The 144,179-nt window shown below is 40.1% G+C and overlaps 2 protein-coding genes and 1 non-coding gene across 4 annotated transcripts in view; 2 read left to right on the top strand and 1 right to left on the bottom strand.

Annotated features, from left to right (window-relative positions):
- The window catches only part of LOC131248865 (DNA-directed RNA polymerase II subunit RPB1-like), a 17,369-nt gene extending 15,224 nt beyond the window's left edge, over positions 1-2,145 (top strand). For both annotated transcript variants that reach the window (XM_058249357.1, XM_058249358.1), the window contains 2 exons: positions 1,528-1,581; positions 1,680-2,145. In XM_058249357.1, the coding sequence (XP_058105340.1) occupies positions 1,528-1,581; positions 1,680-1,782 (157 nt within the window). In that variant the 3' untranslated portion in view covers positions 1,783-2,145. The remainder of the gene's footprint in view (positions 1-1,527; positions 1,582-1,679) is intronic.
- A 40,179-nt stretch (positions 2,146-42,324) lies between these two features.
- On the top strand, positions 42,325-99,028 carry LOC131248864 (uncharacterized). Its single transcript, XM_058249356.1, has 8 exons — positions 42,325-42,726; positions 42,906-42,955; positions 51,379-51,448; positions 51,542-51,647; positions 71,648-71,714; positions 71,921-71,996; positions 97,482-97,780; positions 98,533-99,028. Exons 1-8 carry the CDS (start codon positions 42,537-42,539, stop codon positions 98,614-98,616), a joined length of 942 nt encoding a protein of 313 aa, XP_058105339.1. The 5' UTR covers positions 42,325-42,536; the 3' UTR covers positions 98,617-99,028.
- A 16,357-nt stretch (positions 99,029-115,385) lies between these two features.
- LOC131250429 (small nucleolar RNA R71) lies at positions 115,386-115,492 on the bottom strand. Its single transcript, XR_009173356.1, has one exon. It is a non-coding gene; the product is annotated as a small nucleolar RNA R71 (small nucleolar RNA).
- Between the last annotated feature and the right edge of the window lie 28,687 nt (positions 115,493-144,179).

The following is a 144,179-nucleotide window of genomic DNA, read 5'->3' as shown; positions in this document are numbered from 1 at the left end:
GACTAGGACCACCTATATGTTAAAATCGGATGACTAAGTCCCTAATAGGTCTGACTCGTCTCAAGACGAGTCTAATCAAACCGTACAATTCAACCTGATATGGACCTAATTCGGAAGAGTTGCTCAATGCAACTCGTCGGAAGCTTATGAATATGAGGACGGTTTTTCCAAAGCCCATTTTCACCATTTTTTCTCGTTTCCAAAGTTCAATAGGAGAGTAAGATTTCTAAGACTATTGCCATCCGTTTCAAGATAAATGTGGTTTCAAATCTTTGGATTGGCCTTCCAAAGTTTCTCAGATGGAAAATACCCATTGCGGTTTCTCATCTCTGAGATACGATTTCATTTTAAAACTTTTTGGTGTTTTAGCCGGTTTCAACTCAAGATCATAGATTCATAGATCCATGGGTTTGGGAGAATGGATGAATGATATTTAAAATATTTTTGTAATATTAAAATAGTCTAAAGATGTTTTTAAAAAAACTGTTCCCCCCCCCCCTAATTTCTACATCTAGATGTACTTATCCTGAAAACTCTGTCGTACGATACTTCCAATAACTGGGTCTTGGGACATGTTTGTGGCTGATTGCTGACCTTTTAGATTAGTTCAAGTGATCCTTGGATGATTTGATACTGGACTATTTCCACTAGAGATGCTTGAAAACCATGGGATGCTAGCTCAGATGAATACGACGACTTGTAGTGTCATAAACCATTGGTTGACCTTAACTTAGAAAACTACGTCCAATGTCCCCCCCCCCCCCAAAATAAATAAATAAATAAATAATAATAATAATAAAAAAAAAAAAAATCACCCACCCTGCTACCCTGGGATGAAGTTGCACACACAACCCATCCAAGCAAAGTTAGAAATTAAATAAACTCATGTGTCTACCTTGCAGGTAGAACTCTTGTTTCGGGCACTTTATATGCTTACAAAAAGAAGAAAAAACTAAAATCAAGTTACCAGTGTAACATCAATGCATCACTGTTTATTTACTCGAACTCATTTAATTACCACAAATCAATGTATAAGATGGGATACAGGCATACTAACAAGAATCTCTTGGTCCAGGACCCACAAACTATTTTAACTGTCAGAGTTTTGAGCATTTGTGCATTTGAGCAACTATGGTACAAGATAATGCATAAAACAGTGTGATCAAAAAGCTGGTTTAGAATCTTTTGGCTCTCATGTCATGGGATTGGGTTTGCTACCAAAGACCCATGCCTTGGAATCTCCGAGAACGGGGAAAATGTTGTAGCCAGTGTTGTGTGGTATTGATGAAAGATTGTTGATTAGTTTGATTCTATGTGCTTTTGGTATGCATGATTGAAGACACATGTAAAAATTCGAAGTAAATGGGCGGAGTTAATAATAATAAAAAGAAAAAATCCCAGGGATCTCGAAGATCAGCTGATGCGGGACTGATGTTATGTCCGAGGATTGTAGAAATTGTCTTCTTACATTGGGATTTTCATGTCGAAACAGTACCTAACAGCAGTCTTTGCCCTTTTGTTCTGCAGTCCATACAGTTCAGGTGTTGGCCCAGATTACAGCCCAAGTTCTCCACAGTACAGGTATGGTGTCTTTTATGTGGATTTCAGTTGTCTAGTGTTCTCCAAGTTGCCTTCTTTCATAAGTAGCATGAGCTTAGTACTTCACCTTCTATTTTCAGTCCTAGTGCTGGCTACTCACCTACTGCACCGGGGTACTCACCGTCATCCACCAGCCAATACACTCCGCAGATGAGCAATAAGGATGAGGGCAGCAGTCGCTGAAGTGGACAAGAGAAACTGAGTTTTTTTTTTTCCAGCCAATTCCCAAAACCAGAGGATAAACAGAAGCATTTCTTCATCTCATGAAAGTCTGCTTAAGACATTCATGGATTATCATGCGTGCTTATGATGGATGATCCATTTCACCAAAAACCAACACCAGACATCATTATTTCTGTAATATATGAGCACTCTTCCTACCGCCCATTGAAGATCTAGGAAAAGATAGAATTTCCTTGTAACTCAAAAAAAGATTGAGAAGAGAAGGATGTAATTAAGAAAACTATGCACGCTTTTGAACTATTTTCAAGTGTGTTTTCTTTTTGATGAATTTCTTTAAAAATGCCTGTAGGCTTTTTGTATGGACATCAACTAGTAATGTGCATGGGAGCCTCACTATGAAACACCATATTTGCTTGGGCAGTGGAGCACTAGGCACTGATATTGCCACATCAACAGTGCAGCCATTTCATCAGAATGGTCTATTTGGTTGTTGCAGGAAACAATGCGAAATTCACCACTCTTTTAAGTGCTAACTGAAAGGTGGCTTTATTTTCATGGGATGGAATTATTGCGACGGCTAAGGACAATCTTATCAGCATGATCGTTAAGCAATCGTGTCCAAAGCTCTAATACTCCTAGACTCATATAAGGGTTATTCCTTGTAACGTCTCGGAAAAATCCGTACAAAGACCCTAATACCACCTCAGGCAGAAATCACCCAGGACCAAAACCTTTAGAAATTAAGTTAATGTGAGCAGGTGCTAAACTAGAGTGCTTATGAAATTAGCACTAATCACTTTAAATATGATCTGCAAAATTCAAATTATGCAGTATCATTGATACTACGTTATCCTGAAATTTAGAATCCATCCTTAAACCCGGTTGCTCTCGGGAGCACACCGAAACTTTATATCGGACCTAGATCGCACGTCGAAAGTCCGATTATCTCGAAATTATACAGTTATGACCGCATTATTGGACTTGACAATCCCTTCGGAAATCAAGTCCTAATTGTGTCTACAAATGCACAACTTAAGCCCGGAGCAAAGTGTGTGAGAAACATGAAAATATTTAGAAATAAAATTCGAATTTAAGTAATCTAACTCATGTCGCTTGCGGCCAAATATAAGGATTCAAACCGTTAGAATCTGGCCCAAATATACCCTCGGATCAGGAGAAATGTCCCACACATGTCGATGTACTTGTGGCCCTGATCGAGTGACCGTGACTGTTGAACTGAAACTAGTCCGCCACGATTGATCTGTAAATTCGATCGGAACGAAAACTCAGCCTGACCTAAATCCATGGTCAGGGAGCTTAAGTTTGACCGCACGTGGAAAAGGGGACACCAGAAGTGCTCCGTTGGACCGGAACAGTTCGTATTTGGATATAACCTAAGTATACCTTGGCCTGGGGCCATTTCCATCAATCTTGGGCCTATATAAGGACCTTAAACCCTCTCTCTCACCCCATACGAATTTGAGAAACCCTAAGGGAGAGAGGAGAGAAAAGAGAAGGGAAAAGAGAGAAAGTGAGAGTGAGAGTTAGAGATTCTTCCTGGGATTCGATCCCGCTAGTCCACGCACTCAACCACCACTCCTGTATCGCTATACAGGCGATTCCAATTCCGTTCTTAGGTAAGAAAACCTAACCCTAATCTGTTTTAGGGTTTCAGATAGTGTAAGTTATGAAATAGTTAACTTAATTTATGCTATAGGTTGTCAATCTACCATAGATAAAGACTTAGCTTTAAAACTGAGTTCGTTACGAGTCTACCGGCAAAAGGTGCGGACTATAAATGTATAGGTTATGGTTTTCAAGGCTTTTAATGTCGGTTAATGGTTTATTACTGATGTAGGTGCTATTTCACATGCCAAACACGATGTTTGTTTTGCTTTACGTATATATATGAACTATGTTGGGTATATTGTAATTTGTGTGTTTGTAAAAATGATCGTATATGTTTAGAATTTGAAATTGTATTTGCCATGATTAATTACCGTGTATATATGCAAGATGTATGTGTAACAACTCCTTGATGAAAGGATTTGCCTAAATACATGTTATCCCAACATTCGTTACGTATGTTATAAAGTGTAGTATAAGTGTTTGCGAAAATGTCTGAATGAGTGGAGGATTTGCATTCGTGCTCGCCATGACAAATTGTTGTGGGTATATGGTTGTTGTGTAGGCGGCAACCCCTTAGCGAAAGGTTTTGCCCTAATACACATTATAATCAGCATACGTTGTGTATGTTAAAAAAGTGTAGTCTAAGTGTTCATAAAGATGTCTGAATGAGCAAGTACCTGGCATTAGGTACTTTATTTGGGTGTTGAGATAAGATTCTCAACTACCTTGACTATGTGTATGACTTCCTCCATGTAATTTATATTATATCGTCTGTTTTACTTATCAAATGCGCATGTGTGAATTCCTGTGTATGTTGTATTTCATAACATGCTCAAATGGTTGTAGGATTGGAATTATATGTTTATTACTGCTTGACTATTTCATACGAATACTTGTTATAATTGAATGTGTTTGGGATTGCGATATAGTCCAGGTAATCGGTAACAGGCCCTGATTTGGTGGCTGAAGTTGTTTTCGCCCCACAGGACGTGTTCGATGAGTCCAAGCCGTACTTCAGTTGTCGACAGTGGTTAGGCCACACAGAGTGCTCATGCACTTCATGTCGATCAATTCGATGTGCGCTCGTACCAGTCAAGTTCGTCAAGTAACCCGATTGACCCGATGTATGTTCATCATGTATGGACGCTACTGCTTGAATCTAAGGTACCAAACTCACCAGTGAAAAACCTCTTTAACCTTGGTACCTCGATCCGCTAAGACTCATGAGTCAGGCATGGTGGTATGGGACACCATGGTCAAGCTGTCGGCTTACGTTGGGGTGACGAGCCTCCCCGTAGTGACCAGTGAGCAACCTAGACTCGTGAGCAGAATACGGTGGTATGGGATACTGTATTCGAGTTGTCGGCATACACTGATAAGGTGACGAGCCCTTTGTAGTGACCTCGAGCGTACGCTAAGACTATGTAGAGGCGACGAACCCTTGCGTAGCAACAGGAGTACACTAGGCCTGCACTGATAAGGTGACGAGCCATTTGTAGCGACCTAGAACCGTAACATCGTATGAGATTTACTAGAATTGACGACCCTAAAATGAATCATTGTTTGGGAATTGATATAAGGGAGGTACCTTAGCTTCTCAATCCTGCTATATGAAAAGGACTAATAAAAACTTGGTAATCACGTTCATACACCGCAACGTTTCGCGTTGGGCAAGCACTGAGGAAGTGACTGACATGCGCGACCGTTAGATGAAGATCGCAGAGGGAGTGTAGGCGAGGGCATGCATCATTTATACATACCATTCTTGCATTAACCAGAGTACTTAGGAATGTTTGATTGTATTGCTTTATTATTACTGTTTGACTGAATTGATAACATGTTAACCTTTGCTTTATTGTTTCACTGAGTTGATTACTCACTCTCACGTTACGGGACGGTGTTGTACACACCAACCAGACTCTGTCTTAGATGCAGATGGAGACCCGACTGATGAGGCGGAGGCGGAGGCGGACTTCGTAGACGATGAGGATGCCTTCTCCTATATGTAGTATTCTGGCGGGTTTACCTAAACCGTTCTGATCGGCGGGGTTTCAAGGTTATACTTATAGTGGACTATTACATTTTAACATTTTGTAATTTGAATCAATACATGTAATTATTGACCTGGAAATGCATATATACTTTGGGGACCTAAACTGGTTTATAAAGTTATACATACTCGTTTCAGTCTTCCGCTTGCGTATTATAACTGTCCCTGGATTATGTTTTGCTGATTTGGCTTAATCTTATTCATGTTTTATGTACTAATACAGACATCATTTAATCATCATTAAATATGTTGCATAAGTGATGTGTTGGAACTCGAGAGTTGGACTTCTACTTGACCCCCGATTTTCAGGGCGTTACATTCCTATAGTTTACAGAGGTGTAGTCCCCATGTATAGATTGTATGGGATGCTTTTGGGCAGCCTTCAGTTTTTTGTACAGGCTAGGTGCATGGTTCAGCGCTCCAAAAACATTGATCATGTTTGTGTGGCGCAGTGTGGTTTCAAAAGCATTTTTTCGGATCATGTTTTGGTTTTAAGGCTTTTTAATGTGGTTAGGATTAGGGCTAGGGCTTAGGCAAATAGGACCGGGCTAGTGCTAACTGGCCATGGTCATAAATATGTAAAGCAACGGATCACTAAAGTGTAATGAATGAATGAATGGTTACAACCATTGCAAAATTTAAGTGGATCACCCAGAAGGTTTCTGTAGTTTGTTAAGCAGTGGGCTACCCATGAGATTGCTGCAAACTGGAAGTGTACCCATTCTCCGGATGTATCGCCTGGGATCGAGATGGAGTGGTGTTTGGAGAGGCAGTGGCTCATCTAAAAATATCCATCCTATAAATGTTGAATAATTCAGGCTGGGCGTACTTCTTGCCTAGGTTTAACCTAGTTAATTATGAGGTCACGGGATCGCATTCACAAGCCTTTTGAGTTAAATTGTCATTTGCACGTTGCAGATAAGTTGGGTCCACCAGATGGATTCTTCAAGTTGACCATGTTAGACGCGTTTCGATATAGAGTTGAACACGCTGAAGTGGGTCTATGTTTGCAAGTGAGACCTCGTAAAATCAACCCGATCGAACCTGCCCCAACCTAGTTTTAAATGGGTTCGATTTGAAGAAAACTAATATGGTCTTGATATAGACCCCTTCTAGTCACCACGTACGTGCGTAGGTGCATAGGTGAGCATGCCTCTATATATATATAGGCTCCTAATCGTCCAGTTACTTGTATTTCATCATCTGGCTATCCATTACACTCATATCTATTAACTAGGCTGTCTAAATATCAAAGTAAACTGTTCACCCTACTCATTCATTTATAAATATTTTTCACTGTTGAATTCTCATTTTGTTGGGTATAAGTATACCCACCGATCACTCAAGAATTTGTATGGTGTACACACTCCTAACCTTAAGCCATTCTCAAAAACTCATTTGTATATGTTCAATCACGGTGAGAATTTAATTTAAGGCCATTCAATTTATTTGAGCTAGACATCCTTAATCTCCCTAGCTATATATATATATATATATATATATATATATATATATATATATATATATATATATATATATATATATATATATATATCTGACTTAAATGTCATTTATCTCCATTTACTCCCTGGTCCACTAAAACATTAAAAAAAAAAAAAAAATAAAAAAATTCATTGTTATGATCCTCACATCTTTCCTGACAAACCTACTAGATTACCTTTTGCATTGGACTATGATTGAACTTGTTTTCGGGGCCCATAGTCCTTACATACTTTCGTGCCAAATTTATATTTTCTAGAAAAGAGAGAAGCGATACATGCATCCATACACCCACCGTTACATCTATCATACCATATCTCACAACATGATAATCTATCTGTATAAATAACCGTATGTTGACCTCTTTACCCATCAAGGTACTCTATATACCACTTAATTCCTATTTACAAAAATTTTCAGTTGTCCATCGTTTATATTCATCGTATCCATCAAACGGCCCATAAATTTTTTTGACGATTCATTGTGTGGTGTATACTTTTTCCATCAATTGTACTAGTTTCGTCTTCATGTGGGATTGCACACATAACACAATGAGAAGAGTTTTATTGAGAAAAAAACTATCTTCTTGTGATGACATCATCAAAAAACAAGGAGTAATTATATATTCATCAAATCAAACCACCCGAAACTGTCCATCATCAAGACCACGTACATATTACATGATGTACAATGTACATCTTCCAACCAGTGGCTCATTATGTGTATCAAGTTTATTAAAGGGTATATATATATATATATATATATATATATATATATATATATATATATATATATATATATATATATATATATATATACACACACACACATTTCTTATCTATATTTATTGATCACATATACATTTCTTATGGTGCTCCTCTCTCACACATGTGAATGCACATGTGAGAGGGATGGGCGGTGCTACCTTTATTATAAAAGACAAACAACAAAGAGAAAGCAACACCCTTGCTGTTTAACGTCACCAGCAACACGCTGGAGGAGTTTGGAAGAGACAGAGAGAAAAATGAGGGAGGGAGAAAGAGAGAAAATGAGAGAGAGAGAGAGTTTAGGAATTTTCCTCAAGTTTGGAGAGAGAGAGAGAAAATGAGGGAGAGAGAGAGACGAAAGCTTGATTTTCAGATTTTTTCTGACTTGATCCTCTCTTATGAATTCCGTCTGCATTGTATCACATTTTTCTTTAATTTATATTTTTCAAGTTTGTTTCTTTTTTGTTCTTTAAATTTACAATTTAATATCCCAAGGGGTCTCTCTTCCTTCTCTTGAATTGAATTTTTGGTGTACATGGAGTTAGCCCTTTTGTTAGGGTTAGCACTTTTGCTTTGGGTTCAGCCCTTTTACCTCATTTCTTTTACCAATTTGTATTAATTTTAAACTTTTTTTTTTTTTTTTAATTTTCTTGTGAATTTGACTATTTTCAGTTGGGAATAATTGATTTCCTTCCCTTTTGAATCACTGGCTTCCTTTTAGTATTATAGTTTTGATTCCCAAGGTTTAAATTCACCCTATCATTTTCGGTTTCCCTCGACATTAGCTCTTTCGTTGGTTATCTTGAATTTCAATCTTTTTGACATGATTTTTTAAAAGTTACCTTTGAAATATGATTCATTGTGTGATTTTTTGAACTATAATTATATTCTTACATGTGAATTATTCTCTTAAATGTTAGTTTCTCTTTGAAAATCTTAATCAAATTGTTGGGAAAAAATATGACAAGTCCGGAGACCTGGTTATGGAATGGACCAACTTTATTGGCACTGCCCGAGAGTCCGAGGCAACGTATTGAACTGAGACGAGACAAAGCCTAAAGGAGAGACTTAGTTCGGATTTCTGAAAAATGAATTCCGACCGAGACCTTAAGAGTCAAGAGCCGTAGGCAAAATAAGACGTATAAAGTTAGCTCGACTAACGAGGCAACAACGTCTAAAAGGGTCGATTAAGACCCGAACGCTAGAAGTCACCTGACCGACTATAAAACCGACCCATATTAGGTTGGTTATAGTGTCGGCTATCGGATTGAGAAAGTACTTTAGCCATCAGCTGATCCTGTTCCGTCCGACAGGAGGGAAAAAAAACTTTATTATTGCAGCCAGCTGAGACTCGTCTGTTACTTGAGTCGGTTAAGGCCGAGCCGAGCGAGGAAGAAACGGTGTAAGCTTAAATACCGTTCCGAAAATCTTGTGAAATGATTCCCGATCCCGAGGATCTCGGGATCGGGAAGTATCCATAAGCAGATTACAATCAAATCAAATCTCTTAATATTGGGGAGAGAATCCCTGTACGGCGGGATCCTCCCTCTCCTATAAATGGGAGACACTCCAAGAGTGAACGGTATGCAAAAACTCTCTCCCAAACCCCCTCAATACTATAAGACCTAGATTCCTAGCCTGACTTTGGCATTGAAGGGTCCCCTGCTCTAGACAGGGTCTCCTTTGATTTCTTCTTGTGCAAGTACTCGAAGGTCTAAAGAGGGTGGCTCAGATTTTTGCATCAACACAAATAATAATAGTTTGTCAATGTTGTCTATTCATGGAATCTATATGCATCATGTTCATAGAGTGCTTAAAACTCAGTTTGCATTGTGATCATGGAATGTTTGGATTTTGATTTCTTGGTTATATCATCATCATGGAATATATGGAATTTGATTTGGTTAGTTACATTAGTATCATTGTTTAATTGAAACTTAAAATTGTGAAGAATTGGAATTGGATTTAATTGGAAATTGGATTGATGAACATGTAAGGAGTACTTATCGAGGCACATGTAAGGATTGTTCATCTTACTGGACCGGATATGTGATCATGTAAAGATTGCAAAATATTTCTATTGTCAAATCCATGTGAGATCTTGAAAAAGTGAATAAATTGAATTTGAGTACGCACCTTAATAGATCGAATATGTGAGCATGTAAGGATTACAAAATGTTCCTATTGTCAGAGTTATACGAGATTTCGAAAAGTGGTTAAATTAAATATAAAAATAAAATATACAATTGCATATATTACTGCATTTATGACATTATAGCATCAAGATTCATTCATGCCATCATTGTTTGAACTTCATTCATGACATTATTCTATTGAGATCCTACTTAATTCATGTTTATTACTGGAGTTGTTTCATATGGTATATCCCTCGGAATTCAAATTTTGATGAGTATGATCTTACTGAGCTTTTATCTCACCCAATATCGTGACATTTTAGGTTCAGAAGATGAGGAATGAACGGTATAGACAAAATATTTAGATGATTACTTTTATTAGAATTCTACTTTTAGTTTATTTTATTTAAATGGGTCCTTACTCATGCTTCAATGGTAACTCACAAGAGTTTAAACACGAGGTGATGGTTTCAAATACCCATTGTGGTGTGAGTGCGTGGGTGTGTGGGGGGTGTGAGTGTGTGTGTTAAAATAAAAAGAAAAAAAAGTTTATTTTATTTGAATAATTGTAATAAAATAAATTTGAGACTTATGAGTGAGATATGATGATGGTAGTGGAGTAGGAATTTGAATTCATAATTTTTTATTTTGAACTCGGAATTAAGGTCATTGTACTCGAGTTTCGGATTTCGGGGCATGACACTTAATCACTATTAACATACACTCAATTAAATATTAGAGATTGATATATATTATTTATTAGAGATTGATATAAAGTTTTTATTATCCAGGTACCTGCCTTTTGGCCTATCAATAAAAGAATGTCTACTTTTGAGCCATTTTAGTTTCACTACATCTATTTTTTAAAATACAAGCAAATAACTATCTCTTTGACTTTGACTCACGATTCTCTAGTGGAAGTCATCATTTTCTTTTAAAAAGTCAAAACTGTCATTATGCTTTTTGAAATATGATGATTTTGACTTAGTCACTGTTGACAATTATCTCACTAATGGAGCCTTCATGGAAGCTAACTTCGGTGGGGTCCACTAACATTGCTAGTGCGATCTTCACCATCTATCTATATCGCTAGGTCGATTTAGGACATGCCAAAGATGACCCTACAATAAGTGCTCAAGTAGGTCATACCATATGAATCTGAGAATTAAATCTATTAATTTGAAACTTCATAGGGCCACTGAAGTACATATTGTAAGGCCTGTATCCTAGACCATACCATTCCGTGGATTCCGCGGTCCTCCTGGTCGAATTCCGCCAACCCATGACCTGTGATCGGCGTTTGCGCGCGACCCTAAGTTGCATCCTATATATCTATGTCGACTCAACTCGAAACTTGTATCCTAGCGACCGCGCCATCGCCACGGTTCCAACGCCGTGTCTCGCGCACCGATGCGATACCCAGGCCAGGAGTTGTGGACCCGTGTTTATTTCGAAGAAAACGCCGCGCGTTGCAAATCCCAAGAGAATTTATACAACCCACACATCAATCAATCAATCACAAGTCAAGTACACATCCTATCACAAGTACAAGCAACCCATACCCTACCCATCTATCTCCCATTTCCAAAGTTAACTCTCTCTCTCTCCACCTATCCCTTCCTTACACCCATCACCCATCACTCCATCACCTTTTCATCTCATCACTTCTCTCTCTCTCTCTCATTCTCTCTCTTCACTCCCAAGCAACCAAGAGACCAATCGTCTAAGCCTCCCAAGGAGAAGCTAGGTGTGGCCCACTTCTCTATCCCAAAAACTCTCATCTTCACCATCCAAACTTCATCATCCACCATCAAAGGTTGAGCATAGGAGCTAAGGAGGCCAAGGGACCGAGTAGAAAGCCAATCGCTGGGTGATCATAGCGTAAGATCTTGATTTTTTTTATGTAAGGCCCACTTATGATGGGACCCATCTTGATGTTTGTGTTGTATCCAAGAGGGGCCTATAGTGGTGGGGTCCCTTCAATATACCGTCTCTCTCTCTCTCTCTCTCTCTCTCTCTCTCTCTCTTTCCTGTTTGTGGCCCACCATGATGTATGTATCTCTATCCAAACCGTCCATTAGTGCCACCTTGCTGCCTACAATGGGACCCACCTGATGTATGTTCCTTACGTCTCCGTCGTCCAGACCTTGGACGGTGGACCAGTTGACATATGTGCTTCACCCATGCTGGTCAGCGACAGTGGGGCCCACATGCATTGTGTATAAAATTCGAAACGTCCATCTGCTGGACGTTGGGCTAGTAGCCTAGAAGTCCAACAGCCAGGCTGCTGATCACGTCAGCAAGTTCTGAGGGCCCCCACCGTGAGGCATGTGCCAGATCTAGACCGTCCATCTGGACGTGGCCCTCCAGCAACACGTCAACAAGTTCTGTGGGCCCCATCATGCAGTATATGTTATATCCCAACCATCCATCAGTGGGTCCCACCACTACTGTACTGACGTTAACAAGTTCGGTGGGCCCTGATCACGAGGTATGTTTTATATCCAAACCATTCATCCGTGTGGGACCCACACATGATGTATATGTTTATCCACACTGTCCTTTTTTTTTAGACAGGTGGGAGTCCACCATGATGTATTTGATTATCCAGGCCGTCCGTCCCTGGACAGTCCTGTGGGACGCACCATGAAATATGTGTTATATCCTAACTGTCCATTTGCCTAAGACGGTGGGACCCCACATGAGATATGTGTTTTATACACACCGTCCTGTCCATTTTGGACGTGGGCCCACCCCACACATGTGGGGGTGGGACCCACCTTGTGTATACATTATACATCCACACCGTCCATTTGGACAGTGTGTTATGGGACTGCCATGATATATGTGTTTAATCTCCACCGTCCAGATTACTGGAAGGTGGGTTGCACTGTGATGCAGTGTTTTATCACCATTGTCCATTTGACGGTGGACCCCACCTATGATATACGTGTTCCATCCATTCGTCCCGAGGCCTGGACGTTAGCAGCAAAAAAATATAATAATAATAATAATAATAATAATAATGATGATGATGATGAAATATTATAGTATGTGTGGTGGGCCACGTGTGGGACCCACTTGATATGGAAGTTGATTGGCTGGGGTACCTCATACCAGCTATATACTTGCTGTAGTGGTGACAACAAGTTTTGTGGGTCTGACCCTGATGTAAGGATCTTATCCACATCGTCCAAATGGCTGGATGGTGGGACCCACCGTTGATGTATATGATCTATATCCACACTGTCTATCAGATGGACCACACTACAAAAATTAATGGAGGATGATCGTTTACCATTGAAATACGTTTGGGATCATAGAAGTTCTGGATCAAAATGGAAATTGTTTTTCCTCTTAATTCAGGTCCTTGTGACCTTATGATCAGATTGGATGGAAAATAAACATTATGGTAGGTCCTGTGATTGTTTAATAGTGAAAATCATTATCTCCACTATTATTTGTGGTATGGTCCAAATGATCTTTTGTTATGATTCATTTGGGTAATGCTCTAAAATAACCTCTTAAAATAGATGAATTGTCGCGCCCTAAACTTGGCAAACGGGCTCACAAAGTTCCCGATCGCCTAATCTGGTGGTAACAGCTTCTGTAGCACCCCATTCTCGACTCCTGGCGCCCATTCACCAGGTTCCAATCCTGGGATCCTACAAGGAGAATTTCAATAACATAAGTTTGATTCGTAATGAGTATACCCAAGATCATAACATCATAACCACAGATAAATAACCATAGCAACATTACAAAATTCACTAAGAATTTAAACTTTTTACAAGTACAAGGCTTAAAGGAGGGAAATACAAAGACTGTATAAGAACAACTCCAGAAGGTCTACGGAACGCTCCACACTCCTGCTCAGCTACTGCTGCTGTCTAGAATCACCTGCACACATCAATCGTGCATAAGCTTATAGAAAGCATAAAGGGCGATGTAAGTGTGTGCAGGACAGGTGCCATAAATGCGATATCAGAGTATGTGAAAAATGTAGCAAGACCATGAATATCACTAGCCATAACATAGCTATGCAATGCAAGGCAGGAATACCATCTGCCAACCAAAGGCTATGCAACTCAATGCAATACTACCATCGGCCATCCCAAGGCTAAGCAATGATGGCTCAAATAGCCAAGTGCCATATGCAATATGTAATGCAAGCATGCTCATCCTCATGTTAAGTCTACAAATCAATACAGTTCCTCTCTGGGAAATCACTGAGGTCAAATACACTCCACACAGGCTGCCGCCTCCCTAGCCGCGCAGCCCGGCAAATGAAAGAGACTTCACTACCCGCCGGTGGACAGCTAATCACCAATAAGACACGACGGTAGTGGACCCATTTACGAGCTGGTCAAACTCAGCCTAGCTATTACCCCCTCACTCAGGCGAGTAAGGCTACATCCCCTCTTAACTGACCATGATACAGTATGAGACGCAGCTTAATAGTAAAGGCATCGGCGCTCATGTTTTCCACTCAGTCTAGACGTTGGTGCATCTCCTGGTACCATAAAGGTTCTGAGACTCTCACCTAAGAACATCCTACGTGCCCACGGTACTTAAACTAATATTTTCGGTGTCTAAATCATGGCCATCCACGATATGTCTGTGGAGGCTACGGCCCTGATGAAGGTAGGGCGAATAACCAACGTGCTATGAAAATGTCAGATGCATGAATCACACCAATCAACCATGCATCAAATCCTGTGCATCTAGCGTGCTCAAGTGGGGCAACTCCATCACTCATGGAGTCTCATAATGGCCTGCCCAACGGCATAATGCCATGACCAAATAACCATCCACCAAGCACACATACGATGCTCATGAGTCATGAAAATGACTAAGTATGTTGTGAGATGATGTACTCTCCTCGGGTCTAAGTGTACATGGGGATGAAACATGAAATAGACTAAGTACATCATATGATGAAGTTGTACTCTCCTCCCAACAAGGAAAGGTCTAGGTACTTAGACAAATTTTTCCATGGAATGGGAGGAACACAACCACTAATGGGGGCCCAATAGCTTGGGGTAGCACACAAGACTAAGTAGACAATGCCATGGTCCTAAATGATGAGAATGGGCCTAACAAATGGGCCTAGAGGGGTCCACAATAGGGACATTTAACCACCATTGTCCCCTAAAACAACGGCCCAACAATAATCTACCTAGAAGCAAGGCCCAAGGCCCAAATACCACCATAAGGATAAAATGGGCAGCCACAAATATATATATATATATATATATATATATATATATATATATATATATATATATGTATGTATATATATATGTGTATATATATATATATATATATATATATATATATATTCCACATAATGGGCCTCAAGAAAATGGCCCAAACCTACATACAACAACATGGGCCCATAGTGGAAACTATGGCCCAAAAACAATGCCACCAAATCCATGCATTATGTTGGATTAGTGGGCAGCCCATAAACCCAAATACATAGGCAAAAAAAATCATATCCGAGTGGGGCCAAATGGACCTTACAACATCAGCCCAAAAACTAGTAAATTAGGTGGGCAATCAAGGACCCAATCACATCTATATTTCAGCCCTACAAGTCCAACATGATGGTGGAAGTAGCTCATTTATACAACCAAGCCAAGCTTGGACGTCCCAACCCATCTGGGCCTGCTGGACATCCCAAAAATCTGGTCTATTTATTTTGGGCCCAAACAATAACTAAAAAGTGGGCCTTACTTGGCACTAATTAAGCCCAAAAGCCTTAGAATAAAAATATAGTATGTGTACACAATACTTCTCCATTTGGTGGGTCCCACATCCTTAAAATATTCAACTATAAGTACCATTCATTCTTAGTACCTTGCTGGACTTTCAGCCCACCCAGCTTCCTGGGCCTGTTGAGGTCTAGCAGATAAAAAAATTTTGGGGTAAATTAAATTTTATAGTGGTCCCTGGTCATCTTGGTGGGCCCCAACAGATGGAGAGTGTGGACACAACACATAAACTCAAGTAGGCCTGCTGTTGAACTGCAAGTCCAGCAGCACCCAGAAATTTCTGGAAGTCCCAGGTGGGCCTGGGCATCCTAAAGGCCTGGGCGGCCAACCAAATACATATCAAGGTGGGCTCCACAGGTGGACGTCCCACCAAGGGACAGTCCACACTTCAGTGGGCCACACAAGGGAGGATGGTTGGGAATAAACACATACATCAAAGTGGGCCACAAAATGGGGAGAAGAGTATGGCCATAAACACTTCCAAATAATTTTTATATAAATGGACAACAAGGTCCAGAAATAAATTTCTGCAGAGACAAAGTTGTTGCCCCTGACTTGTGCACCCCATTAGAGTGGGCCCAGGTCTACTAAAAATTGAGAAAATATGGGGCCAACATTCCTTTACAAGTATACATCAAAGTGGGGTCCACAAAAGTGGCCCACCATCTCAAGAACAAGCTGATATTTTAAGTTTTACAACACGCAGAGTGGCTGGACAGTCCAGAAATTTGGACCGTCCAGCCCTCTTGGCCCAGTCTTTGGGTGATCAAACAAGGGTGGATGGAGGTGGGATTTAACACACTTCTAGGCGGGGTCCACACCTCCAGAAATAATCTATTAATAGGGATAAAACATCCCTCTAATCAGTCCATAATCTACGTCCAAAACGGTCCAAAAACAGTCCAGAATTTTTCTGGACAGCAAGGTATGTTTGAATATAACTACCCAAAACTATTGAATAAAGGGGGAAATACCCCATAAAATTTGTGTTATGGTCCGCCTTAGTGGACCCTACAAACATCCAGGCCATACCCCCTTCATAAAACCCATTGCATGTGTCAAATATGAGGTAAATGGGACACCTATGTCCATAGTATGGACATCAATGGGCGTCCACTTTGTTTGGATGGTCTAGACATTGCAAGGCCACTAAGTGGGCCACACACTTCAGGAATCAAGAGTAAAATAAGGGGAAATAAAAATCCGGCCACAAGAGAGGGTCTCCGCCACTATTGAGGCCCTCCCTTCATCACACACATACACATCTTCCACTATACCCATTACAATCAAGATCTTATACATGCATGCATCTCAAAATTTAATCTAAGGTGGGGATGCCATCCCCACCAATGATCTAGGGTCTAGATGACCCCAAAATGACATGTATCAAAAGAAAAGGCCATGATGGGATCTATGGAGAATGGCTCCATCCATGGAACATGCATGTAAGAAGGGTGGGCCATAGGTCACATCCATGGAGACTTGGAGGCCTCCACCATCATTTGATGGGCCCCACAAGCTCCTAAAGATGAGATGAGAATATCTAAGAAAGAAAGAAAGAAAACCTATGCTAAAGGACACCCACCTCAAGGGATCTTTAAGATTCTCCTAGCAATGGACTCCTTAGGCTCCAAGGTGCAAGGATCTATGGTTGAGATTAAAAGTTGAGGGTTAGATGAGGGAAAGTGCTGGATTTTTCAGCTAGGGTGGGACGGCCATGGAGTTTCTAGTAAGAGAGGAAGAGAGAAATGAGGGAGAGAAAGAGCCATGGAGAGTTGTAGCATGAGAGGTAATGATTTGTTTTGAAAATGCAACTCAAATGATGGCTTTTGAAAAGAGGAACTCATGATGAGCATGGGAGAAGTAACCCCATGCCTTACTAGGGGGCTATAGGGGCTAGGTTTTTTAGGTAATTATGGATGGATGAGGTCATCATGCATGGGAAAACGAGCCAGGATAGGTGGGTCCCACCAAATCACAATCAATGGTCCAAATAGAGTGTGGCCTATATCTTTTGATGTACACGTCGGATTTATGCACAAGACGCAGCATTGGAGGTCAGGTTTACATGATGGGATTTAAGGATGATCGCAAACGAAATCCACAGGTCGCAGGTTGCTGGAATTCAACCGGGAGGACCGCAGGACCTAACGGAACAAAACAGACACTAACGTTAAGGGTCTTAAATGAATGGTGTAGATGGTGTGGCCCATTGATGCGGCCCACTTGATATTTATGAGCCCGGCCCGTGGATGCGGCCCATTTGATGTATATGAGGCCCATGTGTTGCGGCCCATCTGATGTATATGAGGTCCATGTACTGTGGCCCATTGATGAGGCCCAATATGATATTGTATGAGTCCCAATTTAATATATATGAGGCCCATATGGTGAGGCTCGATGTAATTTATAAGTGGCCCTTGAGTGAGGCCCATTGTGATGTATATTAGGCCCTTGTGTGAGGTCGTGGGTCCACTATACGTGTGGCTCTATGTGGGCCACTCCTTGGGAGAATGTTTGTTAAATGTTCACATTGATGGGCAATGATGATTAAATGTGACCTTCCCTTAGGCCTTGTTAGGCCCATTCTCATCATTCTCTTAGTGGGTTAACCCAAATCATTGGGCCCCATTGATGTTGAAAGGTCCATCCTCACCGTAAACGGATGGCTCCGTGTTACTGGATTTGATATATCCACAGCCGAGGGCCGATCTTTATATTATGGTTTAGATCGACTATTCATTTATAGACCCCGCCTTACATATAGGCCAATTATCAATGCCGATTATCGATACCAATTATGAGTATGTGACAGGATAGCATCATGATACATGCTCATACACATCATCTCCATGCTTGTGATGAGATGAGGTTGACCATTGCATATGCCTTCTGGCAAGTTGTTTATGGGACTCCCTGATAGGCGGTGTTGTCCCTCATGAGCGCCCGGTACCCGCAAGATTAATGCATGACTAGATTGTATGACTATGCATCTTGCATTGTGTGATGTGGTTATTATACGCCCTAGCGACATCAGGGCCGTGGCCTCCATAGGCACACGTGGAGAGCCGAATTAGATACCGAAAATACTGATACTAGCATCGAGGCGTCATAGATATTCCTGGGTAAAAATTTCTAAACCCGATGGTTCTAGAAGATGACTCCAATGTCGAGACCGAGTGGATACATGAGCGCACGAGGGTCGTATACCAGTAGGTCGCGTCTCCCACTATGTCGTAGTCGGTTGGAAAGGGGTGTGACCTTACCCGCTTAAGTGAGGAGACAATCTCTAGGTTAAGTTTGACCAGCTTGAGGAATGGGTCCACTATCGATGAGTCGGGTCCGATATTGGCAGGCGGATAGTGAGGTCTCTTCCACTTACCCAGTTGTGTGCTTGGATAGGGCGGGCAAGCTGGTGTAAAGTGTAGTAAACCCCAGTGATTGTTCAACGTGAGAACTGTACTGATATTTGATGTTCTAGTGATGAGATGCATTGATATGTGGATTCGTATGAGGACTGTATGCTTGAGTTGCATCTCGTATCGCATGACCGTGATATGGCCGATAGCATTCATGTCTTGCATCGTATAACCTTGGTACGGCTGATAGCATTCATGGATTCGCCAGCATATTTCGCATTACTCTAATATTGCATTCTAAGTACGCTTATATTGCGCACACACTTTCACCACCCTCTAAGCTTTCTATAGGCTTATGCACGACTGTTGCGTGTAGGTGACGCTGGGTGTAATGTCCTGAAATTTGGGGGTCGAGCATAACTCAGCTCCCGAGTTTCAAAGCATCACTTATGCAACATATGTGATGATGAATGTATGTTGTCTGTATTAGTACATAAAACATGAAGTAGATTAAGCCAAAACTGCAAACATAATCCAGGGATAGGTGAAATATGCAAGTGGAAGATCATATATATATATATATATATATATATATATATATATATATATATATATAAGTCCCTGAGATATGTATGCTCTGTCAGGTCATAATTACAAGTGTTTGATTCAAAATACAAGTATCAAAATGAAATAAACCATTACAAAATAAACCCTGAATCCCGGTAGTTCAGGACACGGCTCACATGAACCCGCCTGAGAACTACATAAAGGAGAACGCCTCCTCATCATCCTCATACTCCTGCTCTTCCTCGTGGGTCGCATCATCATCTGCATCTAAGACAGAGTCTGGTTGGTGTTTAAACACCGTCCTAAAACGTGGGAGTGAGTGATCAACTCAGTGAAACTATACAGTAAAAGTTAACATGTTATCAATTCAATCAAGCAGTAATGATAAAGCAATACAATCAAACATGTCCTAATTGCTCTTGTTAATGTAAGGATGTATATAGAAATGATGCATGCCCTCGCCTACACTCCCTCAGCGTCTTCATCTTACGGTACGCATGACAACCTCCCGCAGTGCTCCACAACGCCAAGGCATATGCAATGCGGTGCATGAACATGATTACCAAGTTGTTATTAGTCATTTTCATATAGCAGGATTGGAAAGCTAAGGTACCTTCCTTATATCAATTCCCAAACAATGATCCATTTTAGGGTCCTCAGTCCTAAACAATCTCATACGATATTATGGTTCTAAGTCGCTGCAAAGGGCTCGTCACCAATCAATGCATGCCTAATCATACCTTAGTTGCTACAATAAGGCTCATCGCCTCAATGCAGTATCAAGGTATGCTCGAGGTCACTACAAAGGGCTCATCACCAATCAATGTAGGCCGACAGCACAAATATAGTGTCCCATACCACCATAATCGGCTCACGAGTCTGAATTGTTCACTGGTCACTACGGGGAGGCTCGTCACCCCAACGTAGGCCTACAGCTTGACCACGGTGTCTCATACCACCATGCCCGGCCCATGAGTCTTAGCAGATCGAGGTACCATGGTTAACGGAATTACACTGGTAAGTTTGGTACCCTAGATTCAAATAGTAGCGTCTACACATGGTGAACATCCATCGGGACAATCGGGTTACTTGACGAGCTCGACTAGCACGAGCGCAAGTTGAGTTGAACGACATGAAGTGCGCAAACACTCCGTGTGGCCAAACCACTGCCGACAACCCTAATTCGACTCGGGTTCGTCAAACACGTCTTACGTGACAAATGAATCTCAATCACGATCTCAATGCCTGTTACCGACTACCTGGACCATAACATGGCCCCATACACATTCAACCATAATAGCAAACATGTTATAAGATGCAAAATAACGAGAATCCATACACATGCATTTCATAAGTAAAGCGGTAAAATTAACAACTTGCATGGAGAAAATCATACACATAGTCAACATGGATAATGAGACTAAGCAATTCATGGAGGAAATAGTATAAGTAAGGTAATTGGGATTTTATATCTCAACTACCTCATAATTCACACCTTACTAAATACGAACTCATTCAGACATTTTCACAAACACTTACACTACACTTGGCAACATACATCATATATGTCGGCCATAGTACATATTAGGGCAAATCCTTTTGATAAGGAGTTGTCGCATAAATAACAATCATATTCCTACGACAATTAATTATGGCAATCACAACATCAAATTCCAACAAACATTTCAACAAACACATGAATCACCCTACTTACAATAAAGATTATATATATATACGTAAAACGAAACAGATATCGCATTTGACATGTGAAATGACACCCACGTCAGTAATAAATCATTAACTGACATTGAAAGCTTTGAAAACCATAACGTATACGAATATAGTCCGCACCTTAAACCAAAAATTGCACAATGGATTCGATTTAGACGATAAGTCTTCGTCAACGGCGAATAGGTAACCTAAGGCATGAATTAGATTAGCTACATCAACACTTAAACTATTCTAAGTTCCAAAACAGGTTAGGGTTTAAGTGACTTACCCAAAAATGAGATTAGAATCGCCGGAAGAACGATTCAGATGCGATGGATTAGGTACGCAAGGTAACAGGAAAGAATTCGAAGATGATTCACCAACTTCTCTCTCACTTTCTCTCTCTTTTCCTCTCTCTCTTAGCTAGGGTTTGGAAAATTCGTATGGAATTTGAGAGTGAGGATTTAAGGTCTTTATATAGGCCTAAAATTGATGGAATTAGCCCCAGGGCCAAGGTATACTTAGGTTATAACCAAATCGAGTCTATTTCGATCCAATGGAGCATTTCTGGAGGTCTTTTTTCTTAGTGCGGTCAGACTTAAGCTCACTAATATCGGATCTTAAGCAAGTTAAGTTTTCAGTCCGATCGGGTTTCCAGATCGCTCATGGCGGACCAATTTCAATTGACGTGCTTCCTTTTGCATGCGCTCCGATCTTTTGTGAGGAAGCTGGGAAGCTCTCGTTGTCTTTTGAACGGTGTAAGATCGATTGAAATATATACAGGTGAGGCCTTTTTCGCACGTATGCACGCACATTTAGCAATGGACGGTTACGCCCACGTCATGAGTATTTTGGAGGGTTTGGAGTTCGTTTTGATTATGTGGTCACTCAGGGTCATCCGCACGTTTTGCTCTGCGGCCAACTATCAGAGATGTTTGGGATGATCGGGACCGTCCATCTTCTGGGTGGTTTTTGAATGGCCTAAAATCATGCTCAGAGGATGATCCTGGCTGTTGATTATCAATGGTTAGAATCATCCGTTCAGTGTAATTTTTTAAAGCTGTGGCCCATTTAGGGTATCACCGTGAAACTCGTGGCGCGGATTATGTGCTACCCCGCATGTTCGGAGCTCGGGTCATGCGGAGGCTCCTAGGACCACTGAGGATTCACCGTGACATATGAATTTTATCCACACCGTCCATCAACTTTTCCGTATCATTTTATACCACTGGACCAAAAATTAGATAGATCCAAGTCTCAAGTGGACCACACCACAGGAATCAGCGGTGCTAAGGATGCCCACCATTGAAACCTTCTTACGGTCCACCGTGTCGTTTATTTTCCATCCAACCTGTTGATATGGTCGTATACACCTTGATGAAGTGAAAAAACAAATATCATCTTAATCCAAAACTTCTGTGGACCCTATGGATTTTTCAATAGTAGGAATTTAATCCCCACCGTGTGATCTATTTGATCCTCGGATCTTCGTTATTTTTGGGATCATAATATAAAATGATATTTAAAAATGTATGGACAGTGTGGATAAAATTCATACATCACGCTGGCCCTCGGAGCCTCCACCTGTCCCGAGCTCCGAACATCCGTGGGTAATAATACCTAAACCGCGCGCAGGAAGTTGGTGGTTTTTTGGCCCATAGCATAAAATGCGATGGCGAAATGGATGTAATGCATGGATAATAGTCATACATCATGGTAGGGCCCGCAGTGCTGATCCAATATCGTCCTTTTGGTATGGTCCACTAGATGTTCCTATGCACTTAATTTTTGAGCCATGGTATAAAATAAACTGATCAAATGGATGAATGACATGGATAATATAGATGTCTAATGGTGAGGCTCGCATAGGTGTTTTAGGATAATCCAGGACCTTTCACCACTATTTCCTGTGGTGTGGTCCACTGAAACAATGGATGTGCTTCAAATTTTGCCTTAAGGCATAAAATGATCACTTGGAGAAATGGATGGACGGTGTGGATAATACACATACATCACGGTTGGGCCCTACAAAGCTGTTCCATCATGCAACCAATTCGTTATATGTATTATATTTCATAACCTAATAGAAATCTACAACTGTTCCATTTCACAACTCAATAGAAATCTCCACTCATTTCATTTCACAACTCAATAAAAATCTACACTTGTTTCATTTCATAACTCAATAGAAATCTACATTTGTTCCATACCACAATTGAATACAAATCAACATCTCCATTAAATATCTAAATACAAATTTACATTTGTTCCATCACAAAACTAAACACATCTGTTCCATCATAGAACCCAATGCAAATCTATATATGTCTTATTACAGAACTGAATACATCTGTTACATCATAGAACCCAATACAAATTTATATATGTTCTACCACACAACCGAATACAAATATTCATCCATCACAAAGCCATATATAAATTTACATCTGTTCCATTTCACATCTAAATACAAATCTATATCTGTTGCATTACACAACTGGATACAAATCTACATCCATTCCATCCCATAATTGAATATAAATCTCTATCAATCCTATCCCTTGCACAACCTGTATGCTTAAGTTTCTTTCCAACAACTTGTATGTACAAAAAACAAGACACGCTGAGTTAAAAATGGAACTCATAAGCATTTAGAAATAAACTTTTAGTTGATTCTAACTCTTACCACTTAGAAAAATAGTTAGTTGAGAAGAGTTTGTTGAAATTGAGTGGCATCAACATATTGAATTGAATTAGAATGTACATTAGAGTAGCATCCAATAAAACCTGAATATCACTTAAGCCATTTATGCTACCTGTACGGTTATATATTTGATGGATGAGTGACCAACTAAGTGTGCCCTCAATATTACACACCGCCGCCTTAGCTAAGCATAGTTAAAAACAACAAGCATTCAAAACAAATAAGATGCAGTCTTATTTAAATGAATAGATGTGTGAATGCACATCAACCTCGGGATGCTCATCCAGTCGGACATGGGCTCATCACCCATGCATAAGACTGGTCACCAGCATAGCATATCTCATACAGCATGGTGCCAAGTCATCGTACATATCTCGTACGTAGGTCACTAGGTACAACATAGTGTCCAAGTGTTGATAGTCGGTGGTCTAGGAGCTAGTGAAACGATACCCCAATAAAAGGGCACGTGCTACAGCATCCAGAATTAGCCACCCGTCATCGCCAATATGCTATGAATGCATAATTAGCTAAACTATTATTATTCCAATTACAATCAGCCATTTGAAGTAACTCAATGGTCACTATGGGGGCTCGTCACCCAGCGTAGGCCGACAGCTTGGGCATAGTGTCCCATGACCACCATCCCCGGCTCATGAGATTTTCCCATCTTAGGATGTTTAATGGATGCTTGTCGACCAGTGGCCAATCAAATTCCATAAGTAGGGATTACCATCGCATGGTATAGGCCATCAAAGCCACGTCGGCAAATCTCAAAACATAGGATAGATGTCAAATCGCAACGGCAAAAGGGGTGCATGGACATCAAATCAAAACGGCAAAAAGGGATCAGGCAAGGCTAAAATCAATGCGGTTAAAAGGAATCATTTCTAAGTCACTCAAGTCGTATGCCCTATGGATGGTAAATCCCACATTAATGTTCCATGTTCCATATAACCTCTAAATCGAGGGCCCATTTCTCACCAACCCATCTTGTAACACCCTAGGTATGGGTTCACGTACACAAGAGGGAGTTACCCATTAATAAGTGTGGTGAATAGGGATTCATAAACGACTCGCAACAATTCATGTGAAAGCATGTAATTATAGCATGGCAAGCATATGTTAAGCATAATAATTGCAATAGGTCATGATGTGAATTACCAATCAAAAGAAGAGTCATCATGTAAATAACTATTGCATATAATTAAAATCAAATATAAGTCATGTCCTAAGAGTTTATGACTAATGTAAAAGATCACATCCTATAAGATGACAAGTATAATTCTGATAAAGACTATTACTTAACCAATTTGAAAATGGAAAGCTTAAGGGGAAGAAATCATCACCTTATTTATCGACTCACCTTCTAATGTTATTAGGAAGTGCGCATGCCCTTAGACTTGGGCCCTATCATAAGTCATGAAATCGTAACATTAGATCCAAACTTAACTCACTATTTATGTTCAAGTTATTGACATAGGGTTTAGATTACTTAGGGTTTTGATGTAGAAGTAGGGTTTTATCCGAGAGTTTTGTACTAGGCTTATATGTTAGGATTTATATGCTAATTAATGTAAAATTAATTACCATGCTAATCTAGTAACCATAACCTAATTATTAATATTAACGATAGTATTAATATTAGTTAATCATGGTAATAGTAATCATTATGATGGTAATAAAATATTATAATCTATTATTAAGGATAATATTTTCAGGTGATGGATACCATGCTAATAATACTAATAATTTCATGGTAATGATATAATTAATATTAGTTAATATGACACCAATAATCATTGTAATGGAAACAATTAGTGTGCTCTACTATTAAGGATGATCTTTAAGAATGAAGAATAAAACACTTTTATTTATTCATTGAAATCTGTATGTAATAACCGATATTAATATAGGTAACTTACTAATGGTAATTAATAATTCTAATTAATGATATTAGTGGTAACAATGATGATTGTAATTGAAATAAATTCAATCTGGGAGGAGAAGGTGGACTCACCTTAGTCAACTCAGTAGCTCCACTCGGCCTCAATCTGAACCGAGGACCTGCTCCGCAACTCAACCCAACTCATCTCAACTTAACTGAGTTGACCCAACTCCATGCAACTCGACCGAGTCAAGTCAGCAAAGATGGCAGCCGAGTCGACTCGACATCACCCTTTCTCCTCTTCTTCTTCCTTCTACCTCTCTTCTTTCTTCTTTAGGGAGGTCCAACAACCCTTAGACTCAACCCAGCCAATGGGCCAATGGGCTGACTCGGTCCCGAACCGAGTTGACTCAGTTTGGCTAGGACAGTCGCACACTCCCTCTCTCTTTCTCTCATTCTTTCCTTCCCATCTTCTTTTCCTTCCTTCTTGACTTTCCCAAAATCTGGAATGGACTGAACCCGACCAGCCACTTGCATCAGTGAGTCAACAGTCCATGACTCAGACGGCTGAGTCAAGTTGGTGCGACGCTAGCTCGAGACCTCTCTCTCTCTCTCTCTCTTCTTCCTTTCACTTTTCTCCTTTATCATGCTCCTTCCCTCTTTGTTGGAGGTCTAGCTATGGACGCCCGACTCATCCTAACTGGGCCGGACTTGGCAACGAGTCAGGTTGACTCGGTGCTGTACAAGGATGGACCACAAGCAGCAATGCAGCAAGGCAGCCCCACTCTCTCGTACTCTTCCTTCTTCCTTCCTCTCTCCCTCTCTTTCCTTTTTCTTTCTTCTTCCTTCCTACTGCTGGAAACGTCCAGTAATGGCCAAGACTCGACCCTGACTGGTGGCTCGAGCGGGCATGACCCATACTTAACCTCACGCTCCCTCTTTCTTCTCTTATTTCTCTTTCTTCTCTCTATCTTTCCTTCCTTTCTTTCTTCTTGTCTTTACCAATGACCCAGTAATGGGTTGGACAAACCCAACTTAGGCCAAACACATTGCGGTTTGGCCGAGGAAGATAATCCACTGTTAATGGCAGATCTCAAATGGAAGCTTCCTCCTCCAATCGGCTTCTTTCAGACGGTCCGTATGGACCCTAAGAAGCTTACAGGCATGTAGTTTTGAAGCTTGGGAGAGGTTTGGAGGAAGAAAACGGGCATTTTTCTCCTTCCAGCCGCAAGAAATGGATATGAAGCCTAAGAAGATCGATTTTTCTCTTATGTAGGACTCCTTCAACAATCCTAGACCGTAGGATTTGGAGCAAATGGCTTGGATCACAACAACCCTCATGTACGTCTGTCAGAGTCGAAAATCGGCCGATGTTTTCTCCTCTGGTAATGAGGAAGCCCTAAACCAACTTCTTCCAATTGTGTTTATTGAATCAAGCAAGGTAGCATCTTAATAGCTATAAGTGGATCCTTGGCACCCTAGTTCCCACCTTTAATTGATAGTTTAAACATTATTCACAATTACTATCTTTTATTCCAGAATTCAGATTTAGATCTTCTTTAGTTCTAGTTCTTTTCAGAATATATACAAGTTTAGTCCCTGTGGATTCAACCTCGTTCTCAGGAGTTATTACTACATCGCAATCCTACACTTGGGGTTGTGAACACTCTGAGGGCCACTAAGGGTCCACCATGATGTATTAACTTTATCCACACTGTTCATCTATTTTTTTCATATTATTTTAAAAAATTATCCCAACAATAGAGAATACATAAGTCTTAAATGGGCTACACGATGGATATTAAATTTCTATGGTTGAAAAAATCTTAGGGACCACAAAAGTTTTGGATCAAGATGATATTTATTTTTTCACTTCATCTAGGTGCATATGAATGTATCAAGGGGTTGGATGGAAAATAAATGACAAAGTGGCCCCTAAGAAGTTTTCAACGGTAGACGTCCATAGCACGGCTGCTTCCTATGGTGTGATACACTTAAGCCTTGTATCTGACTTATTTTTTGGTTAGGTACTGTATAATGATATGAAAAGAGGGATGAACGGTGTGGACAAGAGTCTTACATCACGATAGCCCCTCAGTGGCCCTTGGAGCCTCTGCCTGTCCCGAGCTCCAAACAAGCGGGGATAGTACCTAATCCCTGCCCATCCGTTTCTGGAGCGGTGGGAAGCGGATTGGCTGGTGTACCACAAACCGGCTGTATAGCTGGTGTATTGACGTCAGCAAGTTCTGTGGGTCCATTACGAGGTATGTGTTATGTCCAAACCGTCCATCCATTTGGCGAGCTAGTCTTAAGGCTTAAGGTAAAAAATAAGACAAATCTAAAGATCAGTTGGACCATATTGCAAAAGGTAGCGGGGGATTGAACGTTTACCATTGAAACCCTTTTGAGGGTCACATAAGTTTCGAATCAATATGAAATTTGTTTTTCCTCTTCATTCGTGTATTTGTGACCTTATTAACAGATTGGATGGAAAATAAACATTATGGTGGGCCCTAAGAAGTTTTTAACGGTGAAAATCGTTATCCTCGTTGCTATTTTCGTGTGGTCCATTTGAGCTTTGGATATGATTTGATTTTCGTCTAATGCTCGAAAATGATCTTGAAAAATGAACAAACAGTGTGGATATAATAAATACATTATTGTAGGGCCATGTAACTTTGATCTCCTTTGAACCATTAGTACACCTTGGAGGTCAAGGAGCGTCAGTGATTGTCTTCCCACGAAACGTATCTACACCAGCTATAGTACGATATTAGTACGTTGATTTCCTGTTAGGTTCCTATGCTGGGAACTTAGGTGAGGCCACAGTGATGTTTTTGAGAAATTCACTCCATTTATCCATTTTGTGAGCTCATTTTATGAAAGACGCCTAAAATTGAGCCGAATCCAATATTCAAATGGGCAAAAAACATGAGGATTGAACATTTACAATTGAAATATTCGTGTGGCCACGGAAGCTTTGAATCAGGGTAATATTTGTGTTTTCATTTCATCCCAATATGAATAACGTTATAAACGGTATAGATGGCATGTAAACATCACCGTAGATGCCAAGAACGTTTCAACGGTAGAAATTTCCCTACACACATTCTCCTCTACTGCGGCCCACTTGAGTCTTGGATCCTGTTCAATTTTGGTCTCAAGTCTTAAAATGAGCTCACAAAACATATAAACGGGGTGGATTTCTCACAAACATCAAGGTGTGCCCCACCTAACTTTCCAATGAAGGAACTTCATGTTGAGATTTAGCAAGAAATCCGCGTCCCCAGCTATATAGCTAATGTGTGGTACACCAGCCAATCCACTTCCGGAGCCGCGAACGCCTATTTCCTGCTAAAGCCTCCCGCAAGAAGTTCCCGTTGGAAACTTAGGTGGGGCCCACTTGATCCAGCCATTTTATCTACACCATCCATCCATTTTTTTCCAGCTCATTTAAATAAGATAAATCCAAATCTTAGTTGGACCAAGCCGTTAGAAGTAGTGAGATTGAATGCCAACCGTTGAAACTCCTTGAGTCCACATTGATGGTTAAATTGCCATCCAATCTGCTGATTGTGTTACGCAACGCTTGTGTGAGGAAAAATCCAAATATCATCTTCATTCACACCATTGTGAGGCCCACCTGGGTGCACACCTTTCATCTAGACACGAGCACAAAAGCGTAGGGTAGATCCAAAGCTCAAGATGGCCCCCACCACCAAATCAATAGTAGTTGAATGCCCACCGTTGATAACCTCCTTTGACACCACCGTTGATGGGCATTCTCCATCAACCTGTTGATGAGATCACCTAGAGACCTGGATGAAAGGAATCGTAAATAGTTAGACTAGGCAGAAATGCGACCATCGGGGTGTATATGTTGCGTGTCCACTGTTGAGACCTCCTTAGTCTACCATGGTGTATGGGTTTAACCACACCATCGGTGTGGGTAGAGCTGTACACCAACCAAGCTAGCTCAGTTAGTTCGCTTGACTTGACTCGAAAAAGCTCAATTCAACTTGGTTCGAAACCGAGTTTGAGCCAAGCCGAGTTGATTTTTTAAGCTCGAAAAAGTTTTAAGTTGAGTTCGAGCTTGTCCGAGCTCAACTCGATTCGGTATTGGCTTGAACTTGACTCGGTTCGGCTTAAATCGGCTTGGATTGAAAACCGGGTATATTATATATAATATAATATATTATATATACAAATACTCTGGTGTTACTCGTTACAAAACAACTCTAAATCATATTCCAGTCATCCAGCTTCTGACCCTCTCTCTCTCTCTCTCTCTCTCTCTCTCTCTCTCTAATGTCCAGCGTCCGTCGGACCCCACCCGACCGACCACTGCCCTCTCAGCCTCTCTCCTCTCTCTTCGTTCTCCAGCATTTGACCGGCCCCACCTGACTAGGCAACTGCCCTCCGTCCTCTCTTTCTAGCCTACAGCGTTCGACTGCACGGCCAACCACTTTCAGGTACTCTCATTCTGATCTCTCTTTTATTTCTTCTATTTATTCATTCATTCCCCCCCTCCCCCTGTCCTGTCGGACGACCGACCACTATGGCGAGCATGAGAAGCATCCATTCGAGTTTGTGGGCCAGTGGTCACCTGGTTGACTGGGGTTTGGTCGTCTAATGACCCACTAGGCCACTATATATATATATATATATATATATATATATTATAGTTAGATTTATATAATATTAAATTATTAATATATTTATATATTAATACACACACACACACATATATATATATATATATTTATTTATTTATATATGTATATATGTATATTATACAAAATATATAATAAATTTATACAAATTTAGATATATTGATATTATGAATAAATAAATATGCTTAATTGCTTATTTAATTATCTGAATATCATAATGATAGACGTTTATTGAACAGTTTAAAATGAAAAATATCCAACTGTCCTATTTCAACAAACAAGTGTGATTTTAGCATGTTATTTAGCAAAAGTGGGCTCCACAATTTTATCGTTTTAGTTTGAGTTAATATACCTTGTACAACTTTTGAATGATTGTGTATCATGTGACATACCCTACGATATTATCAAATAACTTGACATTATACTAAATATATTGATGGATGGATGTATGAGATGGTTGGGTGAAGTGGGTGGATGGGTGGATGTATCATATATAGATGATTTGTTTAGGTGGTTGGATGATTGAATAGATGAAACTGTTAATTTGTTAAACTAATTTCATTTGTTAGGTTATTTTAAATCTGTTAGATTGTTAATTTTTTATTTAGTTAAATTCTTAATTTATTTTTAAATTGTTAAATTGTTAAGTTGTTTTTTATCTGTTACTATTAGATTGTTATTTGTGATATTGGTTTTGTTGTATTTTTTTACATAGATTGTAAGGAATAATGATAGATAATCAGTTATCCATTTGAGGATTTCTATGTTACCAAACATAGATACAGTGTGTTCTTATAGACATATAAATTATCAAATTGTCCCATTTTTGGACAATTCAGGATTAGATTGTAATATCTTCATTTATTCCAATTTGAATGCATATGCCTGTTCTGATTTCATCTCTCATTTTTCTCTCTGGGATATATTTCCTGTATTTATTTCTGTCATCAAATGTCCACACTTTGTGTTGATGCTTGATATGAGAATCAAGTACAGGATGAATATATTATGGAGAAATAAGGGGAGATGTTGCCAAAATTTTGACGTGGCATTTAAATTGGAAAAATGAAGGCGCTACAATCTATCCAACCTTGAATGGGTAACTGATTTAGACAGTTAGGCAAGTATGCCCGTCTAGGTATATGTAAGCATTACATCCTACAATTTTATAGAGCAGTATGATAAAGATTATAACATATCAAGAACTTTGTTTTATAGATGACTAGTGAAGAGGAAGCCCCAAATACCCCCGGTGTGGGTGTGTCAACCACATCTCCTCTTCTTGTAGAGAGAGATATGTCTTCAATTGTAGGTAGATGAAATAAAAGATCAGCAGTGTGGAATGACTCTGAAGAAGTCATGGTTAATGGTGTGATGAAGATCAAGTGTATTCATTGCAAGTCACTATACAGTAAGCATCCAGGGAGATCAACAACGCATTTAAACAAACATAATCAAAACTATTCTAAGAGACTAAGACTCACACCTTCAGGCCAACAGTTGTTGTCATTTACTAAGTTAGAATGGGACAACTCACAAGGCGTAGTTTTCACTCATAAGCTTGATAAAGAAAAATTGAAAGAGTGGTATGTTAAATTAGTGATCCTCGAAAAAAATCTTTCAGAATGATAGAAAGTAAAGCGTTTAGGTGTTTCTGTCAATTCCTTAACCCTCTAGCTGAGAATGTCTCCCGCATCACTATACAGAGAGTGCATGAAGATGTACGCAAACGAGAAGATGACACTGAAAGAAGTTTTGGCTTTAGTATCCAGAATAAATTTGACGTTTGATTTATGGACGTCGTCCGATCAAAGAAAAGGATACATTTCATTAATCGCACACTACATAGATAAAAGTTTGGAAACTCTACAAAATAATTTTGAACTTTCACCATCTTCCTCCTCCTTATATTGGTTTACCTATTTCAAATTGCATTTACAGTTGTTTACAAGACTAGGGGATTGAAAAGAAAATTTCAATAATAATTTTAGACAATGCTTCAACGAATGACAGTGTTATTTCATGTTTACGTAACCAGTTCAGGGCAACCAAAATTTTTTTTTGATGGAAAAATATTACAAGTCAGATGTTGTGACCATATTATAAACTTGATTATACAAAAAAGGCTAAAAATAATTTACCACACTATAGAGAACATAAGAGAAAGTGTGAAATATATAAGGGGGTCGTCGTCGAGACCAAGTGTATGGACTGACATCATCCAACATTTGAATATACCATCTAAAAAATATTGAAGTTAGATATGTATACACGTTGAAACTCGACTTATGAAATGTTAGATATGACAATGGAATTAGAGCTTGCATTTTCTGAATATGCGGCGCATGGCAAAACGTATTCTTAGTTGCCGAGCGTACATGCTTAGACCAAAGTAAAATAAGTACACAACTTTTTTAAAGTTTTTTACGACTACACGAAATTTTTTTTCTTAAAATAAGTATCCAATTGTAAATTTGTTTCTTTCATCTCTTTGCAAGATTAAGGATGCTCTACAAAAAATTGCCAGTGGGGATCCAAATTTAACACGACATATGACAATTGGTATGCAGATGAAGTTTGAAAAAATATTAGGACGAATGTCATTTGTTGATGTCCTTAGCAACTGTTCTTAATCCTCGTTGTAATATGGGCTTAGTCAAGTTTATTTTTCTAAAAATTTATTATGCTGAAAGAGTGGTAACAAAGACTTTCAAGGTTCGTTAAGCACTCAAAGATTTATATAATTTGTATGCTACTACTTTACATACAACAAATATTAAAGAAGGTAAAGATACAGATGTTTTTATAACTGATGATGACGATGTGCTAAATGAATACATGTCTTGCTTAACACGAGAACAAGTAGGAGTTCAAATTAAGGAATCAGAGCTAGAATTGTACCTAAAAGAACCAATTGTAAAGTGATCCGACTTTGATGTTTTGGAATAGTGGAAGACGAGGGTCAGTGAATCAAAATACCCTACATTATCTGTGAAGGAACGGGATATATTATCAATACGAAATTCAGTAGTGACATAAGAATCTACATTTAGCATGGGGAGTAGGTTGTGAGCAAGTATTGAAGCTGACTTTAAAAAAAAAATAATTGAATTATTAATTTGTCCAGAATATCGGTTACATCCGATATGGGGAGAAGATGATATTAATAAAGAGAAAGATGAAGAGATAGAGATTCATGGCAAGACTCTACCCGCAACAACAACTACATGCAGGAGTTTATCAATTATTTTCTTTTTTTGTTGAAACTTGAATGCTATATAATATTACTTAACTTGAAACTTGAAAGTGGTGCAATGTGAGTTTGTGAGACTGTGATATTTATATTACTCATTATTATTTATTTGCTTTTATTTTTTTTATATATTCATATTGCTTTTATTTTGTTCTCATATCAAATTTGAATTATTCATCAACATTCTAATTTTTTTATATAAAAAATTGAGTGTAGATATTCATCATTTGACCCATCGACTAACATTTGGGACTACGCTTCCCTAGTCGAATCGCCACCAAAGTCTACAAGAACAAAGATTGTGTATGATTTGTGTGGGGCAAAGTTTGTAACCAAGAATAATCGGTTTCAGTTATACTTATCATGTCGAGGTGGTGATACAAAACCATGCCCTAATACCCTAATAGATGTCCAAATTCTTTTTCAGGCCCTTTTAGATTCGAATAGGAAACATCTCACTTCATCCAAACATTTTGTATCTGGTACACGAATAACTTCTACGGAAGATGCAAAGGAGGAAGCCGGATTAAAGATTAGGAGGAAGAACAACTCCAACTTGCCTTAAAACGTAGTATGGAAATGGTTTTTAGACATCAACGATATACTCCAAGATAACATGATGTTGAAGCAGTATTGAGCACGGGCAACAAAAAGAAGAAGAGTAACAAATTCAAGTTCCCCACCCGTCTCAGTAAATTTTATAAGGCGTTGAGTACTATGTACAAATCTTCACATAAAGAAAGTTTGAAAATTCTAGTTTAAACTATAAAAGAGCACAAAGGAAACATCTATTCATCTTCTGACTTAGAAGAGGTGAACTAATATGTATATGAAAAACTAGATGGTAGTTCGGATGGATCGGATGACAATGCAGGAACTCATAATTATGTGCCAGGAACAGGAAGACACTCCTCCTATAGAGGTTATTAGTTGTAATTTATGAACAATGTAACTATCGAAGCTTTATAATTGTAATTTATGCATTTTATATATATTTATTATTTTGTTTAACTTCAAACTCGAATTTGAAATTGAATTCAAATTTGAATCAAACTTAATATATTGAACTCAAACTCGAACTCGAACTTGGCTCGAAAACTTGAACTCGAACTCGGCTCAAACTGGCCCGAGTTGCTGATCAAGCCGAGCCGAGCTGCTAATCCAGGCTTGAGGACCGAGCCGAGCTGAGTTCAAGCTGGGGTATCTTGCTGGCCGAGTCAAGCCAACCTAGGTAAAGCTCAACTCGGATCAACTCATGTACACCTCTAGGTGTGGGTCGCTATGTGGCTGCCTTGATGAACATAGTGTATACCCACGTTGCTAACCCTTTAGGAGCCCACTATGTTGTATTTATTTCATTCTCTCGATTCATTCAGGGGTTAGGCCCACTATAGTTTTTGAAATCCAACCTACCCTAAAGGTCACATAGACCTGTATGCATGGTAAAAACAAATGTTAGCTCGGTCTAAATGTTGTAGACGCCACTCAGTTGTGCATGTTTTATTCATGCTGTGCATTTGTGTTGATAGATCTTTTTAGACCATGAAATCACCTTGATGTATACACTTTATCCATACCATACAACTATTTTTACCAGCTTATTTTATGTGCACAGGCTCAAGTGTGGGGCCGACGTAAGTCTTAAGTGCACCATGCCACGTGGATATTTAAATTTCTAGTAGGACTGCCATTTGGGTTCCACTCTCTTTATATTGAGCTATTTAATGCTGATTAGCACATGTACACCTATATTGTATATATGAATATGAACATGTATGTATGTGTCATGATTGGTAACATGTTATTATACCCTGCCCTGACAAGGTGGACACTGATAATATGCTTAGCATAATGCATGCCATGCTCATTCATATGTCCACAGGCATCATTTGTATGCCTATTATGGATTTCGATTGATCATAGCATACGCCTTTCGGCTTGATATACTTAGGAGACCTATACGAGATAGGGTCGCTTGCATGATCATCGTATGACTTGATGCATAACTTGAATAGTGTGATTCATACATTGCATATTATGTATGACACCTTGTGTCTACTCCTAGCGGCATCAGGGATGTAATTCCGCAACCGGAATGTGGCCAATGTATGTGAGTATGGACACCGAAAAATATTGAGGTTATAAGGCATCACAAACATTCCTAGGCGAAAGTCCCTAAACCTTGTAGTACTAGTAGGATTCTCCAATGTCTAAACCGAGTGGATTCATGAGTGCATGATGTCTATATCTTGATAGGATGCGTCTCTCACTATGTTGGGATTGATTGTAAGGGAGTTTGACCTTATCTGCCGGGGTGAAGAGGGCTATATGAAAGGTTGAGTTTCACCAGCTCGTGAAATGGGTTCGCTATTGACGACCCAAGTGAGTTTTTGTATACCATTGATGAGGTGGATAATGAGGTCTCTTGCACTCGCTTGGTCTCGCTCGCAATGTATGGCAACCAATATCGAAAGCATACTAGACCCTAGTAATGATCCACTTGTGAACTGTTCTGAGATGTGGATTAAAGATCATGATTGGTATGTGACACATGGTAATCATACATTCATGTAGCACTCAAGATTGTATATACGTAAATATAATACAATGTTACACAATCGTGGGGGCCTTGTCCGCAATAGGTATGAGACTATTCGAGATCAGAAGTTGATTATCCTGAAATTACATTACATGTTAGGTATGATACTAACATGTATTGTAACTTAGGTGTGAGGCCCGTATCCTAAACTGTACTGTTCCTTAGGCTTCCGCGGTCCTCCCGGTCGAATTTCAGTGACCACGACGTATAGATAGCATTTGCACGCATCCCTAAGTTGTACCCTGTCAATCTGAGTCGGCTCAACCCGAGACTTGTACCCTTACGACCGCGCCGTCACCACAGTTTCGACGCAGCGTCTCGTGCGTCGAGGCGATACCCAGGCCAGGAGATGTGGATCCGCATTCAGTTCGAGGAAAACGCTACGTATTTACAAAACCTAAGAGAAACTTTCAAATCAATCCCATCATTCAAGTACACATCACCTCACATGTCAAGTATATGTCCCATCCCCAAGCACCCCTAAAGTCAACTCTCTCTCTCTCTCTTTCTCTCTCTCCACCCATCAAGTACACCCATCACTCACTCACCCATCACTCCATCACTCATCCCTCTCTCTCCTTACAACTCTCTCTCTCATTTCTCACTCCATCTCCCAAGTAACAATGGTGGAACCATCCAAGGGAGAGGAGAAAGCTAGTATGGCCCACCTTCTTACCACCCAATCATACCATCCAAAGTCCATCTCAACCGTTGAAATTCACTCCTTGGAGCTCTAGATTGCATCGGTGGAAGGAGGAGTCCAAGATCTAACGGTGGGTGTTTTATAAGCTTAGAATTTATTTATTTTATGATGCACCAAGTCGGGCCTACCTATTGATGGTATGGATCCCATTTGGGACCCATCTTGATGTGTGTATTGATGTATATATTAGAGGGGCCCACAGTGGCGGGCCCCTCCATCACTCGTCTCTCTCTCTCTCTCTCTCTCTCTCTCTCTCTCTCTCTCTCTCTCTTCCCCTGTTTGATGGCCCACCTTAACATAGGTATTTTTATCCATGCCGTCCACCAAGCAAAACGCAATCGCTGTCCAACCAGGCCTTACCCTGCTGATCATCTGATTGTCCATTTTGGACAGACCTGGTTGAGATGGAAAACAAATACCAGATTGATTCAAACTCGAGTGGGCCACATTGACGTGGACCCACATTGAAGTATTGTATCCTGCATTGTCCATCTAGACGTGCAAATTATATATATATATATTTTTTGTGGGTTGTAGATGGAAGCAAGCAGCACCGTCCTTGCTGTTAACGGTGGGCCAGCACCCTCCCTTGATGTCTGTTTGAATGCAAAATACAAATATCACCTTGATTCATAGATAGTGGGGCCGTACACGTGGACCCCACCCTGATCCGATGTAGCATGTGGTACATCCCAACCGTCCATTAGGGACGGTGGGACTCCACCATGATGATGGTGTGTGTCCAGCCGTCCGTCCTGGACGCTGGACGCTGGGCATTTAAAAAAAATAATATAAATAATATATATATAATATAATTTATAATAATATAATATATATTAGCAAATGTATATCTAGTGAACCACATCGTCCTTGCATGTGGGACCCACCTTGTTGAATGTATCCACACCATCCACTGTGTGGGACGGTGTGACCCACTGTGATATATGTGTCTTATCTCCACCGTCCAATGATCTGGACGGTGGACACCACCACACTGGATGAAGACGGTGGACACCACCATGCTGTATTTATTTCATCCACACCGTCTAGATTGTGCTGGACGGTTCTGGACAATGTTTGGATAGTGCTGATTTACATGGACAATGTTTGGACAGTGCTGATTTACATGGACAATGTTTGGACGGTGCTATGGGCTCCACCGCAAGGTAGGTTGTATCCACGCTGCCCATCTGGTGGGGCCCATTTGCTGTGTATGCGGGGCCCACCTGTTATGTACATTAGGCCCATGTGATGGGGCCCACCTTGGTGTACGTATTCTATATTCACACCATCCACCTTTAGACGGTGCCACATGGGGCCTACCATTGAGGCCCATTGGTGCGGCCCACTTGATGTATACGAGGCCCATTAGTGCTGCCCATTGATGCGGCCCACTTGATGTATATGAGGCCCATTGGTGCGACCCATTGATGTGGCCCACTTAATGTATATGGGGCCCATTGGTACGACCTATTGATGCAGTCCACTTGATGTATATGAGGCCCATTGGAGCGGCCCATTGATGCGGTCCACTTGATGTATATGGGGCCCATTGGTGCGGCCCATTAGTGCGGCCCACTTGATGTATATGAGGCCCATTGGTGCGGCCCATTGTGATGTATGTTAGGCCCATGTCATGCGGCCCATTGTGATGTGTATTAAGTCCATGTCATGCGGCCCATTGTGATGTGTATTAGGCCCATGTCATGCGGCCCATTGTGATGTGTATTAGGCCCAGGTATGTTGCCCATTGTGATGTATTTGAGGCCCAGGTATGTGGCCCGTTGTGATGTATTTATGGCCCGTATGGCGAGGCCCGATGTGGTGTATATGTGGCCCTTGAGTGAGGCCCAATACGATAAATGTGCGGACCGATGTAATATGTGATTTCACTATAATATATGTAATAATGTTTATGTGGGCCACTGCTTGGGAGCGATGCTGGTTAAATGTCCACATTGATGGGCAATGATGGTTAGATGTCCACATTATGACCTTCCCTTGGGCCCATTATGAGGCCCATTATTGTTATGAGTAGGTTGTCTATGCCCATCCTTGATGTGAGGAGAGTACACCATCATCTTATAACATGCTTAGCATAGCTTCACGATCCATTCTCATGCGCATCATATGTGTGCTTGATATGAGGAGTGATTGATCATAGCACATACCATTGGGTAGATTATTATGGGACTCCATGGTAGGAGGAGTTGTTCACATGAGTGCAGGGTATGCGTAGGATTGATGCATGATTGGACTGTGTGACTCATGCATCTTGCATTTTGTGATATGACTACTGTACGGCCTAGCGACATCAGGGCCATAGCCTCCACAGGCATGTCGTGGATGACCAGATGAGACACCGAAAATGTTTGGTTCTAGCATACGGGCGCCATGCATATCCCTAGGTGAAAATTCCTAAACCTCCATGGCCAGGAGAAGCCCCAACGTCGAGACCGAGTGGATTTATATGAGCGCATGAGAGCCGTATACTAATAGGCTGTGTCTCCCACTATATCGTGGTCGGTTGGGAGGGGGTGTAACCTTACCCGCCTGAGTGAGGGGACAATAATTAAGTTGAGTTTGACCAGCTTAAGGAATGGGTCCGCTATCGACGAGTCGAGCCTGATATTGGCAGACAGATATTGAGGTCTCTTCCACTTACCCAGTTGTGCGCTCGGATAGGGGCGGCAAGCTGGCGTAGAGTGTAATAGACCCCGGTGATGATCCCAAAGATGTATGATATTGATATGTGGACTTATTGAGTAGGAGTTGCATATTCATTCACTATCCACTCGGGCTGGTGGTGCGCAACTATTTGTTACGTGTACCTTCGTAATGGTCCGGATGTCGGTTGGGGCGCGCAACCAACCTGAGATCAGGAGTTTACCACATAGAGCCTATCTATCCAAATTTAGGTATGGGACTGATTTGGATAGAAGTCCCTTGTGATGGACCTCGTAGCCTGCGATACTATATATTATCATCCCGACTTCACACTCCAGCTTGGTCATTTCATTCACACCACATATTTCATTACATCCGTGGCATATAACATTTTGGGTTGCTACGTCTCTGCACTTATATGATCTAGATGAGGTTGACTGTATTCGAAGGCTCGTCAGGATTTACATATTACATTGCATCCTCGGTATCTGATATTTGGCTTATTATATCTCCGCATTGCATAGCTGATCTACATTACTTCCTTAGTATATGATATTAGTTTATGTTTCTGCATCGCATAGCCTGAATAAGGCTGGTGATATTTATGGACTTACTAGCATGTTTCCGCATTACTCTGATACTGTACGGTTTATGGATTGCTAATGTTTCTGCTTATGCTGATATCTATATGCTTGGCACTTGTATCACACACACTTACACCACCCTCTAAGCTTTTTATAAGCTTGTGCACGATAAATGTGTGTAGGTGGTGGTAGGTCGTAGCAGCGTTGAGCTTGGAGCATGCGGTTATCTTCTGGAGCTTTGATTTTCGATATATGTATCTCCTTTTCAGCATTGTATTCAATGGTTTATATTAGTGGATATATGATGATGATGTTGCATTTGTGATTTAGATTAAATTGTGGTTATGCTTGTTACAAGATAAATGTACGTTGGAAAATCCTCCTTGTAAGATCCCAAGATCGGAATCTAGCGTATAGGTGCTGGGAGCCGAGAATGGGGTACTGCGGAGGCTGTCGGCACCGGATTCGACAATCGAAAATTTTATGAGCCCGGTTTATGAGTTTGGGGCGTGACATTAGGGCACGAGACCCCAATCGGCATATGATACTACGTACCACGACTTGTTCATTCATCATGCATTTTTTGTATTGCATGATTATATATGAGATTTGGCTTGATGAGGCTTTACTTTGTATAACCTTGATATGAATGTTAGCATTCATGAACTTGGCAGTATAGTGCACGCATATACACACTTTCTAGGCTTCGTGGTAAACTTATGCACGTTGTTTATGTACATGTTATTCTAGACAATGGCAGTAGTGAGACATGAGCACATGCCTAACCTTTTGGAGTTTTTATATGTATATTGTATTTCCCTCTTTAGTACTTTACTCAAATCATTTTTATAGTGAATATATGTGATGATGTTTTGGCTTATGGTACATTTATGGTTATGATTTCCTTAAAAAAAATTACCCTGGAAATCCTTTTAAGAAATTCCGTTTTCGGAACTTATCGCAAGTTAGGAATCGAAATCGAAGTACCATGGAGGTTGTTAGCACTGGATTTATTTATGGCGAATGGGTGCTGGAAATTGGATTTGGGGCAAAACAAAAAAAAAAAAGATGGATTACTTTGATAAAACACATACATCATGGTGGGGCTCACAATGTCCGGTGATCAAAGATGTCCTTGGTATTGGGTCACTATGCAATCTACAAGCAGATTGGGTGGTGTGGTGGGGCTCACCACGATGTATGCGTTCTATCCACACTGTCCATCCTTTTTGTTAGATCATTTTAGGGCAGGAGCCCAAAAATTAAGGGAGCAAGAGCTGAAGTAGACCACACCAAGGCAACATTGTTGATTGAATGGCCACCATTAAAAACTTCCTGGGGCCCACTAAAGTTCTGCATGAGACTGTTATGTAAGGTTTCCCTTTATCCAGGTCCCTGTCACCTTAACAACATGTTGGATTGAAAATAAACATATGGTGGGCCCCATGAAGTTTCTAATGGTGTGCCTTCAATGATCACTATTCCCGTGATTGTGGTTCGTACCCTTAAGAATTTGTATATGCTTCATTTTTTGGAGCCGATTTCCTGCCAAAGCCGTTGCCACGTACAAGGATGCTGGGTGGGGCCCACCGAGATGTTTGTGGGAAATTCACCCTTCCATCTGTTTTGAGGGCTCATCTTAGGACGTGAGGTAAAAACATGAGGTGCATAAAACAAAACGCTTAAATGGGCACACCAGAGGAAACAGTGGGCATTCAATCTTATGACTATGGAAGTTTTGTATCAAGTTATCCTTGTGCTGTTTTCGTTTCAATTTTAAACAGTGCATATAAACATGGAGCTTGGGAAGGTTTCAACTGTTAGGAATTTCTTTTCCTAATTTTCACCTTTTTTTTTCGCACGTGCCCTAAAATAAAGCTCGCAAAACGGATGGAGGGAATGAATTTCTCACATGCATTGCAGTGGCCCCACGCAGTATACTTGCGCAGGAACTTCCTTTAACAGGAAATCCGCGTCCATTTTTGGGACCATGCTTAAATTATGCTGGCAAAAAGGGTGGACGGCGTAGGTAAAACTCATACATCATAGCGTGGCCGCGTAGTAATGCAATCGGCGTCCCTTTTTAACGAGGGCAGAGAAAGAGTTCTCTGGGGGGGAGAGCGAGAAAGAGAATTGTTGCTGGAAGGCAGAAAGAGAGTTGTTGCTGGAAGGCAGAGAGGGAAAGAGAGAGTATGATGTCTTCTTCAGGTGTTGGTGATAGAAGCAGTAATGAAAAAGGAGACGAAATGCTGTCAGGAGAGATGGAGGTGGATGCCTACAGGCGACTGTTCCCCCTCCGATTCTACGAGCGCCATCTCCTCCAGTCCGTACGCCCCGATGCAAGGCCCCTCTCACGTGCCAGGGACACCACCCTTGCCCTTGGTCCCTTTCTCTCATCTTTCTTCCTCCTCCTTACTTAGTTCCACACACCAATTCCCCATTTTCACCATCGAAATGCTACGAACATGTACCATTTCAATTCCTAAATGGGAAATGGGTGTATGCAATTACAAATCAGTCAATCTGGGTGTTTGTTCTTATTCTCCTTATGCATGTATTAGGGGCTGTTTCATCAGCGGATGGCTCGGCATTGGCAAAGATTGGTTATACTGTAAGTCTTCTTCTCTGCTCAAACACCCTCTCTTTTTCTCCCTGTGACCGTGCATTATTTCTCGTTATTTCTAGTTTTTCTCTGCCGATGACGACACCCTTTTATTACAGTACAATGACAGATTTCGGGACATGACTATGTCAACATTTTTTTTTTTTTTTTTTAAATTTTAAATTTATTTTAAAGATATGACTATATCGACAGTTCATCCCCATTTTCTAAGTTGTCATGGATCGCCTGCTGGATACAATTTATGCGTGCTCCTTGACCCAGAGCATCCAAATCGTGGTGCCTGTTGTGGCCTGGAAATCTGTCTGATTGAATGATCCTGACCGTCCTCTTGGTGCCTATATAAGTGGATGGTTAAAATTAAAATGATCAGTGGTCCAAACTCATTTTGCAAATCTGAAAGTTAATATCAACCGATTAGTGCAATTTCAGGCTATGCTACATTCCCAATTGGGTTTATGACTCAGATTATGCGGATTGCTGTAAATGTGTCATGTGATAACTGATAAGACGCCATGACTTATAAAATGCTTGTGAACTATGGTGATAGTCTAGCCTGACAATTTTTATTTTATTATTATTATTTTTATGGGCAATGGAAATTAGTAAAGTTTGAACAAGGAAACAAGTGACATGAAGAAATAACTGTCCCAGAGAGACCATTCATGGGACTGTAACACTGGCCAAATAAGAAAGACTATGCACTTCGGTGGCAGCAAGCTCAGTTGACAAGACTTAGAGAATGCATAAACAAAACTTTTACACTGGACACCAAGTCCCTAAGCTCATAAAAAACAAAAGACAACCTCCAAGGTTCCGGGTAATTTGAGGTCACCAATTCCAAGATGCAAGTAGACATCCTTGTCACCTGAATGCGGCTGTAAAGGTGTCCATGAAACCTCCTGTAACCATCCTCGAAGTTTTAATTTAGCTCCACATCATCCTAGGCCTCCTTCAAACCAAAGAAATATTGTATAATTTTTCCCTCCTCAACTTCCACATAAAGCCCAATTCTTGATGAAACTGCAATAGGATATGTCGGGACTCCACTTTCCTTTTGAAGGAACCATCCTATAAGTCTTCTTCATGCTACTAGCTGAGTGTCCTGTCTGATTAGATATTGCCCTCCACGTATGACCCAACACGGTATCCTTCTTTGCTGGGCTTTGAATTCTTTGCTGATCACTGCTGTGTTGGTTATATAACTTTTGATGCTCTTGAAAAGACGATCCTTGAAAGCATTGATATAGAAATATCCTTGCAAAAGGAACTGACAACCATAGACATCTAGCCCTCACCAAGTAGTGGTGGCAATGGGCTGGGGTTGGCCCTAGCCTGTGCCTAATCCCGTAAGTTGAGGTCTATTCTTTCTTGGGTGCACCGTTTTGTCCAGAAGTATACGGACATGTTGTTTGAGATTCAATATCAATTTTCAATTGTTAGGTTTGGAAATTAGATAAGATATACTCATAAGACTTTAATTTTCACATTGAAATGATTGGAAACCATTTGATCAAATATCCTTCTTTTTTTTTTTTTGTAAAGTAGCGTAATTTTTTTTTTCGTAGGGCCCAAGGAGCCAAATAGTACAATCCCTTATATAGATACATGCAGCAATAGGATAGATCATTGTTATGTTGCACAATTAGTTTGTTCTCCTTACACCTTGTTTGGCCTCCATGTAGTCGGCATTGTATGCATTCATCCCCGTGACCCACCCAAGAACTCTAACCCTTGCCCTCTTAAATACTGCTTTTGTCTATTCCTCTCAGTAAATATTGATGATGTATGGTAAAATATGTATTCTAGTCAAATATCATATTGCACCCATGGGAAAAATGATATATCGGCCAACGTCTTCAATATTTAAAACATCACCCGATCCACCCTGTAGTGACAAAAAATTGCAGCATATTGTTTTGGATAAGTCAACGCAGAAATAAGTGGTCATTTTGATTATTCTTTTGAATATGATTCAAATATTAGTGATTTTCTTGTCTCTTGCTTAAATTGCTGATGGTGAGGACTTTGTTCTTTCTCGCCAACCAACTAAAAGCAAGCACCTTGGCAGTATGTAATTGCTTGTGAGCCCTTAGATAATACTGGTTAGAAGGATTTCATTGAAAATACTCCACTCTTTTCATTGATCCACTGCCATTCATTCCTTTCCCATGGCCATAATGCATAGTGACAAGAACTCCATCATGCTAATATGTTCCACAATTTCTTCATCATCAAAATCTCTTATGAATGTTGGGGACCATGCCAATCAAGGTATTCCATAATCGTAACGGTGGCCATAAATGCCACTGCTGTTATTGTTACGTTATGGTCCATAATGGCTGCTATGGATTTTTTTTTTTTGAAAAAAAAAAAAAACTATAAACTGTTTCGGACTTGTTATGGGGCCACTATGGGCCATTTTTTTTGTAACGGCCTTTACGTAACTGTTTTGGCTTACCATGATGCTAATTGATCACCCATATTGGCACAAGCTAGTATTGGTGGTGATCTTTAGATGATGAAAACTTCATCTTTAGATTTCATAAGATACTGATTTATCTAAGTAGTTCAATTGCAATCATCAATAAAGATAACATATTTCAATCCAAATAAAGACACATCTAGGGAGCAGTTTACACATATGAATGAAGCAAAGAAAAGGAACAACACACTTTTTATTCATGCTAATTGGGTAAGTGATTCTATGATGCTTTGCTAATTGACATGTCTCACTAAATCTCACTTAGATCACTAGAAACAGGTAAATAAGGTACAATCTTAGGCTAGATACTAACACTTGTACTAGACATTGATGGAAATACATGGTTAATCCTTATTCAAACAATCTCCACTGTATGACTGAAACAGAGATTATCATTGCTTGATTATGGATTGTAAAGGCCACAACTCGCATAGCTGTCTCCAATTGTCTAGTTAGTCATCAGGTCTTGGAATGCATGATGAGAAGGAAAATTGTCACATTATAGTTCAAGATTTGGTACAATTGCTTACAAGTAGCAAATTAGTAAACCGTTTTGGAACATGAAGCACAGAAGATAAACAATGAAGGAGAAAAACTCATTGTTCTTGTTCCTTCAACTTGCATATATGGCCCATCAACATTCTTAACATGACTAGGATAAAGAATGGGAAAAAAAAATGAGAGTTCATGGCAGTCATATGATCTTGAAGAGCTGGAGAAACGTTCCTTTCTAGCGGCTGAATATGATAAACATCTTAGAAATGGGGAGATTAAACGGAGGCAAAGGTCGCAGGCTCTTTGATTGAAGGAGGGTGACAAGAATATAGGATTTTTTCACGGCATAGCATCCACAAGGGCTCAAACTGACAGAATTTCATCTTTGATTGTGGATGGTTCTCATCTTGATAAGAAGGATCAGGTGTGTAAGGCTATAGTGGATTATTATTAGAAACTCTTATCTAAGAGGATTGGGTTCAACTAAGGTTAGACTATCTCCAATTTGATAGCATCTCGGAAGATATGACAGACTGGTTGGAAAGATCCATATCCGAGTTTGAAGTGAAAGAGGCAGTGGACAACTTGGGTAGAGACAAAGCTCCCGGTCTGGACAGTTTCCCTATGGTGTTCTTCCAGGTATTTTGGAATGTGATGAAAGAAGATGTTATGGAATTTATTTCGGATTTTTACAAAAAAGGGAGGCTTCCTCTTGCACTGGGAGTATCTTTTATTGCTCTAATCCCCAAGGTGGAAGGAGCGGAGTGGTTGAAAGACTTTAGACCAATAAGTCTTATAGGGAGCCTGTACTAGATTTTGGCAAAGGTGCTCGCTTTGAGTTTTTAGAGGTGGTGGGTAGTGTGATTTCTCCTAATCAAGGGGCCTTCGTGGGAAGGAGGCAAGTTCTATACACAACTCTTATAGCTCACGAATGCATTGATTCTCGCTTCAAGGAAAGGAAGGCGGGTGTTATTTACAAACTTGATGTGGAGAAAGCTTACAATCACGTTGACTTGGATTTTTTTGGATTATATGTTGGGAAGATTGGGGTGTAAAGAAACGTTGAGGAATTGGATGTATGCTTGTGTCTCTTCTCCTTCCTTCTTAATGCTCATGAACGGTTCTCCCAAAGGCTACTTCAAGTCTTTCAGAGGTTTAAGGCAGGGGGATCCTCTTTTTCTGTGTACTTATTTCATGTTATTAGAGAAGCCTTCAGCCGGATGTTGGCTAAAGCACAAGAGGCCGATCTCGTTAGAGGATTCAGGGTGGCCAATTTGGGAAGCATGATCTTTCATCTTCAATTTGCGGGTGACACAATCATCTTTTACAAAGCAAAAGCTTTATTGATTAAGGATTTGCGGAAAGTGGTGATGTGTTTTGAGGCAGTCTTGGGCTTGAAGATTAACAAGCGGTAGTTTGAGAAATTGGGGGTTCATCTCTCTAAATCTGAGGTGATGGAACTATTAGAATCCTTTGGGTGTAAGGTGAGATCCTTCTTATCTACATATTTGGATCTTCCATTATGCATCAGAAAGCCAACCATCCATTTTTTGGATAGGGTGATTGAAAGGGTTGAATGTAGATTATATAAGTGGAAAAGCCACTCTCTCATTGGGGGGCAGACTAACCCTTATCAAAATCGCCGTTGCTAATATGCCGATGTACTACATGTCATTGTTTAAGTACCCTAAAATGGTTTTGGAAAAGCTCGACAAACTAAGAAGGAATTTCCTTTTGAAGGGTTTTGAAGACCACAACAAGTTCCTTAGGGTGATTCATCTAATAGTCGAATGGGCCTCTTTTGCTGATAAGTTCAAGGATTGTAATTTACTCTTTTTAGGAGAGTAGCTTGTCGGCTACCTCATCGGTCCGGTTTCCTCTTTTCCTGTTCTCTTTTTCATCAATAAAATTTTTCTTGTTATCCTTCAAAAAAAGAAAAAGAAAAAAAGAAGACCACAACAAGTTCCATTTGATGAATTGGGAGAAAGTTTGCAAATCGGTGTTTCAAGGTGGGGCGGGCTTGAGGAATCTTGGCAGGATGAATTTGGCTCTCCTTGGCAAATGGTTGTGGCCTTTCGGGACGGAAGATGATAGTTTCTGGCGGGAAATCATAGCATCCAAATATGGTTTGCAAAACGGTGGGTGGGAAGTGAGGAGGTCCTCCTTATTCAGAGCATCTCACATTTAGAAAGCGGTTTGGTAGTTAGGGGTTGTTTTAGCAAGGGATTTCTCTAGTCATTGGGGACAGATCCAGAATTAGATTTTAGGATGTTGTTTTGTGCGACGATACTCCCTTTCATGTGGATTATCCTAATATACTCATCTTGCCCCCATAAACAGTCTAATTAATTGTTATTCTTATTGTGACACGGTTGTGGCTTGAGGTCCGCCTTGCAGGCGGAAACTCTCAGATAGTGAGATGGAAGAGTTTATTCAAATTTTGGGTTGTCTCTAGAATATTCACCCTACGGGGGGTGTAGATTTCATTGTTTAGTCCGCCCATAATTCGAGTCATTTTTCAGTCAAATCTTTTTACAACTTGATTCGATCTGAGGACTTTGAGCCCAATGGGGGACATGCCTATCACTTTTGGTTTTATGGGGTTCCACCTATGGTCACAGCTTTCATGTGGTTGGTGGGAAGGAATCGAGTGCTTACGATCGATAATATTAAAAAAAGATCTCTTCCTATTCCCAATGTGTTGCATGTGTTTGCAAGATGCGGAAATGGTCGACCACTTATTTATTTCATGTCCCATCATTCATTCAGTGTGGTCTCATATTTTGGCGGATTTTGATATGGTGTGGGTGGATTTTGACATGGTGTTGGTGATGCCGGGATTGGTGAGGGATCTCCTTTGGGTATGGCATGGAGGTGATGGGGGAAAAAGAGACGGGTCTTCTTGGTTAATGACGCTTCCGGCTGTGTGGTGGTCCATTTGGACTGAGAGGAATTGATGCTGCTTTGGAGACTCTAGATCTGTTGAGGCAGTCGTGAGTCAAGTCAAAGGGTGGATCTCAGAATGGAAAATATCCAATTGTAATAGATAATTTGGGTGGCCTTTGTGGGCGTTTTTGTTCCTACTTTGTTTTTCCCCCCTGCTTTGTTGTTTTGTGTGCAGGCCTTTATAATAAAATTCCATCATCCTTCAAAAAAAAAGAAGATTTAAAGCTCTAGTATCTATGATCCCGGACTAGTAGATTATGCGGATACTAGGGGAGCAAAAATAAATATCACTAATTCATCAGGGATAGATTTGAGTGATGAAGTAACCTTGAGAACCACAAGGTGATGATTGAGCTTAGAAATCTCATTTGAAGTTAATTTGTCAGTAACACCCGAACCAGATACATCATATGATTCAGTGTTAGTTGAAGTTTTAGCTTCAACAGAGCTAGGATTTGTCTTAGTGGGGAGTTGTTCAACAAAGTTAAAGCATGTTTCTTTCGTGTCGACGCATTTGTCCACAGTGTACATGATAAAGCTTATATTTTTCATCATTAAAAAAATTATAATGACATGTCCCAAATCACTGCACTTACCATATCTGCCTGACCTGCCTCCTTGGTCCTGATGGCTCTGAAATATACCACCATCATCACTTTCCCAGACATCACGACCTCCATGATAAGACTTTGCAACAGCTTACCATCTAAGGATAAGATTATTGGCAGGCGACCATCGGCTCTCATTTCATTGAAACAACAAGTAAATAGTCCCTAAGGATGGAGGAGGCTGTCTACTAAGAATCTGAGTATGAATTATCTGAGCATGTTTGAGCATGAATTATCTCAAACATCTGTTAATGCTTTCGCCGAATAACATCTGTTTTTTTTTTTCCCTAATGAATCATCTTTTATTTTTCTAATGAAAATAAACAGAGGAATCCTTTCCACTCCCTTACTTGAATCCGCCCCTTACGGTGCCAAACTGCTCCTCTTCCCTATGATGTCATTGGCCTCCATGAAACCAGAAATTGAAGGGCCTTCGATCTCGTTGATGTACAAATCCAAGATTTGGGAAACATCTTTTGCAGAGTGAAGCAATTAAAGCACCAACTTGTTGTCTAACTGTTTCACCCTACTTGAAAAGTGGTTTTGCATTGTTCTGTTGCCATCTCCCTAACCACAATAAATCCTTAACCCTATATTCCTTCTCAAAAATTCTGATAAAACATACCTTCAAGGAGCTTTTCATTTCTACTCCACCACGACCTAAAATGATCATATCCCCTCCTTTTCTCTTCCTCTTGCCAAACCTTTGGCCTGTTGTCCTCCGCTTGCAAGTTTGGCAGTTCTATCAATGCTTCCTGGAAGAATTTGTTCCTGGTTTTGGTTCCTCTCGATGAACCATGGAAACTAACTGCATTTTCTGACTGATCTCATCCCTGCTAGTTCATCCTATTCACTACTCCAAGCATTCTCCAACATGTCCACCTCTATTTTTCTGCTATCTACCCATTGTCGATCCTTCCATCCCCTCTATTCCTCTTCCAGCTTCAATGAGGGATTTTTATCTCCGATGGCAAAGCCCCTGGATAGTCAAATGCATTTTTTAGGGATGAATATATCTCTTACTCATTTGGATCTTCCAAACAATGTTATCAGATCTCAAACAATGATACTAGCATTCCAAAATCCTCATGCAAGAGCCCTTTACAATACATCTTGCCACATGGGCCCAATCTTCATCTTCATCTGGCTGTCTTTCTTTGTAATCTACCTGGCATGTATTCTCCATCATAGCATTCATCTCAGGCACTGTGTTCCCAACCATCAATATCCACCCATCTATTGTTCTAGCCTAACATTTTGTCATGGGAGTTCTTTGGGACTAGCCATGTTTCTTTGCTGATTATCAGCAAGAACTTTCTTTCCTTTCTGTTTGATCTTTGATGATGGATTCGTGGGTTCTTTAGCTTTTCCTTTTTTCCTGGAAAATGTTTGCATTTGGTGGTTTTTATTGGTTGCTTGAATGTTGGCTATTTTTATAATTTGTCTTTCTGCATGCATGATTTTCAACATTCAACATGATTGATTTGTTGTTTTCTTGAAAATATTTCCATTTAGACATGTCAACAGTTTTGAAATAGGTTGTATATCCATATCATGGCCAAGTGGCATTATCCGTTAGCTCACATTAGGTCACGGTAGCACCTGTGATGATGTTTAGTAAAATAAAAGAAGAAAAATACTAAAAAAACATATTTTATTGACTGAAATAACCTTTTCGATTCTTTTAGGGCATTTTCCTATATATAATATATAAATATAAAAAAGGGTGTTATTTTTTTTTAAAAACAAAATAATGGCCATTATAGATACACCCCATGGTGATATTAAGCCGTTTGACACTTTAGATCTGTTACAATGTTTCTAAACTGTAGTACTTTTTTCTGTAGATTGGTTTCTTATGATCTTCATATTCCACGCAGACCATGCTGGCTGGTATCAAATTGGAAGTCATGACCCCTTCTTTGGAGTCCCCTGATGAGGGCTGTATAGGTTAATTTTCAAGATATTTAATCTTTTAGTGTTTCATTTCTTTTGCTTTAATTTAGGAGGAAATTAGTTTGTAAACAGTTTTTGGTCTTCCAGCAATCGATTTCCACATGCCTCCAATCTGTTCGCCAAGTGTTAGGCCCGGCAGACCAGCTGAGGTGGCGCCAGTAATTTCTAAGCAATTGTCAGATGCTATTTTAAGGTACTTGAATGTTTTTAGAATATCCGTTCAACATTTGGCACGTGCTTATGGATTTCTTTTGTTTAACTTTCTTCGAGAAGATTCACCGTGGTTGTTTTTACTTCTCTTGACATTTGTGTCTGATAAATGTCTCTTAACTGCAATGTTTCTTGCTTTCCATATGAAGTTTTTGGTTGGAGCTTTTCCAACCATGTTCTTGCCATTGTTGCTGTTGAAGTGCTGACTTGCTCTATTTTAAGTCCATCAGACATTAGCCATGCTTCAATCTTGAGCAGTCTTTGTTTTCACCGTCAAGCTTTTATGGTTCTTAATGCAAGAAATCAACTTGTTGTGAGCCTAATGGCCTTCTCAATTAGCAATTTTTGAACAACTTATTTCATATGTAGTAGGGAATCCAAGACATTCAGAAAGCACAATGAGGTAAGTGTGCTGGATAATCCTCCACAAGGGTAAGAGAACTATCTAGTGGGTTTGTTCCCCACTGGATTGTTGATGGATTGAAATGTGCTTATAACCAAAGGCTCAAAAATTCTACAATGATTTCTATCCAAATAGAGAGATAATAGTGCCTTTTGAATTCTTTCACAGAAATGTTGAAAATTAGACAAAAACGGCTTGACTGTAATAATAGTCAAGTTGAATTTAAAGAAATACTTGTCTTGGAATTGCTGGAGTTTTTGAGTTTTTCACCAAAAGTAAAAAAATTTGATTACCTCACAAAAGTCATTGCTTGTGCAATATCGATTAAGTTCAGAAGTTGAATTGAAAGAAGTTAACAGTGTTAGTCATGTATTTAAGTGCAGCAAGGAATTACTGTTTAGCGAACATTTGTTATGTAATCTCTTGAAGAACTGAATTTTATTATCACAAGTTTTTATTACTTTTTGAGGATTAGTTGCTAATAAAGTGGTCTCCTGAATATCAAATTATTTGTTCCATGATTCATCAAGCTCAAATGCATGCTATACATATCACATGGATTATGAGTTGTATCTTATGCATTTTTTCTTATGTTCTTCTTCTTCCTTTTGTTTTCTTTTGTTTTGTGAGATTTTCAGATGTTGCATGTTGCAAAGAAATATAACATAAGCAAATAGCTCCCAGCATTAGTACATTGGTGAAACAAAAAGCTAAAAGATTATGGGAGTACACACCATAAACAACAAATTTGAAATCAGTAGGCACAGCTCACATGATAATTAGAAAACTCAAATGGTCCAAGAGTTGGTTGTTGTTAAGAAATAATGGTATAGGTGTTCTTGTCATTTCTATGTACCATGAGGTTATTATTGTAACCTATGTAAATATTTTAGATAGGCTTGAGAAGATCTTTATCTTTAGGATCTCTTGTGATAAGCTTGATGATTTCTGGAATATTTCTTAATAGACTTGGGAAGCTTGTAAATGCTATATTTTGTATTCATTCCATTCACAACACATCTTCACACCTAACTTGGTTAGCTGAGTTGGTGTTGTACCCTTGACGTGACTCGGGTGATATCCTGTACCATATGTATATATTTATTTAGAAAAAATAAAAATAAAAAATATTATAAATTGTCATGAGGAGGTGACATCATCATGATGGGTATGGCGCAAGTGATGGTCAACGCTCTTTTTGGGAGTCCAATAGTGTAGAAGGGCTGGTCAATTGAGGCCCTTTTACTTTTCACCTTTTCACTCGGGTCAAAATGGTCGGCTCTTTTCGGGAGTCCAATAATGTGGAAGGGCTGGTCAATTGGGGCCCTTTTACTTTTCACCTTTCACTTGGGTCAAAAGATATGATGGATATTTCGAAAGGGGTCAAGGGAATTTTGGTCATTTCACAAAAGTATTAGATGATAGTGAAAATAACATGGATAGCCCCAGGGCATACTTTTGAATTTGATCCGGGTTCATATTCATGCCGAAAAACAAGTTTTGGAGGTGTTACAAGTAAGCAGGGGAAAAACTTCCTCCCCCCCCCCCCCCCCTCTATTGGGCCTTAAAACTGGCCCATGGGCACAAGAGATCTTATAAAAGGGGATTAGTAGGCGATGCCTGACATTATTCTACATGCTTTTGAGAGTTGGAGCCCTAAGGCTTTGCGATAAAGGAAGAAAAGTGGATTACTGTGGCAGCTCTTAGTGCTAAATGCCTCCGTTTTCGTGATCCCGGACAGTTGCAGCCATTGGTGCACGCAATGATTGACGTTCCATCGTTGTTGCAGCGTTGTTTTGGAGTCTTTTCACCTCCTGTCATGAGTCGGAATAACATTGTCTGGCCTTTTATTAATCAATCGGATGAAAATCAGCATTGGAGCATTTTTATTTGGCATTATCAAGCGAGGACTCCTACATTGTCACTTCTTATTCTACCGGACAGCAAGTATCAATATTTTGAATAGAGTGATTTGTGGATCTGTTGTGTTGTGTTGTGTTGTTGGGTCATGTTGACTTCTCTTATTATTACTATGCCCTCCAAGTGTATGTTAAATTGTCTGGCCATACAAAAAATATTTATTTGCTTCTGGATCAACTGTTTACATAAGTCTAATATCAGACCAAGTTCTGATCCGTAGTGATGGCCATGAGAAGAGGAATCTGTGGTGATGCTAATAATGGCTATAGGCAAGCTGTAGAATGTACTCAAGGACAGATTGTTGATCTGACAGTGTATGCCAGAGATGAATCAAACTATGGCACAAACTATGACTCAACTGACTGCCAATATGAGTCAGCTGTTGAACCACCCTAGACAGGTGCATGAGCCACGAGGTGTGGTGGCGAGGACTTTGAGGGGGATGTAGATGAAGAAGGCCATGATGATGAAAACCTCTTTTATGGGTGCAGTGCCATAATGTCAAAGAGCATGAAGACTGGGGTTGGGAGAGGTTGGTGAGAGCCTTGGATACCTCACTTGAGCAGCGCATGAAATTGATGTGCAAGGTCAATTATAGCCAGATTCTTTTGTGGAGTGGCTTGAGTCAATCGAGGAGTTTTGTGAGTGGAAAAATTATGATGACACTCGGAAGGTGAAGTTGGTTTCCTCCAAGTTGAAGGGACATGCTTTATTTTGGTGGAGGAACTTCCAGGAAAAATGAGTGGCAAAAGGTAAGGCTAAGATTCACATTTGGCAGAAGATGAGCACCAAGTTGTCAGAGAAGTTTCTGCTGGTTATGAGCAGGCATGTATTTCAGCAGTTTCAACAGTTTCATCAAGGCACGCAAAGTGTTGATGAACATATGGAGGATTTCTATCAGCTAAAGATCCGTAACAAGCTTCATGAGTTTGAGCAGTAGATTGTGGCATGTTATATCAGTGAGCTTTGAGTAAATTTCTAGGATGCTCTGGCATTGCATACAGTGTCTACTCTTGACGAGGCATACAACCTAGCTATTAAGGTGGAAGAGATGCGGAAGAGGAGCTTCAAGTGCAATTTTGGTGACAAAGGTGCTTCTTTCTCTAGTACCAGGAGTGGGGGCGCTACTCAGACTGCTCACCCAAGGGGGAGGAGTTAGAGGAGGAGCAACATCCATACATAATGATGCTGGTGGTATTCTGATGCAGGACAAGAAAATTAATTATGATATGCAAAATCTCAGGCTTTAGATCATACTAATTCAGAAACAATCACATAAAAATTCCACGTTCCACACAAAAGTTCAAACATTCAAGCAAGGGGAATCTATGCGGGTCCAGGCCTACACATGTTAGGGCTGGATCACTAAAAATTATGGACCAAACAATACTCAAAGGGAAGTATATTCATCCACACATGCACAAAAACATATTCCCAATCTAAGGGATTCATAGGTTTCAATCCAGAGAACCCTAGGGTTTGGGAAAATGGGCAAATAAATTGGAATTAATGCAATCTAGGGTTAGGGTTATGGAAGGTAAGTACGAGAGGGATGAGAGGTGAGAAAACGGAACCTGTCGACAATTCTTGCACGCAGATAGCGAGCCAGACCTGACGCACGTGCGCAGGGACCTGGCCACACGTATGAGGGGGCCCCGATTCCGGAAACCGACTCCTTGAGTCTGGTCGGCCAAGGGTGGGCTTCAAAACCCCCGGGTTTCGGCTCGATCCGATGTGCGGTCTGTGCGTAGTGCTCCGTCGAAGTTTCAGCTCTCCTGCAGGGCTAGATTCTGGAATTCTGCTGTAAAGAGGAAAATTGCTGCAATAAAGGATAGATTTAAGGCGTAGATGATTGTAAGAGATGAGAAGTATGGATAGTAGAAGATGCGGACGAATCGGGATAGATGTGGCTTCGCACCACGGTAGTCAGCCCTTTGAGGAAGAGAGGGTTTCACACCCAATTGGATTTTCACAACTCAGAGCTCAGAGGAGTAGAAAAAACGCAGGAATTTTTTATTAAACTTCAATGAGAAAAAAACCTACAAGGGGTGTCATTTATAAGAAAACCCTATACCCCAAAACTCGCTCCATGTGCGCTACCTATTAATAAAAAATAACAAATAATCAAAGCATATAAATCGTCCATGATATTCTAAATAACAATAATAAGCAAAACCTAAAATACGAGATTACTTAGATTAGTGGGTCATGATAATGAGAACCCATGGTGGGATTTACATGGTTATCGGGCCCACTCCAACGAACCAAAATGTAGTTTTCTAACTAGGAGGTCTTCCCTGGACGTTGTCATTGATCCAGATCAATGGTGGGGTCCTTGCGGACGTGTGCAGGGGGGCGTGCGTGTGCGTGTGATGTCCCCATCATATTCAGTGTTTTAAATATGACGAGAGAGGCCACTGATCAACAGAGTACCCTAAGACTAAGAGACAGTTTAATACATATGTGGATGATGATGTTGGACCGGTCTTTGACGAGGAACTAGAAGATTCAGTCCCAATCAAGGTGTCCCGTATCGGTATCGGTTGGCGTAGTAACGGCGCAAATTTTTTTTTGCCAAAAAATATGAAAAATATGATCAGAATATTCTAAGCATCAAATATGCATTCATATAAAATGGTGTTTAGAGCATGTGAGAAGTTGTATCATAGTGAATTTGATTACTAGGAGAGTTGGCGTTGCCAATTTGGGGCTGACTTGGTTGCTTATTATGAGGTGCGTTATGATCGCACCAAAATTAACAATTAAAACTATTCAAATAATTTGATTTTGGCATTGTGAGTTAGCAATTGTAGTCCATAATTTAATTGTCAAATTTCAAGTTAATATATGTCTTGTGTACAATTTTTTAAGGCTTGAATTAGGAGGGACTCGAATGTAAAGTGCAGTACACGTGTCAAAGTTTTTTGGGCCTCATGGTGACTAGGGAGAGTTGCTTATTATGAGGTGCGTTATGATCGCACCAAAAGTCCCCGAGGAGTATTCCGGTCTGAGAAATGTCATCTTTTGCACCCAATGAACTGCAGGTGGTAAGGTATGCAACATGGTCATTGATAGTGGTAGCTTTGAAAATTTTGTTTATTAGGAAATGGTAAATAAATTGAAATTGCCCACTAAAGCACATGTCAGGCCCTGTAAGTTATCTTGGGTCTGGATATTATCGATAATATCACCGATATTATTAGTATGGCCAGCTCGGTGATACTGATAACACCAGTAGTATCAGAAATCTATGTATTGGGGATATCTTGTTGATGTAATCGAAAAGTATCATAAATGTATCGCCAATGTATCGCCAATGTTTTTGATTGCATAAATTTCAGACGTTTCTTGTATCACCAATGTATCGGTGATATTTCAATAATATTGCCAATGTATTGATATCACAAAAAAAATCTGTTTATTAAAAAAATTTCCATTTCAATGTGAGTTCATGGGTTTGAGTACCCATTGTGGTGAAATCCCACTGTAGTGTGAGTGCGTGGGTGTGTGTGTGTAGGGTGTGAATGCGTGTGTTAAAAAAAAAATCCATTTCAAAATTTTTTGATGGGTGCATGTTTGTATGTGTATATGTATATGTATGCATGGGTGGATGGATGTTTGTTTGCGTGCATGCATGGATGGTTGGATGCATGGTTGGTTGGTTGGTTGGATGGAAGGATGGATACATGTGCATGGATGGATGGATTAAGCATGTGTGTATATATGTATGTGTCATTGCATGCATATATGTATGCATGCATTGGATGGATCATGCATGTGTTGGTATCTATGTATGTGCTTGCATGGATGGATTGCTTGGTTGGATGGATGGATCCATGTTTCCCCAATGTTTCCCTGAGTCAATGATACATGCTTTTAGGCCCCTATTAAAGGGAAACTTATTATTTGATTCCTAAATATGCTAATATGAGTCTTTTTTGCTATTATTTGATTATTTAATATGCAAATTTGTGTATTTTAGTATCTCTTGAAATATCATTGAAAGATTCCACCATTTTCTCCATGCTTCCCCAATGTTTCCTAAGTTAGTGTTACATGCCTTTGGGCCCCCATTAAAGGGAAACTTATTATGTGTGCGTCTTTTTTTTTTTTTCCTGCAATCATTTGATTCCTAAATATGTAAATGTGCATTTCAGCATCTCCTGATATTTCATTGAAAAATTCCACCACTTTCCCCATTTCCCTCAAAATTTCCCTTATTCAGCGATACATTTCTGAATATCGGCTATAATATCAGCAATATCGAAACATGTTTCCATATCCCCAGTCAACGATACATGTAATGATAACTGATACTATGAACACCGGGTCCGAAAAGGCTACGAGGTAACTGTGACACATAGGTGCAAGGTGTCATTCTCCATTGGTAAGAACTATGATGTTATTTGGTGTGATGTTATCACGGTTGCCAGGACAGCCGTGGCAATATGACAAAAATGGTCCATCACGAGAACACTAACACTTTTGTTTTGTGGCAAAACAGTGTAGAGGTGGTTCTCTGGCTAATGAGAGTGGTTTCGAGAAAGGCTGTAGTGGAGCTGCGAACTTAGTTAATGTGGCTGGATTTATGTAAAAGAGCAAAAGACTTTGGTGTTATTTATGCTCTTTTGGTGCTTGAAAAAGAGTCTGACAAGGAGCTGGTTATTCTTGATTTTTTTTTTTCCCCTGAGGATTTATTCCTGATTATGTTAAAACCATCCTGTGGGACTTCACGGGTGTGGTCCCTGGAGAGTTACCTGTGGGACTCCCCCTATGCAAGATGTTCAACACCATATTGATTTGGTGACCCAGGCTTCTTTACCAAACTTGGCTTATTACCTTATGAGCCCTCAAGAGCATGCCAAGCTGCATTGTCAAGTGGAAAAGCTACTCAAGAAGAGCACAATTAGGGAATGTATGAGTCCCTGTGCAATACCCATACTTTTAACTACTAAAAAGGACAGTATGTAGTATGTTTGTGTGGAAAGTTGGGCAATCGACATGATTACTGTCAAGTACCCATTTCCTATACCGCGGCTCAACAACATGTTGGATATGTTATCTGGTGCAAAAATGTTATCTAAAATTGACTTGCACAATGCGTATCACCAAATTTGTATCAAGCCGGGCGATGGATGGAAGACTGCGTTTAAGATGTGGGAGGGCTTATACGAATAGTTGGTTATGCCATTTGGTGTTTCCAATGCTCCTAGTACTTCTATGCGGGTCATGAATCTTGTACTTCATCTTTTTACTTGAAAGTTTGTGGTAGTTTACTTTGATGATATTCTAGTCTACAGTGTGGACGGGGAAAAACACTTGTTGCATCTGAGGCAAGTTATGCAGGTTCTTCAATAGGAGAAACTTTATATTAATCTTTGCAAGTATACTTTCTTATCTAATAGCTTGGTATTCTTGACATTTATTATATCTGCAGATGGGGTTTGTATGTATGACTCCAAAGTACCTGCTATTTGGAGTTGCCTACTCCCCGTACTATCACCGAAGTCTATAGTTTTCAAGGACGAGCTTCTTTCTATAGGTGGTTCACCAGGGTTTAGTTCTATTAAGGCTTCGATTATCGACTGTATTAAAGGAGGCTCTTTTATCTGGACTTCTGTAGTGGAACAACGCGTTCAGGTTACTGAGGATTGTATGACTCGGGCACCTGTATTAGCTGTACCGGATTTTGAAAGGGTCTTTGAAGTATGTTGTTGAAAGAGGTGAGCTCACAGTCTGGGGGGGGGGGGGGGGGGGGTGGGTCTTTGAAGTATGTTGTTGAAAGAATAAATAAATTAGAACTTAATCAAAGATCTCAATCGTAATAGTATTGAGAAATTGATTCAAAACGTGTTCATAGGATAACCTTACACCAAAAACCAAGGTTTTAGGTAGGACAACCTTACATGAACTAGTAAGGATCAAGATCGCAAACTAGAACAAGAGAATAAAAAAATAAATGCAGCTATCTATTACAAGCATTCACCATATGTACATAAAGATTTACAAACATTCACCACATGTACATCTCAAAAATCATTCACCACATAAACACCAGGAATTATAGTGGTTCGGTGTGTACACCAACTGTCCTCAAACAACCACACCTCCACTCCCAATAATCACAACCCACGTGATATTGACGTTCACTAAAAATCAAGGTTTTCTCAGGTTCACCTTAAAACCTATACAATTGTGATTTTAGAAGGGCTATCACAATCAAAACCCCACGCACACTGAGATTCTCTGGCTATCTCAGTCAAAACCAATATATGAGATTTTTTCTGGCTAATCTCAAACAAAACCAATAACAGAAAGTAAATACTTATCTTCTTCAGAAGACATTGAATGGTGTAGCCCGTAGAACCGCTTTGGTTGATGACGAATGTTCAATGTTCAATGTCCAATAACCAAAATGAAGGGTTCTAGGTTCTAAATAGATTTTAACTTGATTCAAACCTAGGATACTTGTTTGAATTTCTTAGATCTCAAAAGGAAGAACAAGAACTCCCTTTAAAACATATGATTCATGAAAAGAGATATAGAAATTACAAAACAATAAGTAATTAAAAAGAATTTAAAATACCGTTCTATAACATGAAGAAGATGGAGACTTTTCTATCTCAAAGTGAAGGCTCTTGGTGGCTTGAATGATGTAATTCGGAGTGAGAAAGACCTCTATATATAGGCTAAAAAATTGTTCCTTCGACTGGTCTAAGAAACAATCAAATTTTAAATTTCAGGCGTGATCGGATCAAACTGTCCTTCGACTGGTCGAGTGGCCTGCTTGACTGGTCGAGCAATGCCTTCGACCGGTCAAGGATGCCTAAAATCCGTTGCCGGACTTCGAGTCGAGCCACCTTTGACTGGTCGAGGGTGTGCCTTCGACTGGTCGATCCCATTTCTGGACTGGTCGAGGAACCAACAAATTTTATCCGATTTTCAATTGAAACTACTAGTTGAAGTTTTTCCTAGACTGGTCGAACCAAAGCCTAGACTAGTCGAACTAAGGTTTAGACTAGTCGAACTTAAGCCTATTTAAAGTATAGAAACCCAATTATGTTTGGCATTCGAAAGAACCTAAGTCTAAGGTGTTTCTTGGGTCAAATATACCTGAAAACATTGAACATTGAAGTGTATACTTTGTAGCTTGTTCTTGAATATTTAGTTGCATTCATTCTATCTTCTACTTGAAGTAATCTTGCAAATGTAGCTTGATCTTGAACTACAAGTAGAGCTTGAGTACTTTGGACTTTTCATGTCTTGAACTTGCACTTTCCAAGGAACTTGAAGGTGAACTTTCCATCTTGATTCACGTGAAGGTGAACTTTCTATCTTTTGAGTTACCACATCACAAGTTGTTTTGTCCATTGAAATTTGACAAATAAATGTGCTTTATATATCACGGCGCTTACAATCTCCCCCTTTGTCAAATTCGTGACAAAACATAACAAAACAATCATAAAAGTTCAACATATCTGCTTTGCTTGAAATCAGAGTCTCCCTCAATATGAGTGCGTAAAATTTTACTCCCCCTCAATCAGTGCTTCACTGCTTTGTGCAGAATATGAATACCTGTGTATTAACATACATATCCATTCCATTTCTAATAATATATATGCAATCAATTCCAATATCATCATCATATCAATCATATCCATACAGATCAATCTATCATACAAAACTCTCCCCCTTTTTGTCACAAGTTGACAAAGGAAAGTAGGAATATGAGGTAAATGAATAATAGAATGGCAAGATAAGCATCTTGATTAAGAGTGAAACATGAGTAACCAAAAAGAGAGCATAATAATATCCAAAATATCAGCCAACTTATACAACCAACTTAAGCATCGGTTTATAGTTATACAACCTTAAAATCAAAACAAAGCAAACTAATCGGAACCAGAGGAAGAAGGCGGTGGAATAGATGGGTCAATCTGGTGAAGGCCCTCCATTATGCGATGAAAATATTTTCGCACATATTTCATTAATGAGCGATGGCTTTCAGCCAGACTATCCTGAGATACTTTTAAAGCATCCACCTTGTCCTCTAGAGAGCGAAGGTGATCATCGAATTGAGACGGATGAAAGTCAGGATCTGCCTCATCATTAGTCTCTAACTCATCAAAGATATGATCCATCGTAGTATCTGCTGGCAACGGTGCTACCTCTTCCTCGACCTCATCCTTGTCTTGCTGACTGGGGAGGTAATTCAAAGTCATTTTATTAATGTTCGTATTGTCTAATGGAAGAACTGACTCAGCGGCCTCAGTGGTCGGAACGACAACATTACAATGAAGGGCAAGTGTAGTCATAAGATAAGCGAATGGAATAGAACTATGACCAGGATGAATGTGAAACTGGATGATCAAGTAACAGATCAAGGAAGGAAGGCAAATGGGGATACCCGATGCAACAACATGGAGAATACGAGCCATCAATGGAGTGAGCGCAGATTTGTTTCCAGATCGCGAATAGACATTTGAAGTAAAAATGCGGTGAAGGACACGAAAACGGGGAATCATCTAGGTGGCACTTAGTGCATTATTGCCACTCCACTCGGCATTAAATCGGCATAATTTACGGGTAATGTCCCTACGCTCAGATTCAAACATCTTATCAGAAAGAGGATGAATCAAGATACCTTCATCATTAACATTTACATCAAGTAGGCCCGAAATTAGATGCCTATCTATCGGCACTGTTGCTTCTCTAAAGTTGATGGAGAATGTAAGATTTTCAAGGGACAACTCCCCGATAGATGCAAACATGCCTTGTGCAATGGTGCGGTAAGCAGGTCCGCCCCAACCAAAAATATTTTCCCAACCAATGGCCGAGAAAAGAGGCAACAACTTGAAACGAGCATTATGATCAAGATTTACCGTCATTTCGATTATTATATCTCGAGTGTGGAAATCCCTTGCATGCTCCGAATCTTCTTCGGGAGCTCTCAGGGTTCTCACCCTAATTGGAGTCGTCTGGGAGGAGGAGCCGCTAGGGCCCTTGTGTGTGACCTTCCTCTTAGAGCGATGCTCCATGTAGAGTATGCACAAGAGAGTATAATATATGGGTTCGGCTAAGGTCAGATTTTTGCCCAAAAACCCTTGTACAAAAGAGTGAAAATCACAAATCAACAACACCACAAAGATTAAAATGCATAGAAGAACCCGAATCTAGAAATAAATTGAAAATGATGCACTTACAAGGACTCTATGGAGATGGGTTTGACGGGTCGAGCAAGGAGTTGTTGGGGAAGAAGAAGAAAATGGAAAGAAAAAGTGATTTCCCCCCTTTTAGGAAGCCAACCTGTGCTCCTCGACCGGTCGAGTACGTGCTCGACTTGTCGAGGCTCGACTGGTCGAGGACGTGCTCGACCGGTCGTGCAGACAAAAAATAATAATTTATTTTTGAAAATTTTCAAAATTTTGCATAAAAATAAACAAATGAACATGACATATTCAATTTGAAATGCACATACCAATATCATGTTTCAATTTAGAGAACCTATTCCTGTCAAGCGGTTTCGTCATGATATCGGCAAGCTGATTTTCGGTCTGCATGTATTCTAAAGAGATGCTCTTATCTTCAACTAATTCTCGAATATAATGATAACGAATGTCTATGTGCTTCGTACGAGAATGTTGAATAGGATTTTTAGAAATGTTAATTGCGCTAGAGTTATCGCAATACAAGATCATTGTATCTTGCGCAATTCCGTAATCGGTTAGCATTCTCTTCATCCAAACCAGCTGGGTACATGCATTATCGGCTGCGATGTATTCAGCCTCAGCTGTGGATAAGGATACCGAACTTTGTTTCTTACTGTGCCAGGAAACCAAATAATTTCCAACGTAGAAACATCCACCACTAGTAGACTTTCTATCATTGATGTTCCTAGCCCAGTCAACATCTGTATATCTAGCTAATTGTACATTTGTATCATGTGGATACCGAAGACTGTAATTAGCAGTACTTGCGACATATCTAATTATTCGCTTAACAGCAATAAGATGTGATTCTTTGGGATCAGATTGATATCTTGCACAGATTCCAACACTGAAGGAAATATCTGGTCTACTAGCAGTTAAGTATAATAGACTACCAATCATGCTACGATATAAGCGAGAGTATATACTCTTACCTGTTTCATCCTTTGAGAGTCGTACTCATAGGAGTATCTAATTTCTTACCATTCTCGAATCCAAATTTCTTAACTAAATTTAGGGTGTATTTGGTTTGAGAAATGAAGATACCCTCTTCTTGCTATTTAACTTGTAAACTCAGAAAGTAATTTAGTTCTCCAACCATACTCATTTCGAATTTGAATTTCATTAGTTCTGCAAACTCAACGGACATGTTAGTACATGTAGAACCATATATGATATCATCAACATATATCTGTACAATCAGTATGTGTTCATTGTATTTTTTAACAAATAAGGTCTTATCAAATGCTTCCCATGATAAAATTGTGATCGAGTAAGAACTTATTCAGCTTTTCATACCATGCCCTGGCAGCTTGTTTTAAGCTGTAAAGTGCCTTTTTAAGGCGATATACATGATTTAAGTGTTTGGGGTCCTCAAAACCCTTAGGTTGTTCAACATACACTTCTTCATGTAAATCTCCATTTAAGAAAGCACTTTTGACATCCATTTGATATATTTTGAATTTTTTAAAGCAAGTAATGGATATAAACAATCTGGTGGATTCAAGACGGGCTACTGGTCTAAAGGTTTCATCATAATCTATTTCTTCTATTTAAGTGTACCCTTGTACAACCAGTCTAGCCTTGTTTCTAATTATATTGCCCAATTCATCAGATTTGTTTTTGAAAGTCCATTTGGTTCCAATTATATGTTTATCAGTTGGTCTTGGAACCAAATACCAATCATCATTTCTTACAAATTGATTCAATTCTTCTTGCATGGCTACAATCTAATTTTCATCAGTAAGTGTCTCTTTTACGTTGGCCGGTTCAACTTGAGAAGTAAAGCAAACATAATTGCAGATATTCTCTAGTTGTTTTCTTGTTCGCACACCAGTGAGAGGATTCCCTAAGATTAGATTAGTAGGATGATCCTTGACTAATCTTAGTTCAGTATTAACTGGACTTGATGAAGAGTCAGGTTTTTCAATTAAATTGACTTCATCATCTTCTTGACTAGGTGTGGGTGTGATCAGGTGATCATCGATTACAACATTAATGGATTCCTGAATCACTCCTGTTCTTTTATTCAGAACACGATACGCTTGACTATTCAAAGCATATCCCAAGAAAATCCCTTCATCACTCTTTGCTTCAAACTTTCCTAAGTTTTCAGGGTCGCGTAAAATAAAGCATTTACTTTCAAAAATTTGAAAGTACTTAACAGTTGGTTTCTTATTGAACCATAATTCATAAGCTGTTTTATGTTTCGATTTTCTTATATACACTTGATTTATAATATAGCATGCAGTATTTATAGCTTCAGCCCACAAATTGTTAGGTAGATTCATGCTATTCAACATAACATTGGCCATCTCTTGTAGTACTCTATTTTTCCTTTCAACAACCCTATTTTGTTGAGGTGTCTTAGGAGCAGAAAACTCATGCGATATGCCATGATTGGTACAGTATTTCTCAAAATTGCTATTTTCGAATTCAGTACCATGATCACTTCTGATCTTGATAACATTAATTTCTTTTTCGATCTGAATTCGTTTTAGAGTCCTTTTAACTTCATCAAGAGTTTCAGATTTTTCTCTCATGAAAGCTACCTAAGTAAATCTGGTAAAGTCATCGACGATAACCAAAAAGTGCTTTTTACCGCCTCGACTCTCCATTCTTGTCGGTCCAACTAAGTCCATATGAAGAAGTTCAAGGGGTTTGGTTGTGGTTAAGGAGTTCACCTTCATGTGACTACTCCTAAATTGCTTGCCAATTTGGCATGCGCCCCATATTCTATCAACCATTTTCAATTTGGGTAGACCTCGAATAAGATCAACTTTGCTCAATCTATAGAGGTTTCAGTAATTGACATGTCCAAGACGTTTATGCCACAATTCTGATTCGACTGTTTGGATCATGTAACAAGAAAGTTTAGACGAGCATGTCTCATTGATAATATAACAATTTTCAGAAGTCCTACGACCATTTAGAATCACACAACCTTTCTCATTTAAAATCTCATATCTTTGATTAGTGAATTTTACACTGTTTGTTATCGCAAATTTGAGATATTCTAAGAATATTGTGTTTAAGACCTTCAACACATTAAACATTTTACAAAGGAGGAAGGTTAGAGAGTTGTGCAATACCTTGGCCTATAATCTTGCAATTGCTTCCATCACGAAAAGTAACTGAACCATCGTTCATTTCTTTGTAGTTGGTGAATATCTCCTTGTCACCTATCACATGTCTTGAACATCCACTGTCCAGGTACCATTTTGAATGGCCAGAAGCTTTGAAGGCGGTGTGGGCAACAAGACAAGTAACTTTAGGAACCCACTTCATTGTAGTCCTGGGTTTAGGAGTACCATTGGTTTTTCTTGGTTTGTAAGAGTTGAAATATCTTTGTTTGTCAACTCCGATAACATTCAAGTTAGATTTGAGAAGCTCTTTGAGTAAGTCCACTATTTTTTCAGCTAAGGGGTTATGGCTTTGATTTCTAAAGATGATGTTATTAGGCTTGATTTTGGAAGCTTGAAAAGGTTTTGAATTTTTGAAATTGTTTTGGTTATTTCTCAAGTTCTTACCTTTCAAGTTCGAGGACTCTCCTTTTACAAAAATAGGAAATGCATTCTTATTTTTCAGTGAAACATTTTTAATATAGCCTAGACCCGATCTATCGCCACATTTTCTGGATGTGGTTAGTAATTTTTCTAGCTTAGGGTCTCCATGTGCGTATCTTCAAGTGTCCTTAGAACTCAATAGAGAAGAGATTTCGATTTTTAACTTCTCATTTTGTATTTTGAGTTTTTCAAATTCAGAAGTCTTAAAACTTAAATCAAGTTTTGTTTTTTCATAACAATCAGAAAAATGAGACTTTTCCAAAACAACATTTTCAAGTTCTTTCAGTTTTAGAAAATTTTCTTTTTGAATCTTTAACATGACAACTATTTTGCAACTCTCCCTGTATAGAGCATTATAGGCGTCTCGAATATCATCTTCATTCTCATTTTCAGGGTCACTCCTGAGATTCTCATAATCAGATAAGTTGCAACTATCTGAAGAGGTGACTCTGGCTATAGTCATTAGGGCTTTTACTTCATTTGAAGTTTCTTGTTCAGATTCATCCGACTCAGATGAGCTTTTAGAGCCGGATGATTCATCCCAAGTTGCAATCATGCCCTTTCTTTTTGATCTATCCCTTTTGGGACATTTATTCGCCAAATGCCAATATTCATGGCAGTTGAAACATTGGCTGTCTTTTACAGATTTCTAAGTTTTTGTTTTTCCTTTTCTTTTATTGGAAGATTTTTGAAAATCAGATCGTTTCTTATTTTTGAAAATTCTGTAGAACTTTTTAGCAAATAAAGCCATATCATCCTCAGTATCTTCTAAATCAGAATTAACATTGTTTTCTTTTGAAATAGACTTGGATGACTTAAGGGCTATGGACTTACCTTTTGGAGCTTTGAAACTTAACTCATATGTTTGGAGTGAACCGACTAACTCCACAACCTTCATTTGATCAGTGTCTCTAAGTTCCTGAATGACAGTTACTTTGGAATTAAACCTCTCAGGAAGTGATCGCAGTATCTTAGCGCAAACCTTGCTTTCTGGGATTCTATCGCCTAGACCCCACATGGAATTCACTATATCATTTAATTTTGTATAGAAGTCCATGAATGTTTCATTTTCTTCCATACGTATTTCCTCAAACCTTGTTGTGAGGATTTGGACTTTAGATTTCTTGACATTAGTGGTTCCTTCATGTGTCATTTCAAGGATGTCCTAGGCTTGCTTAGCTGTATCACATGATATAATCCTTTTGAATTCATCAGGTGATAGAGCGCAAGTAATGGCATTTAGGGCCTTTGCATTTGCACTGCTCTCATTTTTCTGAGGTGTGGTCCATAAATAATAAGGTGATTCTTTAATGGACTTGGTTCCATCACTGCCTAGAACCTCAGACATTGGTGGTTTCCATTTGGTCATCGTGGCTTGCCACACGCTTTCATCAATGGATTTTAAGAAAATCCGCATTCTGGCTTTCCAATAGGCATAATTTGAGAAATCAAATGGTGGTGGCCTGGTAATAGACAGGCTATCGAAATTTGACATATTAGAAGCCCTGGATCTTTAAACTCTAGGAAATTAATCCAAATAAATGAGCCACTTAGCTTTGATACCACTTGAAAGAGGCGAGCTTAGAGTCCTTTTTGGGGGGGGGGGGGGAGATAAATAAATCAGAACTTAATCAAAGATCTCAATCGTAATAGTATTGAGAAATTGATTCAAACCGTGTTCATAGGACAACCTTACACCAAAAACTAAGGTTTTAGGTAGGAGAACCTTACATGAATTAGTAAGGATCAAGATCGCAAACTAGAACAAGAGAATAAAAAAATAAATGCAGCTATCTATTACAAGCATTCACCATATGTACATAAAGATTTACAAACATTCACCACAAGTACATCTAAAAAATCATTCACCACATAAACACCAGGAATTATAGTGGTTTGGTGTGTACACCAACTGTCCTCAAACAGCCACACCTACTCCACTTCCAATAATCACAACCCACGTGATATTGGCGTTCACTAAAAATCAAGGTTTTCTCAGGTTCACCTTAAAACCTATATAGTTTTGATTTTAGAAGGGCTATCACAATCAAAACCCCACACACATTGAGATTTTCTGGCTATCTCAGTTAAAACCAATACATGAGATTTTTTTGGCTAATCTCAAACAAAACTAATAATAGAAAGTAAATACTTATCTTCTTCAGAAGACGTTGAATGATGTAGCTCGTAGAACTGTTTCAGTTGATGACGAATGTTCAATGTTCAATGTCCAATAACCAAAATGAAGGGTTCTAGGTTCTAAATAGATTTTAACTGGATTCAAACTTGGACTACTTGTTTGAATTTCTTAGATCTCAAAAGGAAGAACAAGAACTCCCTTTAAAACATATGATTCATGAAAAGAGATCTAGAAATTGCAAAACAACAAGCTATTAAAAAGAATTTAAAATACTGTTCTATAGCTTGAAGAAGATGGGGACTTTCCTCTCTCAAAGTGAAGGCTCTTGGTGGCTTGAATGATGTAATTCAGAGTGAGAAAAGACCTCTATATATAGGCTAAAAAACTGTTCCTTCGATTGGTCTAAGGTCTCATTTGACTGGTCTAAGAAACAACCAAATTTCAAATTTCAGGCGTGATCGGATCAAACCGTCCTTCGACTAGTCGAGTGGCCTGCTCAACTGGTCGAGCAATGCCTTCAACTGGTCGAGGATGCCCAAAATCCGTTGTTGGACTTCGAGTCGAGCTACCTTCGATTGGTCGAGCCCATTTCTGGACTGGTCGAGGAACCAACAAATTTTATCCGATTTTCAGTTGAAAACTTAGACTGGTCGAAGTTTTTCCTAGATTGGTCGAACCAAAGCCTAGACTAGTTGAACTAAGGTTTAGACTAGTCGAACTTTAGCTGATTTAAAGTATAAAAACCCAATTATGTTTGACATTCGAAAGAACCTAAGTCTAAGGTCTTTCGAGGGTCAAATATTCCTGAAAACATTGAACATTAAAGTGTATACTTTGTAGCTTGTTCTTGAATCTTTAGTTACATTCATTCGATCTTCTACTTGAAGTAACCTTGCAAATGTAGCTTGATCTTGAACTAGAAGTAGAGCTTGAGTACTTTGGACTTTTCATGTCTTAAACTTGCACTTTCCAACTTCATGTCTTGAACTTGAAGGTGAACTTTCCATCTTGACTCACTTGAAGGTGAACTTTCTATCTTTTGAGTCACCACATCACAAGTTGTTTTGTCCATCGAAATTTGACGAATAAATGTGCTTTATATATCGCGGCACTTACAGTTGTGATGCTATTGGAGCGGGTATTAGAGTTGTTTTTAGCCAAGAGGGCAGACCTATTGCATATTTCAGCAAGAAGCTAAATGATGCGCGACTTCGATATTCTTTATATGATGTGGAATTCTATGCCGTCATTCACTCCCTTGAGCATTGGCGATACTGTATTATCTAGAAGGATTTTGTTCTATATTCAGACCATGAGGCCCTCAAGCATATTAATTCACATGAAATGCTTACTCATTGACATACCGAATTGGTAGCTTACATTCAGGTGTTTACCTTTGTCCTCAAGCATATGCTGGAAATGCAAGACAAGGTGGCTGATGCTCGTAATTGGCACGTGCATTGTCTTTAGATTGTATGTTCAACTCGGTTATCGAGTCAATGAGATTTCAACACCCAGATTGCAAATAAATGGACAAGAGTATACCCACAATAATATTTAAGTAGAGGAGAGAACTTTATTGATATCAAATTTTTTCTCTTACATAACTTAAACTCACACTCAGAAAATATTGGAATGCCTACCTCCCTCTCCCCTTCCTTACAGAACCTAAATGAGTCTTCAATGGAAATCTTCCCCCCCCCCGAAACTAAGAGTGATTTCAAATCAATCAAATTTGCTTATGATGGTAAAAGCCTAATAATAATAAAACCAAATCTAAGAAACAATCTCTAAATCTTCAATCACATTTTTAATGATCCCCTTTATCTTTAATCACGTCTTTAAATCAGCCACCATATTTTTAATAAATAATAAATTAAAATTCTTGATATTTAGGCTCCAAATCTATAAATAAGCAGTCCAAAATCAGCACATGTTGGGCTATGCATCATCTTCAGGTTGGAAACCAATCTTAACCTTTAGACTTGTACTACCTCTATGACAAATCTTTTTCTTCTTTGGTGGAAGCTGGTGGTGCAACCCTAAGCATCGGCTTAACACAACCTTTGTTTGAGTCCCCTATAGATGATGTTTCTTTCGCTTACACTTTTGTGGGTGCCAACTTGTTTGTTGTAACTTTGAAGTTCTTTGTGGATCCTTAAACATTTGCTCCCTTTTTCGTGCCACAACCATCTTTTTTAAAGGTGCTTTAATTTTAAGTGTTGAGACCTATTTGCATGTCTATTAGTGTGACTGCTACTATCAGTGAATTCATTAATTGATCCATTAGTGAATTCAAGTGTAAGTCCAACGTTAGTGTATCGATCACTTCATATGTTAAGTTTTCCTTTGGCTTCGTGGATCTCTTTGTCATTTTTGAAATTTCTACTTCAGTTCTGAGTTTTCTGTCAAGTTCCAACAACCGAAGGATTTGATCATTGGATCTTCATAAGCTGGGACCGCCTGTTGTTAGTTAGGACCTCCCCTGTGTGTCCAGATGCTCCAACTATGGTATCTGGATTCCCTCTATGCTGGAGCTCCCTTACTTGATTAGTAATATTGCCTCCCAATTTCACAATGGGGAATCTCGGACGTGTTTCAATTTTTAGATTAACCACTTCTTTCAGGCATTGAAGAAGTATATATTTCCCTTTGAATTCTGGTTCATGTAACCTGTTTTTATAGTTTGTGGTTCTCTTTGATGGTTGGTGCAATGTTGTGACATACTACTTTTTTGGGTTAATGCAGTTCTGGGATGATCAATTTAAAGGAACTATCCTTAATCAGTGGAAAGGCTGCTTGGATGGCCTACCTGGTAATGCATGCTATATATATATACATTCTTTTATATTGAGATGAGCCGTTCGTTTTTTTTTTTTTAAATTCTATTGTACCTAACTTGCCATCGGTTATAGGGCAAAAAATGTTCGTAGTAAGTTGCTGAAGTGGTTGTGCAATATACTATCCAGATCATTTTTTGAAAATTTTAGATGACATGGAGTTTTATTCTATATTTTGCAGGATATATACTGTTTGGATGCAGATGGTTCTCTTTTTGATGCTGCATTGCTTTCAGCAATTGCTGCTTTCTCTCATTGTAGGTTTTCTTATCCTTTTTCTTTTTCCTTTTCTTTTATTGTGCATGCCCTACGTAGAATGTTTTTTTTTTTTTTTCTTTTCCTGAGATTTTGAAACTCCTTAATATGCTGAAATCATAGTTGTATTATTCCAATTGCTGCCATGCAGAATCTTACCATCGTGTGGTTCAAAATATTGGCCAATATGCTATGTATTGGCCAAGAATACCCTCATAGAAGTGTTATATGAATCGTACGATTCACAGTACGAACCCGTATGATTCACGATATGTATCGTTAGGGTTTATGATTTGAATCATACACTCAAATTGCACTTTAATATGAATTGTACGATTCATATGTGAATCGTATGATCATAAGCATAAATCCTATTATTCACTCAAATCATACTATTCACGTACCTGCGTAATTCACTGAAGAAAATCAGTTAAAAATCGATTTTTTTTTTTATATTTTTTTTTCCCTGTTTGTTTACCCTTTGTGTTTTTAAAAGACTTGTAATGAGCCCACATTAAAATGAGGCCTCTTTTGTTTCTTTTAAGAAAGAGAGAATAGTTTTGGAGTTTTAAGCTTAAAAACCTAGAGGAAAGAATTCAAAGTCTTTTTCGTCAGTAAATGGAATCGAACGTCTCTTTCTCCTTGGAAATTCTACATCAAAATAGGAATGAAAATACATAAAAAACTTATAGATCCTTTATCTCTCATTTGTTTCCTTTTTTAGAGCTTGTTTGATTTTCCAATTACGTGGTAAATGCATTGTAAATGCGTAATGATTATTTCCTTGCGTATTTACCGCACTCTTCCCTATATTTGATTTTACCTCTAACTTTTTGGATGCAAAAGTCGAAAAGGCTGCAAAATAATTGTGGGTCCCACCTTGATGCATGTCGCTTATCTACACCATTCATCCATTATGCCAGCTGAATTTATGGCATGAGCCAAAAAATGAGGCATATCCAAAGCTCTAGTGGACCACGCCACAGAAAAAAGTGAATCAAACACTTACCGTTAAAAACTTCTAAGGGCCACTGTTTCTTTTGGTGTGGGCCACTTGACTGTTGGATCTACAAAATTTTTCGGCTCATGTCTCAAAATGTTGTGGTAAAACGGAACAGATATGTCATATACCTCACCGTGAGGTCCAAAAATTTTAACTAGCACTTTTGAACCGGTTTCCAAGGCAGGAATTCCCAGAAATTTCCAAACGAGTGAAAGTGTCATAATTACCCATTTACCGGGTATTTACACTTGCATTGAAAAATCAAATAGGCCCTTAGGGTAAATGAGTTGAAAATATTCAATATTTGTCTTTTTCTTTACTTCAAAGGAAAATACATAAAAAACTTATAGATCCTTTCTCTCTCATTTGTTTCCTTTTTAGGGTAAATGAGTTGAAAATATTCAATATTTGTCTTTTTCTTTATTTATTCTTTTGAATCTTAAATATTTTTATGCTTGTTTTTAAGCTAAATAATTGTTTTTTGTCATAATATTTGTCTTTTGATTTTATTTCTCTTACTTTGGAGTTGTGTAACTTGTGTTGATTATTTTTTAAGATTGTGAAGAAGTCTAAGGCTGAGGATAATGCTCTTGTGTGGAATTATTGCTCAAAAGTGGACGAAAAAAACACTATCATTCACCTCAAATGCAACTTTTGTGGGAAGAGCTATTGGGGATGTGTATTTTGAACGAAACATTAACTTTTTTGAACAAAGATGAACGTAGCGGGATGTTCACAAGTAGGTGATAATGTAGTGGAGAAGTTTAAGAAGTTGTTGGAGACAAATTCTAGTAACAAGAAATAAGAAGAAGAAGCCATGTATGATGTTGGAAGAGTTCCAATCATACATGAGATGGAAGAATTGGGTGATAAAGGAAAAAGGAAGAGGCCCGTGGATTACTTCGTTGGGAGAAAGAGTGGGGAAAGAGAAAAGCAACAAGCCACTCTACAAGAATTTGGAAAAAAAGGAGGTAGATGATGTTTATCTTTCTATTGCTCGCTTCCTCTATGCAAATACTCTACCATTTAATGTTGTGCAAGGCCCTTCTTTGCATTGATGATGGAAGTCATTCTTGCATTCAGATAAGGGTTAAATCTTCCTACTTATCATGAAGTGAGAAATAGTGTTTGAAGCTGGATGTTGAGAACACAGAGAAAACTATAGAGAATGTTAGAAAATGTTAGTGTATAGTTTTTTTTTTTAATGTAAGTGCATGTGCACACTTTCCTCCTCCTGCGGTGTACTATATGCTCTATTACAATAAAATATTGTGTTAGGGCATGTTGAGCCTAAGTGCCTAACACAACATCTTTCCCAAAACTCTCCTCCTCCTCTATCTCACTCTTCTTCTCTTTTCTTCACATTACAATCATCAAACCATTCTCTACTTGGTATCAGAGCATAGAACTAGCCATTCCGCATCCAATAGGTTGAGAGGCGACACGTCACTAGCTATATGACCGACGTCAGCGTTGTACGGACGCATATACTCCATTTGAGCTAAAAGTTTAGGGGTTTGATAGATATTGATTTTAGAAGATTTGTCATGATTTTTTCAGAATTTTTTGGACCTCCTTTTATGGTGTTTTGGGCGAAATAGAAAAATTCGAAAATCTGTCCCATCTTCCGTTTTTCTTTGATCTACCTCAAATCAGTAAGCTTTTCTTTGATTTCTTTGCATAAGGTGGACTGAAATCTTCCTCCTAAGCTACTCATGGAGGATTTTTTTTTACCTAAGATCTATGTTTGAGAGGGTTTTAACCTCAAATAGATGTGCGGCTGGGCCGTTTTTCACTGGGTTTCATGTTATTTTGGACGATTGCTATTTGTTTGAGGTTTATCTCTTATTTCCTTGAAGGATTGAGTGAGATAGAGTTGTTTGAATCAATCCTTCTTACTTGGAGTCTCCTATGGCTGACAAAGGGCCCTCATCTCTTGGCATGGGGTCTCTTGAATCCAACCCCTTACAGATTACCTTCACTAAGTCGAATGGTGACAACTATCTTCAATGGGCACAATTTGTAAAAGTGTTCTTAGGAGCTCGTGAGAAGTTGTCATATATTTTGGATGATCCTCCAAGCTTTATAGATGCTACCTACAAGTCTTGGACAAAGGAGAATTATTAAGTTATTGCATGGTTGTTGAATAGTATGGATTCCTCGATTAGTCACTCAGCGATGTTTTTATCCTTGGCTAAAGGCATTTAGAATAAGCTTCATTATATGTTCTCAGAGTCTCAGAATTTTTCACGGGTATTCCAGCTTATTCAAGAAATTGGATGGTTCCAACAAAACTCAAGATTATTAAAAGATTACTATTCGACGCTTCGGGGCATGTGGGATGAGTTGGACTTGTATTAGCCCCATGCTTCCAAATGTAAAGAGGATCATGAATATGCCCATAAGCAGTGTTCAAAATATCGGTATCGTGTTACATATCGCATCCTTGGGATACAGATACGTATCAGTTATCGCACAGGATATATATCATTTCTTTTTTTTTGTTTTTTTTTTAAAATTTTTTTAAAGAAAAGCAATCTTGCTTCTAACTAAATCTATCATTTTTTTTTTCTTTTAAAGCAACGATATATTAAAAAGAGAAAGGGAAGGAAACAAAAGGACTGCTGAGATAGTAGAGCCGCAGCACAAAAAAATAGAAAATTACAAGCCGAGCAAAAGAAAATTGAAATCCTTAAGGAGAGGAACAGAAGAGCCCCATTCGATCAACAGGTTCTTCGCTCTCGATCCCATAACAATCGCTGAAGCTTGCACATTGTTGAAACACTTTTCGTTCCTCTCCTTCCAGACTGCCCACTAGATAGCAATAATAGCCATTCTCCAAACCTTGGACGTGGTTTTTCCCAGCTTGAAACCATGCCAATAGGCGAGAAGAGAAGAGGCAGATGCAGGGGCGCAACCGATCACCCCAAAACGAGAAAGAAAGTCATGGTGTATCTAAGATACGAACGAATAGTGAACAAGGAGGTGGTCGACAGATTCAGCGCTGGCCATGCAACAAAGACAAATATTTGGAAGCTGCATCCCTCTTTTGATGAGATTGTCAACGGTAAGGATCCTATTCCTAGACGCAAGCCAAGCGAAACAAATAAACTTAGGAGGGACAGGATATTTCCATATAAAGGAGGAGAAGGAGGCGATGGAAAGGGATGAGGAGATGAGGGTGTTGTATAGGGATTTCACCGTAAATAGGGAAGATTTGTCTATAGTCTAGAGGATTTTGTCAGACTCAACAGGGGAAGGAGAAACTGTGGAGAGGCGAAGGTAGAGGTCAGCAATGATAGGCACCTCCCAGTCATGAAGGTGTCTACGGCAGGAAATGTCCCAAACCACTCCCCACTCCGAATGGGAGAAGAAGTTGTCGACAGGTCTGTTTTTCAAAACTGTAAGGCAGTATATGGCAGGAAAGCTGTCCTTTAAGCATCAATCCCCAATCCAACGGTCCTCCCAAAACCGAATAGAAGACCCGTTTCCCAACTGATATATAACATTTTCAATCACCGGCTTCTTGCAGCGAATAATTCCTTTCCAAATGCGAGACGCCCTGTAAGTGGAAGAATCCCTAGTCGACCAACCTCCCAAAGATGACCCATATTTCCCTTTGATGATCATATTCCACAGAGCGCTAGGTTCTGAACCAAGTCTCCACGTCCATTTGCCAAGGTGGGCCTTATTCACTTCTTTTAAAATCTTAACGCTAGCCCCACCCCCGCGAAAATGCCTGCAGACCTCTTCCCAATCTAGAAGATGAAATTTCCTCTGATTATCCTTACCGCACCACAAAAAATCCCCCCTCAGCTTATCAATCCGGCGCAAGACAGTAGATTGGCAGGGAAATAGGGACATGAAGTAGATGGGTATGTTCGGCAATGCGACTTTAATAAGAGTGAGTCTACCCTCCATAGACAGAAATCTGCATTTCCATGTAGCCAGAGTCTTGTGAAATTTCTCAACCACCTTGTCCCACATCGAGAGCGGAGGGGAGCCCAAGGCGAGGGGAAGACCTACAAAGGATGTCGGTAAGGAGGCGGTAGAGCACCCTAAGATTATGGCAAAGGAGTTGAGGACCAGGTCAGAAACGTTGCTTCCAAGCAGCTTGGATTTAGCCATGTTGATACGTAACCTAGAAACTGCCTCAAAACATCTGAGGGTAGTATGGAGATTTCCAATGGCATTGGATTCGGCCTTGCAGGTGATCAATGTATTGTCTGCGAATTGGACATGAGTAATCGGCAAGGCAACCCCAGGCATCGAAATACCCTTGAACAGACTCGCCGCTTGTCCCATAAGCAACATCTGAGAAAGGGCTTTTGCAATCATCAGGAAGAGAAGGAGGGATAGGGGATCACCCTGGCGTAGACCTCTCGAGCCGGGGAAGAAGCCTTTCGGGGTTCCGTTCAAGAGAATGGAAAAGTGAGGCGATTCAACGCACACCTTCATCCATGTCCTCCATTTCTAATTGAATCCCATCCGGAGGAGCATATAATGAAGAAAATCCCATTCGACGTGATCATAGGCCTTCTCAATGTCGAGTTTGCAAAAAACAGATTTAATCCCAGCGCTCTGACAAGTATGCAGAACTTCGTTGGCTATCAGCGCTCCATCAATGATTTGTCTGCCTTTGATAAAAGCATTTTGATGCTTGGAGATAAGCTGATCCATCACCGAAGCCAGTCGTAAGGATAGGATTTTAGCCAAGATTTTATACGGACTGCCAATAAGACTTATGGGCCTGTATTCAGAGAAGGAAGAGACCCCGGGGACTTTGGGGATAAGGGCAATAAAAGATGCACCGATGCCCTTCGAGATCCTGCCCCTGGCATGGAATTCATGAAGGAAATTCATAATATCAGGACGGGGAGTGTCCCAGAAGGTGTGGAAGAAGCACATAGGAAACCCATCAGGACCCGGCGATTTCTCTCCTCCCATTGAAGCAATGGCCGCTTTCACTTCTTCCATCGTAAATGGGGCCTCTAGCCGATCGGCCTCCGAGCTGAGGAGCGAATGGAAGGGAATACCATCCAAACGAGGCCTAGACCAGCCATCAGAGGAAAGGAGGGATCGAAAATGGACCACCGCTGCTTCCGAAATCTCACTTCTGTCCTCAACTTGCCATCCACAGAAATACTATGAATAGCTTTGGCCTTGGCCCTCATATTCGCAATGCTGAGGAAGTATTTGGTGTTCTTGTCTCCCTTCGCTATCCATTTGGACCTCGATTTAATTTTCCAAGCGAACTCGTCCTCTAGGGATCTAGAAGAAAGAGATTGAATAATCTGTATACTTCTGGATAACATCTAGGGATCGATACCTTCCAGGGCAGTGTCAATCACCTAAAGCTCCTCAAAAAGAGCCTCAATTTCACTATCTCGCTTCCGAAGCACCTCCTGCTTCCACATCTTCAGTTTTTCCTTAAGCATGCGAAGCTTATTCATGAAGCTGTATCCAGCGAAACCATCCGAGGGAAAGGAGGACCACCATTCGACAATTTGAGGGTGAAGACCGTCGATGCTGAGCCAGGCAGGATTGAATCTGAAAGGCTTGGGGCCCCAATCATCGTCGATGACCGATAGCAGGATAGGGCAGTGATCCGAAGTCGTTCTGGGAAGGGATATCTGAGATAAAGACGGGAGTTCGTCGATCTAATCAGAGGACACTAGGAATCTGTTGAGGCGCGATTGGCTTTGGGATCTGTGGCCATTTGTCCAGGTGAATTTAGCACCTGAGAGGGGAAGATCAACCAATTCTCGAGCCTGAATCCAGTCATTAAATGAGTGCATTGCAGTAGAAGAGTGGCGACAACGAGATTGCTCATGAGGGAAGCGGACGATGTTGAAGTCGCCCACAAAACAACAGGGTCCTGCGAAAGACTGTCTGATGAAATTTAGTTCTTCCCAGAAATTAGAACGAAGAGAGTCGTCAGTAGGGCCATAAACTAAAATGACAATACAATGGATAGAGGAGCACTTATCTTGGAGGATTGCTACACTTGGAGGATTTCCAAGCAATTAGAATACCACCAGAAGAGCCCGAAGCGCCCAGGGATACAAAATCCGTGTCTTGATCCCCCCACACCGAGTCCAGAAGCTTCTTAGAGAACACCGGGACTTTAGTTTCTTGGAGGCAGAGGATATCCGGATATATCATTTGTATTGGGTAATTTATCGCACTTGTTAGGAAACAAGGGGAAAGATTGGGAAAATGTTTGAATTTTTCAATGAAACTTTAGGGATTGTTAAAAAAAGACCTTAATACACACTTTTAAATAATAACATCTCAAAAAAGAAGTGCACATAATACGTTTCCTTTGTATAGGGTCCTAAGCTATGCGTTGTCTTACTGAACTAACGCAACTATATTCAAATTGAATGCATAGCATTTAAAGTGTATGTAATGATAATTTCATCAAACACTTCTAAATACTTCGAAATTAGTCTCAATTGACAGCTTGTTGAAGGGAAATTTCAAAGAAAAAAATTAATATTTTAATAAAAAAAAGTTTTTTATTTTTTGAAAATTGACAAATACTAAACAAATCAGTAGATCAACCCTCATAAATGCTTGATTTCATGTTTGCAATGCAACATTGCAAGCAATTTGGGAGAAATTACAGAAATTTCGAATTTTTCAAAAAATTCCCAAAATCAGGCGACCTATACTCAAATTTCGAAATTAGAGTGTATGTGACGATCATTTCATAAAATACTCCTAAATACTTCAAAATTAGTCTCAATTGACATCTAGTTGAAGGAAAATTATGGAAAAAAAAAATGGAGAACATGAAGAACCAATGGATTGTAACCATTTGACACTAATTTGACATAATTTCAATAGAAAAAGAGATTGGAAATTGAAAATGCTCACCAGACCAAACGCGTGAGATATATCGACACTACCTTTGCATTTCGTATCGCATAGGTGAGATATAAGATATATCGTGGGTATATCGTCCGATATCGTCGATATTTAAAACATTGCCCGTAAGTAGCGGGATGATACTCGTATCATACAGTTCCTAGCTGGGTTGAATTCCGATTATCTTCATGTTCAAGATGAAGTTGTTATGCAGGATCCTCTTCCCATATTGACGACAGTCTATGCCATGTGTCAGCGCGCTACTGTCTCTGCTCTTCATTCTCATCCATTTGTGCCACCAGAGTGTTCGGCATATCTTGCTAGCGATCAGTCTTCTCTTGGCCTTCGGGTACCATCCTTGAGTTCAGGGTGCATTTTTGGTTATGGTGGTCGTGGTAGAGGCTGCGAGGGAGATCGCAATCGTGGCGGTCATAATCTTTGTAGTCATGGTGGAAGTGGACGAGGACGAGGACGTGATGGTTCCTGCATTTGTTTGCATTGCGGTGGAACTAATCACATTATTGATTATTGCTGGCAGATCGATGGTCGTCTTACGTATGCCGCTACTTCTGTTGCATGCTCCTGAGACAGTCTTCCACCTCGACAACTGAGCAGTCTACTTCAGTGGAGTCTCTCATCATTTCTCTGGCTGCATATGATGCCCTTATGCGGCTTCACGTTCGTGATATTCCTGAGCCATCTCACACAGCTTCGGCTCAGTCAGGTACTACTCTTCTTGCGTCATCCTCTCCTACCTCCTGAGTCATAGACTCTGGAGCTTCCTCCTATATGACTGGTAAGTCTCAATTCTTTTCCTCTTATTCTTTATAAAAACAATTGAGGTATATAAGAAAGACTGGAAAAATAAAATGTAATATCATGTCGGACAGGTGGACTGATGGAGTGAATTGCTCTATTACCAACCTTTTGGTTAATGGTATGAGTGGTACAAGTTTTTTGAAATATGTTGATACATCCGACATTTGCAAGAATGCAGACTATTTATTAGCATTATTTAAGCCCATCATTGTGAAGTCAGTGATGAGAATGTGGTACAAGTTGATGTGGATAGTGCATATGTGTAAGTAAAAGTGGGTCAAATGTTGATGGAGAAGAGAAAGAAGGTATTTTGGTCACCATGTGCAACCTATTGCATAAATCTTATGCTTTCAGACATCGGTAAATTGCAAATTCATGTGGAGAATGTGGCGAAGGCAACTACTATAATCTTGAACATTTGCAATCATTGTTGGGTTTTGAATTTGATGTGGAAGCATACAAAAGGTGAGTTGACTAGACCAGTTGTGACTTGTGACATGATTTAATACATGTTATTTAACATTGAGGAGCATATATGTGCATGGGATCGGCTTAAAGTTGATGTTTGCCTTGAAAGAATAGGAAGAGAGACATTTTTCCAAGACCCCAAAGGAAAAGCATGTGCATGATATTGTCTTAACTGGTGTAGACTTCTAGCCATCGACAAAGTATTGTTTGAAGGCTACTCTTGATTGGTAAATGTATTAAAGTAAGTTGATTCAAATGAGAGGCTAACCATGGGATACATTTATGAAGCAATGGATTGAGAGAAAGAGACTAGTGAAGAATTTGGGAGAAGTTAAGAAGCAGTATTCGGCTAATTGGGACATAATTGACGTGTGGTGGAATCTACAACTTCATAGGTCCTTAGCGGGCAGTCTACTTTCTAAATCTAAGATTTTAATATAACGAGAACTTCCATAAGGATATAAGAATAAAAATGGACATATATGATTGTATTGAAAGAATGGTCCTAGATTCAAGGCAAACAATTTACTAGCAAATAATTCAAAAGCTACCCCTTGCCTTGAATCTGGGACCATTATTTAAATACAATCATATAGGCCAATTCACATGAAAGTTCTCTTCATATTGAAAAGTAAGCCGCCGCATGTAACGGCCTATGACAAAGAAGATTCCACAACTCGTTGATTATGTCTCAAATCGTCGAATGCTGCTTTTCAACTTCTCCCAATTCTTCGCTATGCTGTCTTTTGCTTGATCCATCCTTTTGTAAATATATCCCACGGTTGGCCCTCATCTGAATAAACTAACCTGAGTACCTTAACCAATGGGAGAACAACCACAGCTGGTCCTCACAGCCTGACATTGTTACATTCTTTTTTGTTGGGTGAGATGACGTTTCATTCAAAATACACATCCACAATAGCTCTTCCCACAAAAGTTGCATTTGAGGTGAATGTTTGCTTTTATCAACTTTGTAACAATAGTAACATATAAGATAATTATGCTTAACCTTAAACTTTGCCATCCTAAACCATCATGTCAATCCTAGGGTAAGACAAAAATAGAAGAAAAAAAAAGCAAATATTAGGGAAATAAAAACAATTATTTAGCCTACACAATAATTCTAAAAATTCCAATAGTCAAATTCCAGGCTTGAAGAGATGTATCGAAGAGAAGGGAATGAGAGCTTGAAGATCGATTGAAGAGGATGAGGGTCTGCTAGTTCGAATGCTCGCTCTCCGTCCAGGGGTCAAGGATATCGCAAGTGGTACGAGAGCTCTCGTAAAGTAGAAGGTTGTGTGAGGGGTGAAGCATCAAGCGATGGTTTCTAGTTCGAGAATTGTTTGAGGGCTAATCTAGTGGCAACGATGTGGAAATCAAGGTAGAGCCAAGTTATTGTCTGGCGAGTGACAACGTAATTGCATGAGAGATCTTGATTTCAAAATTGAGAGGTGCGAGAGACCATCTTCATAAGATAATTACTTAAAATCGCCTCGTCTATGAATGACAGAAAGCAAACCAGACATGAAAATGGGATGGGGGTTCAAGCTTGAGTCCTCTGGGGCTGGGGTAGAGAGAAGCATAGGTGATAGGGGTGAGGGGGATGTACTGATTCTGGGCTTGGAGGGTGTGGGTGTCAGATTAGACCTCAGGGAGCCTGCTACTTCAGGAAAGGGGACCAAGGGGGAGGAAGTCACTAATCAGGATAAGGCTTGGGTCAAGGTTGCGAGCCATCACTAAGGGGGTTCTCCTCTACCACAGGCTCGTTCTCAGGGCTTCCCACCCTTTTTGGCCAAGGATTTCCGATAGGGTGGATGGAGCTAAATTTCCAGTGAATCTTTTGAAGGATGGGGGAAATAAAGGAGGTGATTATCCCAAAAGTAAAGGGGATGGGGACTCCCCATGGCTTCGCCTTCGTTTATTTGTTGACCCAAGAGGAAGCTTCTATGGTGATCTTGACACTCCAACGCTTCGATGAGAAGAAGCTCTCCATTCAACATACTTGCAATGGGTCAGAGATGGCAAACTTACACATTGTAAAGGAATGGGAGAAGAATGTTGGAAAAAGGGATTAGAGTCATGGCTACTAATCATGCGGATGGGAGGAGCAGTGGAGCTACAACGTTCCTTGGAACTTCCTTTAAGGACATTGTCACTGGGGGTGGATCTGTGAAGGCAACTAAGAGAGACAGGACGACCACTATTTATTTTCAGTGCCCGCCACTAGAGACTAATTGCCCCTAGAAGGACCCCCATGCTACAAGCTTGGTGCTGAATGTCCACCCCTAGATTCTAGGCAATGTTGAAAATCTGCAATGGAGTTTAGTTGGGAAGGTTGTGGCCGGCACCCCTCTCTGTATGGTCTGGGATTGGCTTACGGAGAGCGGCTAGATTGATGGTGGAGACTTATTCCTTAAATCCCTCTCAAAGACAAAAGTCCGAGTCTCCTTCAAGCCTCAGAAGGAGCTCAATCGAGTTTTAATGGCAGGTGTCCTCTTCAACGGTGGGCCATTTCTGAGACTATGCCAATGAGAAGACTGTTCGATCTTTGGAAGGGAAAGGGCCTTGTTCCAAGTAAGCAACCTCCATCTGGAGCTCTAGTTAAGGGAAGCCTTTCTGATTGTTGGGTCCTTCATCGGAGAGGTCTTGCTCATTAACCTGGTGATGGAGAGCTATTCAGAGGTGAAAGTGGCATGACTCTTCATTAAAAGGAAGACGACTGCTCCTCTCTCGTAGACTCTATATAGTGGTCGGGGATGAGAAGGTGGTCATTGAGGCCGCGACTGCGATGGGTACAGACTTTAGGTGGCAATGGTGGATGAAGGTGCTCGATTTCCCTACACCAGTAGACCACAAGACATGTAGCAGACCTCGGTCTTTGCCACACACCTAATGGAGACAGTATGCATTGGCAGGTGATGCATGGCCTACAAGTTAGCGCCACAATTGCGACAATGAAACGAAATTATGGTGTCAACAGATTTAAGAGTAGATGTGGAGGCTTGGGATGCCTCATTGATGGCTTCGAGTCCTAGGTTTGGAAGAGATGTCGAGGCTTGGGAGATGACATCGGCGGCTAGAACTCTAGTTGAGGGCTCATATCTTGGCTTCAACCTTACCTTCAAACATGTCGTGGAGGTTCAGAGAGTGTCGTCTCCTCTCGAGCTACCACGTAACCCCGAAAGAGCTGACGCCTTACATACAGAAGTTGACACGTGCCTCTTGGATCAACAAGGTTGTCTGTGGAGGAGAGCTTGGCACATGCCCCAGTCGAAGCCCTTGAGAGACCACATGAGTCCTCCCTTGCATGTGCGACTTCAGGGGAAGTTCTCACATGAGTGTTAGGCAACTTAAGTGTTCTCACTTCTCACATGTCACCTAACTTCTATTATTTTAGAGCATCATCCCCCTTCTTTCACTCTCGCTCTTGACCCTATCGGGTCTCCCTTGAGTCTTCTGCCTAACCACGTTGCCGACCTTAGAGCCAGACGAGTCATGCCCTGGTAGTGGCCTCTAGAGCCAAGGACCTAGGTTTCCCTGGTGTCATGCAGAGTCTCGGCTTAGAGCGTTGTGATGAGAGGCTACATGAGGGATATGTTAGATGTCGAATTGATTCAAGTTGCTCTTGGAGGCTTCAGAAATGCTGCTCTCAGTCCTCTTCATTATGAAAGCCACTCATTAGTAGATGACGTAACTCTTATTGATCAAGTTTTGATTGTTGGTAGCAATAGGTGGTTGAGAGTTGCAATGCTCCAGGTTGGTCAATTGGTAGGTGTATCCTTTGGAAACAAGATAAAAATATATAGAGCCTTATTCAATTTGTTAAGGAGCAAGGTAGTTAGATTTCTCTTCTAGTGTCTCATAAAAAGCCTCAACGTTCTCTCAAAGGTCACAAAGAATTGGTAAGCCTAGCCTTTGATTTTAATTTTGATAATGGATATTTTGTCCCTAGTTTTAGGAAAGGGAAAGGGGGCCAGTTAATGCCCAAATGAAGATCCGCAGTTGGAACGCGCATGGGCTAGGCTGTCGGCAGAAATGGGGTTAGATCAGAGACATTTGCCGCTTTCATTAAGCTGCAATCCATTGATAGGAAAGTGATGGGCTCTATTTGGAGTGTTCCCTTGAAAGATTGGGTTACTATTTAATATTTTGGGACCGAGGGGGATAATTGTGTCTTGGGACTCTAGTATCTAGTACAAAGTGGATTGGTGGGGTGGGACTTTTTCTCCTTTTGTCGTGCTTTGGGACATTGCTTCAACTTTTATTTATTTTATTTTTATTTTTATGGTGCTTCACTTCCGTTTACAAGCTAAGCCAATTTGCCAAAAGGAAGGATTATGGGTTGAACTAAGCTTTGTCCGCACTCGCTTTATGTATTCGTGGTGCATTGGGGGAGACTTCAATTAACTAGATTCTCTTTTAAGAAATCCAATGGAGGCGGGCTAACTCGTAGTATGAAAGATTTCTTTGACTGGGTTGGGGTGAATGAGCTGGTTGATTTACCCATCGGTTGACAGGAAATTCACATGGTTGAATGGTTTAAGTCATGATGTTTAGGCTGGACTGGTGTGGATAATTTCCATTCGATCTCTTCGAGTGCACTGCTGAAACCTATATTAGATCATTTCCCTTTTCGTTAGATGCCAAAGTGAAGAGTTGAGGGCCAAAGCCTTTTAGCTTCGAGTTCGCTTGGCTGAAGGTGGAAGGCTTCTCCAATCTTGTTAAGGATTGGTGGCAGTTGTTCACTGTGGAGGGGTTTGCTTGCTAAAGGCTGTCTCAAAAGCTAAAGATTCTAAAAGGAAAAATCCAGTCTTGGAGGAGATAGGTGTCGGGAAATCAGGAAGAAGAAAATTCTAACATTCTAAAAGATATCCTATGCTATTGACACTAGAGCCGAGATCTCGTGAAATCTCAAGCTTACGCAAACCGCATGGAAGGAGAAATGAAATGGAAGCAACGTCAAAGAGTCACCTAGCTCATGGAGGGGGACAAAAATATGAAATTTTTGCATAGTATTGCGAGTGCAAGGGCTAGGTGGTTGACTATTACCTCTCTCTTCTATCTAACGGGGGTTGGGATATTCGGGCCCTTCTTGGATGACTTACATTTTGACTCTCTCTCCTTGACCGGAGCTGCGTCCCTCGAACCGCCATTCTTAGAGGAAGAGGTTAAGGCCGCAACTATGTCTTAGGGAAGAGATAAGGCCCTGGGCCCCAAAGGTTTCCTGATAGCCTTTCTTCAGAAGCTCTAGGAGTCAATGAAAGGTGACGTCATGGACATTATGTTTGAATTCCATCAGAGGAGCCGTTTGTCGACATCTTAGGGGCTTCCTTTATAGCCATCATTTTGAAGATCTTGGGGGTAGAAAGCTTAAAAGATTTCCGACCAATCAGCTTGACAAGGAGCTTGTATGAGATTCTCATAAAAACCTTAGCCTCCAAGTTCAAGGCAGTGTTAGCCAATGTCATCTCAAAAGGCTAAAGTGCGTTCATCGTTGAGAGAGATTTTGAATAGCGCTTTGATTGCTCATGAGTGCATCAACTCTTGGCATAAAGATAAAGAGAAAGGAATTATGTGTCAATTGGTCATTTAGAAAGCATTCAATCATGTTAACTAGAAAATCCTGGACTATTCGCTAGGACGTTTCTGCTGTGGTCAGTTATGGAGAAGTTGGATGAAAGAGTGCGTGAGCTCGGTTAGGTTCTCGATTCTCATCATGTCTCCCCTAAAGGCTTCTTCAAGCCTTTGAGAGGAATTCATCATGCTAACCCCCTCTCCCTTCCTCTTTGTGGTAGTAGTTGAGGCAGGATGTTAGTGAAAGACCAAGAGGTTGGGCTTACCCGTGAATTCCGGGTCAATAAGGTGAGTTCCCTCATTTCCCATCTTTAGTTTGCAGATGACACGATCCTATTTTGTGAAGCCGACAGCATCATGGTGGATAAACTCATGATGATTATTCTTTGTTTTGAATTGGTGTCGGGTTTTAAAGTCAACAAGGCCAAGAGTGAGATGTTGGGCATCCACCTCTCCAGGGAAGATATTGAGCGGTTAGCAGGTATTTTTGGTTAAAGCTTCCTTCCCCTCCTCTTACCTCGGCCTTCCTTTATGCGTTGGCAAGCCATCTAAGCACTTTTGGGACATCATTGTGGAAATGTTTGAGAGGGAGTTGTCCAAGTGGAAAAGTAGATATCTTCGGAGGGCATCTCACCCTCATCAAGGTTGCTCTATCAAACTTATCCTTGCACTTTATGTCTCTATTTAAATGCCAAAAGCGGCTCTAGCCATACTGGAATGTTTAAGAAGAGACTTCTTCTGTGGAAAGAGGTCATCATAGGTAAATATTGCCATCCTCCCGGTGGTTGGTGAATCAAAGCCTCCTCATTTTTTAAGGCCTCCAACGGTTGGAAAGAGATCTCTAGCCTGAAGAGTAAGTTCTTGGAAGGGGTGAGCTTCTCTCTTGGTAATGGTGAAAGAATATGCTTTTGGGAAGATGTGTGGCTTGGAGATTCTCCTCTTAAGTCAGACTTTCTAAGGCTAGCTCGCCTCGCTGTGGATAAAGACATCCTGGTCTCCAGTTGTTTTTCATGGAGGGGCAACAAGGTGGTGTGGACCCCAACTTGCTGATTAAGCCTGTTGGATGAGGAAGTGGATGAGCTTGTCTCCCTTTTTCATCGCCTTTAGCATTGCCTCCCTTCTAGAGGTGATTGGGATAGTATCATTTGGCTCCACGGCAAATTTGGTGTTTTCTTGGTTCAGTCATTCTGTATCAGACGAACTTTGTAGCCATTGCGCCATCTCAGCGCTTCTTTAATAAATTCCATTATCCTTTAAAAAAAACAGTTATTTACCCTAAAAAAAATAAGCATAAGAATCTTCAAAACTCGAATGAATCTTGAAGTAAAGAAAAGTCAAAAGAAAAAGACAACTATTAAGTTTCTTTCAACATACGTACCCTAAAAAGGAAAGAAGCAAGAATCTGTAACTAGTTTATTTGTTTTGGTACCTATTTGAATGTAGAATCACGATGGCGTAAGCATCTATGCAATCCGTTGGCCGAAGAAAAAGATATCTTGAATTTTCTTTATTCTAGGTTTTTTAAGCTAAAAAACTCTATATATCCTCTCTTAAAAGAAAGAGGGCTTATTCTACTAAGGGTGGACCTTGCATGTCTTTTGAAAGCAAAATGAGAAAAGAAGAATTTAAATTAAAAAAATTGAAAACTTCATCAACTTTTCGGTAAATTACGCAGCCCATCTAATTGTACGATTTGACTGAATCACGATCACTATTTTGAATTGTACAATTCAGTTATGAATATGATCCAAATTGTACACCCATGAGATACAATCTGAATCGTACGGTTCATTTCATGTATCGTTTTTATTGAGGTATTGTGAATCATATGATTCAGATAGCACTGGTTACAAGTGCTTATTTCAGGCAGAAAGAAACAGAATTTTGAATGTAGACCGTTCATAAACCTAATTGCCAACATCTCTCCTGCTCATTAGATGAGCTGGTAGAGGCAGTATAGTGTGTGTGAATGATTCAGGGTAAAAAAAAAAAACAAAAAACTAATTGCCAACGTGGTCATGGAATGGATGGTTTAAAAGAAAATGATCAATGGCCAAAATTCAGTAGGACAATTTAACGACTGCAAATGTTAACACTGATTTAGGACTAATTTTCAACCACAATGGGCTATGATTTTGGAAGCTGGATCAACGTAAATGCATGCCATGTGTACATAAGATGCATGCATGCCATGTTATAACTTTTCTTGATTAAGGCTCTGTTTGGGACTGCCTCAAATCATGCTTCCAGCAGAAGCGCTTGCACTCCACTCTACACTGTGGCACTCAATTTGTGAAAGTGTGGGGAACTGATTCCATCCGGTTAGATCTCCCTAATATAACATATTCCAATATTTCGTGTAGGAGAGATATCCTTGTTGACTCAAGCCAACTGAGTCTAAGAGATGTCCTTACCATGTTTCAGGAAGAGATTTTGCCAAGCCCATTTGGCGGTAGGAGACTTTCAAGGTGTTAACCTACAACCTCTTGCAGGTGACTCATCTTTGGTTTTGTGCTAAACTGACCATATTTGCATGGCATATAACCCTGTCATTGTGCACCTTGTTGTACTTGGGCACAGATGTCCAATATCTGAACTGTCAATGATATTATTATTAGGATGTGTTTGGGAAGCAGGAAACTGTTTTGTGGAAATCATTTTTCCGCAGGAAACCACATTTTCCACCGTTTGCAAGCTTCAAAAGCATATTTTCAGAAATGGTGGGAAGCTACAGTTTCCCTGGAAAACCCCATGAAAGTTTTCCTCATCAGAACCATTGGTGATTAGATTTCCAAATCACTGACCAAGGTAAGCCTCCCCTTTCTCATCTGTGTCTCTATCCCATCTTATGTCAAATTTGGCAACCGAAGATGGATCCACATCATGGACGGTCAAAATAAGTGATTGGACCATCTTCATTACAATCCACCCCTTCATCTGGCCTCTGATCAGATGGTTAGGATCACCTGATCAAAAAGATTTTTAGGAGGGATTGACAATAAAAGAATGGCCCCAAAAGATAGACACTCTAGATCATTGATTGGACATTTTGTATTATAATAAAAAGACCATTCAATTTCCTAGCCATTGATTGGATGGTTAGCATCATCTGATAATGTAACTTTCAAGAGGGACATTCAATTGAAGGTGCACCCCATATGATGGGCGGTCCATATAAAGGATCAGATCTCTATTATAATCACTATAGACTATCCATTTTCCTTTTCATTTGATCGGATGGTTAGGATCACCCAATCAAAGTGATTTTCTAGGAGGGATCTGTAATTAGACATAGCTCCACGTGTTGGACAGTCCAAATCACTGGTTGAAATTCTTTATTGTAATCAGTGTTCATAGCATCGATATCATTACATGTATCGCTGATTGAGGATACGGAAACAAGTACCATTACCAGGAAATGTGTTGCTGACCAAAGAAAACATTGGGGAAACAAGAGGAACAAAGTTGAATTTTTCAGTAAAACTTCAGGAGATGCTAAAATACACATTTACATATTTAGGAATAAAAAAATTTCAAATAAGAACCATACATAATAAATTTCCATTTAATAGGGGCCTAAAGCATCTGTTGTCGTAAAAAACCAGTATAATAGTAACCAAAATGAGTTCATTTCATACCCATAATATCATTAGGAACATAATAATCGCTTAAAGTTGTTTTTAAATCAAAGGAAAAGTCATACATCCATCTATCCATGCATGCATGCATACACCCATACATGTCTATCCTTCCATCCATACATTAATACACTCATCCATCCATCCGTGCATATATACGCTAATACATCCATCCATGCATGCATGCGTACCTCCATAAATGTCTATCCATCCATGCATACATTAATACATCTATCCATGCATACATACATTAACACATCCATCCATGCGTACATACACTAATACATCCATCCATCCATGCATGCATGCATACCTCCATAAATGTCTATACATCCATGCATACATTAATACATCTATCCATGCATACATACATTAACACATCCATCCATGCGTACATACACTAATACATCCATCCATCCATCCATGCATACATACACACATACATGATCCATCCAACTGTCCATCCATCCATCCATACATGCATACATACATACATACATACATACATACATGCACACATAGATGATCTATCCATCCATCCATGTTGACATGCATACATGCATCCAAACATGTCTATCCATCCATCCATGCATGCATAAACTAATACATCCATCCATCCATCCATGCATACAAAATGCATCCCTTATCCATCCATGCATGCTTAACACATGCGTCCATCCATCCATCTGTAAGACATCCTTTCATCCATCCATCAATGCACACATCCATGTCATATATCAGATACAAGCATACATAATTATGAAACAAAATAATTATTTCTTAAAAGTAGATGGTTTTTTTTTTCATGATTATTAAAACTCTGAAAATGAATTTTTTAATTAAAATTGCAATGCATCATTCATCAACATCCATTATTAATAAAAAATTCATATGTTTTTCATGAAACAATATCATTATTATTTTTAAATAAAACTGCTTTTTAAAATCTTAATTTCATTTTAAATAATTGTATTTTTTTCCAAAATTGAAGACCCACTCTCAAACATGATATCTAAAAAATAAAATAAAATTATTCTCTATATATTTTTTTAAATTTCTGATTTTTGCAGTATTTACACACATTTCCCACTTTCCATCACAAAGCATTAGCTCACCTTGGGTGGCAAAGAGCCATGGAAGACAAAATTGCCGCTATTCATTGGACTAACACTTGAAAACTAGTCCTTTACCTCATGACAAACGCTTAGTGGTTTGTATGTGAGTTTTCTCCACAAGTACGTACCTGATAGATTCATTGAACATTCGAAAGCAAGATTGATGGCAAAAGGCTATAGGCAAATGTCGAGCCTGAACTATGAAGAAACAATTTTGACCGGTTGCTAAGCTGAACTCTATCCGGGTGTTGATTTGTGGCCGTAAATAGATCTTAGCCATTATATCTGCTAGATGTTAAAAATGCATTTTTGAATGGTGAGTTGACTAAAGAAGTTTACCTAGAGTGACCTTTTGGGTTTCTTGCTCAATGGGATAACAAGAAAGTTTGCAAACTCAAGAAGGCCATCTATGGTTTGAAGCAGTCTCCAAGGGCATGGGTTGAGAAGTTAAGCCGAGTTATGGTGGAATTTGACTTTCACAGATGTTACGTGGACCACTTAGTGTTCGTGAAGCAAACATTCAAGGAAATGGTAGCATTGCTTGTTTATGTTGATGGATATAATCATCACAAGCAATAATGAAGATGGTATAATTGAAGTCAAGCGGTATATTAAGGAACCATTCAAGATCAAGGACCTTGGATCCCTGAGGTATCTTCTAGGGATTGAAGTGCCCCGGTCAGCTGCAGGGATAAACCTGTCCCGAGGAAATAGGTGCTAGATCTATTAAAAGAAACCAGTCTCTTGGGGTGTAAACCATGTAACACTCAATCGATCCAAACAACAAGCTTTCTGACTATCATGGTGAACTATTTGAAGACCAAAAGATATAGGAGACTGGATAGAAGACTTATTTATTTGATTATTACTTAACCAGATATCTCTTTTGTAGTTAAGAGTGGTAAGTAGGTTCATGCATCAACCCAAGGTCTAGCACTGGGAAGCCGTCATCCATATCCTTTGGTACCTAACAAATGCTCCCGAGCAAGGTTTTCTCTACGGATCTCTTGGGCACCTCAAAATCGAACCATACACAAATGGTAATTGGGCAGGCTTTGTTACAGATAGGAAGTCCACGTTTGGATATTGTACCTTTGTTGTGTGAAGTTGTTGCCAGTTCAAGCATCGAAGAAGAGTACAAGGCCATGGGTCATGCTGTTTGTGAGCCATTATAGATACAATCAATTCTATAGGAACTTCAACTCTTTAGTGAAGAACCAATGATTTTATATTGTAAGTAGCATCACGCAACCAATAATCTGATTTTCCATGAACGGATGAAACACATAAAGGTAGACTGTCACTTCATTAGAGAAAAGATAGCATTCAAAGAAATTCTCATTCGATACGTCCTATCCAGGATCTGGTTAGCCGGCATATTCACCAAGCCTTTGCCATGTTCACAAGGATCATTTATAGTAGCAAGTTGGGCAATGATTGATATATATATATATATATATATAGGGAAATGGTACTATGAGGTCGACCTCAATGGAACTTCCCATGAGGTCGAGCTGTGGGCCCCACCGTGATGTGTGTTGAACTTCTACCCCATCAGTGAGATGCATCATTCCCTGGTGGGCCACAAGCTTAAAAATCAGGTCAAATCCATGATTTAGGTGGGCCGCACCACATACAACAGTTGAGAGAGGTTACCCGCCCATTAAAACTTTCATGATCGTTTATTGGGCCCACCAAGATGTGGTTCAAAAATCCAGCCCATCCATTGTGTGTCCCACTTGGATGAGTGGCCATGTCCCACTTGGATGAGTGGCCAAATCGAGTTTCAGCCGCATCCAAAACTTAGGTGGGCCCCGCCAAGTACTTTTATATGTTGTAGGCATGTCTTCACATGGTTTTAGATGGTATGGCCTAGTTGAGTTCCATATACGGCTGATTTTTGGGATATCCCATAACCTAAAGGGAACCCATCAAATGCACAATGTTGATGTTCGACACACATCACAGTGGGGCCCACACAGCTCGACCTCATAGTACCTTTTCCTATATATATACAGGATTTCCAGTAACCATAGTGATTGTTGCTGAGTTTCTCAATCCCGCTCAACGAGCTACCCAGATCTGCCATTTTTCGGCCTTCGCTTGAGATTCTCTCCTTTGTCAGCAATTGACACTCCCTTATCATATGTTCATATGTGTGTGTGTGTGTGTGTGTGTGTGTGTGTGTGTGTGTGTGTGTGTGTGTGTGTGTGTCTATCTATCTATCAATCTTTGTGTGTGCGCTCTAGCTTAAGGGGTCAGTGTTGAAAGAAATAGATTTCAGTATCTAGTTGAATAAGCTTTATACATAATTGAATAAGATGCAAGGAATAGTTGAATAGATAGGATATTGGGCCCAACCCTCGTTACAGGGCTCAATGGGTCCAGACACGGTTTGTACAGGGTATGATAAATAGGGAGTGAGAGATTAAGGTTAATCCATCACCCCCGCCCCCCCCCCCCCATCTTACCTTGCCATGATCAAAGTGATTTTTAGGATGGATCAGTAGCAGAGGTGGGCCTCAGATGTTGGGTGGTCCAAATCAAAGGTCTGGTGGCAGAAGGGGAGAAGGGGATACAAACAGATTTCCATGGAAAAACTTTGGTACAAAAACAAGCTGAGTAAAACAAATCTCATTTCCACAAAAAAACACATTTCCATTTCCATGAGTTGGCCCTTAGAGGATTTCGCCGTTTGAATGATGACTGTTGGTTTTTTTTTTTTTTTTTTTTTAAATTTAAATTTAAATTTTTTATACTTTTATTTATTTTATTTATTTTTTGTTTTTTTTACACACACGCACGCACAGCCCCACACACTCACGCTAGTGGAATTTCACCACCTATGGGTACTCGAACCCTTGACCAGGTGTTGAAACTCCTGAGTCTACCACCCGAGCAAGATTAAGGACCCGATGACTGTTGGTTAGACTCTTTATAATGCCACCCATTTGGAATCATCAAAGTTTGCTAATGGATGACCAAAATCATCCATAGTCCTCTTCAACTCAGATTTATTGGATAGTCCTATTCTTCACTCTAAGCGCTCACAATATTGTTGTGTGAGTAGCAAAAGTCTGGTTTTGCTGAATAAGGACTTCTATATAGTGATTAAGGCAAAGCTATATGGGCTGCTAGGAGACGACTTTGTTGGACCAATTGGGTTGCTTCACAGGACCACATGTTACAAATTCTGCCTGTTCCAGTCAAATGGGATATTTCCATGTCGCCTGATTCAAGAGGATCATCTAGGGATAATGATCAGATTGGTACCTTATCTTGGATCTGGATGAGGATGAAGGTGCCATGCAGGTGAGGGAAACATGCTAGATAAAATTTTGGAAAATCTGTGGAAATTTAATCTTATCCAATATTCTGAACCCCCTTGAACAAGGTGTGCAAAAATGGTTACATATCGGATGATATGTAATGGTAACGGCGGCTACCGTTACATGTCATGGGTATGAAATGTGGGGATCCTGAAATTGTGGACCGTAACGGCCATTACCCCGTGACGGAGAAGAAAAAAAAGTAATAAAAAAACAAAAAATCACTTCTTCTTTTGCTCCTCCTCCTGTTTATGCTTCTGCTGTTGTGGTGGCTGCGGCTGCCGACAGCTCTCTCTCTCTCTCTCTCTCTCTCTCTCTCTAAATGAGAAGGCTACATGCCCACCTTTAAAAACTTCCTAGGGCCCAATGTAATGTTTATTTGCCTCAAACCTGTTGATATGGTCATACAGACCTGGATGATGGGAGAACCCAAATATCAGCTTGGTGCAAAACTTTTGTGGTCCACAAGAAGCTTTTAATGGTGGGCATTCAAACACAACTGTTTCCTATGGTGCAATTCGCCTAAGATTTAGACTCGCCTCATTTTTGGGACCATGCCCTAAAATGAGCTGGCAAAACAGATGGACGTCATGGATATACAACACATACATCAAAGTGGGCCCCCCACATTCAGGGCTTCACCTAATCGAATTGCGTAGTACATGGCAAAATTCTGTGGCCCCCACCATGATGTATGTGTTATATCCACACCGTCCATCCATTTTTCTAGATTATTTTAGGGCATTAGCCCAAAAATGAGGTAAATCCAAAGCTCAAGTGGACCACACCACATAAAACAGTAGGGGATTGAAGGCCTACCATTGAAAACTTCTCAGGGTCCACAGAAGTTTTGGATTAAGCTGATATTTGTGTTTTTCCTTCATCCAGGTTTGTGTGACCTTATGAACAGGTTGGATGGCAAATAAACTTCATGGTGGGCCTTAGGAAGGTTTCAATGGTAGGGATCATTGTCCCCACTGCTTTCCATGGTGTGGTCCAATTGAACCTTGGATTTGCCTCATTTTTGGGCTCATGTACTAAAATTATCTGGTAAAATGGGTGGAGAGTTTGGATATAATAAATACATCATGGTGGGGCCCATAAAACATTGCCGTGTCAACACACCATTGTGGCTGGTGGTATACTACACTATGCAATATCAGTCCCACCTAATTCGGGCCCTAAAAAAATTGTCATGAGGCGTATATTAATTCAAAATTAACCAATTAGATTATGGATCATTATTGCTAAATCAAATTGTTTGAACAATTTTAACCATTAATTTGCGGACACTTATTTTTTGAAATAGGACCATTTGATAATTTTATTCTTCATTGTCTAATATATGTGCACTGATCCATGAGTGGGGTAAGTGCCAATAGATTGGATGAATTTGAAGCTGATTTTGTGGATCAAATGTTTCACCAAATTGGCACAAAATCTGAATTTAATTTCAATTTTTCTTAAGATTTTTTAGGAGAAATGATATAAAATTATTATATATTGAAATTATATGATAGGAATAGGACACAAAACTACAAGTTTATGAAGTTTATGCGTTGAAATGAAATGTACGCTAGTTGCGATGTATGTAATACACCAATATTGTAAATAATAGTAAAACTTGCAACTGTGATATGTTTTGGTTGTGCATTCATTCTAATAAATTTGTCAATTTTTTGTTGAGAATAAAATTATCATTTATATTAATATATTTAGAAAATTAAATATAGAATGTTTGCAGTCAATCCCGTGTTGCTAGGTTCATAAATTCATTAGACAGCCCGATACAACATTCTCACGAAAGAGTGGACTGTTACACTACCATAAACATGTTCAAAATTATAAATGAATGCATATTTGGAATATCTACAATTCTCTGGATATTTTCCTGGATTTTTTGGAACAAAAAAATAAAAAATAAAAAATCCGGCTGATATGGGGGCGTATTGGCCATTATGCCCCCCTATATCAGCTATTATGCTGATTCTCCATATCAATAACGTTGGTGACAGTTATGGCCATTGTTACCAATATGGAACACCTTGCCCTCAAATGATGAGACTGCTGAGAGACACCAAATCTGGGAATGCCTCTTTGGAGCCATTGTGGAAATGTTCGTTGAGGGGCCTTGGGGGGTATTCGGCTTTTGTCTCTGCTGCCTGGATCTTTGGATGATGCCTTGTTTCTTTAATGCTTTCTATAACCCGATCCTTGTAGGGTGGACCTCCTTGAGTTCTCTCATGCTTGGAACAAAGCAAGCCTAAGATTCAAATCATGACTTGTATGATTCATCCAAGTGTTAGCACACTGGTGATAGGTAACCACCGTTCATAAAATGTTGGTCATTTATCCATCTAAATCCAGTGTACATGTACAGCGATCTGGATCTTTGAAATCGTGGGCTCCATAGTGGATGAAACATAGCCTGAATGTGACTGGTTGCTTGCTCCTGATCTCGTATTCTTTTATTCATAAATTCCGGTTATTTAATCTTTTCACTCTTATTGGTTCTCCTGCATAGCATTTATATGCAATTATGCTTCTCACAAAGTATGATTGTTTATAATGTTCTGATTAATCAAAACAAAGCTTTTGTTAACTGGTGGGTGATTTTCGTCTTTCAATATGTTTAATAACTTACATAATTTCCCAATTTTGTTTGCAGTGCAAATCCCTCTGGTTTCTGTCAATGACGACGGAAGAGTAGTCACCATGTCAGGGGAACAACTTGAAGGGAAATCAGTGAAGGAACCAGTCAATAAAGAGAGGAGGAAGTTGACCTTGAGCAGCATTCCATTCGCATTGACGTGCATACTTCACAAGAAGTACATCTTGGTGGATCCCACGGCAGAGGAAGAGTCCATAATGGAATCCCTTGTGACGGTGGTGCTGGACTTGTCGGGTCGGCTTGTGTCCTTGTACAAACCAGGCGGTGCGGTTCTTGCTTACACGTCAACCATTCAGGTCCATCAATGCCTCGCTTGAAGTTTTATAAAATGTTTTTTTTTTCCTTCTTTTTTTATTACCCAAAGAACCATCTTGTCCTGATGCATTTTGATGCGAATGATATCCTGATTTGCAAGTCGAAACAGGTGGGGCCCATGGTTCAGTGACCTTGACAACTGTCCTTATGGGCTTGCTGTGGATGATGGGATGCAACAAATGTCTCCTTGCCTGGAAAACCATGAAACTACAATTCATGGTCCACAAATAGACAGCTGAGAACAAAATCGGAAACATTCTGGGAACAAGTCTTATGATTGGAATCTGGAATATTGTTAGGGATCGAGCCCATAAAATCAACAGTCTGGATCACCATGGTTTGAAAAATCATACCGATATGGGATGAAACCAACCGATATTGTCGGACACATTTCACTCTCCTGGGGAGTCATGCTCCAGAACTGCTATTTAAATCAACTTCATGAAACCATGGACCTCACTTGTATGTAATGGGTGCATCACGACCCAATAATTCCTATGACTTCGTCCAGTGGAGGTATTGAAAGTAGAATGAATGGATGATAATGGGCCTCCAGCTCATTAGTTGAGTCAACTCAAGTCTTGATGATGTATTTCTTTCCATCTTCTGAACTGATTGTGTTTTCCTATGAAAAGAAAGTGAGAAAAGAAAATGAATAACATTGAGAAAAAAAAAATCTACCATGATACAGTTGGGGATGGGATGCTTATATGGGAACTTTCTGGCTGTGTAGGACTGTGTGGCGCTTACAAGGCAGAGAGTGAAGGAGCTGCGGAAGATTCTTGATGAAGCCCTATCAGAAATGGAGGTGGACTAGGTTTTGATCTGCTGTGGTGGACTGCCACAAAGATATTTGCATTGGGTAGATGACTTTTGGTTTTAGTTTTCAGTCTTCGCTGGCCTTTTCCTTTCAAAAATTGGAAACGGTTAGAAGCTATCGGATAAGCAGAGATGAAAACATTACAAGGTTCTAATTCAAGCTTGCTGTTGAAAGCTTGAGAGTAATGAGATGAAGATAATGAAAATCTGAAGGAGTGAGGCAGTCGGTGTTTATTTTTCATTTTTCTTCCCTGCAGGTTCTCCTCAAATTATCTACTGAGTCAAACACTGCCTAATTTTGGGCCCTACTTCTTGATTTTCTGATCAGGACCTTTCAAATGTTTTTGTATAGAGTTTGTCATTCGAGCAATTTGCTAATGAACTCTTCTTTTATTCCTTGAAAGGATTAATTTTCATCTCCTGTGGCATCTTCATGGGGCTGTCAATGAGTGCCAAATGGACGTGCCTAATTTTAATGGGTCTGAATCCAATTTGTTGGACCTGTTTAGAAATGAGACCAGGTTTGGGTCCAGCATTTTGGACCCAGTTAAAAGTCAGGTCTAGTCGGGTTTGGGTCTGTCTAGCATTATGGACCCAGTTAAAATTTGGTCCGGTCTAGTTAAATTCACCAGTAATGTTGTGTATATTAAAAGTATGTTATTTATTCTAGTAACAGAATATGGTCCACATGCATGTGAGAGAGCTCTTTGACCCACCACGTGTCAAAATGGAATGCGCATGTGCGCGATGTAATACATCCATCGTCTGGGCCCAACCATGTTGAATGCCCTTAACCTGTACCCGGCCTGAAACTAAGGTCCAATGCATCTATGGCTACCCAATGGGTACCCAAGCCCGATCTGTTCCTGGGTTAGGTCCTAGCAAACGAGACCCAAATCCAAACAGATCCAGACTAGGCAGGACAGGAAACTGATCAGACCAGATCTGAATTGTAATAGATCTTAATTGTCCATGCGATGGGATCTGTTGGGTCAGTGGCCTGCAAGTACATGGTTAAAGCATAAGCCATTTTTTGGCTCCTCTCATTTTGGGAGTGCAGAAAAGTTTATGATTGTGGAATTTATCCTCTTTGGGGTCTGTTTGGATTCGTGGAAAGCCTGACAAAGGAACTGATATTTCTCTAAGAAAGTGTGGGAAAGGAAAGATTGTTTTCCATGTTTGTTTGTTAATCAACTTTTTTTTACATGTTTTTTTTCAAATAAGATGTTTAGCAAAATATTTTTTTTCTAAGAAGTGTTTTTAGGTACTAATTAGAAGTCTAAAAGCCTTAATATGACTCTAAGAAAAAAAGAAGAAAAAAAAAAAAACTAAACGTTGCAAGCCTTTGAAATCTGTGAACACATCATATGGGGCTAATTTTCATTACATAAGTTGTAAGACTAAAGAAAAAGAAATATGCAATGCTAGTTGACCCTACTTTAGCATGAGGCCTTTCATTGCAATAACTGCCATGCCTGTGAATATATTATAGGGAATGATATATACTATACCAGTGAGCCCCCTTGTAGTGTAAGATTTGTAAGCTTTGATGTAAATCAATTAAGTGAGGCTTACTTTCATCTCAAAATTTATAAAAATTAAATAGACATTGTATTCAAACGTATGGATCCTTCATCACAAAATCTATGATATTTAAAAAATATATTAAACATACCCACAAACATAGACATAACCATGATCAAGCATCCATTCATTATAGTAAATAATTACTATCCACAACTATAAAAATATATTGTATGTTTCACCTATCACCAATTTTAGAAGTTAATAATAAAAAATACCATTAACTGAGAACTTTTTGAAATAATAGTATGTAAACTCCCCAACCACCACCTGCTGTGTTCTTGAAATGATCATCAATAAGAAATTATGTTGAGAACATACATTTTGTGTGAAGAAATACTGCCCCTACTTATCATTCTCTAACAAGAGTATGCTTGCTTTCAAATATTTCTCTTTAGTAAGGTCAGAGACCTTTAAAACTACTTCTACCATTTTTGTAATTGAGATGTTTAAGTGCCCTTGCACGAATGTGTTAGCCCTCTTTCCTACTTGGCTTGATAGGTGGTCTAGCGTGCTCATAAATCCTTTTACTATTTTCTTCTTTATCTTTTTAGGAATTTGATATGTGATTGCCCTTCAAATGAAGCTCTAGTAGATGCATTTAAATATGAAGCATTCAAGTAACCTTCTAGATTATTAGATACAGAATGCGATTGTTCTTTGCAAAAGAATGGATATAAACTTCATCATCATCAAAATTTGAACTTAGTGGTGTGTATTGTTTAGAGGCAATGAAAGAAAAGCTGTCATTAACTTGATCATCATCAATAATTTTAGCCAACTCATCGATGTGGTCAACATGCTTATTTCGGAACTTCTTTGCATAAGGATGTGACTGTAAATAACTAAATACTAGAATTACATAAATATGTATAAGATAAATGATAATAATTTAAATATTAATATTTTGCCTTTATATATTCTTCTTAGACCTCATCAATGCATAAGATAAATGATAATAATTTAAATATTAATATTTTTCCTTTATACATTCCACTGGCGTATAAAAGATTTTTAAAGCATTTAGAATGACCTTTTAATGTCTTCTTTTTATTTTTGATGTTTTCCGCAAATAGCTCTATGCCTGTCTTATCATTAAATTTAATTACTACGGTTACCATTGCTTCATTTTTTTATATTATTATCCACTATACCAGGCAATCTAACTTGAACAATAGCACCTTAATGAGGATTGCATTCATTTGAAAAGTCTATATGATGTATTTAGATCTTTTTCCAATTATAACATTCTTTCCATTACCATCTTCCATTTTTAATAGAAGAGAAAAAATATTATTAATGCACTTCTCAACAATTTAATTATATGTATGAATGTGCAACGGTTGCATGAGTCGATTGATGGATGTATGTGTGTGTATGTGTGTGATAGATATAGAACGAGAATTTACTTATATTTTTGATGTGAAAGGATACAAATACTCGGAAAGTCACAAAGCATACGTCTTTTGTAAACCTAGAAAACCGTATGCTTAGTTGATACGGGTAGCATGTGAAGGCCTAGATCCAAAGTCTATCCAGATCCAGTGAAACTCATATCTAAGACCTCCATACCTAAACCTCGCAGAGAGGTTGAGAAGAGAGACTATGATTTTAGGTGCTTAGTTGATATGGGCAATAACATATGAAGGCTCAGATATGAAGTCTATCCAAATCTAGTAGAACCCATAACTAAGATGTCCATACCTAAAACTCGTAGAGGGTTGAGAAGAGAAACTAATAATTATACTTATACAGTTCGTAACCCCTCATGTAACATGCTTATATCTTCGGACGTTGAGTTTCGGGAGGGAGGAGGTGTGTCCTTGGTTTGCAATAACCAGGTATGGTTATAGGTTGTACACTATCTTTCAGAAGACTAATTGAATGACTTAACTGAACACTGTTTTAGAGTTGCCACTTGCTAAAATAAAGGCTCCAAAATCCACGGTAGGCTATAATATATGGAATTGCCTTAAAATGGGGAAAACAGAAGAATTCCCGGCTCAAGTGACTCCTGGTTTGATCTGCATGATGGAATCTAGGTAAGGGCTTTAGTTATATGGAAAATGAAGAGATTAAATACCCTTTTACCGACCATGTGAAACCTGATTTCTACTTTGTCAAGTTGTATACTTTTAAAGGGGATTCAAGGAACTTCCAGTAAAAATACTAAACTTTAGATGTCTAACCACAAAAGGCAAACTTAAATCAAAATAGAAATAGTAGAAGAAAAAACTTTTCGATAGAAGTGCAGAAAAGAAAAAGAACATAGAGTTTTTAGTTACTCCTTTATGTCACGTATTTAGATACATAAGATTCTTAAGAGAGGCAATTGTAGAGCATACTTTACTTGATGTCGAAGTAGTGCCCAATACCTCAGGTGTTTAAAGTAGTGGGGTTGAAATATACAGTATAGAAAATGATAGATAGAGAATACATCTTTGGTTTTGAAGTAGAAATAAAATAAAAGAGGTTGAAAGAAGGGAAGCGATTAAAGAAAGGAAGCCTCTCTCTCAAACTCTCACCGTTTCATGCTCTGTTTGAGTATGATTGCCCGTTTTCTCCTCGTGGCTCTCTATTGTGTCCAATTGTGAGGGCGAAACCCTCTTTTATAGGTGTTTGGAGAGGGATATATAAGACTGAATGGATAAGATCGAGTAGGTTCAGCTCTTCGGACCCTTGGGCTTTGACATTAATGCCAGGCTCGTGCAAGTCGAAGCAAATTATAAATTGGTGTAAATAAGGGATTGGCCTAGCATAGAAGCCAGGCTAAATTGAGCCAAACTTGCATCCGACTGAGAGAGGTCGGTCTTGTGCAAAAAGACTGCAATTGGTAGAGTGGGCGCCGAATTTGTGTAAAGTTGGTGCTTGCAGCATCAACTTTGTGTTAAAAGCTGGCACTTAGCAAAGCTGGCATTCGACCTCCTGTGCTAGGCTAACCCTGGCTCAATCAGGACATTGGTTGCCTTGCTGTGGTAATTTTATTTGTGTGCACCCACTCGGATCGAGGGTCACCATAGTTACAAAGCCACATGGCCATGTTTTGATTAGTGGGGTATTTACAGATGCCTCTTTTTAGCAGAGGTTAGGATACAACTGAATGCCAAAGCGAGTGGACACCCCACCTGGAGTAGATGAAGAAGCGATTGGTTCCTCTACTTGTAGAGTGCTGTGATCGAGAAGCTTGCTTAGTTAGGATCTTAACTGAGACAATTCACAAGGGTGTGGAAAAATTGCAATATCTCATTGCAACCCTTTTAAGCTGTTGATTGGCGTACGCATCAAAGAAATCTACTGGGTCGTGTGTTTAGTGGTTAGAACCCTTGCGTGCGCATGACCTTACAAGGATACCACACATTAGATTTGGAAATAACAAATTTTTTGATGCTGCACGATCCCCTAAGATCACTTGCAAGCGTATTGTTTGTAATGGGCAGTTGCCTGCGTGTTTTGCGGCTTTACAGATCTCATGCATTATAATGCAATAGTTTTGCAAGTGTCCTAGATTAGAGTTGTCTGGATTATGCTTTATCCAACCAAATTTTGGATTTTCTCACTATCATTTGTAGAATCTCTTTTCGCAAGTTTGAGTATGATTACGCTGATCCAGATATCAAAATAAAGTATTTTGGATTTATCCTTTTCTTGAGATGACTGGATTGAAGCTGTGAAGTCATGCTAACTAACTTATGTCTGTTTTTTTTTTTTTTGAATCGTTTTTATTTTTGTGGCCTTTTGTGTTCAACAAACATACTTGCCTTCTAGCATTTGGATAGATGTCGCGTTTGTAGAGTTTGGTCTTGTGGTATGACTCATGATAGATTTGATCCATCATACGATGTCCAATAGGTTCTGATCAGAACTTTGGGTGGTCAAGATCTGGGGTGATCGAGATATGTTGATCTGATTAGTCATACCGCATCTAATGGCCTTGATTAAAATACTAAATGGTCAGGATTGAAGATGTTGGATGAAATGGAACGAACCTAATTTGCTATGTGGTGTCTAAAAGATCTTTGTGGAAATTTGGACGGTCGGAATCAGGGTTTAATCGATGTAGATGATGAAGACCCGATCCGTCATATGGCGTGTCACGCCCCACACTTGGGAACCGGGCTCACAAAATTCTTGACTGCCGAATCTAGAGTTGACAGCATCTTTAGTACCCCATTCTCGGATCTCAACTCCCATACGTCAGGTTTTGATCCTAGTATCTTAAAAGGATGATTTTCAGGGTGGGCTTTTTTTTTTTTTTGTAAAGGAGCATAACTACAAGTGTACCCAAGTCACAAAAACATCATCACCACATATCCACTAATATAATCTTTGAGTGCAATGCCGGAAGAGAAATACAAGATGTAATAAAAAATCAAAAGAATAGGCTCATGCTTCAAGCTTAATGCTGTTGATATGCCCTAGCATCACCTGAAGCGTAAACAAACTCACATAAGCTTCCTACGAAGCTCAATAGAGTGCGTGTGTGTGCACAATGCATGCGACAAAAATATAGATATCAGAGTATGTGGAAGATGATGTAGGGCTAAATTGCCAAGTCCATGAATGCTGTTAGCCATACCAAGGTTATGCAATATAAGGCCTACGTGGTCGAATGTTATATGCTAGGGATGTAACGCAAATATGCCAAACCTCAACTAGTCCACATATTATCACAGTTTGTACCTCAAAACATCATCGGGGTTTAGTACACTCAAACACTAGATGCCACCCCATTGCACGCATGACCAAGTGAGTGGAATAAGCCTCACTATCTGCCTCATCAGTGGTATGCCAATGCCCACCCGGCTCGCCGATGGCAGACTTATTTACAAGCTGGTCAGACTCAACCTAGCTTACATATCCCTATCCTCGGGCGGATAAGGTTACACCCCTTTTCAATCGACCACGATACGGTGGGAGATGCGGCCTATTAGTATTTGGCACTCAGGCTTTCATGTTATCCACTCGGTCTCGATGTTGAAGCATTCTACTGGTACCACAAGGGTTTAGTGACTTTCACCCAAGGACATTCATATCGCCCTAATGATAGAATAAATATTTCCGATATCCAATTCGGCCATCAATGATTTGCCTGTGGAGGCAACAACCTCGATGACACTAGAGTGTAAAAGTGATCGTGACATACAAAATGCACAAGTCATACTGTCCAAGTCAAACACCAAACTAACGTATACCGCGCGATCATGTGGGGCAACCCTATCTCATATGAGTTCCCTTAAGTATCTTAAGTTGAAAGGCATATGCTATGATCAATCGTCATCCACAATAGACATACAAATGATACATATGGGCATATAAATAGATATGGTATCCATTATACTAGACATGTTATCAGTGTGACCTATCAAGCCAAATACGCCAGCATGTTATCGGACATATCATGAGATAATCAGCCTTAATTTGCATGTCATATACAGAAAGTGGGAACCGAACGACAGACTTTACTCGAAATATAGAAGTTTATAGTAGCGTGACCTACGTTAGACTAACATCGGCTCCTCACGTTGCCTGCACATACAAATATAATAACTGAATGTAAGGCATGGGAAAGATACCTATGCCGAGGTGGGGTCCACTGGGAATAACCTGGATGGACACTCACATGTGCAACATGTGTACTACTAGGCTATCAATCTATTGGGCATGTGGCCCACTGATGATATCCCAAAACTATCATATTATTATCTCTATCAATAGGATGATCAACATCGTTTAAACATTGTCAATGTAATTGACAATTATAAATCGTTGGTTAGTCACTAGGATGTGATCCTGTACTTGTGGCCCATCTAAGTATTAGGATTACATCATTTCAGGCAAAGTACAAGTGTTAACAAAGGATTTTAAAGTTAATTTCAAACACTTGTAAATGCACATCGCATTAAACTTAGGATTATAGGGATTTTGAATCAAGGGTGCCGAACATAGCTAAGAGATTCTAGAAACCCATGAATCCCAAGTCTAGGAGGGCCCCAAATCCAAGGGATTCCCAAGCCCAAGGGATTCCAAAACCGGGGATTTCATGTCCAAGGGATCCCAAGTCCAAGAAATCTAGGTCCAAGGAGTTTCTACCCCCACAGTTCCCTGTGGTGCGGCCCACCTAAAATCTGGATCGGTCTGATATTTGGTCTCCTGAACTAAAATGATCTAGCCAAAAGGATGAACCAAACGGATGGCACATAAACATCGTGGTGGGTCCCAAGTACTGTCAAAATGGGCAGCACTCCCTGCTCCTTTTCCTTTCGGTGCAATCCGCCTGAGATTTGGATCAATCTGACTTTAGGGCCCAAGGCCTAACGTTATCTGGAAAAATGGACCCAAGGCCTAACATTATCTGTAAAAATGGATGAACGGAGTGAATAAGTCACATATATCAATGGGTCCCACGAGTGGGCCCGCCCGCCTGGACGCTTGAAGCAGCGCTGTTGCTGCTGCCTGTTGGTTGTTGTTTTTATTTTTTGTTTATTACATATGTTTTTTTGTGATGTCCTATTGAGGTGGACCCCATTAGTGTAATCTACTCCGTTCACCACCTTGGACAGCTTGAGCGGGGTCCAATGGCCCTTATTTAAGCTGCTTTGGACGAACAGGGACCCCACAGCGGCCCTCAGAATGTTTCAACATCCGGGTACTGTTTCCTTTGGTGCAGTCCTCTTGAGACATGGATTTGCGTCATATTTCGTCCCATGGCCTAAAATGATCTGTACAAATAGGTGGACGGCGTGGATTAAACATAGACATCAAGGTGGGGTCTGCGACCAGGACGCCCCACCGTGGGGCTGACGTGAGGGGTGCACTCAGCCCCACCGTCGCCTCTGGTGTGGTCCATCTGATGGTTGGATCAGCTTGAGATTTGGTATCAGCGGTCAAATTGACATGGGAAAACATAGGGGAGGTTTGGATCTAATAAATACATAAGTTGGTCCCACGAGTGGGAACACACTCCCAACTGCCCTGGCAAGAAGCGTCGGCGACGCGGGGGGTTCCCTGCCCCTTGCACCTTAAGGTGTGACCCACTTCAGATGTGAATAGGATTCATTTTTGTGACCAATGGGTAAAATGATATATAAAAGTAGATGGACGGAATGGATGAAATCTTTTTATTTATTTATTTTTATTTTTATTTTTAATTCTAAGTGAGTTTACCGGTAGACAATCCACTCCATCCATCTGCTAGGCCATTTTGGAGTGGGCCTAATGAGTTTGGATCAAGTTAATCCTTACATTTTTTCCTTCATTCAGATTTAAGTGATCTAATCAACGGGTTAGATAGAAAACAAACATCACGGTGGGCCAAACAAGGTGATCCATGCTGTGATAGCATGTGGGGCATGTTCTCCAATAGCATGGCCCACTTGTGGGCCCCACAATGCCATCAAAGGAAAAGAAGGGGAAGGGAATGGAAAGAAGAAGCAAGGAAAGGAGATCTAGCAATCGGGGTGGGCCCCGCCACTATGGGGTCCACCATACACTCCATATATGATCAAGGTAGGTCCCACCCTTGTGGGCTCACCAAAAATAGATAAATCACAAAGAAGGGAGGGTTTCAATCCTCCCATGCACTCACAATGTCGGATGAACATTTGACTCGGTGATCATATTGTCCACCAAGCTCCTCTCCACCCCTAATCTCCTCTAATCTCTCTTTTCTCTTTCTCTTGCCCTCTTGATCTCTCCTAATCCTCTCTCAAGCTCTCTTTTCTCTTAAACCATCTCCTAATCTTTTTTTATTTTCTCTCTTTCTCTCTTAATCACTCCCTAATCCTCTTTGATCTTTTTTTCTTTCTCTTAATCTTTCTTTACTCTTGCTAGAAAAATGGTAGAAATAAGAGGGACTTAGGAGATTTTGTAGTATAGCTTTTAGATTAGGGTGGGAATAAGAAGAAGATGGATGTGTAAAATGGGAAGAAAAAGAAAGAAAGAGTGATGGCTAAGCATGAGAAAGGGCATGGGTTGCATGAGCAAGGGATGAGTTTATTTGACTAGTGGAGAGAGAGAGACATGAGTGATGAATGGCTTGATTGATGAATTGAGTAATTGATGGATTGATTGATTGGATAACCTTGGGATTTGTGTAAGTAGGGCCCACGTGTGTTGCGTGACCCACCTCGGATTGTGCCAAAACTGCAACTAATATAGGGATTGCAATGGGGCATGCCATACGGCGTTGGAATCGTATTGCCTGTGCGGTCGTTAGGGTAAAAGTCTCGGGGTGTTGTGATAGTAAAATAGGGTTGCAACCAAAACTCATTGATTTAGTCTGCCAGGAACATGCCAGTGCCGAAGTTGAAGTTTACATAAAGTTTCACAAGGTTACAGGTCTTACAGCTCTCCCCTCCTAATAGAAAATTTCTCATCGAAATTTGCACTACAGCCCAAACTAGACAAAACTCTAAGAGAAGTGAATCATATCATTATATATATAATAAAAAATACAACATATAGATGCAATCAAATATCAAAGAGATGGGGATAACACTCGCGAATCTCAACTTCTCGCTCCTAAGACGCTTCATCCACACTATGTTGGCCCCACTGAACCTTTACTAGGGGAATGACCTTAGTACAGAGGATCTGCTCCTTTCGGTCAAGAATATGAATTGACTGCTCAATATAAGAAGCATCCTTACGAACCTCCAATGACTGCTAATCTATCATGGGAACACGTCTGACCCACATTTCCGCAACATAAAAATATGAAAAATATTATGTATATTAGATAACTGATGTGGCAAGGCAAGCTGATAGGCCACGACGCCAACCCGCCTAATGATCTCAAAGGGTCCAATGAACCTTGGGGCAAGCTTCCCCTTGGCTCTAAAATGAACTACACCCTTCATGGGTGAGACCTTGAGATACACATGATCCCCTATGACAAACTCTAAGGGACGACGTCGACGATCTACAAAACTCTTTTACCATCTTTAAGCTGTACACATCCTCTACCTGATGATATCAATGGCCTTTGATGTCCTATGCACAATCTCAGGACTTAGGAGACGACGCTCTCCAACATTGGTCTAACAACTCAGGGATCTGTAAAGTCTGCCATATAACGCCTTGAAGGGAGCAATGCTAATAGTTGCTTGGTACCTATTATTATATGCAAACGCAGCTAAATGCAGGTGCTCATCCCAACTATCTTTTAAATCCATCACGCAATTTTGAAGCATATCCTCAAGGATCTGGTTGACCCTTTCGATCTGCTCATCAATCTGTTGTTCACTCCCCAAATATAGGGTTGTGATGTAGTAATAAACTCGGAGAGACCGAGGTCGAATCCTAATGGACTGGAACCTATATGTAATCTGAAACTAAATAGAACTAGAACTAGACTAAGATGAAATCTAAATCGAATATAATTTGAGAAATAATGGTGAGAGATTAATCTAAAACTTAAGAGAATTCTGAGGAATGGAAACTAGGGATTCAGAGGATCCACTTGTAGAGATCAGGGAGATCTTATGTCTGCTTCAAGAACTCAACTGGACTTCCCATCTTCATATAGTTGAAGGGTGTGACCAAGAAAATTAAACTGAACTTTCTTTGATATAGTTTTCAAGAGATGAAAGGTATATGAATTAGAATGGATTCCATCACCAAACCATGCCTAGGAGACAAAGCAAACAATAGAATTAAACTAATTTACAACCAATCATAAGATATATGAAGGTTAGGAAGGGTACCGTTATCCAACCATGCCCCAGAGACGATGGTATACAACATGGCTGCCTAGCGTCATATTCAAATTAAGACAAAGAACATGCTCAAAGCTATCGGAGACCCATTGTAATTTCAGTCACAATAGATCATTAAAAACTAAAAACATTCCCCATAATTAACTAAATTTAATATCAGTTCTGTCTAAACAAAAGGCACAAGCAAAAAGTCTCCTCATCACGCTACAAGCTTCACCTCTTAGCCCTAGCTAAGAGGTTTAGCCTAGCAACATGATTAGGCTAGATCTCTTAAACAAAAACAAAACAAATAAAAAATAAAAATAAAGATAAAGAAAACCAACTCTTTTTTTTTGGTTAGCTTGTTAGTACACACCATGTCAGTACACACACTCCATGTTAGCCACCCCCACTAGGGATCGATACCAAGACCTCAAGTGTTGAACGAGGTATCTCCACTCAGTATACCAGTTGAGCTATGGTTCTGGGTGTAAGAAAACCAACTCTACTCTCTTTCTCTCTCTGACTTCCAACTGATCCCTCCTCCCTTTGATGATGATTCTTCTCTCTCCTTTATATAGCTAAAAGGGCCGTGGAATGGCTAGAGTCGGTGCTGGAAGAGAGCCTTTACGCAGCCAAGAAGCGGATGCACGCACTCTGTTTTCACGCAGGAACTTCTTGCGCTCAACCCGTGTTTGGCGCGGATGGACGACCAGTTCTTGAAATATGACTTTATGGTGGGGTTTAAGACCTCCTCTTGCAACTTCTGAACGGTCTGGATCATGTATCCGACCACGATCTTGATCACCGAACCGGCCCACAGCGTCTGGTCGTGCGGACTGCGTAACCGACGCAAGGGACCTACGCTCTTATGCTTGGTGGCCCCACAGTGATATTTTTGATGAAATCCACCCCGTCTATTGAATTCCTGGCGAAAACTAGTCGGGCAGGGGTGGTTTTGGTTGAGTTTTTATGCGGTCCATTGATGTTTTGCTTCCGCCGTGCATCCTGTGTTTCCTGACGATCCACGTGCGTACACGTGTATGTGCCAAAACGGAAAGCTAGGAGATGGTCATGGTCCACATATGTACACAATGGACCATCCAGATTTCTGAAATGTGAGATGTATGGGCCCCACTGAGCGAAACTGGCGACGGACAGCGTTAACGCTGTTGCGTTAAGGGAAATCTTGGATTTTTGTCGGTCAGCACCCGCTGACCGGCTTTGAGTGCATGGATGCACGGCTGGTGCATGTGTACACTGTGTGCATGCAGTGCACATGTGGGTTCCATCATGATATATGTACAAAATCTCCTCCGTCCATCTGGTTCTCCATATAATTTAAGGCTTATCCAGAGATCATGTGGGCCCTAAATCAGGATTTTAGGAGATGATTTGTCTATTAGAACACTTTCACACGGATTCAATGGCTGAAAATTTTACCTGTACGGTTAATTTATGGTCTTCAGGCCATATATAAATTTTTACGCTGAACGGATGGTGGGAACTCTGTGATCTTGCATTCTGGATATCTTTCAGGCCACTTGAGCTTCAGTTTCTTCATTTTTTAGGATCTATGGCATGTAAATTAATCGTCTCAGTCCCCTGGGGTCCATCCTTTGCCTTAGTGAATTCTGAGTGTTAAATCCATACTTTTAGTACCCTGTTTCAGTTTAGGCTCCTAAATGCACCTTGCATCACAAACACGATTAAAATAGGTCGTTAAGCAGTATCATGTTCATAAAATTAGGTAATAACTAGGGTCTAATATGTGATATTTGACCCTCAACATCTGTAGATAATATGCAGTGCCGATCTTTAAGGTAGACCTCATTGCCTTTTAGAAACTCCTCCAAAACTGAGATGTGAATCTCGAATCTCGGTTAGAAACAATTGAAACCAGGACACCACGTAGTCTCACAATCTCATCGATAAACAATCTAATAAGACGGTCTAAAGGCCAGGTCGCATGTATTGTAAGAAAATTTGCTGACTTTGTCAGACGATCAACAACGACCCAAATGTCATCATGACCGCACTAAGTCATCGGCAAACCCTTGATAAAATATGTGGTCACGTGCTCTCACTTCCACAACAGGACACTCAATGGCTACAAGGGACCTGGAGGCCTCTGATGATCGTCCTTCATACACCGATAGGTGTCACACTTGGCCACAAAACCAGTAATCTTACGCTTCATCCCGGTCCAAAAATATTATCTCCTCATATCAAGATACATCTTGGTGGAGCCAGGGTAGATAGTAAACATCGATCAGCGTGCCTCAATAATAAAATCTTTGCACAACTCTGAAATATCTGGGACAGATAACTACCCTCTGAAATGAAGTCCACCATTAGACCCAATCTGCCAATTCGTCTGACTCACGGACACGGCCTCTGCTCGGTAATCTTGTAACATCTGATCTACCTGCTAAGCCTCAATCACCATTATGATAAGAGAAGTTGAATTGATAAACTCGATAATTGAACGATGGAAGATTACAGGCTCAACTCGAAGTCATACTTAGCAACATCCTCGAGTATCCTCCATTCCTGGACTATCATATGCGCCACTAGGCCCCATGGCTAATGGCAAAGGGCATTCGCCACCACTTTAACCTTGTCAGGTTGGTACTAAATCAAAATCATAGTTCTTCAAGAGATCCATCCAACACCTTTGCCGCATGTTCAACTCAGACTGTGGGAAGAGGTCCTTCAGGCTCTTATGGTTATAAAAAAGCTCGAACCTGACCCCATAAAGATAGTGCCTTTACACATTCAGTGCAAAGGCAACTGCGGCCAACTTCAAATTATGTGTGAGGTAGTTCTGCTCATGGACCTTAAGATGGTGAGACGTGAAGGCTGCAAGCTTCCCTTGTTGTATCAAGACAACACCCAAACCCATATGCAAGGCATCGATAAAAACCACAAATCCTTCAGTCCTAGAGGGGAGAGTGAGGACTGGTGTGGATGTAAGTGTTGAGACTCAAATATTGCATAATTTTCCCCATTTATATCTTGGTTTTATGGACATAAATCATCTTAATATTCTATTTTACTCATGTATGTGTTGTAAGGTGAATTTAAGAGCTTGGATTGAAAAAGGGTGCTAAAAAGTAAGAATTTGATGCACAAAAATCACCAAGGCAAGGGGTAGATCTTAGGAAACCAAGATTGAAGAATTCACATGCCAAAGATCCAAGAAAACCAAATGCGGAATGAAAAGAATTGAAGATTTGAAGTGAAGAATCTTGAAATCGTCCTGAAAAGTGTATTTTAAAGCTCAGCAGGAAGTCTGTTTTAAATGAACTATGCAGCGAGAAGTCTATTTTGAAAAAATACATATATTTGATGCGTTTTTTAGACTTTTCAACTTTGTACGAAAATTGGAGTTCCCTACTTATAAATAGGGCCTCCTAGGGCATTCTTAAACATCATTAGAAGCATTCAAGAGCAAAATTTAGGGTTTTTAAAGAGTTTTTAGTTTTATTAAAGCTTTATAAGTTGTTTCTTTCCTTTTAGATCTTTTCTATTTGTAATTTTTTCTTTATTTCTTGTTGCTTTTTATTTCTGCAATTTAATTATGTTTTTCTAAGTTCCCTCTAGCCCAAGCTAGAAGGGAAGCACATGGGTTTAATATTTCTTTAAGTTATGATGATTGATTGTTTTAATGATGAGAAGAATGGTGTATGCATGTTATCTATTATTTAGGTTTTATTTTTTATCCTCTTGTGAGATCCATATGTTTCCATCATATGAGATTCACATTGATGGATAGGCTTACCCTAGATCAATCAGATTTCCTAGATAGGAGATGTTCTCAACCTGTTATATTTCTTTGATATTCATTATCCTATAGATATTGAATACTTAAAATCATTGGCGCTTGAGAATATATGTCAATGGTGCAAATCCATTATTTTCTAATCTTTTATATCATTTATTAAAATATTTAAACTATTTTATTTTCCGATTAGGCTGACCATAGTGCTCAAATCCTAGTTGTGTTATCCAAGTCATCATGATTTTGGAACATTAACCTATGTGTGGAACTTTGAAGCTTGGGTGTTATTTTATTCAGTTGAATTACATCCATTCAAAAATTCCAAAATCAAATCATCAGATTAATTTTTATTACTTAGTTTGTTTTGCATTTGATTATTTTTTTTCTTCTCACAATTCATCTCCCAGTGGGATCGACCCTGTATTCATGGGATACTACTTACGAACCTTTGCACTTGGAGGCAAGCAACCAAGTTTTTAGCGCCGTTGCCAGGGAGAGACTGAGATAGATTAGATCTGTGCAAGATAGCTAAGGTAAGTTTTCTTCTAAACCCTCCAGATTTTCTGTAGATTTTTTTTATTTTTTTATTTTTTTATTTTTTTCTTTTTTTTCTTTGAAAATAAATTCAGTTGGGTCTTTCAAGCACTAACTATGACATAAGGTTGCGCTGCTTGGAATTTTATCACCCAAGTGCTATGGTTGTCCTACAGTTGCTGTTTGATCACAAAGATCATCTGTTAAATCTATTTTCCAGATTAACATAGTTTAATTTCTGCATTAGCTTTACTTTTATTTATTTATTTATGTTTTTGTGGATTGAACCCTCATGGTCGGCCTTGCCACCTGGGTTATTGATTTTTTTTTTTTTGCTTTGTGGACTGAACCCTTATGGTCGGCCCTGCCACCTGGGTTATTGATTTTTTTTTGCTTTGTGGACTGAACCCTCATGGTCGGCCTTGCCACTTGGGTTGTTGATTTTTTTTTTTGCTTCGTGGATTGAACCCTCATGGTTGGCCCTGCCACCTGGGTTGTTGATTTAAGTTTTTATTTTTATTTTAAGTATCATACTTGCGATTTGAATTAGTGGTATTTGTTGTGTGGTGTGGATGGTTTATGTCCCGTTGGAGTAGGGATCAAAACAATCGACTCTCCTCTGAAGGGGGACTAGTTCTAGGCCTTGATCATTCACTTAGAAGAGGCACTCAACATCACTTTGATTCCATGGCAGACCCGGTTGATAATCCAAATCCAAATCTACCAGATCCAACTATAAATCAAAATAGAGAAAATCAACATAATCCTCCTCTTGAGGATGAAAATGAAGTTCATAGGAATGTGTTAAACCAACCACGGACTTTACGCGAACATTTACACCTTGAAAGATCAACTTTACCATCTTGCATAGTATTCCATGCTCACACAGGGAACATTGATTTTAAACCAGGTGTGATTCAATTAATTCCTAAATTTCATGGCTTAGATTTTGAAAGCCCCTACTTACACCTTAAGGACTTTGAGGAAGTAATTGCAACGTTACAAGTAAAAAATGGCAATAGGGATGTACTTAAGCTTAGGTTATTCTCATTTTCTTTAAAGGATTGGGCCAAAGTATGGTTCAACTCTCTAAGACCTAATACCATCACTTCATGGCAAGCCTTAAGTAGAGAGTTTTTGAAAAAGTTCTTTCCCGAGCACAAAACAAATGCACTAAAACAAGAAATCATGCCATTCTCCCAAAAGGGGAATGAACTATTTTTTCAAGCTTGGGAGCGCTTCAGAGACATTCTAATTACTTGTCCACATCATGGTTATGAATCATGGCACGTGATTGATGCTTTCCAAAAGGGGCTTACCATGGATACTCGTCAGTTCATAGAGATGATGTGTGGTGGAACCTTTCTTGACAAAGATCATAATGAGGCTTGAGATTTTCTAGATATGTTGCAGAGAATACTCAGACATGGGATGTCTCTACTAAATCAGACCAAACTAGACCCATTTCTAGAGAGAAAGCGGGAATGTATATCCTAAGAGAGGAAGACGACCTTAATGCAAAATTCATTGCATTGGCTAGAAAGGTCGAAGCCTTGGAAATTAAGAAGGTTGATATGGTTAAAGCAAACACTTCTTTAGGTAATTTTTGTAACATTTGTGGTGGTACAGACCATGACACAAAGGATTATCCAATAATATTAGTTGTACAAAATATCACGCATGAGCATGATCAAGCAAATGCTATAAATAATTACCAAAGGTCAGTTATGCAACAAATGGGAAACACGTACAATCCAAATTGGTGTAACCATCCTAATCTTAGTTGGAGGAATAGACCACAAATTAATGTGCCCAATGCACCTCAAATGCCTCCACAAAATAACTTCTTTGGGGCACCTAACAATGCACTATATGTGCCCCTACCAAAGCGATCATCTGTGGAGGATGCATTGACCACATTCATGAACTCTCAAGCTCAAATGAATCAGTCTCTAATCCAATCAAATCAGGAATTAAAGACAGCTGTGGCTAGGATTGAGACTTAACGAAATGCTAGGGAAAAAGGCACCATTCCTTTTCAACCTGTGCCAAACCCTAAAAACACACATTTCATTGGAGACTCAAATCCAAGTGAGCTACATCATGAACAAGCTATGGCCATCATTACCTTGAAAAGTGGAAAAGAGGTCGATAATAAGATAATGCAATAGGTAGAAATACTGGAGGATGAGCCACTGTCTCAAGAAAATGATGAATAGGCTATGGTTCAAGAGCTGCAACAACGAAAGGATAAAGAGAATAAGTCATATGAGCCTCCAATTCCGTTCCCATCTAGACTTCAGCATCCGACTGTCCCCATGAAATATCAAGAGGTGTTGGATGTGCTCCAAAAGGTTACTGTTAATATTCCTCAACTTGATGCCATTAGACAAATTTCATCATATGCTAAATATCTTAAGGACTTATGCACTGTAAAGAGGAAATTAAATGTGCACAAAAAGGCCTTCCTTACTGAGAAAGTGAGTGCTATCATTCAACAAAGGGTTGTACCCAAATATAAAGACCCGGGAAGTCCCACTATTCCTTGTATTATTAGGAATTTTCAAATTGAGCATGCTTTGCTAGATTTGGGTGCAAGTGTCAACTTAGTACCTTATTCAGTTTACAAACAAATGGGGTTAGGCGAGCTTAAACCAACCACAATTACACTCTAACTCGCTGACCACTCTATTAAGGTACCAAGGGGAATTTTAGAGGACGTGCTAGTCCAAGTGGAGAAATTCTACTTTCCCGTGGATTTTATTGTACTAGACACTGAACTATGTGTAAATGCTAGTGCTCAAGTTCCCATCATTTTAGGCCGCCCATTCCTAGCAACTTCAAATGCAATCATAGATTGTAGGAATGGAATGATGAACTTGTCTTTTGGTAACATGACTCTAGAGCTAAATATTTTCAATCTATGTAAGCAGCCCATTGATAATAATGAGATTCATGAGTTAAATTTCATGGACTGCTTGATAGAAGAAGAGGAATTAAAACCTAGTCTGACTGAGGAATTGATTCAAGTCATTGGAGACTTGAAAAATTCTGATTTAGAAAAAGTGCTTGCTGAAATTTCTGATGATAATGAGAGCACTACCACCCAGGACATTGATATCTACCAATGGAGACTGCGCACTCAAATCCTATCTATCGAGGACTTGCGACCTCTGCCATCACCAGCCAATGTTCAAAAGCTTGATTTAAAACTACTACCAAATGAGCTTAATAATGTATACTTAGGTAAAAATAAAACTTATCCTGTGGTGATCTCTTCATTTTTAGAGAAGGATCAAGAGATTAAATTGTTAAAAGTTCTAAGGGATCACAAAGGAGCCTTGGGCTGGACCATTTCTGACATCAAGGGTATAAGCCCTTCTATATGCACCCATCGGATCCACCTCGATGAGGATGCCAAACCAATTAGACAACCTCAAAGGCGTCTCAATCCAAACATGATGGAAGTTGTAAAAAATGAGGTGATCAAATTGTTGGATGTGAGAATCATCTACCCAATATCCGATAGTGTTTGGGTGAGTCCAACTCAAGTAGTCCCAAAGAAATCTGGAATAACTATTATGCAGAATTCTAATAATGAACTCATACCAACACGTGTCACCACTGGTTGGCATGTTTGCATTGATTATAGAAAATTGAACCAGGTCACAAAGAATGACCATTTTCCTCTACCATTCATTGATCAAGTTTTAGAGAGGGTAGCAGGTCACTCCTTTTATAGTTTTCTTGATGAATATTCTGAATATAACCAAATAGAGATAGCCCTGGAAGACCAAGAGAAAACCACGTTCACTTGTCCATTTGGCACGTTTTCTTTCAAACGGATGCCATTTGGATTGTGTAACGCCCCAACAACTTTCCAACGATATATGTTAAGTATTTTTTCAAATATGGTTGGGAAGTTTCTTGAGGTTTTCATGGACGACTTTTCTGTATTTGGGAGTAGTTTTGAGGAATGCCTCAACAATTTATCTCTTGTCTTGTCTAGGTGTGAAGAGAAACACATTGTCTTAAATTGGGAGAAATGTCATTTCATGGTTCAAAAGGGAATTGTTTTCGGCAATGTTATCTCCAAAAATGGAATCGAGGTAGATCGCTCAAAACTCGACATTATATCTAATCTACCTATCCCCCGAACTATTAGAAATATTAGATCACTTATAGAGCATGCTGGTTTTTATAAAAGATTCATCAAGGACTTTAGTGCCATTACTAGACCCTTGACTAATCTTCTTCAAAAGGATGTTCCATTTAAGTGGACAGATGAGTGTGCAAGTGCCTTTAATAAAATTAAATCATCCTTTACCACTGCACCTATCATGCGTCCACTAGATTGGACTCCTTTTGAACAATGTGCGATGCAAGTGATTATGCTATAGGGGCTATTTTGGGCCAAAGGAAAGAAAAACGGCCCCACGTTATTCACTATATGAGTAAAACTCTAAACTCGGCCCAAATGAACTACTCAACAACTGAAAAAGAGTTACTTGCAGTAGTTTTTGCTTTGGATAAGTTTAGGTCCTACTTATTGGGATCCAAAGTGGTCATTTTCACGAACCACTCGGCTTTAAAATATTTGTTATCTAAGAAGGATGCAAAGCCGAGACTTTTGAGATGGATCCTCCTACTCCAAGAATTTGACTTAGAGATAAAAGATAAGAAAGGAGTAGAAAACGTAGTGGCCGATCACCTTTCTAGATTGGTGTTAGATGATTTCACTGAGGAGATACATATCCAGGACACTTTCCCTGATGAACAATTATTTGCGATCTCCAAATTGCCTTGATATGTGGATATAGTGAACTATCTTGTAACGGGAAAAATGCCATATCATTGGAAGTCACAAGATAGGAAGCATTTTGAAACCGAGGTTAGGAACTTTTTCTTGGATGACCCGTATTTATATAAATATGGGACTGATCAAATTTTTAGACGTTGTATCCCAGAGATGAAGTTCGAAGTGTTATTTCTTTTTGTCACATGAAAGCATGTGGTGGCCATTTTTCTGCTAAGAAAACCACTGCAAAAATCCTGCAGTGTGGTTTTTACTGGCCCACCATGTTTAAAGACACCCATGCTTTCTGTGTTGCTTGTGATAGATGTCAAAGGTTGGGAAGAGTGTCTCGGCGTAACATGATGCCTTTATCCCCAATTTTACCATTGAAGATTTTTGATTGTTGGGGTATTGATTTTATGGGTCCATTTCCATCTTCTTTTGGATTTCTTTATATATTGGTTGGTGTGGATTATGTTTCAAAGTGGATTGAGGCAGTTCCAAGTAGGACCAATGACAACAAAGTGGTCATACGATTCCTCAAGGAAACTATTTTTGCTAGATTTGGAACTCCAAAGGCCATCATTAGTGATGGTGGGTCTCACTTTTGCAATAGGACATTTGAGGATTTGATGAAGAAATATGACATCAAGCATAAAGTGAGCACCTCATACCACCCACAAACAAGTAGGCAAGCTGAGATTTCTAATTGGGAAATTAAACACATTTTAGAGAAAACTATAAGGCCAGATAGGAAGGATTAGTCCCTCAGACTATCCGACGCTTTATGGGCTTATAGGACTGCTTATAAGACCCTGATTGGAATGTCTCCATATAGATTGGTGTATGGAAAGGCTAGCCACTTGCCTGTGGAATTGGAACATAGAGCCTATTGGGTAATAAAGAAATTAAACTTTGATATGGATCAAGCAAGTGGATAAAGGAAATTAGAGTTGAATGAATTAGAGGAGCTAAGGAGAGACTCCTATGAAAATTCTAAAATTTACAAAGAGAAGACCAAAACTTTTCATGACAAAAATATCCTGAGGAAGAATTTTGAACCTCAGCAAAATGTCTTATTGTACAACTCCCGTCTCCAGTTCTTTGCGGGAAAGTTAAGATCAACATGGACAGGACCCTTCATTGTGAAGAGTGTTTATAGTCATGGGGCTGTTGAAATTGAGAATCCATATAATGGCAATGTGTACAAGGTTAATAGTTAGAGATTGAAGCCTTATGTGGAAAACTTTCATTTGGGAGAGGAGTCCATCTCTCTTCATGAGCCAGAATATTCAGATTGATGCTCCTAATCTGACGGAGCATTTGTGTAGGATTTGTATCATATTCAAATTTTTTTAGTGTCACATAGTAGGTGAGTTTTTCATGGCGGGTACTATCCACCATTTCTTTTATTTTTATTGTTCTCTACATTACATTATCATTACATTGGGGACAATGTAGATTTTAGGTTGGGGGGTGTGGATAGTCATCCATGTGAATGTTTTTTTTTTTTTTTTTTAGGTTTCAGTTTATTTTATTATTATTTTTATTATTTTTAGGTTTCAGTTAAGTTTAAGTTTTTTTCCTTTGTTTTTTTAGGTTTATGGAATTTTTTTTTTAACATTTTCAAAATAATATGTTTATATATAAGAATGTAAATATGATATTATGCGAATTCCAAAGGCAAACTTAATATTTATTCTAGGATGATAGTAGTCAGAATTCTTACAACTGAAAATTATAAACTTAAGTTCAATTATTTAATCACTAGTTTAAAGTGAGTTGTAATTTGATGTACTGAATTCACAATACACCCTATCTAACTAAGTGAGGAATATGATATATGACCTAGAATAACAAATTTTGATTCAAATAAGGTTGAATGAACTAGTACCATTGATATATGCTTAAAAGAGAGAATATTGAAGAAAAAAATGATGGAAAAAGAAAATTTTATTATACAGCATGAATGCAATGACCATAACAATCGTGTCAGTAATCCGGAGTAAGGATATCTAAGTATCCATTACTGTTACCATTACAAGTACGATACCTTAGGTTATGAAGCAAACCCGGTGGGAATCTTCATCTAAGGGTGGTTTATAATAATGAGGATATGATGATAAAAGAAGAAATGACATGAAGAAAATGAGATAACTAGAGATTTCATATTCTTGGGATGATTGAAAGGAGTTAGGATAGGGAACATGCATATTTCTCAAAGTTAGATTAGTGTCACGGAGCACTTAAGGATATTGGATCATAACTATTCTAAATTTTGATTAGGTCTCTGAACTCAATGATGTAATGGATTAGAAAATTGAGATTCTAACTAACTTCAGACTTAGGTTAAGTATTATTTTGTTTTGGAATTCATATGATGAATGGGGGCATAATTGTATAAATTTTTTAGTGTTGAAATATTTTTCTTGTTTTCAATGTTTGTGGGTAACATTTCTAGAAACCCTCACGAGACTATAACTCGTCCACTAGGGGAAACCTAGGGGTTTAAAGGCTTGTTGCATATGCTAAATGCAATCGAGATTACCTGTGAAAGTGGTGTGGTTAGAATTTTTTCATTTAAATTTTAAAAAAAAAATTTAATTTTTATTTTTTTCTTTGCTTATTTTGCTCGGGACTAGCAAAATGCTGGTTGGGGGGTGTGTTGAGACTCAAATATTACATAATTTTCCCCATTTATATCTTGGTTTTATAAACATAAATCATCTTAATATTCTATTTTACTCATGTATGTGTTGCAAGGTGAATTTAAGAGCTTGGATTGAAAAAGAGTGTTAAAAAGTAAGAATTTGATGCTAAAAAATCACCAAGGCAAGGGATGGATCTTAGGAAACCAAGATTAAAGAATTCACATGCCAAAGATCCAAGAAAACTAAGTGAAGAATGAAAAGAATCGAAGATTTGAAGTGAAGAATCCTGAAATCATCCTGAAAAGTGTATTCTAAAGCTCTGAAGTCTATTTTGAAAAACTACGCAGCAGGAAGTCTGTTTTAAATGAACTATGCAGCGAGAAGTCTATTTTGAAAAAATACGTATATTTGAGGCATTTTCTAGGGTTTTCAACTTTGTACGAAAATTGGAGTTCCCTACTTATAAATAGGGCCTCCTAGGGCATTCTTAAACATCATTAGAAGCATTCAAGAGCAAAATTTAGGGTTTTTAAAGAGTTTTTAGTTTTATTAAAGCTTTATAAGTTGTTTCTTTCCTTTTAGATCTTTTCTATTTACAATTTTTTCTTCATTTCTTGTTGCTTTTTATTTCTGCAATTTAATTATGTTTTTCTAAGTTCCCTCTAGCCCAAGCTAGAAGGGAAGCACATGGGTTTAATATTTCTTTAAATTATGATGATTGATTGTTTTAATGATGAGAAGAATGGTGTATGCATGTTATTTATTATTTAGGTTTTATTTTTTATCCTCTTGTGAGATCCATATGTTTCCATCATATGAGATCCACATTGATAGATAGGCTTACCCTAGATCAATCAGATTTCCTAGATAGGAGATGTTCTCAACCTGTTATATTTCTTTGATATTCATTATCCTATAGATATTGAATACTTAAAATCACTGGCGCTTGAGAATATATGTCAATGGTGCAAATCCATTATTTTCTAATCTTTTATATCATTTATTAAAATATTTAAACTGTTTTATTTTCCGATTAGGCTGACCATAGTGCTTAGATCCTAGTTGTGTTATCCAAGTCATCATGATTTTGGAACATTAACCTATGTGTGAAACTTTGAAGCTTGGGTGTTATTTTATTCAGTTAAATTACATCCATTCAAAAATCTCAAAATCAAATCATCATATTAATTTTTATTACTTAGTTTGTTTTGCATTTGATTATTTTTTTTCTTCTCACAATTCATCTCCCTGTGGGATCGACCCTGTATTCATGGGATACTACTTACGAACCTCTGCACTTGGAGGCAAACAATCAGTAAGATGGTCCGTTAACTTAGAAAATGCTTGCTCATAAGAGTCACTCCAAACGAACTCAGCACCTTTCCGATTTAGCCTGGTCAATGGGGTTGCAATATGAGAGAAGCCTTCAATGAAACGGCGATAGTAGCCCACTAACCCAAGGAAACTTCGAATCTCGGATATGTTCATGGGCTGGCCCCACTTACGCATGGCATTAATCTTCAAAAGGTTCACTGCCATGCCCTGCCTTGTCACCACATGACTAAGAAACTTCACTTCATCTTACCAGAACTTGTACTTCTCCAGCTTCATATAGAGCTGGTGTGTGCGGAGGGTCTGCAAGGTGATCTCTAAGTGTTGTTCATGCTCCTCCTGAGTCTTCGAATATATCAAAATGTCGTTGTTGAAGACCACGACAAACTACTCAACGTATAGATGTAAGTCTTCGTTAATCAGCTGCATGAACACTACGGGCGCATTGGTCAGCCTGAAGGACATGACCTGAAACTCAAAATGATCGTTGCGTATCCTGAATGCTGTCTTTGGGATATCCTCATCCCAGACACGAACCTAATGATAACCGGACTACAGGTCAATCTCAGAAAAGAACTGTGCCTTTCGCAGTTGGCCGAACAAATTATCGATCCTCAGAAACGGGTACTTATTCTTAATCATGACCTTATTGAGCTCACGGTATTCCACGCAAAGCCTTAATGAGCCATCATTCTTCTTCACAAAGATTATCAGCTCTTCCCATGGTAAACTGCTTGGATGAATAAAGCCTAACTCATCCGACTCATCCAATTGTTTCTACAGCTCCCGCAACTTAAATAGTGCCATACGATACGAGGCCTTTTAGATAGGTGTGGTACCAGGCACAAGATCAATTTGGAACTCAGTATGTCGACGAGGTGGCAATCCCAGAATCTCCTGAAACACATCTAAAAAACTGCAAATGACTGACAGATGGTCGATGCACAAGGGAACTGGCTCCTCCACGACACAAGACATAAGGCATGTGAGCTGCTCTCTTCTGGGCTCGGCGACAAACTAGAATTGCGGCACACCGGGTATACAAAATATGACTGTTCTCGCGGAACAATCCAATATAGCATGGTACTCAGCAAGCCAGTCCATGCCCAGGATAACATCAAAATCAGACATCGGCAAGATAAATAAGTCAGCCAACAAAAAGGTCTCCCCTACCAGAATAGGCAAGATGAGCAAAACCAACTTAACACTGTAGTCTTCCCTAAGGCGTTGATACCGACAGACTCTCATGCCTAGACTCCAGCGGCAAACCAGTCAATCAGAAAAAATCCTCGGATACAAATGAATAAGTATTATGACAACCCTAAGTATAGGGTTGCGAAATAGTAATAACTCAATGAGACTAAGGTCGAATCCACAGGGAATGAGGAACATGGTCTAGAACTAATCTAAGTCTAATTGGTTGTCTGAGTTTTTAATCCAATAATTTAGGAAAGAGTTTTAAAATAAATAAATAAAAGACTAAGGATCCAGTAATCCACTCATAATAATCTCAATATTCAATTGACTGATTCAATATATATCTCAATTGGAATCGAAATCCTATCCTATCCAATCGTAGGATAAATCTGTTAAACCATTATTTATGTACCAAAACATATTTGAACTTCAATTGAATTAGTTCCCACAATCGCAGGGAATTTATATCATCTATCGTGCTTGGAGTCTACAATAGATTAATAAATTTTACAAATCAATCCCTTGCAAAATAGATAAGAAACTATTCTTAACTTTCCTAAGCATCCAATGTGCATGGAGTCGACAATGGATTAAAATAAACTAGAAATACTTATTTATTCAAACCAAATCTCAATGAATTGTTCAACATATAAACCAAATAACTTGAATAAATGTAAACTAAGAATTAAGAATAACTAAAAGCTTTATCCCTTCACTATAGCTAAGAGATTAACTAGTCATAGCTAACTTAATAACAAAAGAAAAACCAAAATATATACTAGAACCCGTGAAGAAATCGAAGTGAAAGAACGTTGTTAACGGTCCACCTAAGCCTTCTCTCCATTTCTAAATCCTATAAAATGATTTGGAATAGCTTAGGGACTCCTTTAAATAGTTTTAAAACTCTATCTTTCGCACCGCCTCAGAAAAGTTCGCAAATCGACTTTGAATTTACGTAATTATCGCGGCTTTGATGGCATCGAACATTCCTTCGATGGCATCGAAGGGTGCATGAATATGTCCAGTAAGAAAATCAAAATTTCGTTGATTTTTACGATGGGATCGAAGTGGCTTCGATGGGATCGAAGTTAGCTTCGATGACATTGAAACTGTCCTCAATTGCATCAAAGTCTGTTTCTGTAATTTTTCAGGAATATGTTTTTTTGGCCTTGGAATTTCAGAGTATGATTTTTTCGGCCTTGAATTTTCAGGATTCTTTTTTCTTAGTTTCTTCACTTCAAATCTTCGATTCCCTTCATTCCTCGCTTGATTTTTTAGATCTTTGGTACTTGAATTCTTCAATATTGTCTTTCATAGATCTAATTATTCATTATCTATTTTTGAACTCTAAATCCATCCTTTTAAGTGCATATTCATCATAGGCTTTCGAATTACCTTGCATGATGAAAACGTATATAATTAAATCGAATTAATACTTAAATGTCAGGATAACTAATGTAATTGATGGGTTAAATATGCAATATTTGAGTCTCAACAATGAGATGCACCAAAATCAAATAAGACATGGGATATGCATGAGGAAATATGGAATGTACCCTTGACGACTCCTCATGATGCCTGTGGATCCTATTGGGTTGCATAAAACCTGCCCTGAGCCTGCTGAGGAGTTGCCTGCCCCCTCTGTTGTCGTTGTTGCTACTGTAGTGGCCTGTACTGTTGCATCTGATGCTGCGGGGGAGGTCACGATGGCTAATACTACTACCGTTACTGCTGCTAGGGCCTTGATGGTTGATACTGCTGCCGCTGCTGTTGCTATTGGGGAGGTTGATGAGGTGCTCTCGGCTGCTGCTATGGGTTGGGGCACTCCTTCCTACGATGCCTTGTCTCTCCACATCCATAACAAAACCTATAAACTGTCTCTATGGTGGTACTGGGGGTGTTGCTGGTGCTCGAAAGGATGGACGGGTCGTGTGCCTCTGCGGTGGTCGAAACTACTACTGCTGGGAGCTATTAGAGGGGGCCTTCCTCTTCTGGTCTTTGCCCTGACTGCGGATTCGTTGTGCATCAGTCTACTCTGCCTCATAAATCTGGGCCTGCTCTACAACCTCCTCGAACGTTGGGAGCTTACGTCCAATGACACGTCTCCGAAGGCCAAGGCATAAGCCGCCCTCAAAACGGCGGGCTCTCCACCCCTCCTCGGCCACAAGATAGGACGTAAATCTGGATAGCTCAACGAAACAAGCCTCATAATAAGACACAGTCATATCTCCCTAGACCAGAGTCTTGAACTCCAATGTGCACTACTGATAAACGAGCTCGAGGAAGAACTTTTGGTCGAATCGGTCCACAAAGTCCTCCCAAGTCCACTCAAAATCGATCTTTACTGCTCGGGTAACCGACGCTCACTAATGCTCGACCTCTCCCTATAGAAGGAATAGTGTTAGAGGAACCCGCTGCCGCGTCGTGCACCTCATCATGTTGAAGATCTTCTCTACCTCCGATCTTCATCGCTCCACTGCTATTAGGTTTGGCTCACCCTGGAAACATGGGGGATTGAGCCGTCTAAAGTCATGTAGAAGGGAGCTCGAGCGCTCCTGCTCGGTCTGGACTGGTGTATTGGTGGATTGCCGATCCTGCCTCTGTAGCATAAAGTTCATCGCATGTAGCATCTGCTGAAACCAGTCTATACGCACTGATATAGATGGGGTTGCACTTGTCTGGGATGTGCCAGCCCCATTCCTCGGCCTCTTAGGTATCATGTCCTACAGAAAGGAACAAAGGGACCTTTTAGCCTTGTGCACTCTCGAATGCACACACGTTAGGGAGCTATATTAGAAAGTTTCTGGGCTTTACAACAGTGAATCCTATTTTAAACTAAGTTTGTAAAATGATCATAAGGTGAGTTTGTATTCGAGTTAGGAGTCCTAATCATTCTTAGTTCACAATAGTAATGCAGTGAATTGTAGCTAATCTAAGATCATTAGAAGATATGTGGTGTTATTCGTAGGTATTCCCAAGTTATTCTCTAATACCAACTTTTTTCGCACCCCAAATTAGGGAACTGGGATCATAAAATTCCCAGCCGCCGAATTCGGTGTTGACAGCTTCTGTAGTACCCCATTCTCGGATCCTAGTTCCCATACGTCAGGTTCTGATCCTGGGATCCTACAAGGAGGATTTTTAGGGTAAATTTTTTTTTTTTTTGTAAAGGAGCATAACCATAAGTGTACCTAATCACAAAAACATCATGACCACATATCCACTAATATAATCGTTGAGTACAATGCTAGAAGGAAAATACAAGATGCAATCACAGCTCAAAAGAACATGCTCATGCTCCAAGCTCAATGCAGTTGATATTCCCTAGCATTACCTGTAGCGTAAACAAATGCGCATAAACTTCCTACGAAACTCAGTAGAGTGCATGTGTGCATGCACATGACATATGACAATAATACAAATATCAAAGTATGCGAAAGATGATAGAGGGCTAAGCTGCCATGATCATGAATGTTGTTAGCTATACCAAGGCTATGTATGCAAGGCTTACGTGGCCGAATGTCATATGTTAGGAATGCAATGCTAATATGCCAATCCTCAACTAGTCCACTATCAGTACTATTCATACCTAGAAACATCACCAGGGTCTAGTACACTTAAACATTAGCTGCCGTTTCATTGCGCATAGGACTAAGTAGAATAGACCTCATTATCCGCCTCATCAGTGGTATGCCAATGCCCACCCAGCTCACTGATAGCAGAACCATTTACGAGCTGGTCAGATTCAACCTAGCTTACAACCCCCTAACCTTGAGTGGATAAGGTCACACCACTTTTCAACTGACCACAACATAGTGGGAGACACAACCTACTAGTATTTGACACTCAGGCACTCATGTTATTCACTCGATCTTGACGTTGAAGCATCATACTGGTACTATAAAGGCTTAGGGACTTTTACCTAAGGACATCCACAACGACCTAATGTTAAAACAAATATTTCTGGTATCCAATCCAACCATCCACAATATGTTTGTGGAGGCCACAACTCCGATCTTGCTAGGGTGTAAAAGTGATCATGATATATAAAATGCATGAGTCATACTGTCCAAGTCATGCACCAAACCTACGCATACTACGCGATCATGTAGGGTAACCCTATCTTATATGGGTTCCCCTAAGTGTTTCAAGCTGAAAGGTGTATGCTATGATCAATCGTCATCCATAATAGGCATACAAATGATACGTATATCATATAAATGGGCATGATATCCATTATACTAGACATGTTATTATGTGACCTATCAAGTTAAATACACCAGCATGTTATCAAACATATCATGAGATAATCGGCCTTAATTGTCACGTCATATACAGAAAGTGGGAATTGAATGGCAGGCTCCATTAGAAATATAAAAGTCTACGTAGTGTGGCCCACATTAGACTAACATCAGCTCCTCACGTAGCCTTTGCACATACAAATCTAATAATTGGATGTAAGGCATGGGTAAGATACATATGCTAAGGTGGGGTCTACTCGAAAACCTGGATGGATACCCACATGTGCAACATGTGTGCCACTAGGCCATCAATCTATTGGGCACGTGGCCCACTGATGATATCCCAAAACTATCTGATTATTATCAGCATCAATAGGATGATTTGCACAGTTTAAACATTGCCGATGTAAGTGACAGTTATAAATCATTGGTTAGTCACTAGGATGTGATCCTATACTTGTGGCCCATCTAAGTCTTGGGATTTCATCATTTCAAGCATAGTACATGCCTCAAAGGTTTAATACAACTGTGGTGTTAATATTACATACATACACTAATTAAGGATTTTAAAGTTAATTTCAAACATTTGCAAATGCACCTTGCATCGAACTTCAGATTACAGGGATTTTGAATCCAGGGTGCCAAACATACCCAATGGATTGCAAAAACCTAGGAATCCTAAGTCCAATAGGGCCCCAAATCCAAGGGATCCCGAATCTAGGGATTCCCAAGTCCAAGGGATCCCAAAATCAGGGATTTCCATCTCCAAGGGATCCCAAGTCCAAGAAATCCAAGTCCAAGGGGTTTCTACCCCACAATTCCCTGTGGTGCAGCCCATCTAAGATCTGGTTGGATCTAATATTTGGGATCCTGGACTAAAATTATCTGGCCAAACGGATGAACCGAACGGATGACACATAAACATCGTGTTGGGTCCCACGAGTGGGGCCAAGTGCTGCCAAAATGGGCAACACTCCCTACCCCTTTTCCTTTCAGTGCAATCCGCCTGAGATTTGGATTCATCCGAATTTTGGGCCCATGGCCTAACATTATCTGGAAAAACGAATGAACGAAGTGAAATCCATGCCCTTAAGTGGCCGTCCGCCCGCCTGGACGCTGGCCGCAGCGCTGCTGCTGCTGGTTGTTGTTGTTATCATTATATTTTTTATTATATATATTTTTTATGTGATGTCCTATCAAGGTGGGCCCTATGAGTGTGATCTATTTCGTTCAACACCTTGGCCAGCTCGACAGGAGTCTAATGGCCCTGATTTGGACTGATTTAGACAAATAGAGACTCCACAGAGGCCTCGGAAGGTTTCAACAATCACAAATTGTTTCCTTTGGTGCAGTCCATTCGAGAATCGGATCTGCCTCATATTTCGTCCAATCGCCTAAAATGATATGGAGAAAGAGGTGGACGACTTGGATTGAACATACACAGACTGGGACGCTCCCATCCCACGGCCGCATGGCTGACGCAAGGGGTGCTCCCAGTCCGACCGTGGCCTCTGGTGTGGTCCATATGATAGTTGGATCAGCATGAAATTTGGTCTCAGAGATCAAAATGACCTGATAAAACAGATGGGCGGTGTGGATCTATTAAATACCTCAGGGTGGTCCCACGAGTGGGTACTCACCCCCAACTGCCCATGCAAGAAGCGTGAGCGTCGCTGGGGCGTCCTAGCCCCTTTGCACCTTAAGGTGTGGCCCACTTGAGATGTGAATAGGCTTTATTTTGTTCCCCATGCCTAAAATGATATGCCAAAGTAGATGGGATGAATGGATGAAACATTACATCATGATGGCCCCCATGAATTTGGGCCTTTTTCACGCCCGAAAAGGCTTGGACAGTCAGTGTCAAAATGCCGGTGACCATTTTTGGTTCCCCTCTTTGCCTTATTTTTTTAATTCAAGTGGGTTCACCAGTAGACAATCCACTCCATCCATCTGCTGGGCCATCTGGGGGTGGGCCGAAGGAGTTTGGATCAAGTTAATCCTTACATTTTTCCTTCATTTAGATCTAAGTGATCTAATGAATAGGCTAGATAGAAAACAAACATCATAGTGGGCCACACAAGGTGATCCATGTTGTGATAGTGTGCAAAGCATGCTTTCCAATAACGTGGCCGGCTTGTGAGTCCCACAACACCATTAAAGGAAAAGAAGGGAAAAGGGAATGGAAAGAAGAAGCAAGGGAAGGAGATCTGGCCATCAGGGTGGGCCCCCGCTACTATGAGGTCTACCATACACTCTATACATGATCAAGGTGGCTCTCACCCTTGTGGGTCCACCAAATACAGATAAATCACAAAGAAGGGAGAGTTTTGGTCCTCTAATGCACTCATAACGTCGAATGAATAATTGAATCAGTGATCGTATAATCCACCAAGCTCCTCTCCACCCCTAATCTCATTTAATCTCTCTTTTATCTTTTATCTTTCTCTTGTCCTTTGACCCCTCCTAATTCTCTCTCAATCTCTCTCTTCTTTTTTTTCTTAAACCATCTCCTACTCTTTCTTTCTCTCTTAATTTCTCCCTAATCCACTCTAATCTTTTTTCTTTGTCTTAATCTTTCTATACTCTTGCTAGGAAAATGGTAGAAATGAGAGGTAGTTAGGAGATTTTGTGGTAGAACTTTTATGATAGGGAGGGAATAAGAAGAAGATAAAGGGGTAAAATGGGGAGAAAAAGAAGGAAAGAGTGATGGCTAAGTATGGGTAAGGGCATGGGTTGCATGAGTAAGGCATGAGCTTGTTTGACTAGTAGAGAGAGAGACATGAGTGATGTATGACTTGATTGATTGGATAACCTTGGGATTTGTGTAAGTGGGGTCCACGTGCATTGCGCAGCCTACCTTATATTGTGCTAAAACTGTAACTTCTAATTTAGGGATCGCAATTGGGCGTGCCGCATGGTGTTGGAATCGTAGTGCCTGCGCGGTCATTAGGGTATAGTCTCAGGGTGTTGCGGTACTAAAATATGGTCACGATCAAAACTTATCGATCTGGTCCGCTAAGAACATGCTGGTGGCAAAGTTGAAGCGTACGAAAGGTCTCACGAGGTTACAAGTCTTACATGGCGTCTAATGTCCTTGATCAAAGATTTAAATGGTTAAGATCGAGAATGTTGGATGAAATAGAACAGATTTGATTTTCCACCCGATGTCTAAAAGGTCTTTTTGGACATTTAGACTGTTAGAATTAGAGTTCCCTTATTGAATGATGCATGAAAATGAGATGAATGCAAATACGTGATATGATGAAATGATGGCCATGATGTGATGCAAATGCGTGGTATGATGAAATGAAATTGATGAAGTGATAAAATGGAATGGATTTGATTATTCATCCGACGTCCAAAGGGCTCTAAGTGAATACGAGATATTTAAGACCAACTACCCATTGGGGAAATAAAATAAAATAAAAAATGCATGGAAAGAAATGGAATGGATCTGATCTGTCATCCAATGTCTGAAGGGCTCCAGTTGGATGCGAGATGACTAGATAAGAGATCATTATGAAAATGTAACGCATGCATGAGGGATCGATATGCATATCTGATATGCTATACATCATTCAAATGCCTTGATCTGAGCATTTGACAGTTAAGATCGAAGATTATGTTGATCAATGTGCTGATCTAATCCATCATACAACGTCAAAATGCCTCGATCAGAGCATTTGACGGTCAAGATTGGTTATGTGTTTTATTACATGCATGTGAATGGAAATGGAATGGATAGATGGATATATGCTAATCTACATAGCAGGTTGAGGTTTTTGTTGATTGGACACTTAAAAAAAGCGTATCTGGCTTTGAGTGATGCAACCTATAGAGATGGATTTTTTGTTGGGTGTTTGATTATATACATGTGTGTACCCGATGTTGTTGTGTTTTTTTATTTTGTGTATTTTTTTTAAAAGCACATAGAAATATTAATGGAAGAAATGAAATGAACAAACACTTGTGTCAGCCTGTTGTACGATTCGGTTTGAATTTTGGTGATCTAGATTGTAAGGTTCATGTATGTTGACTTGGCCATATTTTACTTGATGATTTTTCTGGTTGATTCATAGGGAGTTGTGATATCTTTAGATGAACCTCTACCCTAAGTCTAAGCATGGCTGAAGGATCTTGGAACATCATGACTGCAGTATATGAGATTTTTGTTGACCATTTTTACTTGTAGCGCCCTTTTGGGTTTTCTCCACATCTGGACTGCCCGTCATTTTTGCTCATAGTGCCCTTTTAGGTTTTCTCCATATCTGTTGATAGTCAAATATTGCATATTCTCCCCTATTTATATCTTGGTTTTATGAACATGTTAACGCTTAATGATATATTTTATACATGTTTGTATTGCAAGGTGAATCTGAGAGCTTGGATTGAAAAGAATGTTAAAAGCATGGATTTAAGGCTCAAGAATCACCAAGGCAAAGGAGGGATCTTGGGAGACCAAGAATGAAGAATTCACATACCAAAGATATAAGGAAACTAAGTACAAAAGCTGAAGAAATGACTTGAAAGACTTCAGAATCTGCAGCAAAAAACAAACAAGTTTGGTCTGACCAAACTTACACAAAATAGTCTAGTGACAAACGATGGAATTTAGAAGCTAAGTCAGTTCAACTGATGGACAATTCGATTTGACTGAAATCTAGTTCGATCTGACTGAAGGAAGGCTTCAGTGTGACCGAAAGTGCACAAAAAGCTCCAGTGAAGAACGATGAATTTTGGAGTTAATTCGGTTCGACCAAACCCATCTCTATCCGACCGAAATTAGGCAACTACTGAAACATAATCCTTTCCAAGTTCGAACTTGACTTTGGATTCTACTTCAGTTCGACCGATGCGTAACGCAGTTGCGTAAATTGAGGCGGTTTCATGATCAGATTGCGGAAATTCCAAGTCGGTGCGTAAGGTGGAGCTTCACAAGTATAAATAGGAGTCCCTAGGATGTTCTAGGCATCTTGTAGGGTTTAAGGAGTGGAGTAAAAGGGTGGAGAGTCACTACCAAGAGTCTTTCTTCTTCTTCCTTAGTTGTTTTTATGTTTTATTTAAGAGTTCTTAATTCAATCATGTCTATGTTTGGCTAAATCTCTTAGCTAGGGCTAAGAGGTGAAGCTTGTGTTAGTGCACACATTCTTACATAGTACTTGTATGTTAATCACGTTGTCAAGTAGTTCGGTGAGCCCTTGGAAAATGAAGACTGAAGACGCAACTGGAGTAGAAGCATCAAGTAACACTCACAGGGTAAAAAGATGCTCCTATGACTCGAACCCTAAAAAAAACAAACATATAACCCTCTAGATGATCTTGACACAAATAGAAAACCTCATTTAGATCATCCCTTAAGCCATAAAAGTTCATATTTCCTATCTCCTTAGATTTGGCCTTAGAAGTTTTAAGTTGCTGAAATAGACATTGAAAAACAGCAACCTTCAGTCCGACCGAACATGGCTATTGCAAGACAAAAAACTTTAAATAGGAAAATCTGGTCTGTATTTCCGTTGGAGTAGGTCCGACCAAATGCAACCTTCAGTCTGTTGAAATAGCCCAAAACTGTCAGCAAGGTTTGAAATTAATTCGGTCTGACCGACTGCAGCTGAAGATAGCCTTAGTCGGACCAAAAGTGAACAAAATTGTCCAGTAAGGTTTGGAGTTAATTTGGTCCGACCGATTGCAACCGAAGATAGCCTCAGTTTGATCGAAAGTGACCAAAAGTGTCCAACAACTTGGGGACCTTATTTGGTCCGACCAAGCATCAATTCGGTTAGACCGACGATACTTCAGTCCGACCAAAGGACCTCTCGGTAGGACCAAAATATATCCGTTAGAGATCCGTTGCAACCTTTTTCTTATAAAAAGAGCATTCAGATCTTTACAGAAATTATGGATTAAGGCATCCTAGAGTCCCTAATGCATCCCAAGCTCAACCAAATCATCCTAGACTTTATTCCTATGAGATTCATGTTCTTATCATTGTGATTCCTCACCTTTATGAGCATTCAAAGCTCCTATTAGTGAAGAACATGATCTCATGCCTTCTCTAGAGCATTGAGACCAAACTTATCAGTTTATTCATAGTCTCCATGATACTCTAGAGCATCCATTAGTTGAATCCCTTAGGAAATCCACTTACCATCTAATTGTAGGAGATTCAACCTGCTCCCATTACCTTGGTTACCCTAAAGGAGCATCGTATGAAAGGAAATTGGTCGTGAAGTTGAAGCATCAGGATAAACACAACATTGTGATCAGGGGAGCGTCCGAGAGCTGATTGAAGATCAACAAAGCAGAAATTGGGCAACCCACAAGCTGCAACAAGAAGGGTTCATCCACTTACAAGTAAGTACAAGAGTTCAAAGAGTCTGAAACCTCTTCCTTGTGTAGGATTTGGTTTCAGAGTTTGTTTCTCAAATTCGCTGAGAATACATATAGTGTCCTTGTGTAGGACCTAACACCTTGTGTAGGTATGTGTGATAGCCTTAGGTCGGCTTGAATGAGTGCCTTGTGTAGGCAAAAAAATCCGTACAAGGACCCGAGTACCACCTCAGGCAGAAATCACCCAGGACCAAATCCTTAAGAAATTAGGCTAGTATTAGCAAGTGCTAAACTAGAGTACTTGTGAAATTAGCACTAATCACTTTAAATATGATCTGCAAGACCTAAAACGTGTAGAATCATTGACGCTACATTACCCTGAAATCTAGAATCCATCCCTAAGCCCGGTTGCTCGTAGGAGTACTTTGAAACTTCATATCGGACCTGGACCACACGTTGAAAGTCCGATAACCGTAAAACTATAAGGATATGACCACATTACTGGACTTGACAACTCCCTCCGAAATCAAGTCTTAATTGTGTCTACAAATGCACAACTTGAGCCCGGAGCAAAGTGTGTAAGAAACTTGAATATCATTAGAAATAAAATTTGAATTTAAGTAAACAAGTCGTGTCGCTTATGGGCCAAATATAAGGATTTAGACCATCAGAATCTGACCCAAATACACCCTCGGATCAGGAAAAATTTCTCATGCATGGCAATGTACTTGTGGCCCTGATCGAATGACGGTGACTGTTGAACTGAAACTGGTCCGCCACGGTCGATCTGTAAACCCGATCAGAGCGAAAACTCAGCCTGACCTAGATCCAATGTCAGGGTGCTTAAGTCCGACCGCAACCAAAAAAGGGGCCACCAGAAGTGCTCCGTTGGACCGGAACAGTCCATATTTGGATATAACCTAAGTATACCATGGCCCTGGGCCATTCCAATTAGTTCTGGGCCTATACAAGGGCCTTAAGCTCTCTCTCTCATATTCGATATGATTTCTAAAACCCTAAGAAAGAGAGTAGAGGAAAAGAAAAGAAAAGAGAGAGAAAGTGAGAGAGTGAGTTGGAGATTCCTCCTGGGATTTGATCCCATTGCTCCTCGGGCTTAACTACCCCTTCTACATCGCTATTCCGGGGATTCCGACTCTGTACTTGGGTGAGAAAACCTAACCCTAACTTGTTTTAGGATTTCTGACTAGTGTAATAGATGAATTAACTAACCTATTCCTATTATATGTTATTGTGGTGCCGTAGACAAAGACTTAGCTTTTAAATTGAGTTCGTTACGAGTTTACTGGCGAAAGGTGCGGACTATAAACGTATAGGTTATGGTTTTCAAGGCTTTCAATGTCGGTTAATGGTTTATTACTGATGTGGGTGCTATTTCACATGCCAAATGCGATGTTTGTTTCGCGTTTCAGATATATTTGAACTATATGGAGTTTAGTGTATTCCATGTATTTGTAGAAAGGATCGTATACATATGAAATTTGAAAGTGTGTTTGCCATGATTAATTGTCATGTGTTTATACTAGTTGTATGTGTAACAACTCTTTGGCGAAAGGATTTACCCCAGTATATGTTATGGCCAACATACGTTGTGTATGTTAAAAAGGTGTAGTCTAAGTGTTTGTAAAAATGTCTGAATGAGCAAGTACTTGGCATTAGGTACTTTATATGAGTGTTGAGATAAGATTCTCAACTACCTTGACTATGTGTATGATTTCCTCCATGCAACTTATATTATATTGTCTGTTTTACTTATGAAATGTGCATGTGTGAAATCCTGTGTATGTTGTACTTCATAACATGCTCAAATGGTTGTAGGATTGAAATTATGTGTTCGTTACTGCTTTGACTATTTCATACGAATACTTGTTGGAACTGGATATGTTTGGGACTACGATATAGTTTAGGTAATTAGTAACAGGCCCTGATTTGGTGGCTGAGGTTGTTTTTGTCCCACAGGACGTGTTTGATGAGTCCGAGCCGTACTTCAGTTGTCAACAATGGTTAGGCCACACGGAGTGCTTGTGCACTTCATGTCGGTCAATTCGATGTGCGCTCGTACTGGTTGAGCTCGTCAAGTAACCCGATTGACCCGATGTATGTTCACCATGTATGGACGCTACTGCTTGAATCTAAGGTACCAAAATCACTAGTGAAAACCCCTTTAACCTTGGTACATTGATCCGCTAAGACTCATGAGCCAAGCATGGTGGTATGAGACACTGTGGTCGAGCTGTCGACCTATGATGGGGTGACGAGCCTCCTCGTAGTGTCCAGTGAGCAACACAGCCTTGTGAGCTGAATACGGTGGTATGAGACACTGTATTCGAGCTGTCGGCTTACACTGATAAGGTGACGAGCCCTTTGTAGTGACCTCAAGCATACGCTAAGACTACGTAGAGGCGACGAGCCTTTCCGTAGTAACAAGAGTACAAACTAGGCCTACACTGATAAGGTGATGAGCCCTTGCTAGCGACCTAGAACCGTAACATCGTATGAGATTTACTAGGATTGACGACCCTAGAATGGATCATCATTTGAGAATTGATATAAGGGAGGTACCTTAGCTTCCCAATCCTGCTGTATGAAAAGGACTAATAAGAACTTGGTAATCAGCTCATGCACCGCACTGCATGTGCCATTTGGCATTGAGTAGAGAGCATGAGGAAGTGACTGACATGCGCGACCGTTAGATGAAGATCGCAGAGGGAGTGCAGGCGAGGGCATATATCATTTATACATACCATTCTTGCATTAATCAGAGTACTTAGGGATGTTTGATTGTATTGTTTTATCATTACTGCTTGACTGAATTGAGAACATGTTAAACTTTGCTTTATAGTTCTACTGAGTTGATCACTCACTCCCACGTTATGGGACGATGTTTTAAACACCAACCAGACTCTGTCTTAGTTGCAGATGGAGACCCGACTGATGAGGCAGAGACGGACTTCGCAGACGATGAGGATGCTTTCTCATATATGCAGTATTCAGGCGGGTTTATATAGACCGCTCTGATCGATGGGGCTTCAGGGTCATACTTGTGGACTATCACATTTTTTTATTTAGAAATTTGTATTTTGAAACAGTACTTGTAATTATTGACCTGGCAACGCATACATACTTTGGGGACCTATACTGGTTTATAAAGTTATACATATTCGTTTCAGTCTTCCGCTTGCGTACTACAATTGTCCCTGGATTATGTTTTGCTATTTTGGCTTAATCTCATTCATGTTTTATGCACTAATACAGACAACATACAACCATCATTAAATATGTTACATAAGTGATGTGTTGGAACTCGGGAGTTGGGTTTCTACTCGACCCCCGATTTTCAGGGCATTACAAGTTGGTATCAGAGCATGATTTGGATTAAATCGGACCTAGGTTATGGTCACACGACATGCGCTGACACATTTAGGCCTAGGTTGGTGCGAGAAAAGTGCAGGAACAAGCTTAGGTTTCCTAGTTTCGCTAATTGGTGAAATTTACCGAAAACGATCGCTGAGATCGGGTCTGTACATATCTGTGATCGCTTGTAACGACCCCGGATCACCCTTAGACCGTCAATTGACGGGTTTAGACCACGATTTACCCCATCCCGGCCTTCAACAATCAATAAATGCGAATATACATCAGAAAATACACGTAATGACTCAAAACGACTCAAAGGGGAGTTGGGGGTCAAATGGGACACCTCTAGGGGGACCTAGGATGAGACCCACACATTTTTAGGGTCTAGGGGGCAGGAGGAGCTCGGCCCACCGGCGAGCCATCGCCAGTTTGTCCAGAGGTCAGCGAGGGCCTCGCCGGTTCAGCCAGGCCTCGCCGCCTGGCGGGCATGGCCGGGCAGGCCGGTTCGGGCCAATGCTTTTAGGGGGTTGTATGGCCCACTAATGTATGTTGGGTCGATTTTAACCCCCCCAATACTTCCCCTCTTTACAATATACCCCTCCAAGCTCTCCCTTTTCTTTAAAAACTCTTGTTCCTCTCTCAAATCTCCCCTCCATCCACCCATTTCCTCATTTTCCTTTAATACACACACCCCTCCACCGTTTCCCATCAAAACCCTCTCTATCTCTCTCTTTTCCTTCGATTTGAATGCACAAATCTCTCATTTGTGTCTCATATACCTCCAAGTCCAACAACCCATCCCATTCCCACATATCATTCCACTCCAATGGCTCTATTCGAGCTTGTGACGGCCATTTTCTCGATTTCCACCATCCTCTCTATCATGGGAAAGAAAAGGCCTCCTGTGGATGAAGCCGGGCCTAGTCGCCCTACTAGTTCAAGGAGGCCGAGAGGCACCACCACTAGTGCAAGCGTCGATCGAGAGATAAGGACCAAGCGGGAGCTTGATCCCAGGGCTCCCCTTGAAAGGATCCTTCTGACGGATATGTCTCATGGGAGATTTCATGGTCACAGGATCCTTTTTGAAGCTCATGTGGATGAGAGGCTCTTTGGACAATATCTGGTGATGGACCGCCTAGTCGAGGCTGGGTGGGGTCCCGTATTTAAGAGCGAGTACCGCGCAAATGTGGGCACAGTCCGAGCCTTCTACGCCCACATTCGAGATCCTATGCTGGAGCCCTTGCAGTTCAAGATCCCAGTGGGTAGAGATCGGGAGGCCACAATTGATGCTGGCTTGATAGCCCGACTTATGAGAATGTCGCTTGGCGAGACCCATGCAAGTGAGAAGAATTTGAGGAGTGCACGTGAAAGAGATTACCGCATGCTATTCCTTTGTGGACTACTGGCCCCCTAGAATCCAAACAACAGCTCCTAGCAACCAATATGGCTGACGACTTCCGCCTGCTCCACCACATCTTCACTTACAATGTGTACCCCAGGTGGAGCAACCGCAGCGAGTGCACCCGTTTGATGGTAGATTTCCTGTACCAAGTGAGGCAGGGAGAGAAGTTATGCATGCCTACGCATGTTCTATGATAAATAGTTCTCACCGCACACTCCACTAGAGCGTTTGATTCGCTCCTATTCGGCCGACTCATATGCAAGATTGCACGTGAGTTTAGCTATAGACTTGGGGTGAAAATGCCGGTGCCGACCCATTACATCAACGAAACTACTCTTAAGCAGATGAAAATTGGGCAGCGGCAGCGGCAAGCCCGACTCGATGAGAGTGAGGACAAAACGGCTAGTGAGGAGTATGAAAGCGAGGAGGAAAGTAGAGAAGAGATAGAGGAAGAACAGGAAGAAGAAGTGGAGGCTCAGGACACGGATGAGAGCTCCCCTACTACGGCAAGGGAGCATGACACTGATCGGGCTACCAGAGAAGCCCATTTAGTTCGACTTGAGGAGGGTCAGGCTGCCCTGCAATAGGAGATTATCGATACCCGAACCCTCATGAAGCACAAGTTTAAGAAGGTGACTGGCACCTTGAAAGCTATCCTGTGCTGTCTACAGGATAAAGACGCCCTTCCTCCGTCGCCAGACTTAGATGTCTAGTCATCCTTGCCATTGCCCTGTAGTTTGTGTTGTTGCTGTTTTAGAATGTTTGTGTTTGGTAGTTTGTTCTACTATTTACAGCCTTGCTTGTAATAGCTCATATGCATTTCCTATCATGGTTCATGTAATGTGTATCTCATGTATTGTGACAATTTTGGTAAATGAAATGCATGAAGTTTCTTTAAATTGTGTGTAAATGTTATGTGGTTGAGTTTGTGGGCATGCTGAATCTGACCTGGGTTGCACCCTATGTTATATATAGGGAATGCCACCTAAGGCCGCACGGAGTACGACACGTCTCACTATTGGCGAGTCGTTTGACGGGGCACCTCCCCTAAGCGATAGCCATACGGACCCCAGTTCGGGCCCGTCTCCCTCTGACACCATGCCGGATTCTCAGCCGGCCACTGGCCCTACAAATGGGCCTACTCCTGTTGTACCACCGGTTCCAGAGCAGAACCGTGCGTCCTCCTCGTCGCCACCTGTATCTCAGTCGACTCCCCCTACTGATAGGTTGGAGCAGATGATGTTATTGATGTAGCAGCAGCAGGTATAGTAGCAGCAGCAGCGGGCACAGCAGTAGTAGCAGCAGGCACAACAGCAGCAGCAGTTTTTGACCACCATGGCAGGAATTTTTGCCCAGAGCATGGGCGTGGCTCCACCTGCATCACTTGTGCCCCCTGCTGGGAATGTGGGTGCTAGCGGCCTTTTTGAGCGATTTCAGTGCTTGCGGCCCCCTACCTTTGCGGGTACTCACAGACCCGATGAGGCTGAGTATTGGCTTGACTGCATCTCTAAGATGTAAAGCCACTACACTGCACAGAGCCTGAGCAGGTGGAGTTGGTCACCTTAATGTTCGAGAAGGAGGCCAGCTTATGGTGGGACAGTGTTCTCCGTACTTCCATGAGAAATACTATCCCATCACTTATCGCCATGAGAAAGAGAGTGAGTTCCTTCACCTCCGACAGAGAGGGGTGACAGTGACAGATTATGAGAACAGATTTATGGAGTTGGGCAGGTACGCCTCGTTGATTCTGGTAGATGAGCTGATACGTATGCGGCATTTTTCTGAGGGCCTGCGACCCGATATTCGCTCGAAGGTGTGCTGCACTAGCATTCCTAGCTATGCTGAGCTAGTGAGCATGTCCATGAGAGCTGAGCAGGATGGGGACAGGCAGTCCCGTATGCGAGTACCGATGGCTCTTAGGCCACGACCAGAGATTCCGAGCAGACCATTCCTCGGGAAGAGGCCGCGGGCAGACTCACAGCTGAGGCTGATGGCTTCACTTGCCCCAGTGAGGCGACCTGATGTGTGGTGTGCATACTGTAAGAGGCCAAGCCACACAGAGGTGAACTGCTTCACTAGTTGAGGGATATCGGCTTCTCACCACCCCAGAGGATCAACCGCCAGCTTCCCCAAGTTATATCAGCACCACCTCTATGCTCGGCACCAGCTCATCCATCATTCTAGCCCCCCACACATCGATTTAGGCCGCCTCAACGTCCTATGGTACCTCAGCCCAACCGTTTTCAGCAGGCTGGTGTGCACTCACTTACAGCTGAGGCATCAGAGGCAGCACCTATAACACTTATGGCTTTTGATGTTACGACACACATCCAAGGTACTCCAGTCTTCTTATTAGTGGACACCGGGTCCACTGTCTCCATCATATCATGTACAACAGTCAAACGGCTAGGGTTGGAAACAAGTCCTATGGTTGGGGTGAGAATCCTTACCGCCATAGGGACTTTCTCGGATATACTAAGATCTGTAAGGGGTGTTCGATAGATGCAGGGAGCGGGACAGCGCTCCTCGACTTGATTGTCACTCCATTACATCATTATAATGTCATTCTCGGTATGGATTGGCTCCCAGAGGTGAAGGCAGAGATCGACTGCGATGCTAGAGTGGTGACAGCCTGTGGACTAGAGGGCACGACCTTTATATTCCCAGTGTAGGTCAGTCGGCCCTATCACATTGGTTGTTATGCTTCCATGCTGGAGGATGTTTATGGTCCAACACTTGAGGACACTCCTATGGTCCAAGAATTTTCAGATGTGTTCAGGAAGATACCTGAACTATCCCCTCGACGTGAAATCGATTTTACCATCAATCTAGTGCCGAGCATGACACCTGTATCTCTTCTGACCTATCGCATGGCTCCGTGTGAGATGGAAGAGCTGAGGAAACAGATCAATGATCTGTTGGATGTAGGTTTTATATGACCCAGTGTGTCTCCATGGGGAGCACCTATGTTGTTCGTAAAGAAGAAAGATGGATCTTTGCTATTATGTATTGATTATCGCAGATTGAACCAAGTAACGGTGAAGAACAAGTATCCTTTACCCAGGATAGATGACTTGTTTGATCAATTGAAAGGGGCAAAGTATTTCTCGAAGATTGATTTGCAGTCGGGGTATCACCAGTTGCACGTCAGGGATGAGGACATGTAGAAAACGGTCTTCAGGACCAGTTTTGGACACTATGAGTTTCTCGTAATGTCGTTTGGCCTTACGAACGCACCGACCCTGTTCATAGACCTGATGAATAGGGTATTTCGGCCGTTTCTTTTTCAATTTGTTATCGTGTGTGTTGATGACATACTTATATACTCTAAGAGTTGGGAAGAACACGAGGAACACCTGCGAGTAGTCCTGGATACACTGAAGAAGAACCAGTTGTTCGCATAATACAAGAAGTGCAACTTCTGGAAAGAGGAAGTTAAGTTCCTGGGACATGTGGTGTCCAAGGAAGGGATAGCTGTGGACCTTACCAAGGTAGCCGCAGTTTAGGACTGGGAGTAGACTCGTTCGGTTACTGAGGTGAGGAGTTTTCTTGGGCTGGCAGGTTATTATCGACGATTCATTCGGGACTTCTCCAAGATAGCCAGACCTTCGTCTCAGTTGACTCGGAAAGATTTTAAGTTCACCTGGAATGAAAAGGCAAAGGCAGCTTTCAGGAGTTGAAAGACAAGTTGACGTCCGCCCCCGTGCTAGTATTGTCAGAGCAAGGGGTCAAGTATACGATATACACAGATGCATCTCACATCGGTTTGGGCGGTGTTTTGATGTAGAAGGACTGGGTTATTGCTTACTTATCATGACAATTGAGGAAACACGAGGAAAATTACCCTATGCATGACCTGGAGTTAGCTGCCATCATCTTTGCTTTGAAGATCTGGAGACATTACCTCTACGAAGAGGAGTTCGAGCTCTTTTGCGACCACATGAGCTTTTGGTACATATTCACTTAGCAGGACCTGAATATGAGGCAACGACGATAGATGGAAACCTTGAAGGACTTCAAGTTCGAGGTTTCCTACTATCCGGGCAAGGCTAACCTTATGGTTGACGCGTTGAGCAGCAAGAAGACCATAGAGTTTACGACTCCACTAATGGTGGCAGAATGGGGTATGGTAGAGTTCGTACGAGACTTTGAGCAGAAGCTGACCATGGAGGAACTGTTCGAGAGCGTCGCGCATGTTCATGTGCGGCCACTTCTTGATAATAGGATCATTGAGGCCCAAAAGAGTGATGGACGGTTGTTTGAGCTTCGAGAGCAAGCTAGCGACAATGAGGGCGCCGAGTGGAGAGTTGGTACGGATGGAGACTTACGTTACCGTGGCCGCCTATGCATCCCAAATCTGCACGATCTGAGGTGGAAAGTTCTTGAGGTTGCGCATAATTCAAGGATGGCGATGCACCCTGGAAGTACGAAGATGTATCACGATATGAAGAGATCGTACTAGTGGGACAACATGAAGGCCCACATAGCAGAGTATGTATCACGCTGTCTCACATGCCAGCAGGTCAAGGTAGAGCACCACCAACCTCCTGGACTGCTTCAGCCCATGCCTATTGCTGAATGGAAATGAGACTTCATCTCTATGGATTTCATCTCAAGCCTACCGAAGACGAGGAAGGGGCATGA

Source organism: Magnolia sinica, chromosome 6 (assembly GCF_029962835.1).
Source record: "Magnolia sinica isolate HGM2019 chromosome 6, MsV1, whole genome shotgun sequence".
NCBI classification, from domain to species: domain Eukaryota; kingdom Viridiplantae; phylum Streptophyta; class Magnoliopsida; order Magnoliales; family Magnoliaceae; genus Magnolia; species Magnolia sinica.
This window is presented reverse-complemented; position numbering and strand designations above follow the sequence as displayed.

Excerpts from the sequence above, each read along its gene's own strand:
- LOC131248864 (XM_058249356.1), top strand. The coding sequence starts at position 42,537 with ATGATGTCTTCTTCAGGTGTTGGTGATAGAAGCAGTAATGAAAAAGGA. Across the intron at positions 42,956-51,378 it reads TGGCAAAGATTGGTTATACT|ACCATGCTGGCTGGTATCAA; the intron begins GTAAGTCTTCTT and ends TATTCCACGCAG. Across the intron at positions 97,781-98,532 it reads CTTACACGTCAACCATTCAG|GACTGTGTGGCGCTTACAAG; the intron begins GTCCATCAATGC and ends CTGGCTGTGTAG.